This window comes from Grus americana, chromosome 1 (assembly GCF_028858705.1).
Source record: "Grus americana isolate bGruAme1 chromosome 1, bGruAme1.mat, whole genome shotgun sequence".
Lineage (NCBI taxonomy): Eukaryota > Metazoa > Chordata > Aves > Gruiformes > Gruidae > Grus > Grus americana.
The window spans coordinates 11,603,842-11,748,020 of NC_072852.1; the positions used below are offsets into that span (position 1 = coordinate 11,603,842).

Here is a 144,179-nt window from a genome sequence, read left to right on the forward strand (position 1 = left end):
TTCCTTGATCATGATTGAGCTTTGTAACTTATTAAATATGAAAAGGAATGAAGGCTTTCTGAATCAAAAAGGAGCAACAGCTGGAAAAAGGGAGACCTGAAGACTGGGCGATAACCACAGACAAATCTGGCCAAACCTTTGATTTTCAGACTACTTTGTCCTAGAGAATACATCTTCTAATAAGCATGAAAAACCATATCTTTATTTGCTGAAAATGAAAAATTATGGAGAAGCACAAATGCATGCATATTCAAATGGTTAAATAGTGTAGAGAGTAACTCTCCTCAAAGAAGGAACTCAGTAATTATGGCATGTAAATTAAAGGCTTCTGGGGCTGTTGCTTCATATCAAATGTATTCAGCTTCTGTTTGTTTTTCCAATGGCCAGTACCACAACTCGCTTTTAGTAGATTAAGGTCAAAGAGAGGTTCATTTTTTCTTACATTCTTGCACAAAAAAAAAATCTATTGTAAAGGTTTTGCAGATCAAATTAGGCCCTGAGTAATACGAACAAAGTACATTAGAATTTATTTAACAGTACTGCCAGTGACATTTATCCTTGCTAGACTTCCTTGGTGCTGCAGAGGGGACAAAGAAGCAAATTTAAACTAAAAGTTTAACATCCTCGGTCAGTATACATAAACTCTGAGTACGTACAAGGAACAACTCTGAGTGAGGGATTTTTTGCATTCCTGAGTGTATAGCCACAATACAGGATGTTCCCAAAAAACTTCAGGTGGATATTACTGGGAATTTTTATGAAAATAACTATTTTTGCATGCACATTTGTTTGCAAAAGTTATCTCCTTGTAGATAAAGCATTTAGATGTGGAAATATCTAAATTTTTATCAGATAAAATTTGATCAGGTATTTTCTACTAATAGAAATATGCTGTATTCTTGCATTTTTCTTTTAGTATTTTTTCCCCAAATATTGGAAATAGTAATTTCCAAGCTGATCTTGAAGGGCTTCATCAGCTGCCATTGGGTACCATAGCATAACTGGCTCAAATGGCTTTCATACCAGGACTTAAAAATTGTTTTCTTATTCATCTTAACTATTCTTAGTTAGCATATAACATATATCTAAAAAGCAATTACAATACGTGTCACGCAGGAAAACAATAAAGGATTTATGTGATTAACTGACTGCAGGGATGAACGCTGGATTACCTGACTAGGGTTTAGGGCCCAGACCTGAGCACCTGGGAGTCTGGGTACGGGGAAAGTTGTGAATTATATATATTTGAATATTATGAATATATGTGAATTATAATGGGTGGAACCAAGCAAAACCAAGTTACTTTGGAGCTTCTGTTCTTTTTTTAACCTCAGAAACTTCAAACCCATAGTTTTCGTTGCCCAGGAGCATGCATCTGTATATAAAATAATAATACAAACCTTTCAGTATTTTGTATATCCCCATATTATTTTCCATGTTTGTGCCATGAAAGTGCTCTGTCAAGGTGTGAAGCTGCTTGCACATGTGTTTTGGGTTAAAGGAAAGTGCAACTATAGTTTCAAGCAAAATCATACCATGCCTTGTGCCTACAAAGCCAGGTAATAGCCCCTGACTAATTTTTATTTATAAGCTTGGGCATAAGCTGAAGGAATAAGAAGCTTTTTAAAGCTAAACAGTTTAGATTATTAAATACACATGGAATTTTACTTATGAATGCCGTATTTGCAGACTACCTCAGGACTGCAGGTTAGTGTCCACATTGCAGAGGGAGGTGTAGGTCTTGTCTTCATCCTTGGGTTTCCCTGGTGGCTAATCAACAAGAAGCTGCATCCCAGGTGCCACACACTCCCGCTTCACTGCATGGGGCTCTAAACACTTGACTGGTGTGGTGAATTTGCCCTCTAGGACTAGCAGTTCAGATCTGCAGCATTTAGTACAATGACATGCAAAATCCTTTTGGCTGAATCTAAACTGGTGGACTCAGGGGAGACTCTGAGCTTCTGCTTTCAACTAGCCATTAGTCCCCGTGCTTGGATCTTGTTATTCCCTTCCCCCTCTTGCTTTCAGCCTTCCCCCCCCCCTCCTTTTCTTTTTTTCCTTTCTGCATGAAGAAGTCTTGGGGAGCGAGCTGGAAAGTGCCATGTCTCCAGCTGGGGCTGAGGTGCCTCAGCAAGGATTGACACTTGGCACGTGCTGTAGCTCTGCTTAAACTCTACCTTTCTGAACAGTGTCCAATCTCCCACTCCACACCTCGATCTTTTCCCTTCTTAGTCTCAAGCTCAGTTTCTAAAAAAAGAAAATAGAAGTCAATCTTGCTTGAAATGTGAAGCATAATTGCTTGGTTTGAACTTCTCAGGCAGCCTGAGACTTCTTTATCAATCAACTCAGTGTTGAACAATAATTATTACATGCACTTGCTTGTTTTATTTGGCTTATTATCCAATAGGACCATAACACAGCGATATCTATACTGGATACGTCAAGAAGTAAAATGGTGTATTTTGAACACAAGAGGTGATTCATATGACAGATGCTGGTTCATTTAGAAAAGCTTTCCTTTAAAGCTAACTGTGACTTGGTATTATTCTGTGTGTGTGTGAAGTTTCCTGCCAAAACTGCAAATATCTAGCATTTCTGAACAGCAAGTTACATCTGAAAAACAAATCCAACTGTGGTTATGGTCAGAAAAGCAAATATAAAAATAGCCGTTTCTATGTATTTGGTCATGTCTGCTTACTTTTCCAACCAAAATAAAGTTTTTTAAACTTTTTTACTCATGTAGACAATCCAGAGCCAATATATCTTTGGTAAAGTGTGCAGTAACTCTTTTCTTTTTAGCTATCTTCTACAGAAATGTTATGCTACTTTCCTAATACAGAGTTACACTGATTTGAAAGTCAGGTTATCAGGGCAAGTTTGCAAAGCTGCCAAAAGAAAAAAAAAAAAAAAGGGAAAAAAAAAGAAAACCAAAAATCCCTACTTTCAGCTAAGCCCCAAAAACAGAAGAGATTTACGGGTTAGAAAAAGTAACAGAATATTCTTGCATAAACCCTACAACTTTTGATTCTCACATTTAGATCTTTAGTTTCTCTATGTGCAGATTGAAACTTAACATGGAATTCTTTTTGAAAACTTAAGCATGAAATGAAATTTTTGCAGCCTTCCTTCATATTGAATTTCATTTCAAGGTAAAATTTGATTGAACTGAGCTAAAATATTATGCTTCAGTTGTAAAATACATGCAGCAAGAAGACACCGAAGAAGGATCACACTACATTTCACAGTATATGATGCAGGACCAGAGAGCATTTTCATTTCCCAGTTCAGATGCAAACCTTTGTCTTGACTGCCTACAAATAGAGCGTCTGAATACAGCATCTATAGGATCTTTCCCTTTGTAATCTCCCTTCTGTCCCTGGCCCTCCACTCCATATGCCTTAATTTCCACTGAGGGAAAACACATAGGGATTATGTAAAAGGTAGAGGTGTCCCCCAGGAGGTCCCCAAATTTGGACAAATGGAGAACCAGGACCATGGAGTTGCACCTGCATAACATATGCAGCCAAAGAAGCTTATGCCCATGACTTAAGCTCTCAAGCAGAACTGCAGATACATCATGAATAATACACAGGACTATGTATTAATAATGGGAATCCATATAGCAAAATATTTTCTCCATTAGGGAGCACCCTAGTCCTCAAGAGATGCAGCAGAAATCTTCTTAAAATTCAGGAGAAATCTGACTACAGGCCAAATACTCCCCTCAGGGAAGTCAGTGGCAAAAATATCTACTTGACTTTAATGGCGCATGATTTTGTGCTTTATACTAAAAAAGGTCACTCATCACATGAATGGACAACAAGTCAAATACATCTGGTTAACAGAATGTGGCTATTTTGGGCTCAGCATGGTGCTATTATTATTTTTGTTGCTTATTGTTTATATTTATGTCTATCTTTAAGCACAGGGAGAAAAACAGAAAACAGAAACTGAGATATGCATGTTCCATCAGTTGCAGTGGACAAGGATTTCGCACAAGGTCACTGGCCAGTGGAATACATTTTCTCTGTTCTCAGGTTGTGCATCTCCAAGGAACTCCTGCAAATTAACTTTTATTCTTGGGAGAAAAACAAGGACAGCAAAAAAAAACAAGCTAGAAATAATTTTCATTCTGCAGATTTCAGAAAGTATATTTTTTTTTCTCACATAAATGTGTTTTTCCTGTAATGCCAAATGTTCAAAATATTTTCTTCACAGACTCTCAACTCCTTTCTGTCCCCTTTCTTTCACTTACCAAGGCAGCAATTCCCAAATGGAAATTTTATGTTTGGCCACTGGGCATAAATTGGGTGGGGGGAAAAAAGTGTTTTGGGAATATAGGAAAAAGTTGAATAAAAGTTAACAATGAACATTTGTGGCTTGGGAAACAAGCCATTTTTAAGAAAAGTTGTTTCACTGCAAGGTGTTTATCAGCAGTATGGATAGTAAGTCTGGGCTGGAGAAGGAGACCCGTTTTCTGACTCACACGGCATGGGGCCACGCGCGGGTCTCGTTTATTTGTGGAAAATGGAGGGAAACAGTTTCCTGTGTTGTCACACACTCGTGCTATAGATGGTAGGTGGGTGCATGGGAGAAAGGAACAGTTTAAGTCAGAACTTTTCCTGAAGTGTTTATTTTTGGACACTCGCGTGTCACAAAGTCGGGTCTCATGGCTTTAAACAAAACCCAATGCCATTGCTTCTGTGAGGTTAAAATGAAGTGCAACAGAAGAATTACAACCACTTTGCCTGCGACAGAAGGAAGGTCAGGCCTCGCTTCGGACTGAGGCTCCATGGAGCGACGCCAGCCAGCTGATACTTGACCTTTAGATTCCCCAGAGTTGCCACAATTTTAGGGAAGTGGCATTTGTCAGATGGCCAAAGAGGGTGATGGGAAGGCCAGGCTGGTGGCCGGGGCAGCCACGGGCAGGTCAGAGGAAAGGTGTCTCCTTACTGGGACTTGCTTTGTCCCTGGCAGTGGGGTGGGGGAGTCCTGCCGAAACGGCTATGGATGAAGGTGCTGCCTGGGGATTGGGCCGAGCGGCAGGTGGAGAAAGGGAGAGGTTGTGAAGGGAAATGTCTGCACGGAGGAAGAGGTTTGTACTGGCTGCAGGTGAGAGAGCAAAGGGAGCTGTGGGGCCAGGAGGGGCTGGGGGGGAGGCTCCAGGGGGCTGCACGGCAGCAGTGGACAACAGCCGCGGGCCAAGAGCTGGGGGGCCCGGCTGCTCCTCCTGAGCCCTAAGGGATGGAGGGATAGAGGGAGGGAGGGAGGCAGGGGGGAAGGAGGGAGGGAAGGAGGGAGGGAGGGATGAGGCGGTGGAAGCCCTCTCCCTGCGCTGGCTGCGGGGCGGAGGGGAGGCAGCTACTGGGGAGGGGAGGAGGAGAGGAGGCAGACAGGGGATGTTGTTAAACAGTTTCTTACCGTAAGAGGGAGTTGGGACCCAGATCTTTCCAGTTAATCACACAACAAACTTAGATCATCGCAATAAAAAGCAGCTCGGCTCACTCTGCCTCCTCTAGTGACCGGCTGTGCACAGGGTCCTTCCGAGGAGCCATCTCCTCTCCTCCTCCCCGCCAGCCGCCGGGGGGGTCGCCAGCACCATGTGGGCCACCCAACTCCTGCCAGCCTTGCTGCTCCATCAGCTGCTGCTGCTTCCCATCACCATCCCTGTGGCAGGTTAGTTTTTCTATCACTTCGCTTAGTGACCCCCCTCCACCTCACAGCTGCATCATTTTCCCTCTCCCTCTCTCCGCCGTGGCGAGGGTGGGTGCTCGGGGCGGTGCACCGGGCGCGCACACACCCCCCACATCCCGCAGGTGGGGAGACCCCGCCACCTCCAGCGCCCCTCCGCTCCTACCTGCTCGGCGGGGCAGGCACCTCGCTCTGGCTCTGCAGCGGCGGCCGGGCGGGGGCTGAGGTGCGCCGGTGCCCGCCCAGCGCCTCCCGCGCCCGCGGAGGGCTGCGGTGCGGAGCGGTGCGGTGCGGAGCGGTGAGGAGCGTACGGGGGGCAGCGGGACAAGCCGCGTTCTGCCTGAGGCAGGGTGTCCGCGGCCAGCGCTTGGCGGGGAGACACGGCACGATTTGGTGGTTTGCGGGAAGGTCGCTGCTGCCCGCCACCTCCTCCCCGGGTGAAGGGGCACTCGGGGCTCCCTCAGGACGGGGAGCCCTGGAGACGCCGAGGGCGGGAGAAGGAAATCTCATCGCTGGCCATAGGTGCTCCCGGCCGTTATCAGGACAAGAACATGTATCCTTAATTTCCAAGTGGTAGAATGGATGTTAAATAACAGCTGACAAGGAATACCCAAAGCACAGGACGGTACTTGCTGAAAGGGAATGTCCTTGCTGAAGTTCAGCAGCGTGAACATGCTATTTTCAGACAGAAATACTTGTAATTTCATTAGACGTTCCCGATGAAATCCGGGAGGCGGGGGCGGGGGGGGGGAAGGAACAAACAATAAGTAATCAAGTGCTGGAAGCTCTTTAGCTGAATTTCTTTCCTGAAGTGTCCCCCTTGGACTGGATATCTGAAGAGCTAACTCTGTTTCTATTGGCCCTCTGGGGATACGTTTAAGAGGAAAAAAAAAGTTTGCAAAGGTTTCTACAAACCTTTCCTTCCTTCCTTCCACCAACATTGTTAGGGTCAGACCTTTGCACAGACAGAAACAAAAGAGAGCCACAAATTCGGGGAAAGGATCTGTGAGGAGCAGGCAGAGTGAGGGCTGGCACACACAGTATCCGGGTCCTGGGGCAAGGTCTGAGGGCATCAGGGCACGTGTACAGCAAGTGATGCTGATGGCTTCCAAGACATAACTACATTTTCTAGTAAAAAAAAAAAAAATATGCTGAAATAGGATTTCAAAGTGGAATATTGTGTGATCTGAGTGGGCAAGTAAAAAAAAGTGGCAGCATCATGGGCAGTAAAACCTGTCATTTTTCCCCTACAGTAAGAGTGTGGTTCTGTAGGATGCTGAACATCTCACCAGAGCTTCTGTGCTCAGTCTGCTCAGTGATGATTTTGTTTTCGTGGGCATTCTTAGCAGGTGACAGAGAGATACAGACACTATGCTACTACACTTTTCTGAACTCCTTTTCCATGTACATTGCAATTTCCATTTTGTGGACGTGTGACCTCTCTGAAAAGTGATGACTAGAGCTATTTAGGAATTTTCTGAGGAAATGTTTTGGTTTTTTCAACTGGAAAGTGCTGACCTATCAAAACTTTTCACAAAAATTATTCCTTTTAAACCGAAACTTTCTTTGGCTTGGTTCCCCCAAATCAAATGAAAGTTGCAGCAGGAGACATTCACTATACCTTGTGGTACCTGCTGTTGAGAAACCCTCAACTGTGACAAAAACTCATCAATTGATGGGCTAGCTTGAAAAACAAAAGTGCAATAACCAACCTCCCCAACTTTATTCCATGGGCCAAAGATGCAGAAACTGGTCTATAGCCAAGTTCATAAGAAGCTAGGTCATGCTTAATCTCTTGATAGTCAGGTGGTTTTTCTTGAATGAGAGAAAGTCCTTGTTCTCCCTGACTGTAGGGTCTTAGCGCTGGTGTGTAGTATACCAAGTTCAATGAATATTTAATCTACCTAATATTCCAAAAAGAGCGATTGAGAGACAGCCTCAGTACTGCCAGTATCAGTGGGTGGATGATTAGGGTTGTGCCCAAACCAATGGGCTCTCCAGTTTAGGAGTGGATGGTTCATCTTGATGTGGAGGAAAATTAGGTTTCTAAAACTTCAGAATTTTTCACAGAGTAGAACTTGTTTTCTGGCCAACTTTCATAGTGACAGTTTCTTGGCAACCCTCCCTTTCTTAACTTTCCTCCCCCACCCGCCTTAATATTAATCAAACCTGTTGTTTGCCTTATGGGCAAGAAAAAGGACTCTTACCACACACTGCCATTGTGCTTACCTTGCTTTTTAAAACTATATGATCTTCAACAATAGTGTCTGGATTTTTACAATGTAGGCAAGGGGAAATTGTGCCATTCTTTTCTGAAAATATATTGATTGCTTTCTAAACATACATGGTATATTTGTACAGGATGTTGAATTCTTTTAATTGGGATGTTTTTAAGAAGGATTAATATTTGCCTACATATTTATTATTTTTATATATGAAAACCAAACTAAGTGATGAAAGCAGAATTTAAAAATAGGAAGAAAAGAAGTCTTTTGCCAATGCATGTCCATACTTTTTCTAGTACAGTTCTGTCAAAGCTGATTTTAAATGTACCTAATGATGAGTGTTATTTCTTCTGCGAATGGATCTTTTAGGTTTGGAACCCCATGTCCTAAGTTCTGTGTGAAGACAAAGTCCTGTGTTGCTGAGTTTGCTGACTAATACATGTTGGGTTATATCAATGGGTAAAGAAAAAGGAGGGTGAAGAAAACACAGAAATTTTCATGTCAGCAAGCTGTCCACTCTATCAGTTTCTGAGTTTCTTTTTAATATATAAAAGATAAGATGGTGATTGGTGAAAGATAAATGTGCAAGGTTCCTATAGACTACTTGCCCAGTCATATCAATAACCTGTAAGTCTCCATCAATTGCACAAAGAAATTAATCTGTAGCTAATAACTTTATCAAGGAGTTTTCTTCCTTGTTCAGATATTCTTATTATTCAGTATTCTTAGACAGTATCTCTTTAATAAAGTTAATCTAGTGAAACTAAAAGTGACTTTTTAATCAAAGCAAAAAGTAGATTGGTATAGTGCAAAAGAGTGAATGTTAAAGAAGTATTTAAATTAAAGATATATTTTTCTGTGAAAAGACTGTCAGCCAAGTGTGTTTATTCAAATTTCTCAGCACTTTCTGTAGTTTGGATGATCTGAAACAGTTGCTAATGAATATGTGGGAGTTGCACTTAGTACCTATAAATAAATATTGCTTAAAACAAATAAAATAAAATAAAATCCCATAGCCATAATCGATGTATGAATGTTGTGTATTCCTGTGGTCTGCATAGCTAAGTATATTTTAAAAATTTAACGTGATTTATAGTTCCCCATCCCAGCTGTAGATAATCATTATACTATATACTGTCAACAAAGCGAAATGATACTCTGCCAGTTGGAAGACTGTATTCCTTCTGTTTAATGGAATCCTTTTGGTGCTCAGTGCCAGGGGCTGCTTGTTTTGCTCTCACATGTAATACAGCACTTACCCTGCTTAACAGATTTTCTGTTTCTATTAATGCTATTTTCATAAGCAACATAGCAGGAGAATATAGAGTTGAAAGACGCGAGATTAAAATGTTGCATAAAACTCTGGAAAATTGTGCACCGAAGTCAAGGAAAGGAAAGCCTCTTATTGGAGGAGCTCATCTGTCATTATTGTAATACTTCAACTGAGGCCAGGGTTGGAAGGGAAATGCGCAGTCTCCCTCGGAGAGTGTAATATCTTCCCTTTGGATCTTTATGCTGAACATTAGTTTGCCACTTAAGCAATTCGAACTTTTCCAAGGAGATTTGAAAGCAGGATAACTGGGCCCCTCGATGGGTAAAAGCTTGAAGTGGAGAGGAGAAGGTTGCCCTGAACACTTTGCAATTACTTGTACTGGATGAGTGTTGGAATTTCACTTTCTCCCCATGAGCGTTGAGGTGGGGGGTTGAAGGGCAGAGGCTACAAGGCAGCACGAAGGTGAGACAGGATTGATCTCCATGCTTCCTTGGGAACATGAACAGTAGGAGAATTGGCATGATATGAGCAATGTTTGTACCTTGCAATGGGGAAGTATGGCAGCTACAAAGAACTGGGAAGGGGTGAGGACATCCTCACTGTTACCTCATCTTTTTTTTCGTAGGTTTTTTTGGCAGTGCCCTCAGAGGATAGTAGAGCTGTTCTCAAACATGGTTAGTACCTACACATAAAGCAGCGCTGCGGCAAAGCTGAGTCGGGAACACGCTCCAGATTAGTCAGTGTTGGCAAAATCTAGCTGCAGGAGTGTTCAATGGCTTGTGGGCCTCCACCCATGTGCTGTCTGATGAGACCGGCCATGCCTGGCAGTCCTCGGTGCTGCTGGCCCAGCTGGGGACTGGCTGCTCCCTCTGTCTCCCCCCAGCTCCAGCTCTTCCTATGACTCCCCGCCTTGGCCGGCAGCACTATTTTTACGTATACAACATGCAGCAAGACTCTTGTCACTCCTCAGCTGTTTTGCTGCCCTCAGCAGTCTGTCGCTCTTTGCCCAAATCCCTCTGCCTTGCCTCTTTGTGCTTTTCTCTTTACCCTCCACTCCATGCCCGCATGTCCTTAGTGGTGGCTGAGACCCAGTTGCAAAAAAAGCACACAACATGCTGGGTGCCTCGGAGGAGACACCAAATGCTTGTAAAGATTGTGGAATGCAATGCAAAATGGTGGGGATTTAATTCTTGTGCAAAATGCATAAGAAGACAAATCTTACAAGGGAAAATCCTGTCAGTAATTTAGCCAGAGGTTAGATACAGCAAGTCAGAGTACAAACTGCAGAACATTTGTTTCTGCCAATGGGTCCCAGCATCCTGCTGAGCAGATAACCTTTTCTTGAAAGAAAAAGAGCTGTCCTTTTGCATCTACCATCCAATTTTAGAATATACTATCAGTTGTTAGCATTATCCTTAGCTTCTTGAGCTTTCACGCTGACTATAGGAGAGGGTTACAAAGGCAGGACTTAGCACAATCATGAAGTTGGGTTCCAAGTAACATGGCAATCTTTGCAGCTGCTAATAAGGGGTATGTGTGTGCGTGTGTGTCTGTGTGTGTGAGTGGTAGTATGCAATGTAAAGCCAAAAAGAAATATCTTTTTGCATTTCCTGAATCTGCTCAACAACTAGACTGAAAGCCAATATAAAAATAAGGAAAAAATTATCTTTATATTATATATCTATATTTCAACTACTTTCTAAAAATTGTAATTTTTTTCCATGATGGCTCTTTTGCCAAGAAAATAAATTTCAGAAGTTTAAAATAATCACATCATCCTCCAGATAGCTTTCTGTGAAACTGTTTAATTATGACAAACTAGAGATGCCTCTTTGGACAGCTGGTTTTATTTTGGTGAGTTTCCATCTATACAGCTGACTGCAGTTTTTATGGGTATGCTTGGTAAACTTCTTTCACGCCAAATTATCGTCTTACATAAATAACCGCATTAAACTTAATCTGCCATCTAAGTCTATTCAATCTACAAAGGTCTTTTCTTGGGCACATTTCAGAATTGTTTCAGTTTCTCATTATGTTGGTCTTTCTTTCTTCCTTTTTTTTTTTTTCCCCCCAAATGAGAAGTCATTTGGAAAAGGTGTTCACTTTTTTGCATTCTAGACAGGAATCTGGACATTTCTGATACTGAAACAGGCATAAGGAGAAGTCAAAGTAAATGAAAGTAAGTTAAAAGTAAGTTAAAAGCACTGAGCATTAATTCTTTTTATCAAAGTGACTCTGTTAGGACTTGTTTTAAGAGAGAAAACAGCCTTGAATGTATTTGTCCTTAAAGTGCTTCCTAACTGTTCTCATAGATAACAATGCTTTGATGATCCTGTTAATGATTTTAGTATCAACATTCACCTTTAACATCTTTTATTACTGTGACCATACAGTTAACTTAAGCACGTGGTGTCTGAAACCATTTAGTTACATCTACTTTCACCATCTGGTCAAGTTTAGGTTTTGGGTTTTTTTCCTTAATGAAGCCAGTATATTTATGCTGTCATACCGGGGCCTGCACCAATATGCAATTTACCCTTGATGTTTTATATCCTTTGAAAAGCATTGTCTTGGAAATACATAACTGAATTTAATTAAAAGTATCCCTTGAACCACGTTTTATAGACAATTTAAACACCTCACTGCGTTTGCATACTTCCTTCAACCTAAGTATGCCAAGAACTGTTGCTTTACTTCAAACCTTACTTGTTGATTTTTCTTCTTACACGAGCTTTGCCAAATGCAATTTTATGCATATCATTAAGCATACTTTCTTTTTTATTTTCATATTAAATTTTCACTATTTATACTGAGATAAGCATTCGGCTTTGATATCCCTTATGAAAAATGTTTTCTGACACTGTGATAATCCATGGTTTTGCAGATTTTTGCTTTGTACATTTTATTGAGATTTAACATTTGCTTGTTTCTTTTTTTCCATTCATATACATATTTAAGAATATCTTTGCCTGGGTGTTACCATGCAATTTTTGTTGAGTAAGGTGTTCCCTGATAAAATGTTTGCTACAGTTATTGTGTTGAACTGTGCTTTCCTGCATTTATTTCAGATGTGTTTAGGGTTGGGCTTTTTCCCTTTTTTTTTTTTTTTTTTTAAGGTCTTTCGTCTGATGCTATATTTCTGATTTTTTTATTCTCCCTAAAATTTAAGTCACATGAAGTTCAGCCTTCATATTAATTTTTTTTTCTAGCTCATTGGGGAAATCCAGTTTACTTTGACTTGCAGTGATGATTATTTGAAAAATTAAGTTAATAGCTAATCTCATTTTGACATTCTGACCTGGTTATCAGTTATAACACAAATAATTCAATCTCTAATTAGTCCATCTGTTAACTGCTCAAGGTCAAGTGACTTCATTTCATTAAAAACATGATGCAAAACATTAAACAGTGATCTAAAATGCCAGTGGATACTAAAGAAAGGGACTATGTCTGTTCTTTATTTCTGAAATACTTGTAACACTTTCTAAGACCAATTTTCTTTACTGGAATATATTTTGAATCTTCAGCTTCTCTGAGCTTCCTACATAGTGTGTGGACAATTTCCCTTTTGTAATTTTTCTTCCCAGTGCCATCTTATTTTGCATTTCATTGCACTATTTGGAAGGCCTGTAGTTGATTCCTGCAATTCTCTGACAGTATCTTCCAGCCTAAGGATTTTAGTTATCTTTATTTTCTTGATTTTTTTTCCCCCAAAGATTTAGTTTATCTCTGACATCTAACAAACATAATGAGCAGTGGTGCTGTCATGTGACTGTCCATATTTTTTTTCAAACTGAAAATTATAAAAGGTCTTTTTTCCATCCATGGTATGAAGAAAACCTGTATCCAACTTACTTACATAAGTAATTACCACAATAGAAAGAAAAATAAAAAATCATTACCCCAGAGAGTTGAAAGTTTAGCACAACAAAGCAAGTAACTACTTAATACAATGCTGAAGTTCTGCAAGTGTAAACAAACAGGATAAGGAAATAAAACTCCATACCAAACCATCAAGATTTCATTAAGAATCTTGATTTAAACATCAACCTTTAATTTAAATGTATTTATCTTCTCATTTGGAAAATTTGGTGTTGAGTTTTGATGTGTTTGTTCTGTATAATAAAGTGGGATGCAAAATTAGAAAGAAATGAAAGGAATGAGGCTTCTCACATCATCAGGAGACTTCACGCCATGTTTCTTTAAGGAAGCACTAACTATTGCATAGACTAGACTGAAACTTGGAAACCCTGGAAGCTGACGTGCCAAATGCATCATTACTCTTGTTTAATAAAAGCGTTGTAGAGTCTATGACAAGCCCATAAAAGTAGCGATTTTTCTAGGGGAGACAGCCAGTATGGTTCAGTTGTACTCTGTAAGACTGTAACTCCAAAGCCTAAATATACATCTATATTAGAAAAAGCTGGAGTGACGGACGAGGGAGAAAGGGATTACCATTGAGGTAGATAGTGTCAGATAATTTCATGGTAAAATTTGCTGTAGACACTACAAGTAGCGTTTTGATCTTACTATTATGGGCAAAGGTGATCTTTTGGCCTGTTAATGTCCTGTATGCTCTTTTGATTACCACAACAAAGGCATCATATTGGCTATATTAGTTTATTGCTGCTAAACAAATAATGCAAAACCAAATCTTTTTTGTGGATTTGGTGGACTAAGACCCGAGGGTTTGAAACTGGACTTGCTTAGGTATATGAACTCTAAATGGCCTGAAATGAGATTTAAACTGAATTCATTGACTCTCAAATAGCTCAGTATCAGACCTATTGTTCTCTGCAAGGTGTGCATTTCTAATTGGGATATAGGACATAATCAGGTAGTTTCAGGATGAGTAGTGTGATGGTGTGGGAGCCCAAAGCCCTTTTTGGTGTGGGACACAGGGCCAGAAGAGAAAAAGGAAGTTACTTTGCTGCCATATAGCCATAAGCTCAATGGTTAGAAAATATCTGCAGAGCAGGAGAGGTCAAAATACAAACACCTTTGCTGATTCAAACCTATTTCTCTTGTTAATCAAGCAAGTGTCTTAATTTCTATGATACTGAATGTTATGGCATCCATTTCTCTCAGTACATGCTGTTTTACTGGTTCTATTTTGTATAAATGAAATTGCAGTTAAGAAGGTTCTGGAGTACAGGTACTGCAACATACAAGTGAGTTTTCTTACAAAAATGCTGCAGAATTATAATTTACTGTACGTCTGATTATTGATTTGGCATGGACTGAAACTACTCCAAGAAAAGGGAAATATTTTCCCCCAGATGCTCTATCGTTTCAGCAGTCTCAGTTAATGCTTCGCATCTGAGAGGATTATACAGAAACCTCATATGAAAAGATAGAAAGGGAACACAAAGTTGAGTTCTTGTAGCTCCCAGGTAAATGTCTTTCACTGTATGGAAACTTTTTTCTTCAGTAACTATTTAAAGCATTTTATGAAAATGGAAGAGCTCCAGCAGAGACTGTGGGAATCCCAAATGAGAATACGGAGTACTTGCCCAATGCTGTATTCTACTAAAGCAAATGTGGTCGTTCCCATTTCCTTGGGCACTGGTTGAGCTCTTCTTTTTTCTGTTCAGCCAAGGTTGCTATCATGTTAAGAAACAGAAAGAGGCACCACTCTCACTTACCTTTTGGAGGAATTTAGTAAGTCAACTGAAGAAATATATTCAGTTAGTGGTTGTTTCTGTTGAAGAAAAAAAGTTGATTCATATTTGACTGGATTCTTTTGTGTTTGAATCAGCTGCTATTATTTTCAAATTTAAGTGGAATGTCAGACTCCCTTAGTAATATGATATTCAACTACAAGATACATCAGAGGATATGGTCCACAAAAAACCCAAAAGCCTTGATAAATCAAAGTTTAGGAAACTGAAATGAATGGCAATCACAAATGAGGAACATTAGTTATAGCATATTGCATGATAACCTTTAATGTAGAACATATCTTGGGCACTATTTTAATTAAAATTTTAATAAGAAAAACATCTAATTTGAAGTTTAAAAAGCTTATTTATTTTCATTTATTTTATTGTTAGAGTTGTAAAAGTAACGCTTTGCGGTATTCTGATGGTTCTAAGAGTCACATCACAGATGCATTTGGCCCTTTGCCTTTTGGATTATAGGCAAGTCGTAGAATGTTGTTGTTTGAAAGCTAAAGTAAACCAGGCTGTTATGAATTGCTAAATGTAAGATCAAACCCATAATCCTCTTTGGACAACTGCTAGGAAAAGAAGAAAAAAAAAAAGCACAACTGTGAACCGTGTTTTTTAGGCAGAACAGAATTTCTTGACTTTTTTAATCATATTCTTGCATGCTAGCTGGTGAGTTTAAGAAGCTGTTATCATTGGGAATTAAGATAATGACACTTATCAGTAGATGGGAAATGTTAGCATCAGGAACTGTAAGAAAATACTTTGATTTTTCTGTACAGATTCTTACCTCCATTTGACATAAAAGTCTTGGCTGAGACAACATAGAACTAACAAATATGTCTTGTAAAATACTAGATTGATAAATTTACCACAAAAGCTTTATAGAAGACATGTTTTTCTGTTGTCTTAAACAGCAGATGCAATCCTTTTTGCAGCGCTTTGGCTCTGTCGCAGGTATGGCAAAAAATAAAGCAGCTTCAGTGTAGACACAACGTCTTCCAGTAACAGGGGGCTGATACTTAAGGCAAGAGCGTCCTCACAGCATTTCCCTAACATAATGGCTCATTTTGGGTACATGTGCACTGCACAAATACAAGGCTGAAAATGCTTGAGAGGTACTATGAGTCCCTACACGGCACCAAAACTATTAATATTCGATCTTTTCATCTAAAGCTTCTTCATATAATGGTAACATGGATTTGGAGGTAAATAAATTCTTTTTTCTGAAAATATTTGCAGTCCGAATTAAAATTGCGAGCTATTAGGTGTAGGGGAATAGCACAGTTCACCTTCAGCAGTTGAAAAAGGAGGAGAGTAGGATGGGGTGAAGATTATTTTATAGGGACATTGCAGCAGAGATATTCTACTCCTTTGATTTTCTTTTGCTTTTTAGAGGCTGAAGCTTGGTGAAATCTGATTTAAATGTCTTTGGTGTATTTTTAGGTGTCTTAGGGATAACTCACCACTGAGAGGTGTGATTTAGCTGCATCCAGTGAAAATGTGAGCTCACTAACTGATCAGGATTGAAGTTCTGCAAAGGGAACACCCTTAAGCCCTCTTTGGCTCTACAGCGTGTGGAGCTGTCAGTAACTCCTTCAGAGCCTCAGCTGTTCCAAGTCACAGAATTACTCTGAGCTGCTGCACAGAGTGCACCAAGCAGAAGTTAACTCTGCACTTGCATGAGGAATTAGCTATTCAGGATAACTGAGCACTAGGCTGAGGTTTCATATATTTGAAAGACTGGCAAAATTTAATAAACTGATCCTGAGCATTCATGTTCTATTATTGTTGCAGATTCTATAGAGAAAAATGAAAGGACAGCTGCGAAAACAGTTATATGGAAAGAAGTTATGAAAAATTCTATTATCTACTTTGTCAGTTAAGGAGGTATTCATTCACCTAACCTTACCTGGATTAGCTATCTGATCATCTGGGATCATTGAGCGAAATAGGAGAAATAGATCCAAAGGGCAATTTGTCCTCCCTGTGTTACTCATCTGTCACAACAGGGAGAATCACTCTCCAGAGGTACTCATCTGCCTTCACTGACGATGCAGCAGCGTACACTTGCAGACTGGTTTCTATGGAACAAAAAATAAAAATATGCATACATATTGGGAAAATTGTGGGTTATTCTTGCAAAAAACAAAGACTTCTCTTGCACTGTAGCCAAACATCTCTAGCCAATCTTCCCTGCTCTGTTTTGTACTCTTTCCTCTGGGCCTTTCAACAGAGACATGGAAACCAGATCAGTGCGTTCCTTTTTGCAGAAATCTTTGCAGCAGTGCAGACTATTTCCATGCTATGGCCTCTGCCTCCCCTCGTCTTCTTTTCTGTAGGCGAACAACTCTAATTCAGTCAGACCTAAACTGGACATAACACTCACACTGAGTCTTCACTGGAGCAGAGGGATGACAAATGCTTATTTTGTGTCACCTCCGGACTCCACTTCTTTTCACAGTTTGTGATAACAGTTTGCTCGTTTAAGAACAGTTTATCATATTCAAATTGTGATTCTCTTTAACATTTATATCCTTTTCCTTCTCATTGTAACTACGATCTGTCCATCCAAATAAGACCTTTGTTATCTTTTTCACTTGAGTTTTTAATGGAAATATTTATAAGATCCCAGATTATTATTATTATTGTCAGGCATATTTTGAGGGTTCTGAAAAAATTTCACAAAGGGTGACAAACTTTCTTTTTACCCTATTCTAGCATTATGCAAGTTTTTCTTTGAAATTAATTTTGCTATAATTCCTATCATTCCTGTTTTTAAGAATGGAGATAACCATCTAAAATAATCAATTCTTCTCAACTATCTGCTTGTACCTTATTTTTGTGAATTTCTCTATGCTTTAGGTACCCATGTTCCTATAATTCCTAATAAATGTTATTCATATCTAATGCCATCTTTAGTCTCAGCACTCTTCATTACAGTGGTGGTTTTTTGGTTTTTTTTTTTTACTTCTTTGCTTCTTTCTTAGAGGCTAAAGGAAAAAGGAGAAATCCTCTTCATGACTTCAAAAAAACAGGAGAGTTGATGCTCATTAAAGTAAACAAAACACTGGAAGTAAAAACCAAGCTGTTAAATACCACTGAGCAATGTGCCAAGAGATGTAGCAGGAACAAAGGACTTTCATTCACTTGCAAGTAAGTTATGTATCTCTTTTTTTTTCCCTAATGGAACCTATGTAACACCCTTTGACCAAAGGTCTCTCTGTAATTGTCATCAGCGGTAGCTTGTACTGAGGACAACCTAAAGATTTCTGTGATCTTGTTCTATCTGTCCAGAGAGTGTCAGTCTTTTCTGAAGCTTTATCTGGGTTGTTCTGTCTTCTTAGCTTGTCCAGTCTTTAATATCCATAACATAGCTGAAAAAATGTAGTCATGTTAAGATGTGGATGACTTGCACTGCACTATAGTGTTCGGTGAACATTTCTGAGATTTTTATGTCTCTTATAAAATGGTTATTGTCACACATCACAGCTGCAGTATTTCAGCACCACTTCAGACCATATTCTATCCTCATTCTTTGCACATTACTCCTGCTGAATTCAATGGGAACCTCACACATGGAGCACAGACACATGCACTGCCGAAGTTCACTGGCAAGTACTACTAATCTGATACAATGGAATCAAACCTGGGCTGCACAATCACTACAAGTATACGATAGCTATTCTTCAGCATCTGCTGTCTCTTCGAAACACATCATGCAGCTGATTGCTTGTCTGCCTTGTACATATTGTCTACTATTTCTTGGAACAAATCACTATTGTTTTTCCCATGTATTAGACTTAAATTATCCCCCTGGCCTCTCTTAGTCTAGACCATTAGCAATAAATGAAAGGACATGAATGCAGGAGAATCTTGGAGAGAATGGATGACTTCTGTACTGGTGAGTACTCGGCTAAATGTGAGCCTGATCTTGAAACATAAAAATGTTTTGACAATCGCTACAAGTGGAAGCTAGACCAAATGTGATAACAAAAGCTCTTCCTTGGCAGAAAAGGTCCTCAACTGTAATTTAATCCTTCTTTAAGCCTTTAATTCCAGTGCTGCAAGATCTAGTTTGTATTGTTTTGTACTTTGACTATTTATATATGTAAGCAATGAGTAAAGTTTACTTAATTTCTGTTAGAAAATATTTTCCAGGCACTAATATTTTTCACATGGTACAAGCCACTCTTTTTCCTATTGGCAGAGCTTCTACTGATATCATTGCCAAGTGGATCCGGTTGTATTTAATACGGCAAGAGATCCCGGAGTTCTGATGGTCAGCAGTGAGGAGTATTATAAAATTAGATTTCACAGTACAAAAAAATTCTGAATGATGCCAAGCAAACAACAATTCTGTATTCCAACATCTGGTTAGGAAAATTGTCTCAAGCTAGTTGTAGCTGCTCTGGCTGGTATGTTTTGTGTTCTGAAAATAAAAAGTAGGTTAATATAGTTGTTGATTCTATTTTACATGAATAATAATCTAGAATCTCTCTGAATTTTTAAAACTTCCTCATTTGTGAAGAATTTTTTTTCTATTGGGACAGTGTCTGTCTGATGGATTCATTAAGGGGCAGATTCTCCCTGCCTTAATCAGTCAGTAAAGCAACATAGAGGAGCCATGAGGGACTTTGACAACACAGCTTGGAAGAGTCCCACTCACAGATAGCAGAATGGCAATCAGTCATGTAACTATTTTGCACTGAAGATGAAAAAAGAAGCACAAATCTGACTACTCATGCTCTGAAATTCCATTTTCCCTGACACATTTTTAGCAAGGAAGGCTGGGAGCAGAGGTGTAGGTGGTTAGAGCTTGCCCGTGCTACCACTGTGCAGCAGAACAAGAGGGATTTTCTGTATCTGGGAACATTCTTGTGGTTTCCCATTTGGCCCCAGATGAGTCCAGTTGTAGTGTGCGTAGTTCTTTGATGCTACTGTAAACACATATTTGACATGTGTTCCCTTTAAAGGAACTAGCGATTACTAATGTTTCCCTTTTATTCCTGGGATCCTCAGTCTTTAACTTCATACAAGCATATGGTTACTACAAGGTGAAATTTGTTGCCAACTTAAATTAAAACCAATTAGTTTACCGGTAGCTGTGGGAGCATTCTAAAATAAGACAAGTAACACAATTTCAAATTTTAAATACTTGAAATGTAAGACTTGGATTTTCCTTTGTTTATTGGCATTTTCATGGCTTGATTCTGATCCTCCATATCCACGCAGTAGTTCTTCATCACTTAGGTCAGAGCAATGATGTTTTATTGTCTGGATGCACACTCAATTTGTTTAAGTATTAAGATCAAATAAAAGAGAAGTACTTTGTAACATAATTGTGACAATAGCACTGGGAGCAGCAACACCTGGGTCTGTGCCCTGTGAAGTACCCAAGCAGGAAGAGGGTTGAGTTTCTTTTCTGCCAGAAAGTGGTGAAGTAGCAGATTCCAGGCACTACAGACTTATAAAGGATCAACCACTCCTTATTTTCTAGGGGGAAAAATATTAGAGATGACTTTTGATTTATTTATGATAAGTTTCTGTATCACTTGCAAATCAATTTTCAATATTATATTTGGTAATCATTAGCCTTGGGTTTTTAACTTTGACACCTTTTTGTTGGGGCTAATATATGTCACTTCTCAGAAGGAACCTTTCCTGTTTTCTCTTGCTGTCATGCTTGTGCAGATCTTGGTCATTTCCACCTGAGTTACAAGATCCTTACCTAGACTTGTTTCTTCTTCATAACACTATTCCTAAAATCACCCATCAAGGTACCCCTTAGATTCACTTACCTTGCCTTTTTGACTTCATAACTCTGTGCATCATTTCCTTCCTTCCCTACAGCTTTATCAACCTGCTGCTAAGCTGTTCTTATTCCTTTGTTTCACCACCATTTGCAGTCCATTACCCCCACTGTTTTCCTTCAGTCATCCTTGCACCTTTTCCCACTACATTTCTTATGGATGAGAAAAAATATAGTTACAATTTCATTGGCTATGCAGATAACATTGCAGATATGTCACTTCTTTACCCAAAAAGCTGCGCCTTTCTTTTCCTTTGCTATCTGTTTAACTTCTGGCATGTCTTTGTATTTACATAGAAAAGGATTCCAGTATAGACCACAGGATTCCAGTATCTGATCAGAAAACCTACTATCTATCTCAGTACGAATAGCAACAACAAAAATTGTTGTGATCGGCAGTATCAGTAGAAGAAAGTCCAAGAATTTTCTTAAGTATGTTGTCTTTGGAAGTGTAAAAACCCTCCAGATTTAGTCCAAGAAAAGATTGTTAGAAACTTTTATGTGCAGAAGTGGCTGAAGCCAAACTGGAAAGAAACCAAAAGGCAACTGAAAGGCAAAAACTGAAAGAAATGTTTGTAAACAGTGCATTCTGCATTCCCACTTTAGGAGGGAGGAAGGGAAAGGAGAATGTAATTGGAAAGGCAGGAAAGGTCAAGGATATTTTTGTGAAGATGGAGTTAGAGGCTCTTGGATACGCTCATATTTGAGAACTAGCCAGGAGAGAACAGAAGGCTCAACAAGGGCAGAAGGATGAAGGTTAGCAGGTTGGAAACATTTGGAGTCAACAGAGTAGAGAGAGCAGTTGGATGAAAAATCTGTTTGGTGATGGAAACGATAATGAAGAGGATGTTTGAAAGAGAGAAGAGTCGGGAGGTTGGATAGGATCTTGTAATATTTTTAACTGAAGCCAGCAAGATCTCACATGGAAAAACTTGTATGGCAAGAGGGGAATTAAATGAAGATCAAAGAGCTTTGAGTTGGGGGATGTAGTGCTCAGGAATATGGCACAGCCAAAGTATGGATGAAGTGTGAGAAAGCTGTGTGTCTTTTGGAAATTATCAAGTAGTGTTAAAATGCCTTCTCAGATCAGAATAAAATATCTCAGAAGATTTGGGATGACTGACAGAAATATAGACTTTGTGGTGGGCTGGAGACAATAGTATCATGTCAGTGATTTTTTTATTTGGTTCTAATGAGAAATTAAGGGAAAAATGAATTTTCAGTGGGGTTTGTTGTTGTTTGTTTGTTTTCATTTTTTCTTGTTATTGGACTAACTGTTGCCTCCACCAAGGCAGTCAACTGTGTTTTTAAAATCCTTTAAAATATCTTACCTACACTTAATGAGATTCCTTTCAAAATTATGTTAGGAGAAAAAGGTCTGCACATTTAATTTAAAATATTGAAAGTGCTTTTATTGTTTTGATTTCTGTTTGTCTTTCTTGCCCCCCCCATCCACTCAATTCAGTACATGTTGTACTCTATCCTTGAAAGCAGTTAAAAATAAGAGAAAGAAAGAAAACAAAAGCAAAGCAAGGACAAGCTGTAGGTACACTATCACAGTTTAGATTATTCATAAAAATAAAAATAATCTTGTTTTTAAACAGCTCTGTTGTTCTAGGCAAGAAACAGACTCCTTGTGCTTGAATTTTCCTCAAGCCATCAGTGTGGATACTTAACTCTTTCAGAAGCATGTTGTAAGCAGAGGAAAGAAGGTGTTTTAGAGTCTTCCATTTTTTTTCCCCTGAGAAAGCAGCACAACTGGGGACACAAATGGAGTCACATTTATCTCACTTTTAAAATAAAGATCTTTAATGACAAGGGAACTCTTAGATTAGTGTGAACAACCAAGCTGGTATTTAATGTAATGGCCACATCAATTTAATTTCTTTGTTTCTTTGTTCTTGTCAGCACAGTTGTGGGTTTAAATTGTAATTTGGGCTGTTTCTCTGACTTTCCCAGTAAAAATAAATCTGATGTCATTGCATGCTCCTTGGCAGGCCATGTGTCATTATTATAAACCACACAGAGATTTTTTTCTCATCCAGATTTTCTTTGCAGGGCCTTTGCTTATGACAGAGTTACAAAACGGTGCCATTGGTTATCCTTCAACAGCTTGACAAATGGTGTGAGAAAGAAGCAAGACCATGCATTTGATCTGTATGAAAAGAAGGGTAACTGATTTATTTACCGATTTTGTTTTTCCAGCTATGCAGGGGGAAAAAAGCTGAGGTCAGTCAGTGACTTTTTGGCTATAGGAGCATTCTGGGTATGGGATGGTTTTATGTATTCTGAAAGCTGCATCCTACAGTTTTATTTACAAAGATCTTGGTTTTGCTGTCATGGAAGTTCATTTTGCTCAGTTTTCCAACCTACATATTTGCCTAACATCATGTGGACTAGTCTGAATTACTATTTCAGTTTACTACTTCAAAGCTCAGTTTTATGAGTTACTGCTGTTGACTTAATATTGCTTTTATTTACCTCATTATTGAGTGGGCGTCTTAAGTCCTCAGACATGGACTTTTGGTCAATCAGAGATTTCGGAAACATTTTCAGTAGCTTGCTTTGTGAAGTTAGTGATCAATATTTTGGAAAAAAAAAAGATACAATAATGTATGTGGACAATTAAACAGTATTTTGAATAATTAAGTATTTAAAGGCTATCAAAAATATATTATTTTTATGTGAGCTTTAATTTTAAATACATTAACCAAACCCTTAATTTTCTTCCCGTTTCTTTCAATAGATTATGTCAGGAATTGTATCATAGGAAAAGGAGCAGATTACAAAGGAACGATATCCGTTACCAAAAGTGGTATCCAGTGTCAAGCCTGGAATTCAATGATCCCCCACGAGCACAGGTAAGAGTTCAGCAGCAAAGACAATGGGAATAGTGCTCAGACAGCTTCCATAAAGCATGGTTTGACTTATTAGCAGACAAATTTATGAGAAAAAAGACCTTAGACACCAAAATCTCTTAGGTGTATTCTTGCCTTTCCCTGAGAGATGCCATTCTCCAGATCCCAGAAAATCCTTACCTTCTTGGGCTTTCGCCAAAGAGATCTCTCCTAATGCCAGCCTGTGTGTCTGGATCCCATCCTTCCCTGTGTCAGTTTTTTAGCTGTTTATATCCGTTTGATCTCTTAGCTACTGGCAGAAACAAAACATCTGTGTAACTTCAGCCTGGGGTCTGGAAGTTTATCACTGTTTTCTAATTGACTCCCAGGAAATGGGTAATTTAAAAAAATACATTATTAGGAAGCAAGGGATATTAGGGATCTTAGCTCACCTATTTGATCAGTATATAATTATGTTATTATATTTTGCATAGTTACTATTAATTCTCTATTCTTTGCAGAAAATGGTAAACACTATAAAACACTTAGACCAGGCAATAAATACATGGAAGGGACTGAACAGGTTATTGAAATCCTTTCCTTCAGACCATATGAGCAATAACGAAAGACTGATGCAGCAAGTATGGGACATAACTTTTGAGTTTAAGACCTGATATAGTGATGAACTGAGGCCATATCTACACCTTGAGAGTAGACTTAGTTCAACTATATAGGCTAAGGAGAGAGAAAGAAGCCAAAAACTGAAGCCAGTAAGAGTAATGGTCAAAACAGATTCAACTACAACAAACATTGTTGGAAACTAGCAGAAGGACTATGAAGTACTGGACTACTCTTCGACCATTTCTCTTTGAACCTTTTTTATGTTGCCTGTAGCCATTGAGATAATAAGCCCTGAAGAGCCCAGAACAAAGTGTCCTCTCACCCATAAACTTCCTACCCACATTGCTGCCTTTTGCTCTGGACTCCCGGCATCAGCACTTTGTTTAGGAGGAGCCAAGCTGGCGATTGCTAGTGAGGAACTGGGCTGTGCACTGCTCTGTCCTGTCCTGACCAAATCTATCCAGTGTGCAAGATGATATCTTGGAACAACATTAAAAAGCAAAGAATACTTGGGTTCTCTCATCTTATGATGTGTTACAAAGCTGAGCCTCAGGCTTGAACTTGACTGAACTTGGCTGCTTATAATATAGAAGGTGGTGTGTTTGATTTTCAGTGTGGGACCAGACTCGCTCTTAATTGTGAACGTATGATAAATACCATCAGCTCCCACAGCAATGACCTCTTGAGAGTCAATACCTTAAAGTATACAATCTTCATCTTACAGAAGTGAAAGAACTCTCAATAATTACAGCCTAAGCAAGAATGAGCATTTATTCTATATAAGATACATATGATTTTATATATTTAAAGAAAGAAAACTGTCTGGATGATATATATTATCACTAAATTGCATTTTAATATACAGCATACACAGTTTTATCTAATACATTTCGACAGCCACTCTTCTATGATGTATTTTATGAGAATGACTTTTCTCCTGCCTTGTGCAATAAGTTTAATTTTTAAAAGGTCACTGGATAAATGAGGTGGCTGCATGCTAATTTTGTTTTTCAACATCAGAAAATATGATTTCATCATCAGAGACATGAGGGAGATGGGAAGAAGCAGACAGTAGTGGTGTGTTTGGAACTTATTAGTAAGAAAGGCTGAGATTTTTAGGTCAGTTTTTCTCAACATCTGATTATCACAAAGTGCCATTGGAAAATAAATCCCTTTTTCATATTCAAGGGAGAAATGTACTTTACTGATTTTTCATTATCCTAGAAAGAATTGAAATAACTTCAGACTTTAAACTTGTGCTTGGATTTAACAAATTATATTTTTATTTATTTGTATTCCACTAGAACTTGGAGACTCTGAGCTGAAATCAGGTTTCCATTATTTTTGTCTCCATCCTAGTACAGATTACAAGACTATCTTTTTTTTTCTCTTACGATCTTTTTTATCTGAATGGATAAATCCAATGCAAAAAGAGTTCAAAGAAATGGTCAAAGAGTAGACCAATCCTTCACAGGCTTTTTGCTAGTTTCCATGACTTTTGCTGTGATTGAATCTGTTTTTACCATTACTCTTACTGGCTTCAGTTTTTGGCTTTCTTCTTTTTTTCCTTACCTAATATAGTTGAACTAAATCAGCACAGAGTTTTAGGAGTGGCTCTATCTTCCGTTTCTGGGTGGGTCTTTACTGAATCTCATCTTTTCCTTCCTCAGGAATATTGCTTCAGTACCTGTTGAAGCCATTTGTTTATCTGACCCATCTTGAGTTTCTACTGCTATTCATTTAGACTATTTTTTTTAGTGTTCTGACAGCATATCTGACATAAGTTGAAATGTCTTTTCCCTATAGTTTCTAATGTCCATAATTTCTGAGCAGAAAGATTTTCCAATTTTCTAATATGCACTGACATGCTACATTAACATATACACAGGTTGCAATGTCCCATCAGAAATGTTTGCCCAGGGCTGTCTTCAGCTAAAAAATATCAAGAGATTTATATTACAAGACTGCAGAGGAAAAACAGAAGCAACAATTTTATAGCAGCAGGAATGACATAAAAGTTATTATCTTCAAGTACGAAAAATAAGAAATGCTCTTTTAAGTAATCATAGAATCATATCATAACACAGAATGGTTTGGGTTGGAAGGGACCTTAAAGCCCATCTAGTTCCAACCCCGCTGCCATGGGCAGGGACACCCTCTGCTAGACCAGGTTGCCCAAAGCCCCATCCAACCTGGCCTTGAACACTTCCACGTCACTGACAAAGATGTTAAACAGTGCCGGTCCCAGTACCGACCCCTGTGGAACGCCACTCGTCACGGGTCTCCACTTGAACATTGAGCTGTTGACCGCAACTCTTTGAGTGCGACCATCCAGCCAATTCCTTATCCACCAAGTGATCCACCCATCGAATCCATGTCTTCCCAATTTAGAGACAAGGATGGTGTGTCAAATGCCTTGCACAAGTCCAGGTAGATGACATCGGTTGCACTTCCCTTATCCACCAAAGCTGTAACCCCATTGTAGAAGGCCACCAGATTTGTCAGGCACAATTTGCCCTTGGTGAAGCCACAATGCTTCCACATTGCATTGACTAGAAACACAATGCGATCAACAGAGTTAGTTCAAAGATTTCATTACGGACATAAAACATGATTAAATGTCACATGTCAGAATTTTCTTTTTGTTTTTCTCTCTCTTTTTTTAAAAAAAAAAATAATTTATTCATTTGTAACATGGAATTTGCCAAGGACAGAAGGAACCATACATTTCTCTTCTGCTTTTATATATAAATTAAATCACTCTCTGTGTATGAAGACTGTCCCAAGTGCTTAGTTTAGTTTCCTAAGCTGCAAGTGTCTACAGTCTTCTAAAAGAAGTTAGAAGAAATTTTATTCCTTTTTTTTCTTCTAGAAAAATTACCTTGGTGATTAAAAAAAACCCCACCAAAACAAAACAAAAAACTCAACAGAAAAATAATCCCCAAACAAACACCCAAAATAAAGTACTGAGCACTTTCAGAATAAAAGATGCACTTTACTTGTGATATTTCCACCAGAATTTAAATATACGAAAGAAAAATACTAGAACAAATCTTAGAGAGCTCAAAAAGAAAATCAATTCATTAACTTGAACTACGAGTTTTGTGTTATCTTCCAATATATTTTACCCAACTTTTCAATTAACAACAACAACAAAATCTTCATGGAATTAAACATAACTCTGATTTAATGTGTTTTTTAAATACAGAGGTTTAGCTGCCATTTAAGCATTACTGCAGTGAAACGATTGGATTTTATGATCTCAAAGGTCTTTTCACAAAAGGATTCTGTGATTCTATGAAACTAGCACTGAAGTGCCATTGAGTTTGTCTGCAACGTGCAGCCTGAGTGTGGTCATGAGCTCTTGCAGTGGCATTGAACAGAATCAGCTCTGGGGTCGGGCTCCTCACTATGGGGTTACCAATTCCCTAGTTCATGCAGAAAAATAACTAACATTACCATAATAATAGTATATATAGCACTACTATATACACGCCTACATGTATCCTTGTATGTCAGTGTGTATGTGGGGGTTTCTCTAGAGGTAAGCACATAATTTTACAGACAGCTAAGAATACAAAACTTTGACCCTGGAGAGTTTATATTTGATGGACTGAGTATAAGCAGCAAAGTCTCATACTGAAAGTGTGTGTTAGGCAAAAAATATAGTATTAGCTCACATTTCTATTAAACCACTAAAGAAAAACAAAGTTCTTAACGTTGGCCCAAGAACCCCTAATCTAAGGGAAAAATCTTCAGGGGTGTTGTTATTTAATAGCCCCTTACAGCAAAAGCAGACAATATAATGAAGGGAGAGCACAGTTTAAGTCAGCTAGGTCACTGTGAAATGACCTGATTTGTAGGACAGCAATGATGAGTGGGTCTAGAAGTAGCAGACCCTAAGGTGACAACAGTGGGGCTTGTGGCAGAACATAAAGCAAGACTGCTAAAGTGGGATCTGGGGAAATTTCTCCTGCTGAAATGCAAAGCAGTCTGTGGTTTCAGGCAGTGACAGCCTCTCAGCGCGGTGTGTCACGCTGCTCGGTCATGCTCACGCACTCCTGATGCTCAGTTCTAGCTGCTGCCTGACCGGCGATGGGAAGAGGTTTCTCTGCTTGTGGGATTTACACAGTAGGTGCACACTAAGCCCAGCTGGGCCCACTGTATGTGCACAATGTGCATACATCATGGACTCGATGTACTTTTCACCTATGCACCCAAGACATTTTTGTCCCTTGTCCAAGGGCCTCCCACCATTGTGTGAGCAGTTAGGAGCTCGTGAAGGAGAGCGCGGCGAGGGCTGGCAGGGAGTGTGCTGCTGCCTCTGGCTCTGCAGCAGATAGCTGGCTCCGGACACCCGAGGGGCAGGAGTAAAACTCGCTGGAGCAAACTATGGGCTAGACAAATTGTCCCAGATTTAGGCCATTGATTGAGTAATCCTGATTGAAGATGTGTATTTGTGTATGCACAGATATTTGGGTGTGGGCATTTGTGTAGGCAGGGTGGAGGGAGAAGGAAGCAGAAATGCGATTGTTTGTAACTGTTAGTACAAATAGTATGATTAACACTGAAGTTTGCATGCTCTTATACTGTAATGATTGTCATTTTAAAACTAGCTTTTTGCCTTCGAGCTATCGGGGTAAAGACCTGCGGGAAAACTACTGTCGAAACCCCCGAGGGGAAGAAGGAGGGCCGTGGTGTTTCACCACCAGTCCAGAGATGCGCCATGAAGTCTGCGACATCCCCCTCTGCTCACAAGGTAACCGGCACGGCTCACGTGGAAAGTTGCCTTTTCCCTGCTGACGGCAGGTAGACAGAACAGGTACGATGGAAAAATAGTTTCAGTGACACTGGCTCGGGGACTTTGGAGAAACAATAGGTGATTTCTCAGCAAGAATAACTCATGCAGCCAGAAAAGCAGTTATTAGAGAAAGAGGAGATCTTGTTATGTTCCAGTACTCTGGAAGACTCGAACAAGATTTCAGGCTCAGCAGCTTTTTTTCGGGTCACGGAGGAGGTGGAAGAATGGAAGTTGTACTGATCGCACAGACGTGACCCTTTTTTCACTTGTCTAGTCTATAGTGAATCCATTAACAATTTCAATATTACATGTGATAAATTCATCTAGTGCCATTCCATGGCAAAATCAACTTTTCTTCTTCTTTTTGATGAAAATGTAGATACCGAATTGCAGGATGAAAGCTCGGTCTAAGCATGCATTTTGTTTTTAAAATTAATACTGTAAATAAGTGAAACTTTTTATAAATCCAGTCCCATTTGACTTTCAAGACACAGAATTTGAAAGACACTTCATGTGCACCATTGCATTTGTTAACTTTTAAGTTCTGTTAACCTCCAAACTAAACTCTTAGATCTTGCTAATCAGCCAGTTCAGTTCCAGTCAATCAGCCCATTTAAATTCTCAAGATAGGATGCCTTTAATTTCCCTGCTAATGTGTCATGTGCAATAGCTGTGCGGTGGTGGGGGAAGAAAAGGGAGATGGAGGGAGGGAGGAAGAGAATGATTTATGAGGAGCTTGAAAATCTATTAAAAGCTATCATTTAAAGATCAATTTAAGTGAACTTCAAATGGGATAAGACCTGGAGCTCACTGCAGGATGAAGACCTTGGTAGCGGATGTTTTGACGGAAGGGTGAGATCTGTAATTGCATAAATTAGTATTTACTAAGTGATGCTTCGTTACAATTACTCTAATTAGGGGGCACTTGAGAAATGTGTCTATAGTTAATTATGGTGAATTTATTTTATATTTTAAGACTTCTCATTCTAAATTGTGAAGCATATTTTCTCCAACAGTGATTTCAAATCCCTTTGGTAGCTTTTGCCCACTCTTCCTCCACCCCCCACTTTCCCAAACCATGGCTGAAAATGTATCATACTTTAAGCTGCCAAAAAGAATTAGTATCGAAAAGAAACAGTATCATATGTAGCTGAAAGTGCTGGGAATTTAAAGAGACAGACTGTTCTGCATGAAATTGTGATTCAGCCATTATTCTGGACTTAAACTTGCACTGTTATTATACTATGACTTAGAGTGATTTAGAATAATGAATGCTACTTAATTAGAAAATATCATCTCTAAAAATACTCCTTCCTTAGATGTGTCTCTCTCTCTTACTAACCATAGGCAAGGTTAAAAATCTGCTAGGAACATGAATGCCTCTAGCAGTTCGCACCTACCTGCCTCGAAACCATAAGTGCCCTATAAAGTGATACCAAGTGTAAGCATCTGGCTTAAATCTAAGAAAGAGATGTGACTCTATTCCAAAGGACATGTCCCATACCAACCTAACAGATATCATTTTTTTCTACCTCTCTAGATTGGTTTCAGTTTATAACAGCAGGGATATAATTTAATTTTTGAAATTTTTTTGTGTGCTACAAGTCATCAGCATAATAAATGACTAGTACATATTTTTTTTTCCTAGTTGAATGCATGACCTGCAATGGAGAGAGTTACAGAGGGCCAATGGATCACACCGAGTCAGGCAAGGAGTGTCAGCGCTGGGATCTTCAGAGACCACACAAGCACAAATTTCGTCCAGAGAGGTAACCCCTCCTCCCTCCCAAGCAAATCCATGTGGTTATAATTTGAAAATCGCACACGTTCCGGAACCAGTTGGGCAAAATCAGCATTATTGAACTGAAATTTGTGGAGTTCACTAGCTTTAGTTCCTTGAGCTTGTGGCCCATGGTGTGTGCAGCCTGGCTACAGTCACGATGGAGATGCAGGACGGGTACTAGACGCTATTTTGTGCAGTTGTGACTACATCCCATGGCCGAGTAGTGCAGTGATGTACATGTGCTGCATTAATTGATCAAAATTGCCTCCCTAGCTTCATTGACAGTAAAAAATTAACCTCCGAATGTTTCTGTATATGCTCTTAGGCAGCTTCAGTCAGCTTAAAATACCTCAAAGTAATCATAAAGTAAATAATGATTAAAAATCATACATTTTTGTTAGAGTTCTTGACACAATTAGTGAATATAAACTTGCAACATTGTTAAGTCAGAGTATGCTCCTTTTTTGAAATACTTAACAGTTTTAAAGCTGTGGTCTTCTGTTGTAATCAGGTTTAAGCAGCCGATTTGTTTGACCAAAATGTTTGCCCACTACACTTTTTTTTTCAGCCTGGCAAAGGAGTTCATCATTCTGTTTAGCATTTTATGCACATGGATTTATATTTTAGACTTTTTTCTTTTTTTTAATTTAGGCATAGATACATAATGCCAAAAGATGAGTCAGAAATAGCAAGACAAATTGCATCCCCATTAGGGTTTGTCCTAGAGGGTAAAATTCACCCCACCACAAAGGGTCATCTATAATACACCCCTTTGGAAGGATTTTGTGTGGGGGTTTAGGCCACACAGGAGGGCCTTTGTGTTTCTCTTAAACTGGACTAAAGTTTCATTTTAGTTTTACTCTGGATTTTGGATTAACTCCATTTATAAAGTGTATTGAATAAACTTAAATTGCCAGAGGAAGACTGCAAGAATCAACAATCTCAGAATGATTGAGACCTTCCACTGAAAGTACGTCTATACATGTTCAAGTGTTCTACTAAACAAAGCATCATTTTTATACTCAGAAATATGGGTACTGGTAGATTTTAGAAAGCATGATTATTCAGCAAAACATTAAGTATCTGCACTTCTGGAGTTTATGTGTTATAACCTCTTTTTCCTCCTGGCTCAGATGATCTGCTTCATGAATAATAGCAGGCTCTCCCATAGTTCTGCTGCAATAAATATTTTGTATTAGCAGACTGGGACTGAAGATAATCTGTTTCTGAGTTTTGCCATGCACTTGCCGTGCAGTCTAGAATAAGTCACAGAAAGAATTCTGTTCCTTGGGAGTGAAATGTTTATTAAATGTCTGGGTACAAACAATAGTAATTTTACTATCAGGAGGAAATTTCTTTTTTCCATTAATTTTGGCTTGTTTGTAAAATGACTTTTCAGACTAACTGCCGTCTGACAAATGATCATCTTCGTCCTTGAAAGATTTCCTTCAGAAAATGTCTTCTAGAGAGTTTTCAGATTGTAATAAAAATACATTTTACTGAAAAAGAACTAATCCAGATTGAGCTGATCTGTATGTGCTTTCAGAAGAGTAACTGGGTCCAATATATTTCTAATACACTGATGTTAATTAACTTCATGGAATGGTCACTAAAGGTAGTGACAAATATACTTTGATTATACTAGCTTTTAAAATGTTGTGGGCTTTGGTTTGTTTTGGTTTTTTGATAGTCATTTAAGTTGAAAATAAGAGAAGAGGTCTGGAACAAATGACCCATTAAGATACAGCAGTCTCTCTAGAGGGTTATACTTTACATATTGGGGTAACGTGAATAACCTGCAAACCAGGAAGGACTAGCTGGACAGATTTAAACTTATTTTCATTTATGGATTCATCAGGTGCAATGACAAAGAAAGGTAAAACTAGTAATCTTTTCAAATGCTTCAACCTGCTGTTGGACAATGCTTTCAGCTCAGGGTGAATATATCTCCCTTTTCCTTTTTTGTCACCTCGATGAACAGTTCCACATTTATTCCCTTCAGAGGTCACTTACTGAAGAGAATTGATACCTGTTTACTTAGACATGATGGAAGCTAGCAGTAGGAATCCCCCAGACAACTCCTGCATGACCTGTTTTTAGCTATTAGTGGATGCAGAACTGTATTCTGAAGCTCCAGTTCTCTTGTGTGCTCCTCATGGGCAGGATTATGCCTCAGTATGGAAGGAACATCATTGAAGATAATGACTTCGTTAGGCATTAAGCAGAATAGCGAAGCAGCAGTTCTCTTCTGCTTGTATTTTCTGCTCAAAATCAAATATGCTGTGAAAATAGGTACTTATTGCATGGAGGAAAGTAAGGTTGAAGTGTAGTATCAGAGTTGAATAACTCTGGGTATCCTTTTACTAAAATACACTGGGTTATATCTCTTGCATGCAAATTTACTTTATATAATATCATTTCCAGTCCTTCATTTTTTAAAAAACAAAAAGAAGGGGAAAAGAAATATTGGTGAAGAGTTTTAGACACTAAGTTTCAGTTTAGTTGCAGCAGAGCTAGATATCAGCATCTATCTCTTTAAAGAGAATAAATGTTCTCTCTTTGTCTAACACTCTTTTCTTCCTCCCCCCCCCGAAACTAAGCAAAAGTCTTGATGTTGCCACCAGATGTGTATCTTAATGTTTCGTTTCAGCTTCAGCAGTGAAGTACAGCTACCGCAGTTTTGGGGTGGGGAAATATGTAGGGTTCTGAAAGATCTTGGAAACCTCAGGGTATTTGTTGGGTCCAAGCAAGAAGTCTGTGCCTGAGTGTCCTGCCTGAAGGAGGAGTGTGCAGAGGAAAGGGATGAGCTCTCACAAAATCCTCCACAGTCTCACTGTTGAATTGTGTGGGACACTTTGAAGCCCTGTTGTTTATCTTATTCCTAATATTTGTGTTTTAAAGGTGTTAGCTGACCTTTTCTGTAGGAACTGAGGAACTGTTTCTTGTTGGATATGAAGGAAGGCAGAAGCGTGCCTGATCATTGTGGGAAGAATCAGACTGGGAAGGCTGTTGTTGCTCTAGAAAAGGGCACATAAATATAGTAGGTGGAAAGATATAGTTCAGAGACACTACTCCATCCCGCAAAGACACTCAAAGCTTGATCCTGGAAGAACAGTTACATCTCTACTTAAGTTTTAGTTAGTAAATAACACATATTTGACATACTATGGGACCATATCATACAGTATTAGGAAGGACAGAGCATTCAGTGCTATGAAAAACATTTGTCTTCTAGAAAGTGGATTCTTCACATCCCCAGTTGTTTTGAATGGATTTTGGAAGCTATGACTGCAGATACCTTGCCATTCCTGAACTCACCTTTGTTCCCAGGTAGTGCCATGGGCCCTCCATTGGTACATGACATGGAGCATGTGCTACCAACATCAAAGCTCATCACTGCGCCTACCATCTTGTTTTCTGCTATATTGTTAGCCCATTAACTGTTTTCTTGTCAAATCCTTGGACACAATTTGTTCCTTTACAGTTTCTCTTCTACCTAGTAGAAAATAGGATACTGCTGCTAGATCTGAAACTACCGCATTCTTGACTGCCCTTGATGTCTCAGTTTGGTGAGGTTTCTCCTTGGTGGTGGTTTTAGTGTTTTGTGGTTTTTTGTTTGTTAATTAGGGGTTTTTAAATTGTACTTAAATATTATCCCTGTCCCTTGTATAGATGAAGGAACCTGATTTTTCCCAAGGAATGGGAAATCAAGTTGTAAAAGCATCCTAGCAAAAACACACGCTTGTAAATCATATTTTCCTCTGCCTGTGCGAAACACATCTGCTTGCAGTTGTAAATGGGTTCAGGTTCCCAGGTAGTTAACTTTATTGTTCTCTTACATACTTTTCATGTTTCCCTCAGGGGCAAATCTACTTTTTTGTTTCTTTTACAAATATGTTTCAATAAAACTGGAAAGCCAAGACAATTCGTATTCACTGGAGGAAAAAAAGTATGCATTTATGTCTTTCTCTTTAAGTTTATAGAATTTCATATGGCACATTTATACAAAAAGACCCTTCTTATCTTGAATATCTGCCTGACTGTTCAATGATGGCAGTAGGAACATGGAAACAATTGAATGGCACAATAGTTTGAAATCTTAATGAGATAAAGTGAGACGGAAGTTAATTCCCTATTTTTCTCTTTTTTCCCCCCAATGCTTGAAATGAGGGCATGACCTAGAATGAGCTCTATTACAAAAATGGAGCTATCATTAGTATCACAGCTATTACAAATAGCTTCCAGTTTGAACCCAGGGCTGTTGCACTGAAGAACCTGTTTTCTTAATGAGCCCAGCATGCCAGACAGTGTTTATATAATCCACACTTAATTGGCTGTTTCAAAAAAAACCCGAGTGGCTTTAGAGTCTGGTCATCAGTTGACAGACACAAGAGCAAAAGTTTAACAATTAGCAGAGTTACCCCATCCGGTATCCTGTGCATTAGCACAGCAGGGAATCCCCTCAGTGGAGGTCTGATTCTGCTGCATATTTGGAAAGAGATTTTATGTTATTAACTTTCTAAGAGTGTTAAAGAGTATCTGCACCCATCTCACAGGATCAGATTGAAGGTTAATGGGAACTGGTTCTTTGCCTCTGCTGACGACGGTCCTTTAAGTACCTTGCACAAGCCTGTGCAGTGTTGCCAGGAAGACTTCTCTGACACGTTTCTCGTTGTGGTTTGCAGATATCCTGACAAGGGCTTTGATGATAATTACTGCCGCAATCCTGATGGCAAGTTGAGACCATGGTGCTACACTCTTGACCCTAACACCCCCTGGGAGTTCTGTGCAATTAAAACGTGTGGTGAGTTCAAGCAAAATTTATTACTTCCTTTTCCTTTCCAAAATCTGGACATGTATAGTTCAAGCAATATGGAACCACAGCTACTTCATTCATTGCAGTTCACTGACTTTTAAAATGTCGTTTCCAAAGAGGGTCTCCTTATAAAGACATTATATTTAATCTGGACAGGAAATAAAAGTGTTGTGTGTTACTTAGCACTGGAATATGTGTGTATCTTACGTACAGGAAATTGCATTAAAATGTAGGAAAATCAAGAACTAAAAGAGTGAGGCAACATCATCATGAAGATCACATGTACAGTATTAGTTTGGCCATGCTGGGCATCAGCATTACAATTTGTGAGTAGATGCATGCACAGCTTCCCTACTCAGTGCTCTCTGTGTCGACAGCCGCTCGTTGCTTTGTTTTCCTCTTGCACATTGTGTGGTTCTAGGCCTCGGTTCCTGCATACCATTCAGCCTTGTGCTGCAGACAGAATTATTAATTTCCCCATAAGTTTCCCTGTGATACTCAGCGCTTCAGTATCAAAGCACTCCATAGGCAATTAATTTCTTTTCATATGTCAACTACAAGGTGGTGGCTTTTGTTATCCTTACTTTACAGACAAGGAGTTGAATCAAAGTAACATTAAGGCACACAAATACTGGATGCCCATTTTGAGATGCTTTAGTTCAGAATTTTTAGAGAATTCTGCAGCATATTCTATCTTCAAAGCCCAGATCCTCCTAGCTCTGAAAGCTCTGTTCTACTGATAGTTCGATGTCTTAAATGAGCAGTACAGGGACAATAAGAAAGGTAAAACTATTGAACGTTCCTTAAAAACTTGGGTAAAGTCATTTTTATAGACTTTCATGGTAATTCTGGGGCTGAGGCAGATGGCAGAATTAAGTTTTGTTGGGACACGTTTTAATCAGGAAACCGAGATTTGCATCCCTGAAATTCCTTGCCTCATTCACAGCTTGTGGGATCTACAGGTGATAGTCTCCTCTCCTATCTCCTATGGTTCTCATTGCCACATCTGATGTCCATGTTTTTGCCCTTAGTGAACTGAAAACCTGTGAAATAATCAATGTACAAGCATGACATTAAAGGCAGTCTCGTAATACCTAGGCAGGTTTTTTTAATTCTCTTTCCTCAAAATACTTTGTTTATAAAATCTTGGGAGGAAATGCAATTTCTGAAAACAAGGCATGACCTTGACTGAATCCATACTGTAGAAGCCTGTCAGCCTCGTGTGCCCCAGCCTTGTGGCAGAGCCTCCAGGAATACAGGCAGAAAAGGGAAAACAGTATTTTTGGATTTTCCATGAAGTAGAGGCAAAGGGAAGCTTCTAAAACTGCTCAGTGAAACTCAGTGTCATGTTAGCTCATGAGAAAGTCAGTTTCTCTTAGATCTGCAGTTTTAGAAACTGCAGTTTCCTTTGTTGTCCTGCTTCAATTATGACCAAAATTAAGTGTTAAAAAGAATCCTCGAAACCAGACACTATGCTTTTCATCTAGCTCGAAGTGTTACTTCAGTAGGCTTATGTCATTGTAAAATTCATTTGGCTGTCTTGGGAGGACAAGAGAAGAAGAGAATAGATTCTATTAAAAAGAACAATAAAGCTCACCTGGAACTGGCATTACGTGAGAATTCAAAAAAGAGAAGAAAAAAAACAAACCAAAATAATAATAAGTATAAAAGGAGAGGGTTTTAATGACTGTTTCATTTTTAGTGTTCTCTGTATTCTTTTTGTTGTTGTTGTTGTTGTTATATGAACCAAGATAAAACATTATTGGGCTATCTGAAATCTAGATAAAATAGAGACAGTAGTGGATCTTACAAAAAGTCTTTTTCCATAGCGTAATCCTGTATTTTTCCTATAGAGTTGGCATATATATAAATACTGAGGCGGGGGTGGGGGGGGGAAGAGGGAATGGCTCTGGCATAAATGTTTATGTGTGAGCAGTTGCTGCCTAAAGAGGGAAGCATGGGATTCCTCATCTTCACTTGGAATTCATACCAAACCAAATTATGCTGTGTTTTCTGCTTCCACCACCAATAGTACAGAATTTTCACTCCTTGCTTGTTCTTGGCTTAAGCCAGTGTAATGTCGTGGAGCATCAGTCACTTTTATCAATTAGTCAATTGTTTGAAATCCAGAGGTTGAGTAAGAATACTCTTAGTGTACTTCCTGATGCGGAGTAATGGAACTTATCCTGCACTATCATATGTCATTGTAAATCTAGTATAAGGTAGTTAAAACTAGCAAAACTATTCCACTGTGAAAAGATGGGGTTAATTTGCCACTTTGGGCAATGCCTGTAATCAGGTTCTCCAGAGACGAAAGAAACTTAGCAGGACTACTGCTTGTTTTGTGTCAGGCACCTATTAAATCACACCCATGTTGAAAGTCTTGCCTGTGAACTACAGTACTAATTCACGTAATTGTATCTACAGTTTTTGATACTCTTTGATAATGGAAAATGTTCAGTCTTTCCCCATTGGGAACACAGTCTTGTTTAGCTCTGTAACTGAATTGTCCTTCCAATTTTTTAGATAATTCATTAAGTTGGGGGTGGTTGTTGGTTTGGATTTTTGGTTTGTGTTTTTTTGATGTGTTTGTTTTTTCTTTAAACTAAACTGTGCTGCCTACATTTCTCTAATTATTAGATAATATATGAGTCATATGTATCATACTAGATCTCTTCTTTTCCCCTGGTAGAAGTGTTTTCATTACGAAAAAAAATATTCCTAAGTTACAGCTGACTGTTTCACAAATGCAACTTTTATAAACCTTTATCCTTTGGCATTTCCTGAGCTGATGTGTCAGTGTTCTGAGGATTCACATCTGGCTTTGTTGGTCACGTAAGCTTACAGTCCATGCAACGTTCAGGATCTACAGTCTGGCCTGAGCTTTATAAAATAGTTGGGTGGGAGATCTTCTGCAAACCACTGTAATGTCACCTCTGTCTACTCAAGTCACAATTAGAGTCTTGAAGAAAAGGTACTATCACCAAAATGAAATTAAAAAGAAAATAAATAATATAATGATTTGAACGTTGTGATGAAAGCCTTTTGTCTCATTTCTTGGGAAAAGTTGACCGAATTTACTAGAAATTCTTTCTTTCATCTTCAAGTAGAAAGTATATTAAGATAGGAGGAAATTTCACATGGAAAACTGTATTTTCACTGCAGTAAACTGTAGATCTTTGGAAATTACTGAAGCAATCTATATGAGGAAGAATACAAAAGTAGTGGTCTTGAAAGTGCTTAATCCAGCAGATATTTTTGTTGATGTTTTGCACAAGCATATGATATTGCCCTCTACATAAGATGTGATGCTGCTCACTGCTTTCCTTTATAACCCAGAGAGAGGGAATTTATCACTGATACTACTGGTATATCACCAGCTCGGTAACCAGAATACCAACACAAAATCTGAGAGCCCTGTTTTCAGTTTTCTGTCCTTCTTGAGGCGCATAGAAAAACTGTTTTCCCACCTCCTAGGAGGGACCCCAAAACACTAGGCCATTCTGGATTTCAGTGGCTGCTCCGTTTTCTGAAGCTGTGGCTGTGTGCAATCTCGGTGCACTAAAAAGAGAACATCATGAGTTATATGTCTTTATAGCTTTGTGGTTTGGATTCTCAGACAGGTTTTTAATTCCTGTGCTGAGGACTGTTTATATATTTTACAAGAAATACTAATTAGAAAAAATGCTTTGCAAATCCAAGTCCTTGGACCATATACAAAAACGTAGGTGTCCTCTCTTTGGGGGAGTGACCGCAAGGCAGCATGCTGCTTGTGGCTTTTGCTACATGTCATGAGTGCTAGTACGCTCTATAGCCAAACTGCTGACAACAGCTCATATACAAAATTTTCGGCAAAAAAGTCAGTGGAAGGAAGCATTCAGAAAATAAATATGTTTTTAAGACTGAAGAGACAGGAGGGCATTGTAACTTTATTTCCAAGCACAGAAGGCAGCATAAAACATTGTGGCATACAGCCAGGGCTGTGAGAAAGAGATGACAGGAGCAATTAGGGATTAGAGATGGCTCAAGCTGCAAAAATTGGATCTGGATTAAGACTTCAGGGACCCCAGGATTGGTTTGAAGTTGCTCACATATGTGTCTGTGGTTTTGGCTAGAGACAATTTTTAGTTAGAAGAGAGGATAAAAGGACAACTATAACAGCAATAAAGAAGTGTAGGATGAAATGAAGAAATGGAAGCAGTGACAGCAAATATGAAAAAAATAAAATGACTATTACTTTGGCATGAATAAGGACGTGGACTACAGGGAAGACAGGAGTGGGGAGCTAATACTGCTTTTAAAGAAAAATGAAAAGAATTGCTGCACTTCTGTGGATGAGCTATAGGGCAGAGGGGTGCTGAGGCCCAGGAATGAGGAAGCTCTGTATGTCAGTCATTTGAGAGCTGCAGAGCTACACCGAATTATTATGGTTAAGACAGTGTTTGGTTGCTGCCTACCTGATTTCCAGTCAACCCAGCTGATTTTACCTTCGATTTAGCCTTTGCTGTCAGTACTCCTAGGCAATAGGCAGTGGTGACTGGAGACGAAAAGCCCTGAGAGAATTCAGTAAGGGTCTGGGTTTGATGGGAAAGAGCAAGTAATGAAACACCAAAATTGAGAGTCTTGGTGTAAAATGAACCATTGCAGTGTGCCTATAATTTTTGGGTAAGCAAAGAATCATCAATATTAGATTACTCATCCTTCAGAAGCAGAGATTTCAACTGCCCATTTGAATGTGAAGTTCTGATTAAAGAGTTATTTGTTGAATCATTGTATGTAAACAAAGAAAAGTGCCACTCACTTTAAGCTTAATATTTATATAAGATAAAGATATCTATAGAAAGGAGGCAGTGAAAAGAGGCTGATGTTTAGTAGTTGATAAAGTGCTACCTTCCACCTCGCTTCACACAGAGGCGTAGCAGAGGTCCAACATGCATTGTCTATGCAACAGCTTAATCTACATTTCCTCAAAAAGGAGCCTTCTCACATCCTTTTCATAATTTCTGTGATAGTTTTGAAAGTGAGATTTAAAAGCTCTGAGCCTGCAGAGAAGTCTTAATGGTGAAAATTTGGATCTAGATTTTTTTTTTTTTTTTAAATGGATTTAAACTAAAAATTGTTTGGCTTTAAAGCTTAGTTGTAGATGTTAGAACAATCCAGAAAGATATGTCCATGCTCAAGGACAGTTGAACTGTAGGTGTGCAGTTTTTAGGTGACAATGAGTTCTTCAGTACTGTTATTGAGCTTGGGTCTAATTTATTTCTTCACTTTCTCATATGTTTTTACTGAAAAAAACCCCAAACACTGCAAATCAGTGGGGTTTTTTTTAACCATGTTTCATATACTGTGTGGTAGTACATTGAAACTTGTGGAAAGAAAAAACTTTCACTATCATACAACCCAGAACTGTAGATCGTATTGCTTGAGGTAGGGATGCCCAGAGCAGCGTAACTGAGCATGAGCAGCTTCTCCCAACACTGTCGCTCAAGCTTCTTACTGATGTTTGCAGAATTGCACAGACCATGTTTAATGAGGACTTTGCTGTGTTTAGAACACTTTCTTCACTGGGTTAGGCACCTCTTATCTTTTAGAATCTACTTTTAAAAATCTTTTGTTACAAATCAGGGCACATTTGCCTTTTGTTGACTGACACACTAGGAAGGACGCTGCAACAATATAAGCAAAAGTAGGAATTTTCCTGATGAGGTAATTTAGGACTCTGCTCCTTTTCCAACTATATCTTTTTCCAAAAATACATAGATAGTCTTACCATGAAAGAACATGAATACTCCAGCAAAATCCCTACCTTCTTTTAAGTCAGTAGGAGTTTCACTATTGACCTACAATTTGCGCAGGATTTTCTTCTGGGTCATTGGGATTAAAGACAGAAATAGTACTCGAAGCGGTTACTTCAGCTGTAGAATGACTCAAGGCCCCTGCTGATTCCCTCATGCTGGCATTACTGTGAGAACCAGAACTTAGAAGACTATCTGTGGCTTTACACATGAAGCTCTGGATAATGTTTCATCTCTTTACTTAAGCATCTATGAATGCATGAGCTGGCCCTTTATTAATAAAGTTATGTATTTTAAAGTATCAAAGTCAGGAGGGTTTTATGGATAAAAGGAATCTTTTGCATGATTGCAGTTTGTTTAGGGACTTCAGAGTGAACACATGAAGGTGGAAATACTACTAACAGGAAATCCTCAAGTAGCTGTCTGAATTACATAGTTAATTTGAGACATCAAGAATACCAAAAAAAAAAAATTACAACACAGTTCAAAAGTAGCAAAATGCTGCTAGACAGTTACCAAATTCTTCTGTTCAAAATGAAGTTTCATACAGGAATAAGAAGTGATATTTAATTAATAATTCATAACTAGTCTTTTATAAGGTGATATTTTGTGTGATCTTCCTTTAACTATACTTTTTATCTCAGTTCAGAATTATTAAAAGCTGACCTGGAACAAAAGAAAAAAAGATACTTCTAATATGAAATTAAAGTACCTGCCTGCACAGTAAGGGTTGCTTATTGCACTTAAATTCATCTTCTAACTTAATTCATAATGGCTTTCTTATTGGAACAAGCCCTTGGAGTTGCAGGTCTCAATTTATATTTTAGAGGAATTGGTAGGATAAGGATGGGAATTCAGCCTTATTGATATTTAGCTTCATCTTGTTTCCACCTTGTAAGAGGACTGGTGACTGTGGTCTCAGGACTCTTTCAGCAGTGCTCTGCACTTCTGATGTTCATGGTCAGTTATTAAACTTTAGATGATTGGCTATGTGGGTGACAAGAGTAATTAGCCTCAAGAATAAGACCAGTACTGAATGGAGATGACTATTTAAGTTGTAGGCTTGGACAATCTCAGCACTTCTTAAAGTTTGGCAACTGCCTTCTGGTCTGCAGAGCACCTCTGTAACATCCGGTGAGGCAGGCACCACTGTACAAGCTGTCGCATGCCCCTGCGCGCATCCAGCCCAGCTTTCGGTCGCATGAACAGGGAGACTGTTCCCATAGTGCCTGTTTGTGGAAATCACCAGCTGAATGAAGGATTTCTTGAGCCTTTTTAGATACTTTTTGAGCTTTCTCTGAAAAACAGAATGGGTGTTCTGGTTTTGGCTGGGATAGAGTTGATTTTTTTCCTAGTAGCTGGTAGTATCGTGTTTTGGTTTAGGACGAGAATAATGTTGATAACACACTGAAGCTTTAATTGTTGCTAAGCAGTGTTTACACTAAGTCAAGGTTTTTCAGCTTATCATACTGCCCTGCCAGCAGGTTGGCTGGCAGTGCCCAAGAAGCTGGGAGGGGACGCAGCCATATGACGTCATGGTCAGTGTACAAACTTGGGGGAAGCTGGCTGGGGGCCACCATGGCTCGGGGACTGAGTGGGCATTGGTCAGTGGGTGGTGCACAATTGTATTGTGCATTGCTTGTGTATTCTATTATTATTAATTATTAATTTTATTATTTTCCCTTCCTTTTCTGTCCTATTAAACTGTCTTTATCTCAACCCATGAGTTTTACTTTTTTTTTTTCCTCTTTTTGTGAGTCTCTCCCCCATCCCACTGTGGAGGGGGGTGGGGAGGCGAGTGAAGTTCTGTGTGGTGTCCAGCTGCCTGCCAGGTTAAACCACAACAACGGAAGAGGTTGCTTCTGAAGGCACAAGCCTTCATAATTTCAGAATAAAGTTTCAGAAATATCTTTGGGTCTCATTTTTCATGTTTGAAAATGAGACATTTGTAGGAAATGCAGGTGGTACAGTAAAAAGAGTTTGGGGAGAGTTCTGTGGACCTTTTGGAATTATAGAATTGCTTTGTTAATTCAAATAAAGATATTTTAGTGATCCTCTTCATCACTAGAATTCTTATTGAGAGCTGCCACAAAGTAGTAGCAGCAGCTAATCCATCACACATTGCAGATTTTGAAATAATTTATCTCTTAGCCATTATAATGTAAGTCTTTCCAGGAGAGGCTTGGCTGTGCAAATATTCATGACAATGTGAAAGTTAAGCTTGTTTGGTTCCTTTAAACAGAACATTTTGACATGGGCAAATTGTTGTAAAATCTGATCTACAGATAGAGGTCACTGTACAGACACGTAGTGTAAGGTTTAGCAGTGAGCTGTGTATCTGTAGGTAAATAAAAAGGAACGCTTTGCAAAACAGCTCTATGGCCTTGCTTAAACTGATGCATTAGTTATGTCATTTCAGGGTTGTGATTTAAAACAACAACAACAACAAAACACACAAAGATAAATAAACGCCAACCTAATTACTTTTTTCCCTAGTAGGACTGAGTACAGAGTAGGTGTACTATACAGTTCATTACAGTTGAAATAGTAACTTCTTGTGTATAAATGTCTGTGTAATAGCTTGTATTAGGTTGAATTTTTATGCATTGTTTCTATTATTTAAGAAGACTTTTTGCTAGAGTTATATAGTTGTAATTTATTGATTTACTTAGGAAATATTATGCAGCCAGGATGCCATATATATGCTGAAATTTATCATGGTGTGTAACTTTTTCTCTTCCAAATTGTACACCACATCTCTTTCATTTATAATAAAAGCGTTGCATAAATTTTTTTAAAAGACTAATCTATATTTGAATGTGGCACAGCAATGTCCAATCCAACAGTTTAGGAGCTATCTTAGAATATAATTCCAGTTTGTTTTCATATATTAGTGATGATGGAAACATGAAATATGCAGCTATGTCTTTCTATTAGATGTCCAAATTTGTCTTTTTGTTGTCCAATTACTTATGAATTGAATAATAATGATTAAAAATATAGTTACTAACTGCAAGCCTGTTTGATGAATCCACCAGAAAGGGTGCATTTGTCAGCCTGCAGAAGCCTTCTCGTGATACTTGTAGTGCAATGTCTTTTTGACTTTGGAATGAGCTTGGATCTCACAATCCCAATGAAACAGGACAATCTTTGCAGACAACGTGCAAAGGAAGGACAGGAAACTCATTTGACTGTGAAACACTGATGTAAAAATATCAACCAGATAAAGAGAAAAAGGGAAATTTTCTCCAGCACGGAGAAATGTATAATTCAACTGCAAAACTTGATGTTATCATCTGACAGGGAAGTGATCTTTAATGTAGAAGATTAGACAGCAAATCAGCCAAACCCATCTGTTATGACATTTGGTTTCCTTAAGATCCGTATTCTCTGCAAGTTCATAGAACTGGCTGAAGTTACCAGGAATGAACTATATTATGAGTAACACACAAATATTGTTCTAATCACTGGACCATTTGAAGAAAACTAATTTTAAAACTTTATTAATATACTCATTGCTGGCAACTAATACTTTTTAAAAGGTAATTAATAAAATTAGTCTTGTGAACAATAGCAATTATCAACAGATGGCCAGTTACTTACAAAAATAGTGTGTTGGGAGCTTTTTGGGACATTGTAGAAGTGTTGTTCTTATTGTAGTGTATTTAGTTTTGTACTACTTTGTATATATCTGATGCAATATCTGTGCAATTAATTTGCAATTATGAAAATTGCATAAGAAATAAAAAGAGACTTTCAAGTTACATGAATGAGTCATTTAAAAAAACCCAGTTTTTCTGAATTTAGTTCAAGACAGCCCACACCAGGGTGAATGCAGAGAATATCAACATCTGTAAAAGATCTTGAGTCTGATGAATTTGTTGGTCTTTAAAACATTTGTCTCTCTGTAGAGAATACTGATCTTTGATTTCCAAAAGTTGGGCTGCTTTTTTTTAGCTGTAACTATATGAGGCATAAAAAGAGAAGCTTCAAGGAGGATTTAGCACATTATTTTACACTAGGATTTATCTTTTTTTTTTTTTTAATCTGCTTTTTTTTTTTTTCCTGTGACTTGATATTCTGGGAATTGTTTGGAGAAAACCAATGGAGTTTTAATCCTGCAAACATGTATTAACATGTTTAACAGTGTGCACATGGGTGGTCACTCAGTTTTGTAAAGCTAAGCAAATGAGAAAATATTTGCTGAACTGGAAAGTGTAACCAAGAATATCTCCTGACCTTCAATGATATAGCATAGGCCAGGTGTCTCACTAAACAAAAGCTCTTTGCCTGCAAGCAGACAAACTAGCATAAGGTCTAACACCTATTTCAATTTCATGGATGTTGTGAATGTGAAATTTATTCTGTAAAAGACATCAGATTGGGAATTTCACCAAAGAACTCCAATTACCACAATTTGAACTGCAATGTAGAGTTCAAACCTGACATCCTGAGCCAGGCTCAGTTGAGAAAATGAAACAGCACTTCTTCTCTGGCTCTGCAGATGAAAGCGTCGTGAACAGCACGGAGGCAGCAGCTGAGACGTCAGCGTGCATTCAGGGTCAGGGTGAGGGTTACCGTGGCACGGTCAACACCATATGGAGCGGGATCCAGTGCCAGCGGTGGGACTCCCAGTTTCCTCACCAGCACAACATCACTCCCGAGAACTTCAAGTGCAAGTGAGTAGACATGTGGGTATTACTGCAGTGGGAAACGAGCTTGGTTTGCAAATGTTTAGAAATTTATACCATCAAAGCAGTCCATAGGATCTCTGTCCCTGCTCTGGGACCTGATGCATTCACTCTACTTGCTGATGCTGAAAACTAGTTCCCATGTTCAATGGGAAAATCAGTTCTTCAGATCTCAAGATATTAGTTCTAGATCAACCTGTGTTAAACTATAGAGGTTTTTATGAACTTTTTCTTCAAGCACGAATTCACCAACTTAATTGATTGTGAAGTGTATGGATGTTTTCCAGACTGGGACCTGAATCCCAATAGTGCTGGTACATTACTATTGTTTTTCTTTCATGGAGGTAAGTACTTTTTTGCAGTTTGGTTACTGACTTTAACTTAATATGTCCTAAATGTTACCTAAGTGTAATCTCCTCGGCAATACTTGACATTTATAATATTTGACAAAACTTATTTTCCATCTTTTAAATCCTTTTTCTGCCTCATGATTAAATGTACTTGCATGAATAGGACTTCTTTTACCTGAAGGACCACTGGTCATCTAACTTTCTGTACAGTTCATAAACTCCCCAAGTGGGGAAAATCTACTTATTTCAGGCAGTTACCTTAATCATGCTCTTTCAGCCCTTTTTTCACTGAGCATAGAGGAAACCTAGCTTATCTGCATGGACCCAAAGCCCAGTTTGTACTACTTTACTGATGGCTAAATATCAATCTGGGCTTCTGCTGGAATTTAATAGTGTAAATCTTTCAAGGTAAAGAAAAGATTCCAGTCTGAGTCCGGATTATGTCTCCAACAACAGCTTGTTTGAGCAAAACAGTTAGGTTTGTTGCCTTAATCCTTTCACTGCTATTGTTCAGTTTATTGATCAAATACCGTGCATTGTAACACATTACTGAAAATATAACAGTCATCATCATAATATAAACCAGGACTGACCCTGAGCCTCCTCTGTCAGCCTCAGGACCGCCTTGAATTTACCTGGAACTTACCAGTGCTCGAGCCTGATCCCGCAGGTTTTTCTCAGACAAACCACCACCAAAACCAATTTGGTCTGTACCTCTGTAACGCTGGTGCAGGATTTGGCCCTGGTGCAGTTTTAACCATGTTCCTATCAGTGTAAAGGGGCTAACGATGTTAGGACTGCTTATTCAACTGGTGCTTGAGGGCGCAGTGGCTGTTGAGGCCAATAGCTTGAGTAATATCAACAGAACCGCTGGTACGACCGTTCAAAACTCACATAAGTAAGAATTACAGTACTAGGCCCAGTCTTTCCATAGTACGGGCCCACTTATCAGTAAGTGCTGCAGACAGTAAAACACAGTGAAATATGGAGATGCACAGAACATGGCAACAACTGTCAGGAGATGGGAAAATAAAACTCACATTTAAGAGGTTTGACTATCTCATGAAGCTGTGAGAGACATTTAAAGATGTTCCCTTGTGGCTAGCTTTTACTTTAAAGGTAACAGCTGTATAGAATTTCAACATACTTTTTTTTATAGGCCAAGATTCAGTTTCTTAAATGAATCACTGACAGTCTACAGGACTCTTTCTCTAAACTTAGCAGAACTATTCAAAGTACAGGGAATTTTAAGCATTTTGGTAATGTTTGTATTTAAAAGCACTTGTAATGGATTGCAGGTGTATCCAATGTCAGCCTGCATGCAAATTTTGATGGAGATTCCTGAATAAAAATAAGCTATATTGAAAATATTGTTGATCTCAAATGAAATCTTATATCCAGTCAAAACATAGGTCCACTGAAAATGAATTCCCATAACCATATTCTCATTACAATTACTATATCTTTCTGGACTCTGTATTCTTACTGGCTCCTCATCTCCTTGCACTTGACACTGATCAGTAATGTACAGACCTTAAGGAGCCTGTATTATCGCTAATTCATAATAAAAAGCGATAGAATGCATCAGTGGGTTTAGGTTATCCCTGCTGTGAGCTAACATATTTATTTTTATAGGGATTTGAGGGAGAACTACTGCCGAAATCCAGATGGATCCGAATCACCCTGGTGTTTTACTACTGACCCAAACATCCGGATCGGTTATTGCTCCCAGATTCCTAAGTGCGATGTATCAAATGAACAAGGTAACAGAGGGAAAGGCAATAACGTGATTTTAAGTGAACGCTGCACTCTTCCGAACGGCAGATAGGCAGGCCTGAAAACTGGAGAAGTTGGTCTCAGTATATCTGTATTACACCTGTGTAGTTCCGCTTTGGCTTCATTTGCATACTTGGGATTCATCATGGTGTAAATGAGATTCATTTCTTAGTTCACCTTTCAATTCTAGCAGGGAAAGCTGCAGCAATGATTTTCTGCTGGATCTGATTTTTAGACAAGGTAAATCTGCATGTCACTTTATATTAGCTGGAGATTTGCTCCACTGTCTTACCTTTCTTAATTTGAAAGGCCTTTTTCCAGAGCTGAGATGATTTCTTTGGTTCACAGTCTTTTTATAATTGCATATGAGGATACTAAAAGCAATTTATTTTTTTTCCCATATAGCCCTTTGTCTAAAAGGAGTTGAGCTGAAAAAACCCATGTGGGACTTCCCATATAGCCTCTGAGCTTCAAGCTGTTACCTCTGCCTGCGAAGTCCACTCTGAGTCTTCAGGCAAATGTTGTTTTTCCCATGAGGTCTCATATTACTCTAAGGAGTATTGTTGCATCCTGAGAACTGATGTCAATCATAGCATAAACTGAGGCTAAGACCTCAGACCTACGACCCTACATCAAGCTGCATTAAGATTTCCATCTTTAAATTTTAGCCATTTTTTCTCTTAAAATTTGAAAGAGTTGCAGTTGCAAGAGTTCTGTTAGAGCACGGATTAAACTTTGACTTTCATTCTGTGTTTTTTGTAAAGTATCAATTATCAAAAAGTAAAAATACTGCTGAATATGAAATGAAATGTTTCATACAAAAAGTCTTTATAGTAGTGATCATTTTAAACAATCCTCTTGAAAAGTTTCAAAAAGGCTTGTGCTAAAAGCTTATGAATTAAACATGACTTCTGCTAGATTGAGCAGGCAAGTTTTTGAATTACATTAAAATTAGAGTCATGTTGATTTTTTGATTTTGCCAAGGCAGAACTCAAATCTAGAATTATATTCTGTTGCCAGTATTCAGAATCTACACAAAGGTAAGTTGCTTCAAATAGGCTCAGAGTGGGTTTTGAGGAGGGAGGATTAAAGGGGCATATTTACTTTGTTTTGTATAAAACAGCTCCTGACAACTTTTAGAATATTCTGTGCGACACTTCTAAATTAACCATAAGCTAACTATTTATGAAAGAAATTTTCCCAGTTTATCTAAATAAGACAAAATTTAAAATGCTGTTGTGTTGAGGGTGAAGGCCTCAAGCAGGAGATTATGTATCTAAATTTGAAAACTTTCTCCCATTTTCTTTCTGATCTGATTTGTACAGCTGTCTGATTTATATTGTATAGTGTTTGCTAAATATAACACTTGTCTTTAATTATTTGGATTACTGATGGAAAGGAAGAGTTTTCTTTTCAATGTTGCACAATCACCCTTCACTTCTTTTTGTCTCAACATTCTTATTCAGATTGTTATCGTGGCAATGGCAAGAGTTACATGGGGAATCTATCCAAGACAAGATTTGGGCTAACTTGCTCCACATGGGACAAGAATATTGAAGATTTACGTAGGTGTGTACATACGAAACAGAAAGAGATGGTTCAGTGAGTCCTGAATAAATACTGCCTCCAGATGGCATCTCTCTTTCTTCTGTAGTGATTCTAAAATAGCCCCTTATGCCCTGGAGCTTTAGTATCTTTTTTTTTTTTTTTTTCCTCTCTTGGTGTTTAAATATATTACACAACATGTCTTTGTTCAGACTAACCATTAATTGCAGGCTTTGGGATGTTTCTTAGTGTTTAGTTTACTGGCCTGGTTTACCCCATCTTTGTCCTTTAAAGTTTTGTTCTACGGGAGGATAGCAGGAATAAAGCAGGAAATGGTTATCTCATCAATCTGATCACATAGCTTATGCTGCTTCAAGCAAGAGGTTGGTCTTGAAACCACCTGAAGTCCCTTGCAACCTGAAATTGAATCATGAGTCTATCATCTAATGACACTGACATCAAATGCCATTAAAGCGACTTATAGTTTCTGTTGTTTATCATCACTTTGGCTTCATATTCAAGTAGTGGAAATGGCAAGTTACTTTTAATTTATTTGTTAAGATAAAAATGAATCAGCAGTAAGCACAAAAGAAGTTGTGAGTTTTCAAGGCTTTTTCAGTCATGCCAGGATCCTCAGTGTTGTCTCTGCGTGTTCAGAACTGTAGATTAATGAATTTCAGGAGTAACAAGAACAATGACTTTCAGATAATGCACAAAGACAGAGATTCATCAAAAATTTTGCTGTGTATGAGACAGGCACGTTAGTGGCCCAGATCAAAACAGTTTTCCCTTTGTTTTCCTTTAGTTTCTGAAGTCGATGTGATTATGTCTATTTTACCTTTGGTACTTGTTCATGGTCACCACTTTCATAGTGCCCCACATATTAGCCATTGCCCTCTTGAATTTGACTGTCCCTGATTCCTGCTGCTGACCTGATGGTCAATCAGGTGGAAGCATGTAAGTCAGTAAACGAGCCTCTGAGGAAGCTGTATTGCAAAAGGCAGACTCCAGTGGCACTGTCTGGAATCACCAACTGGTCTACATGTGGATTTCCCTGTACGGGGTCAGAGACAGCATACATATTCCAGTGTAAGGGAGGCTGAGGTTTAAGATCATGATTTCTGAAAGCTCTGATGAGCTTTTAGTTAGCTGTGAATGAGACAGCTTGAACCTACTGGATGCCTGATGTAATTGCATTCGTATAATCTTGAGCACAGATCAGACTTTCTTCTCTTACTCCCACAAATTTTCCATCTGGGAACTTCTTTGGGATGTTCTCTTTCTCACTTCAGCAGTTACTCTGGTTATGGGTGTGCTAGAAGCAGCACGCATGGTTGGTTATGAACTAAAAGAACAGTGCAGCTGTAACTTAGGAAGCCTGTATGCTTCTGTCTGACACGCCAGAAATAAACAGCTTTCTCTGCTTCAGATTGTCACCCCAAAATTTCACCTTTAAAATGCCTCATGTAGGTTTGCAACTTAGGGGACCTATCACTGCAGTTTGTCTGAGCCATTCATCCTTCTCCTCCCCTGCTGCTCGGTCTTGCTAACTTCTTGTCTTTGCCTGTCCTTTGCCTAACATTCAGCTTTCTGTGCAGATTCAGTGCTCCCTGGTGCTTACTGTTACTCTGCAGGGAGAAGGTACCTGTGCTCGCAGAGAGGTCTGCAGATTTGCTGAGGGCAAGGCAGATGCTCTTCTAATCAGTGTAACGATCCCTCCTATGGGTACCCAGGGATTTTAGCTCAAGCGGGAGATGTATAAACCTCCCAGCTGCCTGGTGGACACAGTGCTTAAAATACCAACCAGAGGAAACTTGGACCCAATTTGAGCAAATATTTGGGTCTCATCTTCCCTTTGATTTTAACCAGCCCTAAACCCTGACCTGTAGGCTTCTCAATCAGCTAATATTACAATGTGGAGCAAAGCAACATTTAACCTTTGAAAATTTGGGCTATAGTATAAAGCTTTTCAGCACTTTGAATTTTTTTTCCCTGTAGGCATATACAAATATTCAGAGAACCAGATGTTAGTAAACTGAAGAAAAACTATTGCCGCAATCCAGATGATGATTTTCATGGTCCCTGGTGTTACACAGATGATCCTCTTGTTCCCTGGGATTACTGCCCTATTTCTCGATGTGAGTATTTGGTATGCCTCAGGCATTGTCAACTGTGCAGTCCCAGTGAAGCCATGGTGTCACATGCATATGCATACCTTTCTGTTGTCACTTGTGGCAGCAGAAAATGTGTAATTCTATCAAGAATCAGTTGTGCATGACTGAGAAGGAACGCACAGAAGCTGCTTGTGCAATATATGAACAAGGGGTCCTTTTCCTTGACCAGCTTGGAGATTTCAAGGCTTATTTATGCAGCAGGAGCATAAAAGGGCTATTACAAATGGTCAAACATTTTCCAACAGATCCAGCTATTGAATGAGGGCTGGATGGAGACAAAGAATTGTCTAGTGGTCAGAATGCTGGCTGTGGCCTCAAGAAACCCAGGGACAGTTATCTTCTGTGCTACAAGCTTCATAGTCTCTTTGTGTGATCTGTATTTGTTTGTAAAGTTAGGATAACTCGCTGTATATATGCTGAAGTGTATATGTGCTGTATAGATTGGATTCTGCTTTTGGATGTTTATGAGGTGATTTAACTCCTGGCAAGAATTAGGAACATCACTCCTCCGAAGTTGCGTGTTACAATCTAACTAGCTTAAATAAACAAAATTAAAAACCCTAGGGAATTCAGTAATAAACTGACATTAAGTGGAAAAAGATAGATTTATGCTGAAAAATGTGCAATTCACGCTTATGTTCAAAATTTTTCTCTTCAGTTCTTATTTCTGAATCACTGTGCTGTATATCCTGGGAGAACATTTAAATGGTAAATCAGGCTTTTGAATGCCTGTCTGTGATCTCTAGAGGTTAAGGATAACGTTGTATTCATTCCTAGCAGCAATCTGCTGCATTTCCTTATAGTCTGAACTGCAGCATGTCTAAGAGGTGATATTTGAAGTCTCAGGTGGTATTTTGGCATCTATGTGAAGAGTAAACAAACTGTACAAAAGGTTATTTGTGCCAGTGTAGATAGAGAACAACAGCTGAAGAAATATAAACATTATTCACTCTGAGTTCATTATCTGGACCTATGAATCCCTAAGGAAATATTCACAGCAAGCATTCGTAGGGTATATGGCAATGGTGAGTATTATGATTTCTGGAATCAAACTGCAGAGCTGGAATATGTCTGGTTTACAGTTGTAACTTGTGTGGACTAGTATTAAACTGCTAGTAGCTCACTCAGGTACCGATAACCAGCTTAACCAGTACAGAAAAACTGCTGGCAATTCCCAAGTGTACTTGGTGCCTTTAACTGGTCTCTTCAAACTGCACTCTCTGTGTTTATATGTATACATACGTACATACATATATACATATGCACACACATACACATATGTGTACACATACACATGGGAATTTCACTATGTCTAGAGCTGTATACCTTTATATATATATATATCTGTATTTGCTTAATGATGGAAATCTAGTTGGATGAGACTGTTGAAATTTTGCCTGTGCAAATTTTCAGTAGCTACACCTGTACCTCTAGCTCATAATGCTGGGTCACTCTGCAGACATCACTGAAGGCAAAAATTTTGAACCAAGTTTAAGAAACCTTGTTGTAACTGTATTTTGACTTGGAAGAACCAAACCAGATTTTGGGGAACACGTTTTGATAAGGATAAGTTTTTGCTGATAGCAACATAAAAGGACTTTAAAAGTTTCAAAGGTTTTTAAGGAAATTCGAAATTTTCATTAAGTCTGATTTGGATTTAATCACATGGCTTCTATGGTTCCTGAAAGCTTATAGAAAAGTCACTTCATTTTTCAGCATTTGCTTTTTCCAATGAAACATGTAAATTGAACCTGATACATAGCCTGATGTATTCAGGATTCAGCCAAGAAGAAAAATGCTTGAAACTCCTGTTGCAAAATGTTTAATTCTTGTTTCATTGGAATGAAATTCTGCCTTCTTGTTAATCCTTACCAAACTGTGCTTTTGCAGAGTATTAAAGAAATAATTGAAGTTTAAAAATTTGTGAACCATTACAATTAACAATATGCCACTTGCTGTTTCTTTTTACTCTATTCAGTTTTTAGATGTGTTTTAAATTTGTATTATGGATATCTTATGTGTCTGTCTAGGTGAAGGTGATACCACTCCTACTACAACCAGCTTGGATGGTAAGTTTGCAGATGTACTGTGCGGTGCATGTATGGTATCCTGTAAGACTAGCCATTTCTTAACGATTGGGAAGCAAGAGAAAGATCAGTTAAAGACACAAAAATACATACAGCTTGGGAAAAATTGCTTTTACAAAAGGAAAATGTAGAATAGATTTATTATACTGCTTTATCTATTCTCACTGTCCTGTCTTGCCGGTGGTGAGATACGGTAATGATTTTCAATGTTTGCTTTATAACTATGTAAATCTCCACAATAAACCCATTTAAATATATGTATTTTATATTCCCTATGAATATTTATATAGATTGACCCAGCTTCACTGAATTAGTTTCGATGCTCTAGAAATATATTTCAGTAGCGCAGGAAAGCGCTATTATCCATAATAAATATTGACCTTCTTGTGGTCCTTATGTGCAACTGTACAGGTTTCCTACCGCTGTTTTTAGTAAAATGTGATCTCTGGACCTGCTTTCAGATACTGCCATTCCTTGTGCCTCAACAAAACATTTGAGAGTTGTAAATGGAATCCCAACACAAACTAACGAAGGATGGGTGGTTAGTTTGACATACAGGTAACTATCACTTTGATTAGAAATACATCTACTAAGATCTTTGTTTGGAACTGTAGAAAATGTTGACCTTAATAAGAATGCTTCTAGATTGCAGTTAAATCCTGTATAAGCAGAAAATCAGTATTCCTGGAACATCAGGAGATTCCATACTATTCATGCCATCAGTGAAATGTTTATATGTTCATTATTACTAACTTACACACATGAGCTTGTAAAGCATTTATAGCATTCTGCTCTTTCGATTAGCTACTGCAGACCTTTTCATAACATTGGCTTAGCATCCAGCATTAAACTGTTTATTTTAGAGACTGCTCCACAAAAAAAAAAAAAAAAAAAAAAAAAAGAGTTTCAAATCAATATTTTCACTTTAACAGCAGTGCATTTACTTGTGAAGTTTTGGATTCAGGATTTATACCCGTGTCAAATTTAGCTTTCTACTCATATCATTGCATGCAACTGAAATGTATTCTGTATTAAAAATAATATATATATATATATATATAAAAGGAAATCCTTTTCATTCTGTAAAACAAGACCCTAACATGTACAGCTGGAAATGTGTGTTACATTATGGCAGATCTTACTTTGCTACTGTGTAAAAGCCAGAACACAGAATTACTGTTCCCTGCGTTCATTACTCTGGTTCATAACTCACCAGTTGGAAGTGTGAATCATTAATTTATAACAGGAGATACATCTCATACAGCAGCCCTGCATCTTCTATCATGAAAATAAAAGTACAGCTCAATTCTATAAGGTCACCACTTCTTTTAAAATCATGTTGTAAAATAGGTCTTAAATGAAAAATTGGAGGAAATGAAAAGATAAAAGGTCTGTTTTCTACATTGCTTCATTGCTACAGAAATTCTGGAGGTTCTTCCTATCCTTTGTGATCTTTGCATCTTAGGAGATCCAATCAGAACTAAACCTTTCTGGAAGTCTAGTGGATGGTCCATAAAGATATTTCTAGAGGAACATCACTCTATTCCTACACTAAATAACTAAACAGATGGGCTCAATCACTCTCTGGAAAAGTTTATCTTTCCACTATTTTAAGCAGCCTTGGTGTTTGAAGAACTTTTAGACACGTAAGGTGAATTACATCTGGGTGCCTAAAATTTAAATAACTAATGTTAAGGTAGGTGAACCTGAATTTTGTGCTATGCAACAAAATTCCATTAAGCAGATCAGTGCTTAGATGATTGCAGATTCCTTTATGAAAAAGAGATTCCTGGAATACTCCAGCAGCAAAATATATTTTTAAGTATTACATGGGGGCATAAAAATGTAGTTTTATTTTGTATTGTTACCAAGGAAGCAAATAGAATGTTGTCTGAAGGAAAATCTTCATGACTTCAGGACTTTCTGCAAAAACCTAACTGTACACCTCAAAATGGAATTGCAATGTCTGAATGGTAAAGGGTTAGTGATACTTAGAAACTTGTATTCACATTTGGCAGCTAAGGTCCACCTATAAATGTTAAATTAATCAATGACATATTTTCTTATTATCTGATCCAGATTCTGTTATAAGGTATATTTAAGTATATTTGGATGAATTTCATCTATTTTGTGGAATCAGCTCTGGATTTGTGCCATGCTTAAATAAGAAGCTTAACCTTCCTATGTGTACTCGTCAATCTTCTAAAGCAGATGATGCAATCTTGTAAATTCCTTTTGATAATTAGTGATGCAAACATAATATGCAAGAACACATTTATAATCCTGATTGTGACATTTTTATAATAAAACTGGGAAGAATCTATGTTTTAAAAAGAATCCAGCCTTTTGGACCAGATATTTTGTTCCTCAACCAAAATACAATAAAAAAGAAAAAAAAAGGAGGCAAGCATCTGTGTTATTCTGCTGTCTTTGAACTCTATATAGAGTCTGGGCTCCTTCCAGCAGTTCTTTGCAAAGCTTTGAACATTTGTGTGATTTGAATTTATAAATTGTGAGATTTTAAGCTTTTCCCAAATTGCTGACAATTCTGATTCACTTTCCAAAGAGCTGCAGAAAATAAATGTGATTTTGGAGGCACAAAGAAGGAAACTAATTAATCTGCATTCCACAGTTGTCTTTATTTTTGAAAGAACTGTCATGCTTAATTGCTTTAATTTTACTTGATCTATTATGCTGCAGGTTTTCTATAATCACATGTAGGATGTCATAGATTGCAGATTGTTTCCAACCGAAGTATGTGGGGACAGAAATCTCATAGGGCTGGTAATCAAATAGGAACTCTCCACCTTGAGGTCAATGCTTTGAATAATACCTACATGAATAATGACCAAATGTTGTTTACATCTGGTGGCACTTTGGGGACTTGTTTGAATGTTTCAGTCCGGTTCCTATTACAAAGAATTAGCTTGTCTGTTTTGGTTTTTTTCTTTTTTTTTTTTTAATTAGGTCTCTTATTATAAATTCAGCTTTGAAACCGCTAAATGAACAGAGTAACTGAATTTCTATTTCCTCCTGGTTTATACACATTAGAGTAAATGTCTGCAAAGTCATGCTACTATAAATGTTGAAACTGTAAAGCAAAAGGACAGAGACATGTTTTTGCAGGCTGTCAGTCAGCCACCTTTCACCAGCAAAAATACGTGGGGAGCAAAAGTACTCTTTAAAGTTTTTGACTGTGTAGAAGCTATCACTATAGCTCTTTTTTTTAATTTTAATCTTTTCTTCCTTTTCTTCTTTCCCCCCCGCCAGGAATAAGCATATCTGTGGAGGCACTTTGATAAAGGAAGAGTGGGTTCTAACAGCAAGGCAGTGTTTCCCTTCTCGGTACAGTTGTCTGTAGCTTTGCAATATTGAAATACATCTATTTTCAGGAACTTATCAGCACAACACTTCTTCAACTGAAATGCAGCAGTTTTCCCTCCTGTTTGGCTTTAACTCTGCTTTTCTGATGTAAAAGTCCTGTGGGACCTTGGTATTTTCTGTTATTATTGTTGTTAAACTAAAAGAGCTCTGGCTATTTTACATAGAGTATAAATATGTTTTCCAATTGTCTAATATTAATTAGACAATTGCCTCTTTATGAAAACAATCTCATGCTTCTGCTTAACTGGACAGAATAAAATACAAAACTTGGGCAAATCTCAAAAAGTTCAAAGGTTCATACTGTCCAAGGATCTAAATGTTTGGATATTATTAGGAAACAAAAAAAAAATAAAAAATTAGATTTTAGTCACAGTTAAAGATAAAATTATGTAGTGGCTTCAGACCAGAACCTTACATCCAAGCATGTTGATTTTGGAATAACAGTTGGCAGCATAAAATCATTTCTGGTGAAGAGTATTAGTTCAGATCTTCTAGCATAATCATATTAAGCAGAGTTTTTTGAGTTATTTTCTTATACACTCAGCAAAATCCTAACCACTTTTGCTTCATTTAGGTATAAAGATTTAAAAGACTACAAAGCCTGGCTTGGAGTCCATAATATCAAAGGAAAGGGAGAGGAGAGGCACAGACAAGTTCTGAATATCTCCCAGTTGGTATACGGCCCCGTGGGGTCAGATTTGGTCTTGTTGAAACTTAGCAGGTTAGTAGCTGTTATTGCCAATTCCAGGATTTTCAACTGATGACTATGATTCTTCCTAAATAAGATTTGCAAATTCAGCTCTCTACTATGTCTGATACTGCAGATGATGTCTCCATGGGGTAAACTTCCAATTGTAAGAAAATTTACGTGATATATGCAGAAATGCAGGCTCACCTACCTTACTCAGAAAACAGATGTTACTTCTGAAAAATTATACCAACTTTTTTTTTTCTTGATAACCGAGTTTAGGTTTGTTGGGAGGTTTTTTGTTGGGTTTGGTTATTATTTTTTTTAAAAAAACAACACACATTGACTAATATATGGTTTTGATTTATAGAATAAGAACCAAATTGTAACTGAGATCCTTGTGTATATATGAGCTTTCAAACTTTCTCCATGTTAGCAAAACTATATATTTAAATGAATGCCATCATTACTTACTTTTAAGATAAAAACCCAAGTTAAATAGCATAAAAGTGGTGACAGCATTTCAAGAAATCGTTTGACAGTTAACAGCTGTAGCACAAAAAATAGGTAGAAGAATCCATCATATTCTTCAAAGATGGAAAAGAAAGGAAAAGAATTGGCACAGTTTTTAATTGCTGTGGTCTGTAATAGATTTAATGTCATTTTTAAAATACATTTTAGAAGCTTAAGTATAATCCATTATATCTACTATTTGTTTTCTCTTTTCAGACCTGCCATTTTGACAAATTTTGTAGAAATAATCCGATTGCCCATTTCTGGATGTACCATTCCAGAGAAGACTAGTTGCAGTGTTTATGGATGGGGATACACTGGATGTAAGAAACTATTTTTAAAAACTAAATGAATACCTTGACAGCTTACTTCCTCTTGTCATTATAGGTGAGGCTGCTGGTATTGCCTGGTGCCACGGTTGTCCAACACATTTTGTTATAAAATGCAGTTTCAAATTTTTTTCTAATTTTGTAAATCCTTGAGCATTTTATCTAATTATTTAATATGAAATATTTTATCTAGCCCATCTTTTTTTTTTTTTTTTTAGTGACAGGCAAAATGATTCAAACATTTCAAAGACTGAACTAGAGAAAAAAATTGTTCTACATGTTTAAAAAGTCTGGCAGAATTGTTTTGCTGAGTTCTAACCCTTTTCTGAAAAATTCCGATTCATCTACTTGAGCAGACTCTTTCTGTATCCCAAAGCAGGTTGCCTGTGGAAAAACTAGTACAGAGTCATGTAATCAAAGACATAATTAACATACACAAAGACAGTGTGTGCAGCGCAGGCAGCCCTCAGTCTGGCGTTTCCTAACTTTTGAGTACTTGACTTTGCAACCTCAGTAATGTTTATTAAACACAGGTTTTGTGTGAAGTAAATACAAATATGTGGGAGAACAGACATTTATTTAGTCTGGTAAATACTATATCTGGCTAATTATGTGTTGATGATAAAGTTAATAGCTGCCAGTTGACAATAATTACTCCAATAATTACTGTGCTCGAATGTCGTTTTGCCACAGACCCTGAGTAAGCAGCAGCAACCTACTCACGCTGTCCTGGAAGCAGAGCAGAAACTAGACTGTAATTCTGGGGCTCTCTTCCTTGTAACCATTACTCCGCATTTCTTTGTGGGTGGCAAGTAATCTGTACCAGCCCTGTCCCAGATGACTGCCTTTGATGTTCCCAGCGTGGCCATGTTAGCCATCTTCTGCGGGGAATGGCTGTCGGGGGGACAGGGAAGTCGGGCTGGAAAACGGTGCAGCATCACAGGAAAGCTTAGCTTAAGAGAACTGATAAGGAATTTGCAATGTTGTGGAGTTATGTAATACAGTAAATACATAACATCTGTCATCCAAAGACTCTGTACTGTATTTTATGCACTACTTAACATAATGCTCACAGCATTCTAGTCAGGGAAGAAAGAAGTGTTACATCTATTTTTTCAAGAAAACAGGATAACAAGTCAGTGGAGGGCAAGCTTGGCATTTTCTTTTGATGGGTGTGCAGAGAATGGGCAGGTCCAGGCCCTTTATTTGTCTTCGCAGCTTGTACAGACTTGTCTTTCGACATGTAGAACAAGAGCAAGCTCCACAGGGCTCCTGCTTCCTGACCTTCACACTGATGAATGGAGATTGCACAAAGCTGTGGCTCTGCCCTTGCAGGCACAAAGTCATTCAGTGTAGCTGAGCCAGCACAGAACGAGCAAAACTCCGCTCCGATGCAGTATTTTTCAAGTCAGACGTCCTTCCCTAGGCCATGGCACTGGTACACATTAACTCATGTTTAAGGCAGGGAGCAAAATCCTCACTCTGCTGATGGTAGTGACAACATTCTCACGCTCACTTTTTCTGATTTCTGTGACGTGACAGGGCAAGTTGATGGTGAACTGTAGAGTAAAGCCAGTAACCTTGCCCTTTGTAATACAAAAAACTTCTCCAGATATTCTCAGAGAACTGAACAGACATGTGCACCAAAAAAAAATTTCTTGCAAATCTCATTTGTAGCAAATATAAGAAATCCAAAAGACAAATGCATGATAACAGTGAGGATGGACAAAAATATGAGTACTGGTGAAAAAGTACAATAAGTGAAGTTACATGAGCAAGTTTATCCAGACTGCATCTTCAAATATTTTTTTCCCCCTAAAGCAGAATAAAGTTTTCATTCTCTTTTCAATCCTAGTAATTAATTATGATGGCCTTCTCCGGGTAGCAAACCTGTTTATTTTGGGAAATGAGAAATGCAACCAATATCTCAAAGGGAAGATCACTGTGAATGAGTCAGAAATCTGTGCTGTGGCTGAAACTGTTGGTGCTGGGCCTTGTGAGGTAAATGTTACATTTCCTAACACATTCTTAGGAGCCATCAGTCTGGCTATATTTCTTTCCCAGAAATAATTTACTAGAGTTTGTATAATTATTCTCTCTGCTTTAAATTTGTATACAAAAAATTATTTTAATCTTTTGCGTTGGAAAATGATTTGTATTTCTAGTGATCTGTTCTCTGCCAGAGCGCAGGAAGAGGTTCTTTTGCTTCAATTTCACCAGACCACCACACCAGTAAGGGATTTACATGAACGTTAGATATACGCATATGACTAAACACTTTTGCTAGGCTGAGACAAATTTGTGTTCTATATAATAAGGGCTGAAGTGGGCTGTGTGTGAGCAACATCAGTATATTTTGATTGAGTAGAAAGCAGTTTGCTGGAGCAAATTTAACTGCTTAGATAGACGAGGACTTGCATGCAAAATACAAAAAAAAGTCACTGCTCAAGAGATTTGATAAAGTTATGAAGGAAAGAGAAAGATCCAAAAATGTACTGAGGATCAGTATTAGTCAGAAGGCTGGAGCATTTGTTGTCCGTAATCAAGCCTGAGCAACGTATCAGTGAGGACAGGAGAACTACTTCAGTGAAAGGTACAGTTTGATACAGTTGTTTTGCTTGGGACTAGTTTTGATGATGGAGAAAAGATATCTGAGGAGAAATGCTGTAAATCATTTCTGACAGGAAGATATTTTTTGTGTGTAACATCTGCCTGATGATATGATATCTAGAAGGAGGGCAGTTATGAGTATTATTATGTATTTAATATCTGGAGTGGAATAGGTGATTTCCTAATACTGATGTTAACCAAGCAGTGAAATTTTCCCTACCCAAGGGTACTACCAAACCATAGAGAAATGAGGTCTTCATCAGATTGAGGCCTCTTCCATTTATTGTTAATATTCCACAGGATCATCTTGTTATTGCAAAGTATTTTATTCAAAATCAAATATTTAATCATAAATGAACTCTTAGACGTGTCAAGTCTTATAAATGAAACATCTGCATGGAAGTCTGCTGGGGATCCTGCACTTTGTTTTCCCCTGCAAGAAGAAATGGACTGAATTAATATTAGCAATCAGTCTTAATCACTGCATGGTTTCCTGCTCCCTGAGTTCCCCTTTGAAGCTACTTTCCTCAGCAGAGAACAGGCAGAGAAACAAAATCAGATTGGCAGGTGAAACTCCACTCCTGAAAGTGTTTTATGAGCCGCTCTGATGGTAGTGACATAGCTCATTGTTCATATGGGAACTACTCTGCACTCAGTCAGGAAAAAGAACCCAAACCAAATAAAGGTCAAGCACTGTTGTTTCTCTGGTGATCCAGAGAGAATACAATGCTAATTGTCAGCTTTTATTTTTTGAAACAATGTCTTACTATCCAATACGAACATTTACAGTCTAGTTTTGCACCTAGTTTGCTCGGTTCAGTATATGTTTTGCCTGGGTAAAAACTGCAATATCTATAGTCAAGTCCCAAATCCATGTGAATGTATCTAAATTACTGTTGCAATCTAATTTAAACTGGATGTATTTTAGTCCTAAATAAGACCTGAATCAGAGTTGGCCATACTCCAATTTTTTACTGAATGCATGTACTGGTGCATAGATGTCTCATTCATTCAGAATAATGAAAAAGAGTATTTTAACGAGTTATGTCTCACAATTGTCTCTACAAAATATTACCTTTTATTATGTCGGGATTCCCTGCCCCCTGCCGTTAGTACACATAGATTCTCATCCTAGGGCCTTGCACTGACAGAAGGATATTAACCTGGCTCCGTCAGTAGTCTTTGATGCAAAGCCTGTTATCACAACAAAGATGTTTATCAGTCATCTCACTTTCTGCTCATCTGGTTTACATGCACATAAACAAATATGCAGGTAGCTGAAAGAGGAGAGTAAGATCTGGTAGTCTGCAGTGACTAGAATCACATGTAAAGGTGGATCAGCGGGTTTAATTTGCATGGGAAGCAACCAAAGGTTAAACCAACCTTGGCATTGGTTCACAAAAGTTCTGGCTGTGAAAAAGATATTGGAAGTTGGTTTTTGTTCTATGGCAAGAATAACCTGTTCATTGAGCTAGGTCATCCCCAAAATAAACCAGTCAGGAGGAGACAGGTGGGAGCTGTGTCTTGAAGCATTTTGAGAAGTAACATTCTTTATGTTTATTTTTTCCCAGCGAGATTATGGTGGTCCCTTGGTTTGTGAACAAAACAGGCTGAAGATAGTAGTTGGTGTCATTGTTCCTGGCCGCGGATGTGCCATTCGAAATCGTCCTGGCATTTTTGTTCGGGTCTCATATTACTCCCGGTGGATACACAAGATTATGATGACCTACAGAAAACCCTGAAAAACTCAACAACTTCCATTCAAAGAAAGATGTTGGACAGCATGGAATTAATGTATAAAGTAGAGATCAACAATTTTTTAACTACTTGATAGTTAAGTTTGTTGAGCTTCTTTTAATATTTATGGGTGTTTCTGGTGTTTTTGTCTATCAGTGTTGTTTTATAAATGTTGGAGTGACTTACAGTATATGCAAGTATGGTGACATATCTCCTGAAGATACTTGAATGGGTAAACAATTTTGCAAAGATATTATTACTGGATGATAAATGGTTTTGTAGAAATAGATCATATGACCTCTTCTATGCTGCTCTTCAGATTATCTTAGAAGGAGAAACAATTTATAGTTTTATTTAACACACGGTATTCTTTCTATGAGCCATATATTTCTCTTCATATATGACAAAAGACCTACTGAGAGATATATGCATCTGTCAAGGACAGCATATATGATCATATTTCTCTTCCCCCCTTATAAGAGGTCAAAGATTTCAATATTTCATTAAAAATAATCTCTTTAGAAATTAATCTTTTCATTATTGATGGACTTTGGCAAGCCTGCCATAACCAGACTTCTCATAGAAGTCCATATCACTTCCTTTTACACAGTGCTTAGAGACTCTACTTCTGCATTTGGTTCCTTCAGCGTGTATGTGGTCCCCTCAAAAACCCTTTTGGATAAGGGAAGAAACACAGAAGTGGATTGGTTAGCAAACTATTGATCATTTGTTTAAAATTAGTCCCAGAAATAACTGTGAGTTTACAATGCTAAAGAAAGTATTTCATACAGTTTGAAAACTTAATCCTAATTAGCTACTGGAGGACTTTGGCCATTAAAAGAAATTTTAATCAAATATGCCCAAATCTTTCTCAACAGACAAGTGTTAAAGATTCAGTTGTTTCTAGTTATTTCATGAAAGTAACTCTGTATTTACAGCAGGAAAAAAGAATAGTTGAATCTGGCACCTGGCTGGGAGACTTAATACAGGGAAAAGTAAGTTATGCATTAATAGTCTTTCAGAGACTTAAGATCTTTAATAAAAACATACCTAGATTTGGACAAAATCATAGCCTTTGTAGAATTCCTTTCAGGGTAGTAACATTATTGCAGAGATTTATATGATCTTGTATGCAATATAGAAAACATCACCAATAGATTAGTAGCTTGTGTTTCCTGCCTGTACGTAGAACCATCATTTTCCTTTATGTTGACAGGGAAAGGGAACAAATATCATCTATGAAAAGCGCTTGTTCTCCTTTAGGCGTTTAGTTGTATGGCTGGAAGTATTATACCAATATGTTGTAATAGGTGGCACCAATTACCCTGTAATTTCTGGAGAATTGATACAACATATATCCAATTGTTAGTTTTACTACTGTATATGTAATTGCATAAGTAACTGCACTGTTACTTCACTCGTGACTATATCATTGTAAATGTTTCCAGTAGCAAATTGTATGGTATGTGTATCATATCTAACTGCATAGCCGCTAAGCTGACATCATGGCGTAGACATATAAAAGGACATTTCATTCAGAAGACGCAGGGTTGAATTCTGCCCTGGCAGAAAGTAACCACTTCAGGAGAGCTGTCTTGGGCGGCAGCCCTCGTGTTGACTCACCAAATTATTTTCTTCAGCAGTGCACTTTGACTTCAGTGGGACTCAAAAATGCTTACATCTCCTGGTGAACTGGGATGAGTTTCAGCCCATGCTTAAGTGGCTTGGCTTGCTGGGATTTGTGTCAAGCATCCAGCAGATTCTACTGGCACATAGGAAGAAGTCTTTCAGCAAGCTGAGCTTCTGAAATTCCTCCTGATGTAAATAGTCTCTTTGGACAAGATGCGACTTCTCTGTACAGCGGATCTGAGGTTGTGGATGCTACGCAGATAGTCTGTCTCGATCTATTCTGGCTGCCTCTGAAGGCTTTATGCTCCTTTTGGGCTCCTTTACTTACCAGGCCTAAAGAGGGCAGGATTTAGCCTGTTTTATTTACAGTTCATTATTGCCATGTATGTGAAGAGTGTATTCTTGCTAGGTATATACCGACTATATCTTATTGAAAGGATTAACTTTTTAAGAGAGACTTTTAAAAAACTCCAAGTGAGTTTTGTTTTCAATCACAAGTAGAATGTGGATAAAATATATAATTCCATGTTCACTCTTTGTATTCTAAGAATTGTTACGTGCTCACTGTATTATATTTGCAGGCATTTTGTTATGTCTATCTAAGAAAATCGAATCCTAAAATATTTTAGTTATAAGCTTCTGCTGTGCAGAAGACTGTGATTTTTATATATATATATACACACACACATATATATATATATGATAAAAATACTGTTTTTTGTTAGACAACGTGTAAGGATTTTTACCTGTTTGTTCTGGGCAGCGTCTCAGTAAAATAAATTGTGCAGAGTTGATGCTCCAGAACTTAACATGTTTGTATGCACTTGCTTATCAGGTGCTCTTGCTCTCCCTATCTGAGTATGGAGAGCACATGAGACTCTGAAGAGCAAGGGAAGAGAAGAATAATGATATGTGGTAATGAATTTGTACTTCATTTATTCCTGTGAATATTTCTTGTTGGTACCAATGGTACTGTACCAGGCAACTGTTATAACTACAGGATTCTCTTAAGAAAGGACACTCTGTAGATTTTTTTTTTCACTGTTCTAACATTTTTCTCTCTGTAATAACAAGGGAACCTGATCTAGTGCCCATCTAAATTGCTGGAAAGCCTCTTAATAACTTCAGTGGGGTCTGGACTTTACTTCGTAGATGTGATTTTGTTCATATTAGAATTAAAGGGTACAGAACTTAAATTCTTATCTAAGGACATTCTTAAAATGCATGGAATTCATCTTCATTCTCCTTGCTGCAACTAATCCTTGGTTTCTGAAAAGTGTAATAACTGGATACAAAATTTTGGAATTAAAACCTAAGAGCTGATTTTGTACTACTGAAGTTAGTTTGACTTAATTACTAATTTTCTTTGGGCATTGGAACTGGTTGACACCTCTTCCTTTCATTAATGAAAACATTTTTCCCTTTAAAAAGCTTTTTTCCCTATCTCTTTGTCTCTCATAAACCTCATGACCCTCAGAGAAACTGTAGCTCTCATTGGGAATGTACTGGTCTAGATTTTTGCTGCTATTGCTGAAATCTTCTTCTCTAGTTTAAGATTAAAATTCTCTGAGGCATTCTGCGAAGCCTTGCTGCAGGTGATGCCAATGTACTTGACAGAGCTACTCACTTGAGTTAGAGCTTTTCAGACGAGGGTCCAAATATCTCTCTGAGGGTCAAAACCTACTCAGGCAAAATGTCCCTTGAAATCAGTGAATGTGATTGTCAAAGAGTGGGGGCTGAAAGTCGCTCAGTGCTTTTCCCTGTGGCCGTGCACTGAACTACATGCATCCTTGTACACTGAAAAGCACGCAGGCTGTAACTCCACAGCAGCTGCAACCGGAGGTGAGGCTTTATCGCCGTCCTTCTGGAAGGCTGGCTGTAAACCAGTTGACCCCCACAGAACCTGTATAAAACCTATTGGATTGGTTCTTTAGCCTTGTTTCCTTATCAAATATTTTCTTCCTCCCTCACGTGCACTGGTATATTATTGTTTTATGAATGTTGGGGCTGCTGGCAGGAACTAACATGGCTTTTCACCCTAAAATTTTACAGTGTTCCTTTTTAACCGTACTCTTGGGCATTTATGTATGTTGTTTCCTTGCATGGGATCTAACTTCAGGGAGCTGCCTGTGGAATTCAGTGTATGATAAGAGTATTTTTTCATATTAAAGTGGGGAAAAATAAGGCTCCCATGAAATACAACTAGCTGAATGCCTAATGAAAAGGGAACACTGTGGTTATAACTTGTATTACAAATCTTCTGTAATTAACGGCATCTTCATTAGTTAATAAAGTTGGTATTTTTGTAACCTTGCTTACTCTTATTATTCTTAATAAAGTATTTTATAAAAAACAACAACTTAATTAGCATTATATTTCTTATTTAAAGAAGAAGGTTTGGAACACCATTGCTTGGCAGAGCCTTAGAAAAATGAGTGGCTCCCAGTTCTAATTTCAGTGAGAGATTTCAGTGTGCAGAGTAAGGAGGACTCATACATTAAAGATCTTCATATGTCCAATAGCAGAATTGCACTTAAAATGAAAGATACAGCCAAATCCATGCTGTGATCCCCCTGAGTCTCCCAGAGAGCTTCCTGCTGAATTCCAAACTGAGAATGGCCTAAATATATTACAGAGAGCGTGTACCTGCAGCGGAAAGCGCGTGCTTAACCTAGACACGAGCATTTGCCAAGAGGTTTGTAGTTCCTTACAATTTCAGTACGAGAGGCTTAGAATTTTAAGTATTTCTTTTAATATACTTTACACTTCAGGAAAGGGCTCCCCTCACTGTGTCACAGTACTACTGGTGGTACATAAGATGATGCAAAGGAGACCAATAATTTGCACAAACCTGGGTGCTGCTGCTGCTGCACTTTATATCAAAACCAGTAGTAGCAATAGCTAGCAAAAAAAGGAAACAAGCAACCCCCTTACTTGCCCCACCAGATTAGTGCCTCTGTCCAGCCGAGTACTGTCAGGCTCCTATAGCATCATGGCATTCTGGTTCAGTAAGTTCAAATAAGGGACAGTAAGTTCATTACTTCTTTTTTTCATTATCCAGCTGAAATTTCAAAGTTCTAAGCATTTCTGGTTATGCTGAGATTTTGATGATTTAAACATATATTTGCTAACAACTCCAGCTATATCAATAGTGAATCATTCTTCAAATAAACTCATGTGCAGAGTGTTTGAAGTCTGATTCTGAATTTTCCATGGTAAATATCACTTTTTTCTTGTTTGTAGTCCAAAAAAAAGGATTTCCTAATCAATTCATAAAATCAGTGGATTTTATCAGGAACTCCTGAAATCAATGGGAGACTTGCCAATAACTTCAACCATGCAGGAATGCTTCCAAAGTTATAAAAATCTAGAAACAGTCCATATGTCAAAACCATACCTTGCTATAGATTTACATTCAAACTGTTAAGGATGTTCAGGTGACCTGTTTACCTCCCGGGAGCCACGAGAATTAACTGCTCGTACAGCAATTTGCACAGCAAAGATCTATAAAGGGATAGTGCCTTTATATCGCATTCTGTTATGGCTTTATCTTTTGTAGTTGCGAGAACACTATAATCTGCAGATGATAAATGAGGAAAACCCACACTGATGCTCAGTACTTGCTTTCTGCTCTTTGTTGTTTAACAAGCCTCGTGTAAACAGAGCAGGCCATTTAGTAGAGTTCAGTTGTGTATCTACTCTGCCTTCAAAAGCACCGATTTCTGGACAGCTAGGTTCCAATAAAAAACGCGTGCAATAAACAGGAAAGAAAACAGCTGGGAGGAAAAAGCCAAACCATAAAAAGGTTAATACCAAAGTAAGCCCTAAAATGAACAGATAATTTTTTTTTTCATGTTGTCTCGGTTTTTATAATGTAGGTTATATGGTGTGAAAAGCTGCAATAGAATAGCTTAATAGCCTTAGCTTTCCTAAAGCTGTTTCACTTTGGTTCAGGACACTTGGGAAGGCGCAATGACTTCTCCATATAGTCACAGAGGATGCAGTGCAAGTTGTGCTTCTGAGTCTGAGGACTGATCCTACTTGCATTGAAATCACTGTCAAAACTCCATCTAGGGCTACTGGGTGGGTCCCAAATCCTCCTTCTGAACCCCTTGGACCTTGTCACGGGACTGTTTCAGGTCCTGACTTAGTCAAGCACTCAGGGCATGTTCCAGACTCGTACTGAGTGGCAGAGGAGAAAAACACGTTTTACTTCAAACCTGGGCATCAAAGTTCCACTGCAGACTATCAGCTTTGCTCCGTCAGAGTCCACTTGAATATAAGGATTGGTTGATATTCTTAATATTAAAATATTTTTCATTAATAATAATTTAAAAAAACCCAGCATGATGGATGCAGTTACTATGAATGTAGTTTTTATACACATAATAATGAATTCCTTAAGGAAAAACTCTCCATAGAGTTTTTGTTGTGGCAAAACCCTGTACCACTTCAGAGCCCAAAAGACGTTGGTGTTTGCTTGAGATATCTCAAGTTGTGTCTGTTTAAGCTAGTGTTGTTCTCAATTGGGTTATTTGATATATTCTACTAGGAAATATATATATATATATATACAGGACAGTGCAATTCATAGCAATTTATTAAAAATAAGGCAGGAAATACGGCATTAGAGGCACACACTGAATTAGACAAAGCTAGTGTAAAATACAACACCACTTGAGAGAAGTTTTACCTTGAGTAATATGTGAGTTTATAGTATTTAATTCAGTTCAGATTATACTAACTGAAAATATTCCAGATGGTATTCTTTCCTTGAGGATTAATGTCAGCATGATACACAGACTGAGCAAATATGCATTTACATCAACATTGCTATTACAAACCATGTCAACAATAGTCTCATGTCTTGGGCCATCTGCTGTTCAGCCTTGTGTTTAACAGTACTGCAACTTCATATAGCGGTTACAAAACTGCCATCACATAGTTTCTTCTGTCCTTTTTTTTATTTAATTTTTATTTTTTTTCAATTAAATGAAAGCTCAGAAAATTTGCTGTTCACAGCAGTGTAAGTTGTGAAAGCTTTGCATTAAGCATTCACTTGAAAGCCTTTGTGTTTCACTGCTTTGCATCCTCATGAGGCAGCTGAGTCCCAGGTATTGCCTGATCCTGTAGGTCGTTGAAGTCGACGTTTCTGTTGGCAAAGTGCCCACATAGCCTTAATTTTTCCTGCTGAATATATTAAGAATATGTCTTTAAGAATACCTGTAGGAGGTGAAAGCTCATAGCAGTCCTGAAATACTCAGACACCAGCCTTCAACTATCCATGCTGATGTTCCTAGCTTGCCATCAAGTACATTAACACGGGGGAAGGAATATGCTAGTGGGCTGTATGGTTTCTATACATTCCAAACCAGTGAGGCTTGTCTATCCCTCGGGAGGTGGTCCACAGCCCTCTCTCTATACCAAACCATCAATACTTAGCCAGAGGCTTGATGTGACTGAGCACTAAAGCACACAAATGACACAGGGAGACACAAACGAATGCACACCACACCCACCCAAAGGCGCACAGATGCCTTCACAACGGTATCTAGCTGACTGATTCAGAACTTCTCGTTCTACACAGATACTTCAGGAAAAGTGTTATAACCTGGGATTTTCCCTGTCCCCCAGAGCTGTGCTAACTGAACTTAGTATGGGAATAGGACAACCTGAGAAGAAAGATCTTCCTACCAGGAGCACTTATCTCACGTTGCCTAATAACCAAGAATAACAAGGGGAAGGTTAGTGGTGACAGCCAGGAGTATGAATGTTTCACATCCTGAATTTGCACATTTGCGATGGTAAACTTCTGTAGTGTTCACCTGAATTGCTAGAAAAAGTCTGATGTGCCTCAGCTCCTTCGCCCACGCTCTGGACTAGCTGGATCCAAACCAATTTGATCAGTTCTACAGTGACAGCATGTTCATATGTGTCTTCGTGTGTGCGCATGTTTACGTGTGTGTGTACATGTGTATCTCTCCTGCCTGAAGCAATGTAGAAGCTCCGGCATTGGTGCTTGTTGTCCTGCAAGCAGAGAAGCAGACTTGACTAGTGTTCAGCCAGCTCTGTACTGGTTTGGACCCATCAGTGTAACTAATCTGCATATGAAGGCCTCAAAAGTTAGGAATTAAAAAGCTCTGCCTTGGCTTCTAATGTGCTCAAACCCTCTAGGGAATCAATGCTAACCATTTGCATCTACACTGCTACTTAAAATGGTGCACGGGCCTTTGGAGACCCTTCTGGATGCCTTTTTTTTTTTTTTTTTTTTTTTCATTTTATTCCACTTTAGTTTTCTTAGGTATCACCAGAGGCTGGTCTTAATGTCAAAGCTGTCTTAAAAGCAAGCATTCTTCTTGTAGAAACCTGCTGCCTTGCTGCTGCTTTCTGGGCTGTTACCTTAGTTAATTTGGTTAGGAGTCTCTTCTGATGTTCTGGATGGGTTTTCCAGGCTGACTTCTCAATTTATCTTAGCAGAGAGATCAGGCTGTATGTATAAGAATGGTGTTTAATCCCCTCTGATGCCACTTAGTGTTAACAACTTTTTGGTTCATACAACTCCCTAAGACTAATCCCTAAGCATTAATACCTTTAACTTTCTACTGAAGTTTTTTATTTAGCCCTACTTTCCTGCCTGGTTCATGCACATGCAGGGGCTGGGGGCGGGGGGAAGGCTTTTCAGTTTTCTTTAGCTGGCCTTTGCGTTAAAGCTACTAAATTTTCTTATCGGTACTTTTTCCCATCATGACGTGCAGATCTTACCAACTCAGTGTGCAGGAACATGTCAGTTTTATTGGTATGTTTGACAGAGACCAGGCTGGTTTCCAACTGAAATCCATTTGTTTTCCCTCCAGCGTGCTTGCTTACCTCCCCAGGCTCCCGCTCTGCGCAGCTTCCTCCAAAGAGGTATTTCCCTGCCTGTTTGGGTATGAACTGTGCATTCCCTTTCAAAATTGGCAGCAGAGTTTCCTGTCTTTCCCATTCCACACTGGAGAGGAAGGACTTTTCTTCCCATTTGCCTGACAAATTCTTCAGGAGTGTAAAATGCTCCTTACCTTTAAGGCACTGTAGAGAATCTGATGCTGTTGCAAGCTCGGGCGGCCAAAACTTACAGGAAGACACCTCGCTTGGGCATAAAAAAAAATTTTTGAATGTGCTTCCCTTTTAAATATTTAAATATAGTTTTGGCATTCCCGTATGCCTCTGAATGGTTATTTCAGACACTTAAAAAGAGTTTGTGAATTCCTTTCTTGGATGGGACGTGGCGAGGCAGTGGTGTTTGCACAGGCTGCAGCACAGTGTGATCCAAGGGACTCCTCAACACTGCTGACAGACAAGGACTGCAATTCTTTTTCTTCTCTACTGGGTTTTCTTGCTTATTTTCTTGTTTCACTTGTTTGTTTGTTTGGTACTTTATTATTCTATTTTAATGCTGACAGGAAGAAAATAAGCAGGGAAGAGTAGGGCTGGTGCAAGTGATGTGTTTGAACTGTCCGCTGGGTAAGATTTATGGTCTGCTAAGGACAGCTTTTTGGAATGCTCTTCTCTTCGCTCCTCTCTTGGCAGTTTTCTTGGCCTCCTTAGCTGTCTGAAGACACTTCACTTTCTCTATTTGGAAAGTGCTTTCCTCATTATCTGCTCTGTAAGGGTGGAAGTGATGAAGTCACCATGTCTCTTTCCCCTCCCCTCCACCCCCCCACCCCACGCCACTGTCTGTGTCCCTTGGCGCAGATTCAGCAACAGTACTGAGCACTTCACTGCAGGACGTTTTCCTTCTGCAAAATACAGAGCAAAGGGCTACTTGGGCATACCTACGTTGAAGAACAAGATACAGCAAATGAACTGAGTGGAGTGGCATTCCTACAGCATTTGCCTTACTCTCTCCAGAGACCATGTCTGTAAAGACAGAGCTCTGTTCCGTGTGAGAGAGCAGAGAAAGAAAACTCTGAAAAAGAGAAAAACTGTTAGAAGAGGCTCATACAGTAGGTTTTTGATTGCTCATCAAGACGGGATACTGCCTGCACAGGAGCAGTGAATTGATGCCTGGCTTGAAACAGAGAAGTTCTGTAGAGACAAATTAAAAGGTTAGGGGTTACCCTCAGGGAATTTTAGCCGTGAGAGAGCAGGGCAATAATTTCAGGTCCCTGCTGATCGGAGTGGACACTGAGGAGCTCAGGAACCACACAGCTTCTGGCCACATCTCATGACCCCTGTTGTTGTCAGGTCTCTTTCTTTGGAAGATCAGGCTGTGAGAAGAAATCCAACTCCAAGAGAAATTTCTGCAAGCTCTACTGAAATCACTCAGCAGCGTGCCCCTGGCTGCCCTCAGATCAGCCCTTTGCACAGGGAACTGGTTTGGTTTAGTTTGGGTTTTCTGCCTGCTATGGGCAGATTGGAAAAGTGGCCTGAACTGGTTTATGTCTGTTTCTGAATTTAGTCAGTCTTTTGACTCCAACTTAGGAGATGAAGATCAAGGGAAGAGAAGGGGTTTTTTTAAAAAATGTTCTCTTTAGGCCACATCCCTCCTATCGTTTTCCCAATTTCACACATTCATTAAAAGGGGAAATGTGCTGCGTACAGAAAACAAACCAACCCCTCCAAGTGAGAACATATAGCGATTTCATTCAGAAACACTCCTTTTAAGGCACAGAGTCTATAAAAACCACAGCAAGAGAATTCTGTACTCTGCGGTCATTTGTTAGTAAAGCTGACAGGAAATCAAAACTGAAAGGATTCTTCTGTAACTGCCAACTTGCTGTAATGGAAGCCAGGGGAAATATATTTATCTGTTTACTTGACTAAGAAGAAAGAAACCAAAACATATTTTCCCCCAATAGTAGAGGGGAATTAGACTGTTACTAGTCACTTGTGTGCTAGACTTCCCTCCAGGCCTTTCCTAGTGTTTTGTCTTACATTCAAAACAAATAAAATATCAGCTCTTAGGAAAAGAAAATATTTCATAGACCATAGAAACTAAAAAGATCTTTAAGTACCTAACATTTCACCTTTACAGCCTTAAGGATATTGTCTGGTACTTCATGTTATTGAGAACTATGCTTTCGTAGGTGATTTTTGCACAATAAAGATTGCATGCCTGCAATCTGGCACAAAACTGCAGCTGCAGTTGATGACAGCCCATTTAGAAGTATGACTCACTGGGCTTGGTTTTCCCTCCAAAATTAATTTTTATTCCATTGAAATAAATAGCATGAACTAGAATGGATCTGATTACGGGAGATTCAGTCACCTTACTTAGGACTTAGGGTAAAAGATGGTAGGTCAGTTGAATCATACAGGATGGAGTCTACTACCAATGTGATACTAAATGTGATCTCTATTGATAGGATCTCTGTAAGAAACAGTTAAATGATGATGTGAAGAATAAAAATAATCAGAAATATTCCAAGGTCAGGCTCAGCAGTGGATTTTGTCTTTGCTGCATTGCTCTGATGATAGAGAGCTGCCATAAATTTCTTCAATTGCTGTATTTACAGCAGTTTTGCACTGCCATGTAGCAGTCAAAACCAGCTGGCAAATCTTGTCAAAGATATTTCATTTGATTTATTCTTCTGTCTGGGCAGATGCAGTCAGTCTGTCAAACCATGAGAATAAAAAAAAAAAAAAAAAAGAGACTGCTAGCTGCGTAAAGCTAGCTGCATAAAGCTTCTGTAGCTGGAAGAGGGCAAGAATCAAAAGTGGATAATTTTCCTAATAGGATATCTTCGATGTGAATCTTAACTGCTTTTGGGGATGTTGCATGAAAGAAAGTAGTCAGTTTACAGTGGACAAGATAGCTGAACCAGATAATTAATTAGCTTTTATTCAATTTAAAACTTCCACAGCAGGAACCATCACACTTTTAGAGAGAGATGAATCTGTACATGCTATCATCATGCTGTGTTTTTTTATGCTTTTCAAATTCTGTTATAATGTTCAAAGGGTTGAGAAAGAGTCTCATGCATAGACTTTGTGACATTATTCCCAAATATTGAATACACCCATAGAAATTCAGCCAGAATAGGTAGACTATGCACCTTCTGACATATCCATATCCACCTTCCATATCAACATGAATAGACTCTGCTGTAACAAACCATATCATAGGTTCTCATTTGGGACCATAATTAAACATACGTTTAACTTCAAGCATAAACTTAAGTCCCACTGGCAAGTGCCTGCCTTTGAAGACACAAATAATCCAATGAAACTTCTAAAGCATTGTGACTTTGGCTGAATGTGGGTAAGGATTCTAGTTGGGGATGGGACTTGTTTATACAGTACCTAAGCCAGGAACACCATAAACATAAAAAAGACTTCCAAAACAGACATAAAAAATGTTAATGGCTCCCTTTCATTCCTCTTCTCTTTTTAAAATAACAGCTTAAAATTACTTTCAAAGGCTCAACATCTGCAACTATATGGGAGAGGACACATTCAAATTTACTTCTGCTTTAACCACAGTTTGTGTAACTCTTGTGAAAATAGATGTGGTGTCGTGGTTTAGTCCTCAGAGTCTTATTAGATGCCTTATTATATGTCTTTGTGTAGTTGAAAGGTAATGCAGGGAACATTTCAATATGGTTGCATTATAATGGCTTTCAGTCCAATTACTTCAGAATCTGTGGGGAACACCTTTAACTGGCCTGTGCTCTGGAGCTGAATTTAAAGTGTATATCTCTGCAGCATCTATATTACTTGTCTAGACACATCTCTTAGGATTCAGAATTACAAATGACAGATTGTATACCAGGCCTGACATTTATTTGATAGAATATAGAGATATATTTATAACGTGATGATAACTGTATCTGATACGTGCCTCATCTAAGATAGAATGAAGCCTAAAACATTCACATGTGGCAAGGTCAAAACCCCTTTATGATTACATTATAGAATAAAAGTATATGTATATATGTGCATAAGCCCCAGATCCTGGCTTTCCAAACTTTTTTCTATAAATTAAGCACTGGTCCATCCTCAGAAGGAATTCTGAAGATTAAAGAAGACTTGAAAAGTACACTTGAAATGTGTACTACAAATACCTAAGTCACATGAATTATTTGATGGAGCCAATTGCATTATATTCAAGAAATTATGCTAAGTCATTTAGCGAAGCTCAATTCCATAGCTCTACAAACAAGGTAATTGCTTTGAGATTAGTGTGGAAGATTTGTGGATTAAAAACAAATGTTGATGACAAGTGAGGACGTGCTTCTCCCTTGAGAAAGAGTAAGTTCTTAAATAGTCTTTTGCAATCAACGTATGTATCGGTTCTTTATTCCCATAAACTTTTTTTTTTTTTTTTATATAATGACAACACAGATCATGAAACTAGAAATTGTTGGAGTTGTATTCATTTCTTGTCTCTGCCTCTGGCTCGTCAAAAGTCACTTTAGCTTTGACTGTCCAGACCCTGAGTGCTCTCAGGGCCCTAATGTCCCTGCCTGCCCCCCGGCGCTCCCCCCCGTCCTACCCACGGCCCAGCACCCCATTCCAGCCCCCGGGGCCATCTGTCCCTGCCCCAGGGAGGCCATAGGATGTGTCTCCACCTGCTCTGGCCCATCCCAGGGTCAGCCTGTCCCCGTCCCCAGGGAGGTGGCTGTTGCCCAGGCTGTGAGGGACAGGCCCTGGCTGCCATCCCTGCCCTGCCACCCCAGGGAGCACCTGATGCCCAGGGAACCACCAGCCCTCCCAGCACCATGATCACACTGATTCTTTGTCTTGAAATAATTGCTTAGTGGAAGAAGTACAAAATCAGGAAGAAAGCTTCTGATACTCCTTCCTGTTGTGGTCAAGGTTTTGTGCCTGTGACAAGGAGTGTCAGCCTGAATTGCTTCGTTTGATATGAAACATCCTCCAGATCTTTCCTCTGTTCAGTAATTTAACTCTTCAAATTCCATTTTTTTCTACTAAAAATCATTAAATTCTTACAGACTTTGTTTGAAAAATGACATCAAATACTGCTCATTAGAAAATGTGGGGAAAAATTGCTTATAGCTTCCTAAATGGAAGGTTTCATTTTAGAAATGGTTCCCTCTTAACAAATATCTTTAATCTTAATTCAGCCATAATTCCATCTAATTCTAATAAAAACACTTCCTTCTTTGAGTTGTAGTGTTGAGTTCAATGATACAACTTTATTACAACTTTATTATGTTTAATGCTTCAACAGCTATGTACAAAAGTTTGCTACATGAAATATCCAAGCTGAACTGAAAACGTAAGGGAAATTCTAAAGAGGTAGAATGCAACTAACATTGAAAGTTGGCAAAGACATTACACAGTTTAACACAAGCTGTTCCTCTCTAATATCATAGTGACAGTTTCATATAAATGACATTTTGTAAGTAATAAAATGACAAATACATCATTAAAATTAGAGACAGATTGCTAAATGGATTAGACTGCAACTATCTTGGTTTTTTCTTTCTTCTTCCACATGCATATTTCATCTTGCTGAAAAATTATATGCCAATGTTGTTCAGATTGCCAAATCTTAAAATGAGTTTTAAAATTCATTCAGTTCTACCATGCAACAGCTCTTTGAGGAGAGGAAATTCATCACTGACTTTTTTTAGCATCCTTGAAGAAACCACCCCAAACTCTGCTCTGCAAGCTCGTAGAGGTATGAAGTGCCAGGCACACGTAGGGCCTTGTAAATATATAAAGTAATTGCCTAACAATGAAAGGGCCTCTCTTTTCAGATGATCTTTCAAAACCAAAATCTTCTTTAAGGCTCAGGTTAGAGCATCAAAAGCTGTCGTTATAAAGCTTAGTCTCAGAGTATGTAAATGGCATACATTTGGGGGGGTTAGAAAAGGAACCAATCAAACCAAATTTTATTTGGTTTGTATGGCAAGGTTTCGGTAGTGGGGAGGGCTACTGTGGTGGCTTCTGAGAGAGGCTTCTAGAAGCTTCCCCCATGTCCGACAGAGCCAATGCTGGCCGGCTCCGAGACGGACCCACTGCTGGCCAAGGCTGAGCCCATCAGTGACAGTGGTAGCGCCTCTGGGATAACAGAGCTAAGAAGGGGAAAAAGTTGCTGCACAACAGCAGCCAGAGAGAGGAGTGAGAAGGTGTGAAAAGAACAACTCTGCAGACCCCAATGTCAGTGCAGAAGGAGGGGCAGGAGGTGCTCCAGGTGCCAGAGCAGAGATCCCCCTGCAGCCCATGGTGAAGACCATGGTGAGGCAGGCTGTCCCCCTGCAGCCCATGGAGGAAGGATGAGGGGGTGTAGAGATTCCACCTGCACCCCTTGGAGGACCCCACGCCGGAGCAGGTGGATGCCCGAAGGAGGCTGTGACCCCGTGGGAAGCCCACATTGGAGCAAGCTCCTGGCAGGACCTGTGGCCCCGTGGAGAGAGGAGCCCACGCTGGAGCAGGTTTGCTGGCAGGACTTGTGACCCTGTGGGGGACCCACGCTGGAGCAGTCTGTTCCTGAAGGTCTGCACCCTGTTGAAGGGACTCACCCTGGAGCAGTTAGTGAAGAACTGCAGCCTGTGGGAAGGACTTGTGGTGAAGTTGGTGGAGGACTGTGGGGGACCCACGCTGGAGCAGTCTGTTCCTGAAGGTCTGCACCCTGTTGAAGGGACTCACCCTGGAGCAGTTAGTGAAGAACTGCAGCCTGTGGGAAGGACTTGTGGTGAAGTTGGTGGAGGACTGTCTCCCGTGGGAGGGACCCCAGGCTGGAGCAGGGGCAGAGTGTGAGGAGTCCTCCCCCTGAGGAGGAAGGAGCGGCAGAGACAAGGTGTGAGGAACTGACCACAACCCCCATTCCCCATCCCCCTGTGCTGCTGCAGGGGAGGAGGGAGAGAAATGGGGAGTGAAGTTGAGCCTGGGAAGAAGGGAGGGGTGGGGGGAGGTGGTTTTAAAATTCAGTTTCTATTTCTCATTACTCAAGTCTGGTTTCATTGGTAATAAATTAAACTAATTTCCCTAAGTTGAGTCTGTTTTGCCCATGACGGTAATTGGTGACTGATCTCTCCCTGTCCTTATCTTGACCCACGAACATTTATTTCTATTTTCTTTCCCCTGTCCAGCTGAGGAGGGCAGGGGTAGAGCGGCTTTGGGGGGCACCTGCGGTCCAGCCAGGGTCAACCCACCACACACATTCATACAGATAAAAAGTATACAAGATACAAGTGAGAAAACCAGATAAAATAGACTCTTGTCATAAAAGAGGCTAAGAGACTGACAAAACTTTTTTTAAAAAAAAAACACTTAATCAAATAGTTATTTAGAAGGACTTCTACAGAAGTTATACATAAAGAGAGGTATGCGGAAACTTTTATAAGAGGTTGTCAGAATTCTAAAAATGTAATTTTTTTTTTGCTTTTGGGCTCACCAGTTTATTTAGTGTAAGAAATAATATTAATTATAGCATAATTTAGGAGTAATTTCCTTATTATCCTACTTAAATCCCCCAGGAGTCTACTACTTTTAGGGTATGTTTTCATACATGATTGGATTGCAGACTTGAGCGACTTGTCAAGTGTGGCTATAGTATACCTACAGCCCATGCCATTACAACGAACAAGATGTTGTTCTGTTAACAGAGGAAATAAGGGAGTTTGATTTCCTATGGATGCGTCTCCCTTAAATATCTTACTATGCAGTAACACCAAATCTACCTCACCAAACAACAGGGAGCAGTAACGTGAGTGATCCAGGGGCCTACGTGTGCTGAAACATAATTGTTTGGTAGACTCCTACCCTGTGTTTTCAGTGAATTTGATCTGAGGATTCAAAAGTTGTTACAGAAGGATGGACCGAGCGGGTACCTGAACAATGAGGCCAGCAATGTGCCATCATGGCAAAGCAGGCCAACAGCATCCTGCGCTGCAAGGCCACAAACGTGTTTAAGGTCTTGGAGCATCTGACACACAAGGAGAAGCTGAGGGAGTTGGGACTGTTCATCCTGAGGAAGATAAGGGTCAAGGAGTATCTTAGCAGTGAGTATAAATACCTCATGGGAGGGTATAAAAAGATGGAAGCAGAATCTCTTCAGTGGTATCCTGTGGCAGGAGAAGAAGCAATAGGCACAAACTGAAATACAGAAAATTAAATTTGAAGATAAGAAAAAAAAACCCCACATTTTTACCGTGAGGGTGCTTGAACACTGGAACGGGTTGCTCAGAGATGTTGTGGACTCTCCATCCTTGGAGACAGTCAAAAGTCACCTGTACAGGGTTCTGGGCAACCAGCTGTAGATGACCCTGCTTTTAAAGGGTGAGCTGGACATGGTGATCTCTGAAGGTTCTCTTCCAACCTCAGCCATTCTGTGATACTGTGATCCTGTTTCCTTAGGAAACCTATCTAAACACACATATATAAAATCTTAAAAGTATCTCTGCAGTTGGTTCTTGTTCATTCATTCTCATGGAACAAGTAATTTTGCTTACTGGAGGCTACTCATCTATCCTGCAAACCCCACCATTTGTGGAATATACAGAGACAGCCTTTGAATGGGAAAAACTTGTATGAAACATCTAGATTTGTTAGAAATGCCTGTACTTTTATCTGTCAGTGATTTGTTAACCAAAAACCTCTTTTATGATAACACTAAAATATCTTTTACTAGGGAAACTAATGGGCATCTTATCAGGCAACCTTCTTTACAGTGTTCCAGTGGAAACAAGCAGGGATTCATTTTAGAATTACTGAGAACAAGAGAAAGCAATTTTTTTTTTTTTTTTTGACTTGTTCTCTGGTAAACCTTACATTAGACTCTGGAATTTATATATTCTGATGATAATGGCAGCCTGTAGGAGTAAACTTTGAAACTGTTTCTATCTTTGATGAATTTGCAAGCTATTAAAAAGGAAGTGAAGATTCCATCAAATTGACCATAAGGAAATATGTACATCTTTTACAAATCAGGGCTATTTAGTTATTAGGTGGATCCCACTTTTTGTTAATGGACTGTAGAAATGAATAATTGTCCAACTTGGCCAAGGCACAGTGTTTGTAATCATCTTCAGGACTGCACAGGTCTTGGATCTAGCTGTACAAAACTGTCTTGATGCCAAGGCACAAGTGAGACAAACTGCACTGAAAAAAGTTATAGGGCCTGATCATGGAAGGTCCTGAATGCCTCTGGTGAAAGACTAAGGGCCCTTGGCTTCAGCTAAAGCAAAGAACTATGCAGGATGAGGATTTCACTCTGTAAAATAATCTTCTGATTAAGCATGAGCTATTTTCTCCTCTTCTGAAATGAGTGAGTGTGTGCACATTAACATCTGTAAATGTCAGACAAGTGATCTGCTGTATTGAGCAGTCTCAGTTTAAATCTGTCTAATGCATGCCTGTCTTAGCAAAGATACAGATGCTTTCTGTGGTCCTATAAAAATGTGCATTTTAGTGATGAATGGGAGAGTTTATAGTTCCAATTACTCTTGTCTCCTTTGAAGCAGGAAAACTGGCAACTCCTTATCTAGACTTTAGCAGGTTGAGATAAACCTTGATAACAAGAAGTATCTGGATTGTCAGAGCTTTTAGCTACAGTAAACTACTTAAACTAAAAGCAGCTGTTAGTCAAAAAAGAACAATACCCATTCATTTGTAAAATATTCTGTAGTGGCTGGGATACTATTTAATAAGGTTGGGGTTTTTTTTCAGATGAGACTAAAAAAATCTAAGTTACACAGACACTCACATGCACAAACAAGAGCACATAGTGATATAAAACATGTAGTGTTTGAAGAAATCTTGTTTGGCTAACACACAGTAGTCATTTGGAAGAAATGATCCATGGAGATCACTGTGCTCATAAAGCTATAGTTTAGTTCCAACAATATAGCAGTGAGATTACACTCATTGTTATGAAAATGTTATTGTTGTCTCTACAATCTATTATTCCCGTGTGATGTCTGGAGCAGTAAAATTATCCTCACGGAGAAGTACTGTTCTGTCTGCTTCTTTTTTGTTCTTAAATATTTTGAAATTATATGGACAGTGTGGACTTCTATCATGTTTTCTGAATCATTGTCAATGTATTTCATTGTATTACATAAGACAATGATTCTGACTCCCTCTGGGTTTTGTACTATGTTTCTGCCAAGTTTCTATAAAGTTTTCTGGTGTAAATTTAAGTCGGTGTTTCAGTTAATATGGCAAACAGGGAAAGATACTAATTCAATTTGTAGTGTTATCTTCAGTGTGCTCGCTTTGTTTATAGAACACCGTTCAGCAGTTTTAAAATTCTGTGTGGACCTGTTTAGTCAAGAATGAAGCCTCCTGTATTTATGAAATATCTCTCCCAGGTCTCTGAAAACGTCTATATCGTGCACACTGTCTCTCTAGTTTCCCTTACCAGTCTCCTGGAAATATGAATAACCAAATCTAGAAGACCAAAGCTTTAGCTGACAAACAGTGGTGACAGTCCACTTGATTTCCAACGAGTAAAAAATTACAGCAGTTAAAATCCTCCCTTCTGATTTCAAGAGCCTCAATTCCGCTGTGGTTTCTGTGCAAAATCAAGTTCTGTACTCAAATCTCAATCAACTTTCCTTGGGTTACAGCACGTTTTCCCTTGAAAATCAGTTTGGACACTCATGAGACTCAGCCCTTGCTCAGGCTGTACTTCCTTCAGCTTACCCTAATAGTTGACTTTGCAATGACAAGGTAATGTCAGTACTCTTTCCTGGGATTTCTGTATTGGTTCATTATTGGCTGCAAGACAGGGGTGGAGATCTAGTGGGAAAGATTAGGCTGGCAAAGGAGAGCTTTAGGAAGGTTCGGGTTATTGTAAGGTAATCTCCCTACAATTTACCCACACGCACCTGCCAAAGGGCCACCACAACTATGGAGCAGTGAAGAAGCGCAATTTTCCTCCTGATTCATTTCATCAATGCCCAGATGGAGTTTGAATCTCTGCATTAAACTCTGAAATTGAATCCTAAAGAAATAATTTCTTCTAACAGAGGAATTTGCAGTCCATGGAAAGCCGAGGTTTAGCCTTATCTTTTTCCTCATATTTTAGCATAAAATCAGACTTGCATAGTTGGTTTCCAGACAGATTTTCATATTTGTATATGGATGTTCTTACTCTTGCCATGGCTTATGCTAGTACCTGGCAGGTTGATCCACAGTTGTGAACTTCCCTTCCAGACAAGGACCTTGAGCCTCTCATGTGAACCAAAGACTTGAGTTCCTTCTTTCAGGATTTCCTGTTTAATACTACAATATAGTGGTGTCTAGTCTATTCGGTTTAGGAACTGGTTCATTTCCAGCTTGAAGTGCCTGGCCCCAGAAAGGGGAAGAAAGAACATTTGACCTTCTCTAATGTAGTTTCCTTCATCCCTTGAGCAGTTTTGAAAAGAAAGAAGCACTTCTGAGATCTGCAGATGGAGTTCCAGGCTACTAAAATCAACTGTCTGCTCTGTGGCCTGTATATGCCAGTTAGGTACGACCAGAGAATAGTCCGCTCTAAGGTACATGTCTATCCTTTTCCATTGAGAATACAGTGAAATATCAGGAAATGTTCGTCTCCTCCATTCACTTGGGATGCACCCTACTAATTTTCTCTGTGTAGAAGTGGAAGTCTCCAAATCTCTAAATGAACAAGACTTCATATCGACAGTACTCTGGGCTCTGCTCAAGATATAATCCAATAGCCCAACAGAGTGTTTCCCACACTGAGGCCATAGTCTGCTGACCTGAATCACTATGCAGGCACTGACCTGGCCTGGTCAATGAGTATACAAAAGGTACCTAATCTACACACAGGTATCTGTCCACTGACAAAGTTGGCTTCAATTATGACAACATAAAACTTTCAGGCTTTCTCCGGAACATTTAAACGGATTTCTAGTGTGGTTGCCCATACACTGGATTGCAGCAGAGCTTTAACTGGTATTTAAAAGACTGCCATCTCATCAGAAGAAGTACTTGTGACCAGCCTGAGGTGAACTTTAAGGCTGTGAAGGAAGGCAGTTCACAAATACAAGGTTAGGCTGTCCTGGAACATAGAGCTGCTGTTTTGGGTACGGTACACTCTAGAGATCTAGATCCCAACTGATATGGGATTTATGCGTTAGGATTTCATCTGCTTTCATTTGTCCTGTATTTCCAGCACTAGATAGCATTACGGTGTTTATGTGGGAGAGGGAACAGAACTACTTCTTCCACCCTTCCTCATCAGAAAGCTGCTGTTGGGTGATGCAACCATTCTTGTTAGTTAGGTGCGAATGATGATTACAGGTGCATCGAATCATACTACTGAGCAAAATCAAGCCTTCTGGATTTTATAATTCCCATAACTCAGTCAAATTATTTATTCCACCCTGTGCCACGGTTCTCCATTTGTCAATGAAATAAGACTTCCTTATATATCAAGATTACTGGGAGAGTGAAACCCAATTTTAAAAACATGAGTAAAAAGTATAAGTGGTAGAAAAACAGAAGAAAAGACAGACAAACTTGTTACTTTTAACATAAATATGGATTAAAATACTGTATTATAAAATTTTATTTTCAATGTTTGTATTACTATAATGCCAGATATTCTGATCCTGCCAGAGCCAATCGGATTTGATGAGAAGATTAACTTGGTTTGGCACCAGGAAATAGGTGTAAACATCAGACCTCGTTAGATTTTCCTGAACTGTCTTGAAATCGAGGTTTATTTCATGCCATGTATAATTAGACAGTTATTGTAATTATTCCAATTTATTTCACATCAAGACTTTTGCATTGCATCCTTTTAAGACAAGAATTGAAATCTCTTATGCCCCAAGGCAGATCAAAACAAAATTTGTCATGTCCTATCCATCTAGAGGACAATCAACATTTGTATCTGTTCTCCGATAACAGCCTCCTGGTGCCTCAAAGGATGACTGAATTTCCGCAGAACAGAGAATGCTTGTAGATGACATCTGTACATGAGAAAGGAAGAATCTGTGTTTGTTAAAGAGTCATTTAAAACAACAATAATTTGTTCATTTCTAAACTACTTCATAGAGTGAGTCCATCTTGAAGTGTCTTTCAGATATGTCCTTAAGAAAAATGATTCCACAGAACTAACTGGATTGAATGATTTGGGTGTAAATTATTTCATCAAAGTTGAAGTTTTTTTTGTCATCCTTGCATGCACAGCCTGCTTTCTAGAAGGATTTTGACAGGATTAAGATGACGGGGTTTGTGTATTTAATTCACTTGTACACAGCAGGGTACAGCATCTACAGACAGCATCACAACTCTGAGGCCAATGGATCAAAAAGAGTAGTAAAAGTATTGGTTTTCTAATAAAATCAGATAAGGATTTTATATTTCCTCTTATATATCTTGAAGGAATTTTTTTCCAACAGCCCATGTTGTTCTAACATTTGAAATCACATTCCATTCAGGTTGTTGGTTTCTTAAATAAAAATTACCATAGTTCTGCACTACCTGGATTATTGTTTTATTGTCATAATCCCTCCACTTTATACTCTCTGGAAATGCATGGAGTAGTAAAGGGCAAGTAGTGCATCTGTTACCTACTGCAAGGGAATACATTTTTCCTGAAAGTGCTGAAAGGGGATATACACGATCACCTCCTCTCAATTAATATTAAGAGCATACCATATATTCCTCTTTGAGCCTGTATTATTTACTACTTTTTACTTCATTTAGTACCAAAACTGACTGTACAATAAATATGCTATACATCTTGCTGATACTTATCTTTCTTTTTGGGGAGAGGATCCTCAGTGATGTGCTGGTCTTCACAGAATCAGTATATCAAGATTATCCTTAAAATACTGAAGAATCATTTCAGACTAGGAGGAACACAGAATTTTTGAGAATGTTGAGATTAGAGAAAAGAACCAAGTACAAAGTTAGTAATACCTGACCAGATTTATATGGTTACTTTTTATGGCCATGCGCTAAGAAAATGTGATACTAACTGTTTGTCATTAAATAAACTGATCAGCGGTCTTGAGGTTTTAAATGTTACATAGAAGGAAGTACCATCTCTGAGATTAATCTATGCAATGAGATGCTGTGATCACATTTTAGCTCTTAAAGTCATAAATAATGAGCTTTTAATCTCATAAGCAAAGTCAGCATTGGCTTAATGGTCTATTGTTAATGAAACTGTTCTTTTGAAGCATCCTATCAAAATACTCTAACAAAATGTTTGTTTTGGTTGGCAGATATGTCCCCAAAGAATATTCTTCTGAAAGGATAGTAGTACTAACATGATGAGAAGGAGCAGAAGATGATAGCCCAAAGGTATTTCTGCACTGCTCTCATTCTGAGAATACAGCTCTGCTGAAATTTAGACACCATGAACTAAATTCAGTGGTTCAGGGAAAGGTTGTCTAGCACAGAAGTAACAGAGTGGATGCAACCGCAGCTAAACATTGTTTCATGCTTGGTGGTGTTATAGAAAATTGTGTAAAAGCAGAGCTAGATCAAAAGTGAATGTACTACAAGTAGAAAGAGGAATACACATATCACCTAGTGTTACAAGGATCTTGAATTGTGGTACAAACTATGCCGATCAGCTAGTGCTTGTCTCTGGGTTCTGTAATTTCCTTAACTTTCTCTTCTTGCAGTTTGATAATGAGGCACAACCTGCCTTCAGATCACCTCTTGCTCACGGAAACTTTATTGTCAATACCTTTCATAGCCTTCACCACCAGTTAGGATACCCAAGCAACACCTTATCAAAGAAAGCATGAGGCAGAGAGAAGAATTTTGAGTAATAGATAAGAAAATGAAAGATCAGGGCACAATTAATCACAAATTTCATAAGCATGAGGTCCGCAGGAGTGTGGAGCAGCAGGCTAAGAGGAATCATGGAAGCTGCACCTTCAAGGGAGAATACATCCCTTCAAATGGTATTGTACTGTGGGAATGAGGGGAGCATATGAACAAATAGATCTTGTTCTGATAATTCATGATTTTTTTAATCCATAACAAAATTTGAGGACAATAATGGCAGGAGTTTGATTACAGCCCTGTTGATTATATCAAACACTAAGCCAAACGCATTGTCCTTTTCATAATATGCTTGCCTAGCCCTTTGCCTTTGATTAAGTACAGTTAGAAAGACATCTGTACTGAGTTGGGTGACTAAACATGTCTTCAGAAACTAGAAATAAAGTCATGCAAAGCAGGACTGGTAAAGCCATCGCAGCAGCTTATCTCTTTATGTATAAACAAATTCTTACTGCTTTGTCCCAGTGTTCCTCCCTGAGTATCAGAGCATGATATGAAATTTATTCAGTGAAGATCCACAGTGACTCCATAAGAAAAATTAATTACCTGCTGAGCCGTTTGTCATTAACTCTGGATACCAAAGAGACAAGGGCTGATTTGGAAGAAAAATACTGATTTTATGGTCTTTATTTTAAATCTGTTCTTTTTTGTGGAACATCTTATAATGTGAACTTAAAAAAAATAAGGGCAAAGAAACCTTTGTATATTTTAAGTCTTCTCACAGAGCTGCTACAAAATTAGACAACATTGCACTCAATGGCAACTGAGGCAAAGAGAACATCTGCCCCAAAACATGTACCTCTATCCACAAATCTGTCCATTTTTTCCAAACAGTACTAATGTAACATTGTTGATTTCATTACAGTAGCTTGCTTTTGTCATGCAAATTCTGATTAGACTTACATTACATTTTAGATATATTTTCACACTTGTCTCCACAGCCTTTAGGGCAAAATACCCTCACCAGCTTCTTGTCTTATGCTTATTTCATTTTGTGAAAATTAGACTAGTTTAAGTAAAAAATGGAAGAGAAAAAAAAATCTGTGTTGTCTCTCTCTTTCTTTTTGCCCTCTCTCCAAAGAGTTTACTACTTAGCGCATTTACTCATTCTTAGTCCTAGAAACGTGAAGGGAATGCAAGCAGTATCAGGTGACAGTGGAATAAAAGGCTGAACGCTCCATCATCTGAGCAATCAAATAGAAAAAAGTTTGTGTAGAAGAAGGGCAGCACTTCATCCTCCTTTGCCTCTGCGCAGATTTGCATATACTCTGAAACTTCTGGTCAACAGATGTCAGAGGTTGGAAAACTACTGCTTTGTGAGTAATCAAAAGGAGTAAAGTGTGAGATAGCTGCTAAGCTAATTTACGATATTTGACTCAAAATGAACACATGCCTTAGAGCAGAATTTTATGGACTTCACAAGGAAAATCCAGAAACTGAAAGATTTTTAGGAGCTTATGTGGGGATCTCGGAAAGTGACTAGTTTAGACTAGACCCCTATATTTAAGCTGGTTAAAGCTAAGTGAGATGAACTCAAACCACTAACGATTTTAAGTGGGAGTTGAACTTACATGCTAGTCTGTTTTGTGAGTCAGGCCAAAGTGGCTGTTATGACTAAGGAAGTTATTTGAGACTTTCTAGGGGCTAGATCGCTGGAGACTTACTCAAATGGCTGAGTCCTCACATTCTCGTCTAGCTGATGTCAAAGGCACTTCTGAGAAAGGTCAAAAACTTGACTGACTCGTTTCAGCTTATCAGTTCCACACCACTTTCATATTATCATAGTAGTTCAAGAGGAGGATTCCTTGTTAGTTAAACGGACTGTCTTGGATTAAAGGTTAGTTGTGGAAGGGAGGTCCATCATCAGCTAATTTGTTTGTCTGCCTGGCAGGCTATTATTTTGCTGTGGAAAAACCTTAAGCCCACAGTATAATGGCATTACTGTCTGGTATTCGTAATTCTAGCTGCACAGTCCTCTTTCTTCAAAATTCATCTTCTCATTATTTGCTGAAGCCAACTTTATTTTTTCTGCAAGATGCAACAATAAGTAAACAACATATGTTGTTGATTCAAAGAATTAACAAAAGAGTGGGTTTTTTCATGCTCCAAAATCCTGTCTATTGAGTGTGTGTAATATACTTTCTGCTTTTGCTAATTTCTCTTGCTTCTAAGTGTTTGCATTCAGAAGCTGAAAAGGACTTAGATGTTCATTATACATGTGCTTTGAGTCATGAATTTATCCTTCTAAATATATCTTATATACGCTCACACAAATTCCTTTTTTTCTTAATCTCTCAGTCATTGTACAAACAGTACAAGTGCAAACATTTGTCTTGATCTTTAGGAAACTATTGTATACGGCTGGGTAAGTTGAAGTTCCTATTTTCTGCACTGGAGTATGATTTCATCCCTGGATTAGTGACACAATGTTTAGGATACATGACTAATATGTGCTCTAATAGCAGCTGGCAGCTTGAGCCTGCTCTTACTGACATTGTTTTTAGTGGTGTAGAATTGTTACTCAAATGTCATCACATCTGCACATCTGCAAGGATTACGGGCATAATATAAATGTGATAGTGGAAACAAACTTTTGCCTTATGCCCAAACCCATACTGAAGATCCTACCATTAAAATCAATAAAGAACGTTTAGCTGAAAGACATTGGTGGAAAAAAAATTTGACTTTTTTTTTTTTTATGGTCCTTTTCAGTCAGCGAAAGTAAAGGTGTAACTTTATTGTAAGCTCAGTCTTTTCCGTTAATCTTACCCACCCACTCAGTTTGCAGGAAGGCCTCTGACTTACTTTTTTACTAATATCCTCCAACTCTTTCTCTAAATTGTTCTCTGGCTTAGAAGAACATTTATGTCAGTGTAGTGTTTGTGTATGTGTTCCTCTAAATCTCAAATCACAGGAGTATTTATGTACAGAATTACAATTAAATATCAGAAAAAATCATTTGTATGTTAAATAGTCATTCAGACAGGAGATGGAGCCATGTGAGACATAGCTGGCCAATGAAAAAGTGTGAGTAATGTGTAATGAGTCACACGAATATTCAGACTGAGAAGTTGGCAAACAGTCAGAGTCTGATAATCACCTAATCAAAAGTAGAAAAGAACTAAAAACTGAAGAATCGTAAAAATATCTCATTTAGTAAAATTAACCTATGCCCTGGCTTTTCACAAGCACTTTGCTAAAATCTCAGCTATTTGAATGTCAAATTTCTTTTCTCAATGCTCACTGTCGTGCTTATTACTGGTCAAATATTCTCACGACTTTATAGAGGGAGTATTGTTGTCTTCTGCTAACACTAGAAATCCTTCTATGGCAAACCATATTTTTCCTGATACAGTGTCACACAACGTGTGATTCATGATATTTAGTTCCCTATGCCTATGTGAATAAGGTAGTAGTGGGAGGAGGTGTTATACATTTAGCATTTATTCTATGGAGTACTGATGGAGAAACATATCTATATACAGTACCCCTAAACTATGACAATGGATTGAGAAAATTATTAGAAATAATAAAAAAAAAATTATACTGTCTCTTTATTTAGCTCCTATATTCTTTATTAGGCACTGATACACTATATAAGACTTGTAAAATAAAACCAAAGATATATATCAGTAATTATAGAAAGATTTAATGGAGTTGCAGTAAAATTTCCAGAAGAAAACAAAGAAATTAAGATAATAAATACCATGGCAAATTTATTTTGCAGTTATTCTATGATTTTTAACTGATATTCACTGGTAGGAGCATTTTAAAATGTAAATTTACAGTTTAGAATCATTTTAGGATAAATATAAACATGTAATCCTCAAAATCATATTTTTAGTCTATAAATTAATAACAAATGCTTGATTCTAATGGTGCTAGCCCACAGAAAATGGGAATATTATCTCATATGCCCAATTTAATCAAGTATTCCACATTTTCACAATATGTTTACGCATGATGTACACACTAAATATAATTCATACAAATTACACAATCATGAGATAGAAAGTAATTTATTTTTTGTTATATATATATTCTCTGTGGACATTGCATTTAAACTATGCCTACCTGCTTGCATAGAATTCTGTCAATTGTTTGTACTATAATGTAGTCTGCATTTCATTGTCTCCATCTAATAAATTATTTCTAATTGGTTTTGACATCTTGTCCGTGAAGACCTGTCTGAAATCAGGCATCTGCTTCTGATTAGAATCAGTTGTGATTTACACATATCAACTTCAAATCTCACTTCGGTCACTGGACCTTCGTGTGGTCACTAGTCCCTGCTGGCTGAATGATTTCTAATTTGATTATCCTGTATTAGTCACCATCTACCAGATGTAGACATGAAAAATTTCCCAGTAGGTTTATAAAGTCATTTATGACAGGAAGCAATTTTTCAGTGCATTCATCACTTCTGTCTCCATCACACCATTTCTTTCAACAAAGAGTTTTTGAAATATAATACCAAAAAAGGTGAAATCACCCATTTCTATCTATAATTGTAATGGTGATGACTCCAAGTTTTTGATATAGCCTAAGCTCAGCTGGGTTGTTCATTGAAAAGTTAGTCTTTTATTTTATAAATAATTGATACTAACTTCTATATATTTCTGGTTTTACTTATTATTATTAGTGATCATTATATTTGTGAATGCATTAAATTTCAGTGGTTATTCACAAAGTCATGAAATATTTATTTTTACTAGTATGTGATTAGTTGCCAGTCATACTGTGCTAACCACATTATATTAGAAATATATATTATTTGCCAGTCGCATTTAACTTCTTTTTTACTATTGAGCTAAAACTAAAAGATAGACTAATGGATAACAAAACCCAGACTTCTTTATAAGTGAATTGGTGTCCTCACTGAAACAAGTAGCTTTGTGTAAGGGAACACCTTTATTAGAGCAGCTGATATAGTTTGAATAAAAAGTTTCCTGCACAGAAGCCTTTCTTCAAGCCTGAAATGGTGCAATCCTCAAAGCCAGAAAGAGATTGCTCCAAGGTTTACTAAACATGCAATCAGTTAGATCTTTGGGGAGAAAAGATAGTTGGTAACTGTGAAACAAAGATGAGGGAAGAGGTGTTTGCAGGAGAGGTACTAGGTTAGCTGTGTTATGAGGGAGAGAAAAAAGAGAGGCAGGTGACTTACTGTCTGTGGGACATGGAAGAAAAAGAAATATTGTGTGTCACAATATTCATGTGAAATACTCATTTTCCAAAGTTATGAGAGGTAAACCCAAACATAATATAAAATTTGGCAAATAAATAGAGGAAATCATAGGATGCAATGAAAGCTGAAATATGTGGAAGAAAAAAATGTCTTTATGTTCAGTCTTCAGCAGGTTTTAGTCAGCATATCATTTAAAGACTTTTGAGCATTATGGCCCTTAGACTACAAGCACTTTTTTAATATCGGCCAAAATCACAATTATAAGAATATAAAATCATATGGTTTCTGTTTTGGAGTCAGCTTAAATGCTTTGTTCAGGGACTGATAATGTTCAAGAGGAAAGTCACTCTGGGCAGAGAAGCCATCACATGATCTATTTACTCATGGTTCAACAAGGTCTACAATTTATTTTGGAGCTGATCTCTACATGGAAATAAATAAAGTATTATCTTAATTTGTGTTTCATTATTGTTCATGACTAGTATCTTGATTTCAAATTTTATATTTCAATCTACTCGGGCTTGATGGAATTCTATAATTATGTCTCATGCTTAAAGCAAACTCAGCTAAATATTTTCTTTATTCATCCTCACAAGGGAAAAATCCATGTAAAAATGTTGCGGATACCATCACTGCGCCCAATGGCAAACAGCTCTGAGAATCTTAGTAGTTTCCCAGTAAGATGAAACTGGGGTTGATAGCATCAAATGAGTTACCCCGAGTGAAACCTCTCCTACGGGAACTGATCGGTCCCTACCTAGTGAGAGGCAGCAGGACTGTTGACATCCCACAGCTTTAAGGTTTCCCACATTTCGGAATATACACTGAAAACTATGAGAAAGAATGTAGATAATTTAATATGAATAATCAAGAAGAAACTACTTTTAATCAATAACTGAACCGAAACCTTGGAAATTCAACCTATCCATGAAAGCATCAGCTATACAAATGCTTCTGCCTTGTATGACTTCTGTACCTTGCCTTACCTATATAGCTGATTCACCTACTTGGTACCGAACAGGTACATGAATAGGTTGCATATAACATCTTAAAGCAGGGAACCAAATGAATTCCCAAAGCACATGTGGTTTGTGCAGATTCTGCTTAAAAAGTTAAATTTTATGTTAATCAAATCTTGATCCAAAAAGGATCAGTGAGTGCATGTGTGTGCTTTTAAAATGTAATAAATATAATGTTTTAAAAATTAAGTAAACATCATTTAAGATTAAACCCAAGATATCTAGATAGAAGTGCTAGCAATAAATGTATGTTTGTGGCAAAAATATAAAATGGTAAAACTGTTACCAAATGGATCTTTTAAAGAAATGTAAAGTCAACACCTTAATAGAAATGATCACTTTTACTATCATCCAACTATTCTCAGGTATAACCTGGCAATTAGGACAGTGAGTATTGAAGCACCATTGTATATCCATTAAATATACAATAGTCATTTTGCCTTGTCTGACTTTTGTTTAAACTCATTTTCACCAGAAATTATTTTAGTTACTTAGTTTTACAGTGAAATACAACTATGTATGGGATGATTTTTGTTTGGTTGGTTTTGTCTTTTTTCTAAAGATCACCACAAATAGAATTGCTGTTACTTCTGTCACTATATGGTGCTTGTTTTAACTGGAATGGGAGCTTTACATATGGATTGGGATCCCTCAAACAATCCATTCCTATTTCTTTGCAATGAAGTGTGTAGATAATGATAGTCCCATTCATAGAACTCCCTAGAAGCTATTTGACTACTTCAGCTGAGAAAAGAACATTTGATGACCTACTAAGGCCTATATAATTTACTCATGAATGGATCTTGGATTGAATGAAATTAATATTTTAGGAAAATATTAATCTTGAGTTTGCATCCAAGAAGGACAAGACGTACCTTGCAGCCAGGACATTTCAAATATTAGGCCTGAAACCCTGTCAGCCATTCAAGACTTCTTTTTCTCATGTCAGGAAAGTTAGTTCACCTGTTTTTTCTGGAATACTTTATTCCCCAGTGTGTATCTAAGGAATAACAGCAAAGCAGGCTGGCCTGAAAGCAATCATTGTGTAGATTTAGTTGAATGCCTGAGTCAAGACAAAATTGGGTTTTATGAAATTGAGAATGGAGTATGATTAAGGGGGAGTGAAAGAAAGATAGGGGAGGTAGAAGCAGTAATAGCATTCTTGCACTCAGTTTTCTTCCTGGAAGACATGAAATTTTGACCAAAGAAAATTTGTTAATATATACCTTTTTGAAAAATCTTTTCATTTTATTGAAACAATGCAGTACTAAGGAAAATAATCCATCAGAAAATTCCTAAGCACTTCAGCATTGTTTTTTGCGGGGATGGAGTCAGTCTGAGGGGACTAAACTGAACGCTAAGCACGTAGCTTATCTCTCTGGTCTGCCTGATTACAGGATGAAGAAAGCTAATCACTTCTAACAGGGGAGTTTTCTATTATTTTTTCTTCCCTATTTCCAGTATTTCCTTTACTCCACAAACATATATTTTATTATTTTTAATTGGACAAATAGAGGTCCCGAGAAATCTGTTTAGCTACGGCAAAGGAAATTCATTATATTTTGCTGGACCTTGTGGTAAGCTTCAGTTCTTCATGTGTTTTATACCCAGTGACAGGGAATACCTTAAGCAGTATGAGGTCCAGCATTCACTGGATATGTTTGGCCTCGAATTCCACAGCTTATTTTGATATAAGCCAATTAAGCATTGCCTAAGGCAAGGAGATGTGTGCATCTTTTTCTTTCAGGGGTACATTGGTAAAAGCATGAGATAGTCTGCTCTTGGAAGGCTTTTGTGTTTATTCTCATAGTCAGCGCTAGCTCATATTTCTGTTTGTTTCTCTATGGGCCACTTTGAGTAAAGCAGAGATATGTGTTTACTCCGTGATCTGCAGCAAAGGCATATTTCCTTAGTTGAGAGCTGGCCGAATCTGAGCTGAAATCTGACATGTGGTTTATTTTAATGGGAAATTTCTTTTGTTTCATCATGGTATTTGTCATCTCAAAGTAACTGCAAGTTGTACTCATATATATCCTCTCCCTTCTGTGGGATTTCCCATGTGATGGGAAAAAAATAGCAGTGTCATGAAATTTGAGTACTGAAAGGTAACACCTTTTCTCAATCTCCAACTGTTTGAAACACAAAGTAATAGCATCCCAGCAACAAGACAGGCAAGCTATTATCAAAGCATACATTTTTTTTTTTTACTCTGACATAGCAGAGGCAGAATGTCTCTCATAGAAGCTCCCTCACCAGAAAAGGGGAAAAAAAAAAAAAGGTATGCCAACATTTTCAAACATAGGTAATTTTAATCTGTTTTAAAGCACCTAAAGAATCTTGCCTGCTTTGGTCTTAAAGTTTTATCTACAAAGCCCTGGTAAAGGCTTATTGTACAGAACCTATGAAAATCAGGACACCTTTTTGTAAATAAATATTTTTTCACAAAAGTTTGAAATTATAGCCATGCATGAAGGAATTCAAGATATTACCTGGCTTATGGGTGACAGATCTTGGGAACTGGCTTCAGGGGCCTAAAAGAGACCTAGATTCCATTAGTCAATTTGTGTGAATACTCACAGTCTGTAAGACTGACTTAATGACTGGGTGAGTTTTTTCAGATGAGACTGGGCTTGCCTATGAAGTGAGTATGAAACCACATTCTACAAAAGCTGATGCCCCTCTTACATTCTTTAACAGCAATACCATGATATAAGTATTGGTCTCTTAGTAAAGAAAATTGACATTTTCTAACACTGATCAGTCATTCACCAGTTCCCTGTTGAACTAAGTTGGAATTAGAAGAGTCCTCCTGAAAACACTACCAATGAGGTAGAAGGTATTATAACAAAAAGGAAATCTCTATTTGGCTGATATTTTTTACCCATATACGGAGAAAAAACTTATGCCTTCCTGAACTCTTGTACAAGAGGAGCGCAGTGATGTGCTTGAACCAAACAGGAGAATATGGGGCTGATGACACACCTAACAGATTGAAACCAACAGAGAAAACATGGTAATCTATTATCTACAAGGGCCGTGGTCTTATAACACTTGGTAATATTGTAGTGCAATTAAAGCATATTATTGTATTTCGTCTCTTTTTTCCAGAATAGTCAGGTAAAATGTGTTTGCTACCTTTTGAAGGCATTTAGTTTCCATATTTAAAGCAATACTGCTAATCAGGATATTGTGCTGATTGGGATATTGTACTCATCTCCCCTGTTCTTTAAATGAACCCAATATCTTCAAGTTAATGACTTCTATCTTATTCTTATGTGTTTAGTAGTATTATTTGCTGTTTTCTATTTCTGAGCTGGTCGTATTGAATTGTTTTTGTGGAATGATCTGTGTACAGATACTATGTAATATCTGGAATAGAATACAGTGCATATGATGAAAAATATGTTGAACGCTACAGTTTCTGCTTAGATTGTTGGGTCTTCTCTACAAAATTTGAAAAAAATCTTCATTGTACTTTCAGTTAAATTCCTTATATACTATGACTGTTTTTCTCTTCAATAACAATTCTCTGCAGTCGAATGACAAGGAAAGGGGTTAATGGATGAATAATTTTCGGTGTTTTATTCATATTATTCAAACATAGGAGGCTGGAAAAGGTCGTTAAAAATGAAATTAAAGACTGAAATTTTCATGTATGGAAATGTGTTACACATCTAAAAAATATTACATCTTGTTCCTGTTGGCCAGTTCAAGTTTTAAAAATCATGAGAAATTATTTCAACTTCTCTTATAACTTAATGTTCATAGTTTTCTTCTCTCATGCCTTTTTTTTTTTTCTTTTTCTCCCCCCCCCCCCTTTTTTTTTAATAAAGCTAAAGGAATCTAAAACTACTCTATCATCCAGATATGTACTACCCAACTTAGTTACCATGGAACTAAGATGCCTAATTTAAAAATCTACACGGTCAAGGGAAAGGGTACTTCCAGAAGGAGAAATGTGGTCCTGATTGGACTGATTTGACCTAAAATGAACATCCATTTCTCTTCATGGGTATAATCCAAGGGCTGAAGATGAATGAGGATAACATATAGGCCCAAATAAATTAAGTCAGATGAAGATAGTCACTAAAAACTGAACACAGGAGTAATGTACCTCAGGAATTGTGCTCAGGGTAATGGGAACTCACTGGAAACTGTGACAAAAGTTAAGAATATAAAAACATCTGGTTTTAGTCAGATTTAAAACTCATCTGTGCCAATATCCTATTTTCGATAGTGGTCAGCAAATGCCTTGGTAACTGCACAGCCATGCAGCTTCCAACCATCTCTGGTTGGGGTTTTCTCAAACTGAAGATTGCACCACATCATCAGGTTTATTAGTTTTTGATGGATCTTCCAATCCTTAATTTGTTTAATGTATTTTTGAACTCATTTGCACTTCTGGCAATGGAAGTAATCTGTGGCACTGAGTTCCATAATATAATGAGGTGTTGTGTGAAAAAGTACTCCTTTTACTTCCTTCAAACCTACTTCCTGATAATTCTACTTGGTGCTTTCTTATCCTCGTGTTATAAAATACAGTGAATGATTATTCCCCAGTCACCTTCTCCAGCCCATTCATGATTTTACAACGTTTCAAATCATTCTCAGTTCCTTCTTTTTCTGAGAAGAGTTCTAGTCTATTTAAAATCTTCTCATACGGAAAACATTCTTTAGCTCCCATCATCCTTGTCACAGCTCTCTATACCTTTACAAGTTTTACTGTATTTGGAGGGAGATGGTGAGGAGTACTTTACATAGGATGGAAGGCCTGTGTTTGCCTGTGTTTGCCATGGATTTCTACAAGGTTTTTTATTCTATCTTTACTAGCACCCTGTTTTCCTTTGATTGCTGTTGATCATTGAACTGATGATTCTAGAGAAATAACAATGACCCTAAGATCCCTTTCCTCATTGAGAGCAGTTTATTTAAAGTCCATCATGACATACAAGTAACTAGACTTTCTTTTAACTATTTTGTTCTTATCAACATCTGATCATCCAGTATCACATGATATCTTCAACTCTCTAAAGTCATTTTCTGGCATGACTGCCTTGAAAAGATGTATATCAACAAAGTTGTTGTGTTCCTCTTTACCCCAGGCCGTCTGTGTTTAGCCACATGCATTGAAGTGCAGATCTTCATGGGTTACCCCTAGTAACATTTCGCATGATTTCTTCTCGTTATTTGTTTCCCAGCTTTTAACTGACCATTAATCTGCGAGAGGACTTTTCCTGTTAGGTTAAGAACTTTGGTGAGGAACTTTTTGAAAGTTCTTTGAAAATCCAGGTACACTATATTAGGTAGCTCACCTGCAATCCTTGTTTCTCTCAAATGGTCTGTAGTGAAGCACAATTTCTCCAGGCAAAACTCATTTTGAGTATTCCTTATTACATCGTATTTACTCATGTGGTTTGTTATGCTGTTCAGTGGCTTGGTCCAGGACAAAAAAGGCTTACTAGTGTGTAGTTTCCTGGATTTCTCCTGACAGATTCTTTGGAAACACACCATTTCATTCAGCATCCGAGCTGATTTGAACAATTCTGACAATCTCAAATATAATCTGATTTTAAATTTTCAAGGGAAAACTATTTTGCTTTCTTCATGTTATCAATGATAAAAAGCTCATCAGAACTCTAAAACTCTTCTAAGCACACTTCAGTTTGAGTTATTTTCTTGGATTTGTCTGCCATAAGGAAAGGCTCAGTGTCAGAGCTTACCTACAACACCAATGCAAATAATTCACTTAGTATTTCTGCTATGACTGCATCTTGTTGGAGAAATTATTTTATATCTTTTATATCATCTATCAACCCTGAAGACAAACTGGCATGCTTCCTGCTTTTGATACATTTAAAAAAATTTTATTCGTAGTTTTTATCCCTCGTGCAATTATTCAATGAAGTGATTTTTGGCCTATCTTGTTCTAGGCTTGCCAGAGTTTATGCTTAATTCCTCTTCTGTTGCTTGAAAGCATTTTCCACTTCTTGAAGAATGCCCTTCTGTTTCTAATACCCTGTGTTATTCTACTGTGATGACTTTCTGGGGATCTTTTAAGGTCTCTTTGGGTAGGTGGTACATGCTTACTCTGAGTCTTTGCTACAGTGTTTTAAAACAATTTCCTTGCCACCTGTAAGCAGTTTGCAGAGTGTGCGGGAGGCAGACATCTGTTAATAACATATTTGAAGAAAAGAGAGATTTTGTATTACAGATGCTCATATGTTTCACCGTATTTGAGATTAGGATTCACAGCTTGGAAAACTCCTTCAACTCTCCCTTTCAAAACAAATCAAGACAAACATTAGTGGTTGGACTCAGTGATCTTAAGAGTCTTTTCCAACTTAAATGATGTGATTCTATGACTAAAAGAGTCATTAACAAAGCAGCAGTTGAAACATTGTTTCAGGTCATATGAAATGTTAGTTCAGCATTTTTCCTACTAATGTAGGGGTCAACATCCTACCTTCTATTTTTCAGGGAATTCTTCAATAATTTATTGAATGTGGAGAAAGGACTATGATTTCCCACTCTGGACATCAGCAAAGGATTGCAAATTTAGGTTCTTCTGCAGGGCTGCTTATGCGTGTTATACAAGGAGGTATCATGTAAAACACAGAAACAGTAGTGTTATTCTTAGGTGAACAGTGTGCTCACAGGTTGGGAGAGGTAAGTTTCTTTGGTCCAACTCCAGACAGAAGCTATTTTAAAAGCTCCACCAGGAGGAGAAGGCACCATGTTACAAGGCTGGTAGTCAGGCCCTTCTTCTTGGAAAGAGGAAAATGTCTAATACAGATCTCTGGATCCAGGTTTCTTGCCTCTGAATATATGTTCTGGCACTGGCAGACATCAAGAAAAGAACATAACTCCTTCTTCTCTGACAGCTGTCCTTCTGAATGAATGCCCATGGCATTTGTGTTTGCAGGAGAAGGCAGCACTTCTAAGTAGAATTACATGTTTTCTGAGCCCAAGATATGGCACTTTCAGGATACAAGCTTTTACAACGTTTATGAGAAATGTTTGACATAATGTCTTTTATATCAGTTGGCGCTTAAAGGTATAAATCAAAAACATGTAATGAATACTTGACATGTAGGATGGGGGACAGTTCTTCAGTTTGTAGGGATATTTCCAGTGCAAAAGAGAACATAATCTGGTTCTGAATTTATTAATATTTTATTAAATAAAATGAAATGTACTTTTACCATGAAGACGACTGCTACAACCCACTTTTCCTGTCCTGTGATTTCAGACTAACATTTCTCAGCATATTACTCATTTTCCCTAAATGTCTTCTTCAGGATGAACCTAAATGAGGTCAAATCCTTTTTTATGCAAAAGTTGCTTTTACTCACTGCATTGTTTGAACTAGAAAAGTGAACAATATTTAAACACATGGTAGACAGGAAATCTATTTCTTCTTTGTCAATAAATGACATAAGTTTTTCTATAAAGTAATAATCCTTTGCATTTTATTAGGGGAAAAACATTAAACATAAGAACCATAGTTTGGGGGGAGTTGCTTTGTAATTAAAACAGGATGATTTCACCTACTTAACTGTCATAAGCCAAAAAAAAAAAGCATGTTCCAATTTCTATTTTGTATGGCACATCATGATTTCAGTACAAATTGGCTTCAAAAGTCTGAAGTAGTAAAGTCCTAAAATTAGTATGGATAGATGGAATGGAAAAATATTAACTTTAATGATCTCTTGTTCCCTACGTGGGCCTGTGCCTTCAGGAAGAACAATGAGTTCTACAAATTTCAGTTGTTAAGTTTATGATTTACTCTTTTTAAGATCCTTTCCACTCTACTATTTTGCAACCAAGAATCTAGATCTTCCTGTAAAAAGTATTAAGCAGAGAATTAATATGCAAAGTTTAATTCTCAAAAATGTTTAGAGTTGCTGAAGTCAATGAGTCAAAAAAACGGTTTTTCTTTGGTTCTCTTTGATTTCAGGTAAGAGTTAGGGGCTGATTCAACTTAGCACTGCACTGCGTAAAATTCAGATGCCATAAACATGGGAGTGTCATTCACAACATGGCATTACATCTTTGCTCTGCATCTTGTGTACTCAGTTGGAGACAGGCTCAACAGCACTAAGACAGTTAAAGGTAAATGCCAAAGATAGCAGTTTGTTTGAGATTCTTGCGCCAAAGTCTTTTGGTGTACATCTCAAGGCTGCAGTTAGGAATGCCTATGATACTATAGTGTAGGACTTGAAACCCTCTTCTGGGCATAGGTGCCAAATTTTTGTTTTTCTTAAACATAGTTGTTAGTGGAGTGATTTTCTCCATTTCACATAATACTCCATGGGTCAGACAATTCCCACCAGTCTTTCTATGCTCAATCACTTCTCAGTAAAAGACAGTACTATAATAAAGGCCTAGAAGTGATCCCATGTGCTGGTAACCTCCCATTCATACACTGGAGCTGGATTAAAAAATAAGGATGTTGGAATCAGAGAAAGCAGGAGGAAGCTTTACTCTGTAATTAGTGGTTAGGGAGAGGAATGACTGGAGTCCTGCTAGTGCAAACAGTTTTAGAGGAAGCTGCCCGATCTCTTCCCAGGATTTCTTAGAAAGATGCTAAGCACCTGGCTCTGGAGAGAGACCTAGGATGTGGATCTCAAGCACAAGCTTTCAGAATTATTGTTCAGAGGCATCTGACTCCACTTCTCACAAGACCCCACCTGGAGTACTGCATCCAGTTCTGGTGGCCCCCGTAAAAGACAGACGTGGACCTGTTGGAGCGAGTCCAGAGAAGGGCCATGAAGATGATCAGAGGGCTGGAGGACCTCTTCTATGAGGACAGGCTAAGAGAGCTGGAGAAGAGAAGGCTCTGGGGAGACCTTAGAGCAGCCTTCCAGTACCTGAAGGGGCTACAGGAAGGCTGGAGAGGGACTGTTTACAAGGGCATGGAGTGATAGGACAAGGGGTGATGGCTTTAAGCTGAAGGAAGGTCGATTTATATCAGATGTTAGAAAGAAATTCTTTACTGTGAGGGTGGTGAGGCACTGGAACAGGTTGCCCAGAGAGGCTGTAGATGCCCCATCCCTGGAAACATTCAAGGCCAGGTTGGATGGGGCTTTGGGCAATCTGGTTTAGTGAAGGGTGTCCCTGCTCATGGCAGGGGGATTGGGACTAGATGATCTTTAAGGTCCCTTCCAACCCAAACCATTCTATGATTCTATGACCTATTTTTATTAAGTCTGGGTCAGTCTGTTAAGCGTGCAAAGCAGACTGATTGGATCTTCTCTGAAGCTCTTGATCTTATTCTCCTAAACTTAGCGTTGTTATTGGAGTGCAGCCCTTGATACAGAGCTCCTCTGAACAAGTCTTTCTTGAGTGGAAGGGTGAAAAAGAAGAATGAAGAAATAATGTATTTTGCACAAGTTGCCAGGGACTTGCTATCCAACACTTCTACATTTGGAGAGGTCTCTCTAGATCTCTTTGGAAAAAGTGAAGAAACAATGTGCAGGACTCAGTTGTCTTCATTGTCTAGTATCATTTCCAGTGCTATGGCGGTCCTGCTCGGTCCACAGCTTCTGTTTCAGGGGAATGTCAGTCCCATAGGTCCTGTGCATCGCATTTTCTGTGATATAAAGCTGACAATGAATCCCACTGCATAGGCCTCCTTGTTGACTATTGATTTCCTTCCAACAACCCCACACAACATATCTAGAAGTACCGCATTCCACATTTGAAAGATATAGATGGTACTTTACTAAAAAATTATCTTTGTTTTCAGGACCCTGAGTGTTTATTTCCCTGATTGTAAAAGAAAGACAAATTTTAATCCCTTTGGTTTGTGCTGCTTCATGGTCAAAGCAATTTTAGAAAATCACCCATGGCACAACTCTATAAATGGCAATTCAGGCTATGAACCAGCAAAAAACATTTGCTGCTGTTAGGATGTGTGGAAGCTGTTCACAAACTAATCTGGATTCACACTTTGAGAGACACCGACTGATCTTTTTCCATTTGAGCTCCTGTCACCTGCACATTCAGGTAGGACAGCCAACTTTTCAGCATTGCAGATTGCTATCTGCATCAGAGAGGGACATTGCTGAAGGAATAGTTTATAGGGAAAATGTCTTTCTTATGACAAACAGATAATGCATTAAGCTGTTGACTTATGCTTTGAAGGCTGTATGTGTGTGTTTCAATATATGTTTTAAGTTATTGTGCTCTTTTGTTTTCTTGCACCTTTAATCTTCCATTCTTTGAGCCTGTTACATAATCATAAATTTAATTTACCAGTTATGCTGCCTGGCCTTAAAGCTTTATCATACAAGAAAAGGAACACTGTGAAAAGTCAGAGTACCGATATAGAACAATTTTCCCCGAAATCCCTGGTACATAGAGCATGATTAGTTTCACAGCTGTGAATCAGACCTGGCCTTGCTTAGTATACACAGTCTATAAACAATGCATGTACATATTTATACATAATGAAACAAAGAAAGTAGCACAGAGTTTACTTGGCTAAGAACAAGTATTACATCAGTCTAATATCAGAAAGGCCCCAGAGACAGGATGAATCTCCCAGCTTTGCAAGATGATAATTTGATGCTCTAATAGTTTTTCTTATGTTGATGTTATAATACTAGGCAGATGTTTAATTCACATGTAGTCCATAGTACTGAAAGCATGTGTCTTTGTAATATAACTATCACCAGGACACAATAGATACATTGGCTTTTAATCAGGAAGCTTTGCTTTCAAACAGTGTGCTATTTCACAAAATAATACATGGAATAAGAACATAAGTTTTATAAAGTTATCTCAATCCATTCTCTATTTTACTGACAGAGGTGATAAGAATGGGAGTACACTTGTGGCATGCATTTTTATAAAGATTGAGAAATGGAAAAAAAAAGGACTGCAGGAAATTTGTATTTCAGAAGAAAGTTTTCATGAATGAAAAAGAAATCTCAGCAGTCTAAAAAGCCAGAAAATATCTATGAACTGAAGTATGTAAACTGTGAAATTTTGACACCTGTTCCCACCTTAGTTACTTAAAAGTACATTTAAATTGCTAATGGGTCCAGTAGAGAGAATAATGGTCATTAGTTCATAAATGAATTAGGATCAGATTTTAAAAATTACTTTGATGCCAAGTTGAGGTTCTAGGTAAAATTTACAGACACAAATTTAATTCTAGAAACTACAGCTCTATTGCTTTTTAACTTTGGTGATCAATACATGCTGAATATTTTGATTATCAGTTCCCAAATGCTGCAGGTGCAACATATTCCACTGCTGTGCTTTCACAGAGCTGCCTTGGTGCCCTGCAGAGAAATTTAACAGTTATCCTAAGTTTAAATCCTACTGGGGTGGAAAATAAGCCCCAACTCATAGCCTGAGGCATCTAAATGTGTCTATATCTGAGATAAGCATCTCAACTCCCATTACAGTCACTGGCATTTATTTACCTAACACAAGCTTCTAGTGTGATATGGGACGGCTCTCCAGAATTCCCAATAATTCCTGATGGATGCATCAAGTCACCTTGTTAGGGCTTCAGTCACTTTGTGTGTCTTCAATGTCTGTGTTACCTAAGGTAATTCTGGAAATTGCATTTATTGTTCTCAGCATGAAATTTCATCCTTCTGTTTGCAAAAAAATATTTAATTTCTTCCTTTTTTCCTGTTCCAAGTTAATTTATGTACTATCTTGATAACTTAGTATCTGGTTAACATAGAAATTTGTGCATTTGATGAATCCCATAACTATTACTTTTTTGGATTATCATGAAACAAAAAAAAGATGAAACTGAAAATTACTGTTTGTCTCCTTGGGAAACTTAAACTATCAGTTCAGAAGTTCTTCAGTTGTTCATGATGACTGAACTTTTGTTCAGATAAAAAAAAAGTGATTCACTGACTGAGTCAGAGCTCCCTTTCTCCCTCTTCCTCTCTCCCTCCCCATTACTCTCCTCCCCTCATGCACCCCTGGCCCTCTTAAATTATTTCTTTTCTTTTGAAAGTTGAAAATAAATGATTGATAGCAGCAAGCTACTTGGCTGCTCTGCCTCAGTCCTCTTTTCTTGGTAACTGAATCAATCCTGGTTTGAGCTGTTCTGAGGAGATCTGAGACATGTATGTGTTGGTGAGTGCTGTCTGGACCAGTCACTCTGTGCCTGTGAGTTATAGCCCTGGAAAAGCGCAGCCAGCCTGAGGCTAGGTGGTTTCTCTCTGATGAAGAAAGGGCAACTCCAGTTCTGGCATACCCTAGCTACAGAGTACCTGACTTTGCAACTTAATGTGATTTTAATACAAGTGGGATTTTGATGACAATGTTGTTTTTAAAAACACGTGGGAATCTGCTGACCTCATTTGAGGGTGTGCCTGATAGCTTTTCAACAGGGGCTGAAGGGAAAATTCCCACCTCTAGGCATGTATTTAAAGCTTTATCCACAATGGATTGCACCTTGCTCTTTGAATGGCCTCAGAGATTTTATAGTTATCTAACATGAACAAAGGAGAGAGAATTTGATCCTAAGCAAACGTGTGTATGTGCAAGACAGAGAGAGAGAGAGGCTGGAATCATTTTTCTGAAACTGGAGCCTTAAATGATTGTGTTTTTAGCATTCCTATCTACAGTGGAAATCCTTTCCCCACAGTCCATCCAAAGCCTATTCAAGTCAATGGGTTTTGGATCTCTGTCATCTGCAGCTATGGCAGACAAACAAAACAAACTGCTATCAACTGTAATATGACCTAAGTATTTGCAGCCCCTTAGCAAAAAAAATGTCTGGCTTTGGGTCGTTTCAAGGAGCTTACTGAAGTGTTTGTTTCAACTGCGTTCCGTTTCTAAGCAATTTCATATAAAGGAAGTGGGAGAACATGTAACTTCATAGTCAGTTTTTCTGAGCGTGTCATGCAAGAGCAGGTTTGAACACAGTTTTGAAATATTTTTTTTCCTGCTCTTCTGATATTAATAGGCAAGTTTAACTGCACTTTAAGGGCAGAAAATTACTAGATGTCCAAACAAAAAATTTAAATTATGCTCAAAAACATTCAAAGGAAATATTACATGTTGAGCTGGCATAGGCTGTTGTTGCTTCCTTGAAACACTTGTTAGAACCTGGCTCGATGTGTTTCATTTTGTCCAAGTGCTTTAGATCTGTGGCAACAAGGCCCTGAATATATCATTAATCTTGTTTATGAAAGTGTAGATATTCCGAGAATGAAATAATAAAATTTAAGACTTGGAGACAACAGCTCACCAGCTTCAGTTTATTCTCTTTCCTCTGCAAATTCCTGGCGTACCTCTTCACTTTTAACTGAGAGGGGCTAGGTAGTCACTTGCTTTTGGAAGTTAGCTACCTGGTAGCTGAATGAGAGGAAAAAATAGAGGGTACGAAACTCACAACTTTGTCCCCAGTTGTCATAAAGTACCTAATGAGTTTGCCAGGATATACAAACTAAATAAGTCTTTATAACTTTTCTGATTGTAATATCAGAGAGAATAGTTCTGCATAAATTATACTGGAAATTACCTTTCTCACGAGTTTGTGCTCTCATTGCATCTTTTTGGTGAAAATTGCAATCAGGACTAATGTTTTATGTACCAAGAGAAACAATACAAAAAGTGGAACATTAAAAAGTGGATTAACAATAAGGGGACTTAGATGAGTCACTAAAATGAACAGGACCGATACCTTTGGCAATTCTAGCTGTGGTGGTTGAAGATAGTTTTTACCATCCACTTTGCTGGACAATCTGAAAATGGGTGACAGAAGATAAAGTGCATTTGCACCTCTGAGGCTAGAAGTGACGGAGTTACACCAATTAGTCTGTACCGAGGCATGAACACATTTACTTCTATTACCCCAGTCCCATTGCATAACTTCTGGCAGAAGAACAAAGATGAAAGATGCCTGAACCTGATGCAGCTGTTTAGTCTGGTGCATGGGCGTCAGTGCCTAAATAAGATGTTCGGCTAAGAGACTCAATTAATGCTAGAGGGAAGAACTTCTAACAGTGAAGGCCAGTTCACTTGTTATGTTACAAAGATGTCACTATCCTCCTCTCCCTTATGAAGGGTTCTCACTTGCTCCAGTCTCTCTGTTTATCTTGGTTTCTAAGGTTACAGCTAATCTCTTATTTATCACTAACTCAGTGAATCTCAGTAGGATCAAGCCCGTCGCCACAGAATTAAGCCGAACTTATGATCCTATTGCTGTTGGCAGGAAAAAATCTTACTGAACTATTGGAAACTCGCAGGAATTCAGCACTGACTTGAGCGAGTTCCTGATTTTCTTTCTACTTAATCATTTAAGTACATTTCTGATTAGCATCTTCACTGGACAGAGTCAGAGTTGGAATCCGTGTTCATTCCATGGATGTAGCTTCCAAAATATTTTCTTTTTACAAAAGACATTCCACAAGCATGATCAAAAGTAGAGCATGCTCCTATTCCACTACAGTGTACTTCAGTAAAGGAAAGTTTTCTAAGTTTGTGCCTAATTGACAGTAGAAGTAGACAGAGGTCCCTTTAATGAGCCATAGTTCTACAAGCCCTCACACACTTCACAAATTTTTGCTTTCCTAAAACATGAGGTTCCAAGATAGTTTAAAATTACAGTTTATAATTAAAAACTGATCCAGAACAACCTAAGCTAGACTATGCCATTGATGCCATTGATGCTCAATCCAAAACAGAGACATATGAATTTTCACTGAGAGAAAAGGGAAAGCTTATCTCTCATTTGTGCTCCAAAAGTCTTCCTTTGTTTAATACAGTGGACTTCTGTCTTATTCTGTTTAATTGCACTCCACAGAAATTGCATTTATAAATATGAACTTTCAAAGTATCTTGCATGCATATGAAAGCCTTTAAAATACTATTTTAAAAGAAAATCATGTTTCAGATCTCAAGGAAAGCATAGAAATTACGTGTGCTTATCTATGCTTTTTTCAGGTGCTAGTGTCATTACAAATAACAACATATTCAGTTCTGAAACTGATATAGAAAGTTATGAACTGACAACTTGAAAGAATGTTTTCTCCATGGGAAAGAAAGCATTTCATAATAAATATTTTCCATTTTCCTGAAAACCCCGCATATAACTGATCCTAAATTTATTGAAGGAACATGGGAACGGTGATGCTTTTCCCCCCAAACTCTTTTCTCTGTAACTGGTGAAATATGAATGACAAGAGCTTTCTGAAAGAGAAAAAAACCTGCCTTATGTCAGAAACATATATCATGGCCTTTCAAGAAATGATCCAGGGACTCTCCTAGGACAGGACCCTGGGAATGTTCCTAGGCAAGCATCCCGTCTGGCACGCTTTAAGTCAGGGACGGGACAATATCATATTAACATTTAGGAGCAAGTACAGCTGGGTTTCCCCTGGAGTACAACCACTGGCCAGGAGAGTGCTACTGAAGATAAATCAGGTACAGAAGTAAAAATTTGGTCATTAGTTTTGACTCAGGGGCAATTCTGCAATGTCTAACTCTAACAAAGCAGTAATACACAATGAAAATCTTAAAATATCCCACTCATTTTCTGCTAAGATATCTCAAAGGTAACCCAGGGAGATCTATTCCCTATACAGGAGAAACTTCAGACTTTATGAACAGTCAGATTTTGACTTGTCTTTGAGAATGCTCAGAAAGCGTTGTCAATTAGCTACTGCTCATTGTAATCAGGTATATCTTCATCCACTAACAGCAGAATTGGAACAAATCACTTAGAAACTGGGATGAATTAAATATTTTTCGGATCACTGATTTAATTTAAAGTAGCTTCAGATTGTTCACGTTAGTGTATAGACTGAGTCCATCGTTATAATATTCCATGTGTAAGTGGAAAAATATCAATAATTCTGCACTATAATTATTATCATAAAAATCATTCAGGACAGAATCTGATCAATGAACATCAGTTAAAGCTAAATTGAATGGAAATGAGGACTTCTGTCCATTCTTGTTAGAGGTTTAGATAAGTCTGGATTGGCCTAAAATAAAACCCTTTCTTTTTTAAAAAAAAAAAAATATATATTTGAATTGATTAGTATTAATCAAAATTCATCAACTACTAAAGTAATAATTAAATTTGTCACCTTGAAAACAGATATGAAAACCTTAGAGTTAGGCCTTGGCTGGTTTTCCAAATCTGTTCATATTAATTTTCAAAGGATTTCCAATACAAAATGTTAAAATAAGTACCAGAATTTTGAAAAATACTTTCCTCTTGGACTGAGCTTCTGAAACATTTTTCAAAACATAGCCTTAGAAACTTGAAACAAGAGACAGATACAACTGTATCTGCACTGCTCCTATTTTACTGTAGCACCTATGAACAATATTTGAAAAACAAACCAAACCAAACCAGGTTTTATTTTTGATTTACAGCCAAAGTAGATATTAATGAGAATTATCCGGTTTTTCAGTCAATCTAAAGAGTTTCCACTGCAGATGACAATATTGAAAATGGTGACAGATAAATGATATAGGGAGTAATTTATCTCTTTATCTTGTATTATGGCTGAAAGAGAATTGCTGTATGAAATTGTTAGTTACCCACTCTTATTGAAGCATTATGGAAACAGAGAGCAAAGAGGGGTTTCCAGTAAAGGTGGAAAAATAGAAGCACAAACATATGATATACCCAGAATCATACAGAATCATAGTCACCCTCCCAGTAAAAATGTTTGCTGATGTTCAGATGACACCTCCTGTGTTTCAGTTTGTACCCATTGCGCCCACTCACGTTACTCAAAAATGCATGCACACATGGACATTTTCATTAACAGTCAACAGAGTGACTAGAGCTTTAATACTAACTCTTTTAGGGAACTAATTCTTCCTTCCTTAATGTCCTGAATTCTGAAATGCAGTTGTTGACAATGATGACTAAGACATACAGAGCATGCAGAATAGGGCAATATTTAATATTCGAAACCACCTCATTTTCCCTGGTAAAACAGATGTTCACATCAATCTAGTTACAAAACTCCAGTTTTGGAGTAACAAACAGTAGTGCTTTCTCTAGAGCACATAAAACTTTTGGGGACACTGTTCCTTTGCATTCTAATAATGTAACTGAAAATAAACCTACCAGAATGAATCTAACAAGATTAAAAGGAGAAGAGAGAGATGCCAATAGTGTTATCACCTGCTCACTTTCTGTTCCACAGACAGTGTTTTACTTGAATACTAGCAAGTCCAATGTTTTCTATCTCTATGTATAAATGATCAGATTTTTGTTTCTACAAAAGAATTTTTAGATTCATAAGGTTAAAGTTCATTTAGCATTTAAGAGACAAATGAGGTCAGCATTAGCACTGCAAACGTTTTTCATTATAAAAATTTAGCTGGTTCAGAAGTTTAAAATACCATAAGGAGAGTGCAAGACACTAATCTCCTTCGTGACAGTGACAATTCCCAGAGCTGTTTAATACCAGTAAATGCTCTCACATATTTGAAAAAGAGCAGTATTTCATATGGATAGAATCCAAAATACCATGGTTCTTGAAATTTTAAAAGCATTTTTGGGGGTTTGTTCTTCTAACTCAGATGGTAATCTTATATTTTGTGTCCAAAACAGATTACAGGTTGATTTTGGCAGGTTTGAAAATCAGCAGAACTAAGACAATATGAGGAGGAGCTGTGGCTGAGGAACCACCCTAGAAAGTTGCTGAAATGTCGTCTCTTTTGAAAAGATTTGAAATTTGTCTTCTTTCTTCAGCGCATTTCTTTGAAACCCAGATGTCTTTTCCTGTTTCTAAAACAGTGTTATAAGCTGCTGTTTATATGTTTTCAATCCAGCTACTCATGCTTTTCATGTCAACTCTCACATATTCATTTTATTCTGGAAAACCTCTGTCAGTTAGGATCTTATTTCACTTCAGTGTCTTTCTATCTTCAAAATAAATGAGAATTTTTTTCCAGCTTTCGTAGTATTTAAGTTTTTAGATCTACAGCATTTAAGCCTTGATTCAATATTTTCTTGATTTTGATTCAAGGATAAATTTATTATTTTTTCAGCACATTCTTAACTTTAAATGAGGGATTTCTCTAGTTCTTAGAATTCTTTGTTACTTTGATAAAATAAATTTCAGTACCAAAAAAATTTTGGTATGAAAGCAAGAATTAATACTGCTGTTTTCATCTGCTAACCTGTTTTTGCACTTGACTGCTACTGAGACTAACACAGATTTCACCAAAAAAGAGCATTGGCAATAATAATAATGTGAACATGGTTGGGGTTTTATGCTCACAAATATTTCAAAAAAGACGTTAATGTAAGATAGCCTCTGGCTATTCCCACCACAAAACACTCCTTAACTACAACCTTTGACGAATATTCAGCTTTGAGGGTGGAAATGATATAAAACAGCTATGCTGACTCTGGACTACCTGGAAATTTCTCCACTGTGAAAGAACCTTCCTTGTCATGCTGGGTTGTGCAACACAAGGACCTGCTATATGCCTTATCGATTCCTGAAACGTCTCTTTTTATATAAATATTATTGATAAATTTTATTTTCAGACTCAGCACTTCTGGTGGATTTTAACTAGACTACTGCTAAAAAAAAATTGAATTCTGCATTTAACATATTCTCTTTATAAGCTACATTCTGAAATCAATTTTTCCATAAGGCATACTAAGCCAATATTATTATTTTATTTTAAAATAAATAAATAAAAGAAATCCTAGGCTGTCATTGTCAAATATCTGGGAAAGTTAATATTGCTGCCATCATAGTAGCAATCAAAGGTGTATTTCAATGAGATCTTGCTCATTTTCCTTTCTTAAAATATGAGCAAAACACAAAACAATCGAACAGATGAACAAAACCACACCCCAAAATACCCAGGCAAACAGTATAATGCTTCTTCAGCCTGTTTGACAGTCTTAAGAAGCCCAAAGTCTATCCCATGCCTCTAGAATTGAGAGACACGGGAAATTTCTCTATTGCCTTCTACACACTAATGATATTTCTGAACAATGTGAATGTAAACCAGGTTTTCTATGCGAGTAGGCAAGTTAGCATTGATCTTCAAAGTTCATTTAGTAGAAAACCAGTGCAATACAAATACAAGTGTGTGTACAAGGAAGATAACATTTATAAAATATGACCTTTCATAAATCTTGTGTTTCTTATGTTGTAGACAGTAAAGCTGAAATGACACAAAGAATAGAAGAGTGTATTAATATGGCAAGCAAAGAGCAGATCCTATAGCGTGCTACACAGCAGTTAAACAAACAACACGAGCTAATATTACTATGCCTACTCTTGTGTTTCATCATGACTGTTCAGTTAGCTTCTTGATAAAAATTAGATCTAGTCACATAAATGTCAAGTAGCTTGAATCTATTTAGGTGGAGTGCAATGGAACTGAGGATCTGGAAAACACCCCTGCCAAGATGAGATGCCTTTTGCATAACCCCTTGCTTCACAGCTGCTTTTCAAAACATGGCCTGGTTATATCTCCTTTGTGCTAGCTGCACTAGGAGCCAGGGGTACTGGATCTGTTTGAACAAGTGCCCTGGCCTCTCTTTTTAGGTATTAAGCCAACCTTCTGTAGCAGCCAATGTAGATTTGGCTTGGAGAATTTTTCTAGGGTGCGAAAAAAAAAGTATGCTATACAAACCCTTGCTATAGGCTCTTTCTCTTTTATTTGCACAATACAAATGGTCTTTGCAATTTGGTAAACGCAGTACGTTATGCACACCTTCAGCTAACTCTTCTACTGCCATTATTTATCTATTATTTATCTAGGCAGCCAGAGTGTTTATTTAATAATACTAAATGAATGAATGCCTTGCACTAAGTAGCATCTGATCCAGTGGACCAGAACCATAGTGTGCCAGGTGTCCAAGGGCACAAAATAGCCTCTAAGCTACAGAATACAGTCTAGGACAAGAAAAAAGGCTACTGACACATGGCAAATCACAGGGACACACCTTGTATAGTTGTTCAGAGTGATTACACTTTCATCTAGCCTGAAGAGGGTAAGAAAAGTAGCATTTCTTAATTTACAGTAGGCATCTGGAAGGTCCATACTAGCTCCTTGTTCTTGTTCTGTTCTTGACTTTCTGTTCTGAGAAGTGTTAAGGTAAAATAATTCCAGTGAAAGGCTGCATTCCAAGAACGAATACAAACCAGTAGAACACAACTTTTGCCATCAGTCTCTTAACTGACTCTTACTTGATACACTGCCACCTTTAAATCATATATGGTCTTTGTTAGACAATGATATTTAACTATGCTTGGGTGTTAAACTTTATTCATTTTTCTTCTTGGATTTAATGAAATTCAGTGTTTAACATTTTTATTATTATTTTATTAATTTCATTGAAATCAACAGTTTTGATAGCTTTTGCCTAAGAACTATAGATAGTGCTGACAACTTTAATGCAATGCATATTTATATGTAAATAAAATCAGACCTTTCAAAAAATTAGACAACCTTGATTCAGTCAAAGTAATTTGTCCTATTTCTTTTATGGCCTAGGCATGTCAGTATTGATTCCTGAAATGCATACGACTTCAGTAGCTGTCTATACAGTTCTTGCAAGAGATCTATATCCTGAAGAAACTCTTGAAATAGGTTATAAAACATGCTGAAAAAAAATGTCCTACATAATCAACATAACTGCACCTTTTGTCTTAATTTCTCATTGAGAATGCCTGGATGGAGACCCCAATGGGAAAACTACTAAACAGAAGGGATATGAAACTTCTCTAGAAAAGACTCCTGGACTTCAAGACTTCTGTGCAGTGCACATTTTGCAGCCTAGGCATGCCCTTTCCCCACCATTTTCCCTGAGAAAAGCCAAAGATAAATAGAAGTCCATCGAAATCCTTGTGGAAAACAGCAAGGGAGGTATCCCTGGAAAGAAGATATAACCTCTTAGGTTTGCCAAACTGAACTTGAGAGCCATTGGTTGAAACATTATTTGAGCAGATGGATTACTGAATAGGAATGCCATTTAAATATAAGTATTAGGGCATTCACTCCGCACAGAACACAATAATGCACATATGTTGCAAGAGATAAAGTGTGCTTTGAGCATGGATTTTTGGCTAATTATATATGTGGATGACTGAAAATGTCATTAATTTTAATTACTCTTTTGTAAAATAAGTATTTTCCACTTACTTTTTCATATCTGTGGAGATACTGCAATGTAACGTAGTGACAATTGGGCAGGCATCAGTGTATGAATGCAACTCTTGGATTTCAGTAGGACTTCTGTAGGTACATGAGGCTCTCCTACAGAAGATATTGTATGATAAAGACCTTGGAAATCCTGCTAACATTCCTAGCTGGTATTAGTCTTCTCATAACCTTAAAAGAGAGGAAAATGTCACTGACCCAGGAGATTTTTCTTTTTTGGTGTCATATGTTCCTAATCTTTATTCTCTTGACCTAGTCAATCCTGGGCTGAATTGTGAAGTTGACAGTGCTCTTGTGAAATCGCTTTGGCTCAAAGCAGGAGAATGGTTGATATGTCTAAGTCTAAAGATATGCTTTTGAAATGTTATTGAAAACAATCTCAAGTTTATTTTTTTCTGTGAAATCCCGTAGGAAAAGAAATCATAAAATGAAGAGACTTACATTTTCTTGTATGTGTCACTGCCTTCAGAGATTAATTTGTCTTCACTATACTAGATTGAACAGATATCTAATAGACTTTTGTATTGTTTGTCACCCTCCTTGCTCACAGATCTAAATTTTCAGCATGTAAAAGATCATGTATCTTTATAAAAGAATGCAGTGATTGCAGAAGCATCTTGATTGTCTATGACACTATAGTATTCTAGTTGTGTCAATGAAGTCGGTATAAATTGCATAAATGTGCAAAATTGTATAAATTCTTCCAAATTATTTAATTTTTTAACTGCACTAGGAACAAAAACCCCCTTTTTTTAGTAATTTAGACCCATTGCTATATGGAGGCTTTTTTTGTACTAATGCAGAAAAGGCAAGTACATTTACTATGTGTTACTGTGCTGTATTTACAAAGCAGCAAGCTCCTTTGCGTTCAACTATAAGAGGTTGAGAATTTTTTTATTAATATTCTTATTTTTTAAGATGAGTAATCCTTGACAAATGCATGGTAGTTTGCATTGGAAAAGAGTGACTTAGGTGCACAATAGAATTTTGGTCTGAACCAAAGAAAAGACTTTACACTCTAAGACAAATAGTGCCCAGACTGGGAACTCACTGAGAACAGAGGTGATATAAATTTATGTTAAACTGGGAACACTTGGTCCTCAACCTTTGAATCTTACAGTGAATTACAGTCACAAAGCAGAAACAGAATGAAGTATATGGCCCATATATATTGGAATAGCATTCCTTTTCTTGTGAGCCAAGAACATTATTTTTTTGTTGTATAGTTCAAGTAAAATAACACACCAGATCTGCCCAATTGAGGCTGACTAGTCATACCTAACCAAGGGTACCTTCATATATTTTTGTGTTATCACATTTTTATAAGGACAGATTTTCTTCTGCTAACATGTAATTCCAAACAGTAGAGCATACAAATAGGAAACAGATTTTCTTCTGTATTCATAAATCCTAAGACTCCAGGGCTGTAAAGTAAAATGATTTATAGTTCTGAGCATTATCAAAAATAAATGTTACAATATAAAAATGGTTTGCAAGCATAAAAATGAAAATTTACCAGGATTCACAGTCCTCCTGAAGTTTGGAACTAGATCACTAGTCTCTGTTTACATGATCTGCATATGATTAATATTAGCTCACAGTATGTTATTTTCAAGAGTACTTTTTAAAAATGCATAAGGAAAAAAAGCATGCTGCTCATTTAACTATTTTGTTTTTCATTTTTCTCTGCTGCATTCTTTATCTAAAACAACTACATTCTTTTAGTGGATCCAGATAGTGAATAATTTATAAAACCTCTGAACCAGCTCCGGATTATGAAATCGACCCTAAAGTAAGACTACAAAATGATCTGTAAACAATGTTTATTCCAAAAAGATGGTTTCTTTGTTAAACTCTTCCTCTTTCTTTCTATTGATTTTAAAGAAGAATTTTGCTTTAAGATATATTGTGCAATAAAAGTCCTGTGGAGGAGGAAGAGGATTAGACAATAGGAGTGGCAAGTCTTCAGAAAGACTTTACTCCAACAATTTCCACGGCCCCTTTTCATATATGAAATTTACATTGCAGCTAAGCTGTTAACGTGTAGCTGAATTTTACATTTATAAAAGCATGTTCTCAGTCCAAAACTATATAGTAACATACTTTTTCACTACTAACTCCTTAAAACTGAAAGTGAAGATAGATTCTTTGGAAAATCACAGCCTAGAAAAACAAATTTGAAATACAATTCCAGTGCACAAACATAGGAGACTTTCAGCTGATTTCATTGGGGTGCAGACTGAGTCGTAAGACATTTAATGCTATCTCTAAATGGATTCTGTCAAAAACTGATATACCACAGAACGATTATTTATCAGAAGCTCCTCACAGTGGCAAATATGAAATAACCCAAAGTAGCATGTGGAACACAACACTTTTAGAGCCTGCAAAAAGGCAGACAAGAAGAAGAAAACACATGTAGGGAAACATTTAATTCAATTTTAGATTATTAGGTGTCTAGTTTTGAGCTAAATAAGCCTTATTTATAGTCAATAAAATAGGCAGTTGTGAAATGTATAATATTTATTTCATGAAGCGCATACTTAGGGTGCCTAATTCTTTTCATTAACTATAGTGGGAGCTTTTGTTGACTAGATAATATGTCTTCATCTTCATGGAGGTATGAGTATCACATAAGTGTATCTTGCCATGTGTCCTCTGAGGCAAAGCTGAGGATGCTTTCCCTCCTGGATCTCACTAGGCACAGGAAGGGAATGAAAGAATGCTTTACAGCTGCTCAGAGGAGAGGGGGAAATTGTAAATATTTTCAGAAAAGTTATATAAATTATAATATGGCTTTGCTGTTCTAGTTTGTAGGGGTTCTTATACCACATCAATTGTTCTGGTAACTGTGCATGTTTCAGTCATGTTTTAACTAAGACAACTGAAATGTTCAGATCTGTTTTTTCCTCTAATGATCTACCTGGGGAAAGCAGCTATACAGGGGAATGTTTTAGACTGTTAGTAACTTATACCTCTCCTGAGAGTATGTGAAGGGGGATGGGCAACTGATAGGGGTTTAGACTTTGTCCTGACTGAGACCTGAAGTATTTGCTTTTTCAGTCTATTCCCCTTTTTAAAGTAATTGGTAACTAACTTTCAAGTTATTATAGCAGGTCCAGGTTATGGGCAATTTTGGTCCTGGTCTGTGTGCACAGACTCCTGACTGCACATCTCTCTTAGTCATACTGCACTGTGATAACTGAGCAGGAAAACTGAGGAGGAGCACTTCCATACCCTGGAAAGATCACACCCAACCTCCCCTCCTGGCTGTGAGTCATAGTGGGTGAGAGGGAAACCCATAAAAAAAATTTTACTGCAGATCTCCAGATAAAGGTGTTCTCTGTGCTGTCTGATGTTTTCTGGGAACTCTGCAAATGCATCCATCCATCAGCAGCGTGTCACTTACACAGTCTGTGCCCTTTTAGCCTCCAATCTTCCACTAGTAGGAGCTGTTTCCTCTGCTCCCCCTGCCACTTCTGTAGAATCTCCATCCCTCAGCTTTCCATTACTGTTGGTTCAGCCAGTCCACCTTTGGGAACTTCCCATGGAAATTACTATAAATATGTATCAATTATTTTCTTTAATTCCACTTTCTGTCTCCTCTGTCACTGCCTTTTGTACCTGTGTTTCAACTAGGAAGGGCATAACCGATCAGGGAGAGAAGAGACTAATGGTCACCCAATGCTTTGTAAAGGCAGCAGGGAAAGACTTTACCAGTTAACGGCTACAAGAACTTTACTGGTAAACAGGCTGCAAGAGCTTAGAAAGTGGGCAAAGGAAGGACTGGTTATCCTGGGATGAGATCCCAGCGTCTGTGGCTGAGGGAACTTCTCCCGTGAGGCAGTGTGTTGGGTTTTTGTGTGGCAAGGTTTTGGTAGCGGGAGGGGCTACAGGGGTGGCTTCTGTGAGAAGCTGCTAGAAGCTTCCCCTGTGTCTGATGGAGCCAATGCCAGCCGGCTCCAAGATGGATCCGCCCCTGGCCAAGGCCAAGCCAATCAGCGCCTCTGTGATAACATATTTAAGAAGGAAAACAAAGGAGTTAAAGGAAGTTTTTGCAACCAGAGAGAGGAGCGGGAAGATGTAAGAAACTCTGCAGACACTAAGGTGAAGGAGGGGGAGGAGGTGCTCCAGACACCAGAGCAAAGATCCCCCTGCAGCCCGTGGTGAAAACCATGGTGAGGCAGGCTGTCCCCTGCAGCCCATGGAGGAAGGATGAGGGGGTGTAGAGATTCCACCTGCAGCCCGTGGAGGACCCCACGCTGGAGCAGGTGGAGGCACCTGAAGGAGGCTGTGGCCCATGGGAAGCCCACGCTGGAGCAAGTCCGGGCCGGACCGGTAGACCCGTGAAGAGGGGAGCCCACGCCAGGGCAGGTTTGCTGGCAGGACGTGTGACCCTGTGGGAGGGACCCAACGCTGGAGCAGTCTGCTCCTGAAGGTCTGCACCCTGTGGGAGAGACCCCACGCTGGAGCAGTCTGCTCCTGAAGGTCTGCACCCTGTGGGAGAGACTACGCTGGAGCGGTTTGTGAAGGACTGTAGCCCGTGGGAGAGACTCCATGTTGGAGCAGGGGAATGTTGAGAGGAGTCCTCCCCCTGAGGACAAAGAAGTGGCAGAGACAATGTGTGCTGAACTGACCGCAACCCCCATTCCCTGCCCCCTTGTGCCGCTGAGGGGGGAGGAGGTTGAAGCCAGGAGTGAAGTTGAGCCCGAGAAGATGGGAGGGGTGGGGGGAGGTGTTTTAAGACTTGATTGTATTTTCTCATTGCTCTACTCTGTTTTGCCTAGTAATAAATTAGATGAATCTCCTCTCTACATTCAGTCTGTTTTGCTCCTGACGGTAATTAGCGAGTGATCTCCCCCTGTCTTTATCTCGACCCAAGCCTTTTGTTAGACTTCTCCTCTTCCATCCCGCTGGGGGAGGGGTGAGTGAGCGGCCGCGTGGCACCCAGCTACCGGCTGGGCCTAAACCACGACAGGCAGCAAGATTCTGGACTCATACATCACATTTTGTAACCAAGCTTTTATCAAGTTCACTGCTGGTCTCAGTTGTACGACATAGACAAGATTGTCAAATTTATGGAAAAGTTGTATAGTCCAACGCCTGAGCTTGCTCTGGTAACACTGTATTTTGATTTTTCTTAAATAAAAGTTCTTTAGAATTCCCAATTTGCTTGCAAAAATGAAGAAAAGTATCTCAGTATGAACCGCGCACATCCCTTGAGTTTCCCGTAAAGAGGCCTATTCTTTAATCAGCTGAAGCACTCATTAATACACAGAAGCATTCACAGAATTATATACTTGAGTCTCATGGTGATGACCCATTACAAAAACAAAACCCAAATGACAGCTGAGAAGAGCAACTTGCATACAAAAGCATAGCCTGGACCGAAGAAAGTTTGAAGAAGGGAGTTATTGTTTCTGCATATAAATCCTATTTCTTTTATGTACTTTTAGCATTTCCAGATGGGAAGTTGCTGTTACAGAGACAAAAACAATAACTAAAAAAAAACCCCTTATAAACCTCCTAAATCATGCACTGGCACAATCACAACACAAATCATAACTATAAATTATTTTTTTTTGTGTGTAGGTAAGTACTTCCTGCATCATCCTTTCGGGATTACTGCACTGAAACACGTTTAATCACATAGTAAATGGCCAATGGAGTAATGTCACTAGCCATGACTATACTAGGAAACTTTTTTTTTCCTTTTTCTCTTCATTAGTATTCTAATAAACCCAAAAACTTTAGTGCTTTTTTATTATTATTTTTCTAAATACCAAAAATTACAGTTTCATTACTAAGTCATATACAAATCAACATCATAATTTAATCAATATTCCTTTTGGAAGTCACAATATGAAAAGCTGATGTATAGGTTATTTATACTTTGCATTGTTATAAACGTCAACATCATTTCAGAAAAATCCAGATTATGTTAAGCCTTAACTTGTTTTGTCCCTTGCTTTCACACATAGATTTCAAAGGAAGTTATACGACACATGGGAAAGAATGAGAAGCAATCTGAGATGATAAAACAGAGGAGAAATATGGGAAGATGATTAAAAAGTGACAAAGCAGGAAAAATGAAGAAATCGAAGAGACAAGTGTAGAAAGACAAGAAAGGTAACTATGAGGGTGAGATGGAGGCACACATTTAATATTTTTAGTAATGTATTTCCAGAATAATGTCATATATCTGTAGGAATTTTTCTTGATTGCTTTTGTTATGGAACATAATTCTGCGGTGTCTGGACTTCCATGCTTGTGGTCCAGTCATCAGATTTTTGGCACTTTTTGGATCTTCCTTTCCATAACATTATTCTCCAAGAAGTCATTATATGTTTTGCTGAGCTAGTTTTTTTCATATTTATCCAGCTTCCATTCAGAACCTATCGGGCTTAAAATTGCATGGCTATCTTGTAATACAATTTTATTTTATAGGAAAAAAAATAATTCTTGCATAAATTCTGGCTAGGACGAAAGGATGTAGGAACAGTCCCAAAGCATATGGGTTAAATTAGCGCCTGCTGAGTTGCAGTGCCAGCATTTGTCTGATTTAATGACATGATTTTAAATAATTGGAGGGGGGTCTTGAGCATCCTCCATGTGATTTTCTGATGGATTAATTTTAAACAGAGGCCCAGGGAACATTTGGGACCACGAGTGTGAATGTGGTTCTGTTGGTTAACAGTGAATAATTGGCCTAGTTTCTTGTCCCATTTCTTCTTCAGGAAAATATAATTAATTCAAATGTCTTGGCCAGTGATATGCATAGCACTGCTACAAAACATAATAATAAGTCTAACCTCTGGAGCAACAAAAGCAGGTCAGATGGTCAGGAGTGGGACAGGCAACAAGACCGAATCAATAGGAAACAGCTCAATCAAGTTCTATCTATCACTTCTTCTTAGGCCAGGAATATTGAAAAATATGAAGAGTTATTTACAATTAAGCACTAATACCAAAGTAAAAGAATATTAAAGGTGACATTTTAGATATCGATCATGCTTCTGGAGTTTAAGGGTGAAAATAAAATGAGAAAGTCTGGTTTTCTTAGTGCCTGAGGAGTTCTTCCTAATAGATGAATGAAATATAATCTCAATGTTATTTTCAAAGATTACTTCAAAAACCGCTCTTTTCAACATATTATTTTGCCTTCAACAAGCATCTCTCTTGTTTTACGATGTAAGATGTTATCTGCTTTTAAAGGGGTGCTTTTCACACTGTTAAGACTAATAAAATACTGCAATTATTTGATTTTCTCTTTTGGTTAACTGAGTGGGCAGACATGCAGATGCAGATGTAAATCTGAACTTTCAATTATGTAACAGAGATAAAAATCTCACTCAAAAATTTTTTATGAAAATGTTGTAAAGGAATGCATATGAATACATTAAACATAGAGGGTAATTTAGGAAGTTAAAGTGAATTATCTAATCAGAACTAATATATTCTGGTACATGTTCGTAGCTACTGTCTATTATAACACACAAACAGAATAGTGGATCTGTACTACAGAGATTTTAGGATCTCAGACTATGAAAATGAACACGGTCATTGTGAATCCAACACAGAGCACAGGATGTGACCTACAATACAGTAATCACAATGACTATAGCTTTTCTTGGAAGATAGCTCACTTTAAAGTTCTTATTTCATATATTTCTTCAAATTAAATGCAATAGCCCCAAAGTTGGTTGGAGTTAACCAGCCTATTATTTATTCCAGTTCTTGCATAAATTTTCTAACTTATAGTAACTTCCTGTATAACTTAGCTAAAAAACCCAAGAAGTACCCAGACTGTTTTAAAAAAGAAATGATACAGATCTTTCCTAATATAAATTCACCCTCTTAATAGTCTTTGAAGAACTAAAACACAGCAAAGTGTGTCCCATATTGCTGTGCATCTGCACAGGGATGCTGCCTTTTAAATGAAAGTAGGAGTCACTAGAATCTAGAAATCAGAACTAGAGGGGCAGAAGACTGGATGGTTACTGAGTGAAATATTTAGTTCATGAGCTGAGAAGAGTTTTGAACCTTGAGTAGAACAGTTGGAATTTATAATTTCTACTTTGCAAAAATTTGCTTTTCCTGAAAAAGATTAGGTTTCCTGACTGAAAAGTCCTCTTGGTTTGTTCAGAAAAGAATCCCAGCTTTTTGCTTTTGGATGTATTTACAGTGTGTGAGAAATTTTTATGTATTATAATATTTATACTTTTAAAATTATTTTCCCTGTACTTGTGTCTGAGCAGTCAAATGAAGTAATACAAGAAATGAAAACAAATGCAAATTTCCCATTTTCCAAATGAAATCATTTTAATTTCAGAAATATTTTTTCACTTTTAAGAAAATGAATTTTTTTCAGTACAAACAGAACAATCTTACTTCACTCAAAATTGTTTTGGCAAAACAATTCTGACCAGTTGTACTCAATAATAGTGACCTCAGTACGACCTCTTGCATCAATGTCATTTACATGAACCCAGAGAATGTAAATCAGCCTTATAAGGCCAAATGTTGTTTTTATTCACACTTGCTTCCACCTTGAAAAAAGTCAATTAAGTCCTTATGTTTAAAAAAAAAAAAAAGGAAAACATTGTTAGCAATAATTCTACAAGGTTTAAAGCCAGAGAAGACTTCTTGAGTCAGCTGGTCTGAGCTTTTTCTTTAACACAATCCAAAGTAGGAAGGAAGGAAGATAGCAGTCCAGACTCTGACCTCAGCCGTCTGACCTGATTTTCAGAAGAGTTGAACGCTCAGAGTTTAAGCTGAAGTTAGCAGGCCTCGCAGCTGTGTGGTTTGCTTGCCAATCAGCCTGTTGGCCTGAAAAAAAGAAAATAGCATTAAACTGGCTAAGGATTGGAGAAGACAATCATTGATTATTAACAGTAATAAAGGGGTATTACTTTTATAATAGCTTGACCTACTTTATTTTAAGAAAGAATATGCAATACAGTTAATTTATTTTGGAATACACCATCATGAAGCTTAAGCTGAAGTTTCATTTTAGTAGTATTCATATTACCATACCTAGGATAACGTTATATTTACCTAAAAGGAAAACACTGTCCGATCTCTGTGTCACAGGGGGGTCGTGAGAGAGTCAAAACATGCCTTTTCATTTTAGTGAGCTGTTTCATATGATACATCTGTCCAAGAGCCTGAAAGTTTATTATCTATAAACTGCGTTATAAAATTAATTATTAAAGTACTGTTTAACATTTTCAGAATACTAGAACTGGTGAAGTAATAAAAAAATATATTCCCAAAGGTGGGATTCAGAACAGCTTGTTTGAGAATGAAAATCTGCACATTTTAAAGTATCTACTGCTTTCACGGCACAGTGGCAGTGTACATATGACACCCTAAGTTACTTTGGAGGGTGCCTAAAAGCCTATCATAAATTCATGAAACTGGTAGATTCATAGTAAACTTAATGGAGAAGTAAATGATTGCTTAGTCAGTAAGCCTCACTCTGCTGACTTTAACATATGCTGGCTCAGACTCTGGCCTACAGTTCCCACCACTTGTAACTTCTAAAAACTGGAGTCCAAAAGATCAAGAGCAATTCCTGGAGTCCATATCGTTCCTCTTTTATATTTAATATTTAAAATATATTAATTTAGGCAAAAAGGTTGAATTATTAAAAATTCAATTGAGATTATGATGCTTTTCATGCACTTCTTTCTTCAAGTTCGTTCTTATCCTCTGGTCCTCAATGAGCACAATGAACTGAGCTTAAAATAGGTTTCCATGTGCAGAACAGACCTTCACTAACTCCTAATTAGTATAAATGAAGAAATGGAATTGTTTCCATCAGCATCAGCCATATCCCTGTTTTCTGCTTTGTCACTACTATCAGATGGGAAGGTTTCTGGCATGCGAGGGTGGAGCCATGCTATGCCTAATCTTCCTCTGACGTTAACTTTCCTCCAAAGGCTAAGGGCCAGTTTGCGTAGATCCTTTGCATTCATAATTAGTCCCAGGACCAGATCTCAGATGTATTGTTGATTTTTTTTTTTTTTTTTTATTCTGGAAATGCAAGTTGAGGATTTCAATAGCAGCAAACACATATTTTAAGAACAAAAAGCGCTTTCGTACAAGTTCTAAATCAAAACCCAGGGAGCGAATGAAATGGGCATTCAACTAGTACAGTAAACAATGGAGGCCAGATTCCTTTCAGTTAGTTTTTCGATTAGTTCAGACAATAAAAAAATATGAAAAGCATAGGGAGCAATTGCAGATAAAGCCACCTGATTCATGTTTTGAGTTAAGATATTTTCAGACTCCTTCACAAACACAAGTTACATGGTAAAGAAATGTCACTGTTTCCATGCTTTAGCTTGTATCTAAGTAGTGTACCATAAAACAAAATCTGTGTCTGTGCATATTTTACATCAGGGTAAAAAAACGATCTTGCAATTGCAAAAGATTTTGCTGGACTATTTAACGATTTCATAGGTCACAAGAGGCTCTTCGAAAACTATTAAACAGAAAACATCACCTTCTTTATTGACTTGGAAAAACTTATGAACTTACTGCTAAATTTCACTCTCTTAAAAGGGAAGGAGCAAATAAGTATTGCCAAGATATGAAACAGTATTTAACAGTTCGTGTAGGCTAAATATGCTTTTCCTTACGTGAACTGGCATGCAACGCTACAGTCACTGCTCAAATAATCAAAACAGGCCTTTTCCCGTTTCAATGGTTGCGTGAGTCTTGTGCTCTTAGGATACCTCAGAAACAACTTTTAATACCTGATTATCTGTTTACTATTATTTATTTATTCATAATATCTTTCATTTAGGTACCATTTGATTAAAGTCTCCTTGAACTGTTGCACCTCACCAGAGGACTTCAGAAGTCTGAGGCAGTGACAGAAACAGAATGTATTTTACTACTGCAAAAGTACCTGTTATTTCAAAGGATGTATATGATAATCTTCCTCTTTCTTTTCAGAAATTTCCTATGTTGTGTCACCCCATGATCAGTTGGAATGTCAGGCAAACATCAACACTGCATTTTGCATTAAGTATTCTTGTGAAAATTGGAATAAAGCAAGAAAAACACATGGCTTATCTGCGTAAGACACAGAGACTATATTTACTTCCAATTCACTGAGAGTCAATCACAGCAGATGGAGTCCATAATTCACTGGGTCTGGGGTTTCCATTAACTTGGAGTGACAGTCTCAAGCCAAATTCTCTTATTTCTTTAATTGTTTAGTTTGCTTCACTAGCAAAGCAAACTACAATGGAGAATTTCCCTTCTGAGCCCTGCCTTGTGTTCCTCCAGGTCATCGCCACTACTCAGTAAGGGTAGGTCCAGCTTGCCATGGTCTTTCTGAAGGGAAAACATACCTCATTATCTGTCTGGATAACCACTTTCTTACTGAATCACTCCCCTCAATCCTCATACCTATGATGTGCCTTGGGTGTAACACATCTGTGGAAAGGGCTACATTTCCAGTGATTCTTGGTCATGTGTTTTGTTCTTTCTTTGCTTGCATTTTTGTTTGTTTGTGGATTTTTTTCATTATGTTGGTCCCAATTTTATAAGCAAGTGCCTATCCTTACTTTTTGCTGAAGGAGCACAATCTATTCTTTTTCCTTACTTTTTCTGATAACAACAATGATACCTTTGTGATTGGGGTTCTCTTTTCTTCAGTCACGGAAATTTTTTACAGATATTCATTCTGAGTGTAGGCAGAACATTTCCATCTATCTTGGATGAACTGGGGACAGTATATTAGTTTTAACTATTATTTTCTGGGAAGAGAGTGTGTCAGAAGTTGTATCACCGTGCTACTGGTAGGTTTATAAGACAGACCGATCTCCTGCTGTTGATAGCTTTCTGAAAGTTTTTTTTAAGTATACGGTGTTGACCTTCCCAAATCAGTTTCTCTCAGAGAACTCCTAGTTACTTTCTTATGGAGGGGTAGAGGTGGAACAGGCTACAGTAATCTTCTCACCAAGGATTTCATTCTATGTGAGTTTTATGATTAAAAAATTACTCTGACTACTAATGAAATTAAAGTAAGTGTTTCAGTCATATTTCCTGATCTATGATGACACTTGCTCATAAATAAATAAAGTCTGTACTGCTTATCTTTCAGTCGTGAGAACAACTTGTGACTCCACTTGGGATGCTGTTCAAGGTGATGAGAGAAGTGCTGGAAATACTCCATATACTGGAAAAGGTTTGTCTGAACAGAGGATGGGCATGCTGAGCTCCTTTAACCTCTTCAGCAATCTCGTGATTCCTCCTGGGAATAAGCATGAACTTTCTTTTCAAAGGATTCCTTGGCAGTGACTCTGCATACATTCATCTTGCCTCTGTCCTCCAAAGCCCACAACAGTCAATTAAGCAGCATATCTGTGAATTGTCCTTCTTTAAATAATTCTGTCACAATCTCACCCTTTGATTTCCTTGAAGCTCTGCCTAACTAATAGTGCGTTTTGGATAAATACTGGTATTAATAGCTGAGCAATTTTATTCTGTGTTTTGAATCTCCCATGGAAATTGATTTCTTCTTATTTAGAATTCAGCTCAAACCAAACTGATATCTCATAATGGTCCTAGACCATTATGTACCAGCTAACATGATGAGCACATGCCGAATTGGAAACATCTTTGACCAGTCTGTCTCTGCAAAGTATGCTAAGAGTAGGTCTATACTGGCAAATAAAATAGGCTCATCTACTTGCCCTCTACCAAAGAAAAAAAAAAAAAAAAAGGCAAATAAAATGGGATTCTTCTTTAGCCCTGAGGCCAAATGTCTTGTCATAGTTCACGTCTGAGTTATGACTAAACTGTTTCCCCCAAACCTCCAAAAGTGCACGGCTACATCCAAACTGCCTTTAGCTTGTGCTGTTCCCCAAAGTGCCTCTGAACATTGGGAAAGCCCTAGCTGGGGTGGTGAAAACCCGTACCAGGGTTGTGTATTAAACAGCACACATCTCTGTGGGCCAGTGAGCTAGGCTGTGCCCCGGGTCCGTTTTATTTACCTACATACTGATGGAGCTTTATTATCTGCAAGGTGCTAAATTGAAGTACAGAGCTATTTTGTAGGTGTGCGAGGAACATTAAAACCAGACAATGTTCTTTAACCCCTTTGTCATGGATGGGAAACACAGGAAAATAATCTGATTCCAATTACATTCATAAGAAACAAAAATTCACTCCCAGGCAGGAAACTCACAGCCCATTTCCAGCTTTAAGCAAAATGTCATGGCCAACTTATAAACTGCTTAAAAATGACTTTATGTAATGAAAGTGCTGACAGACCTTTAATTATATCTGTGAGTGTGACTATATAGCTGAATAATTTTGAATTCTTCTTTGATTCTTGAGGTCTGAAGTAATTTTAATTCACTGTGAAGTGACATCTACCAGAGTACCAATGTGAGGCCCTTTATTTTAATATTAAACATATGGAATTACACACTGATGATTTCCTAAATGTCCATAACTTCTGCACTGACTCCAAATTAATCCATTAAATGAAATGTATTAGCATTAATACCAAATGTATTCTTGTAACTGTGGAAAAGAGGGAACAATATATTATTAATCTTACTGATTTTTGCATAACCTGTTCTACATACTAATTATCATTATGGCAGCAGCAAAATCCATTTAACATTGCTTAATGCTTGAAGGTATGAGACCTTTATCATCCTATTATAATTTTGCCAGACTTCAACAGTTTGTTGCAAACTTGCCCCTGCCAAGCATCTGCCTAAGTCTGAAGGATTTTGCTTTTCTTTGCTGTCTCTTTTCATAATTTAAGTGTTACAAGTAAATGGAACTTTATAAAGCTGTGATGAATTAGGGACTTATGTATATGGTTAAACCTCAGTCCAGCAAAGATTTATATGTTTATCTAATGTTGTGCCATGTAAACAGTCCAGCTGATTCTAATGACACATATTTATGCCGTGTAAAATCAAGCATGTCTATATCTGTCTTTGTAGAAGAAAGGACCTTACAGTACGTATTAGCAGTGTAATCATTTCAGTTTAATGGAACAGAAGTGGAAATAAAAGAAGTATGTTAAGATCTGTCATGTAGGATCTAGATGATAAAACTTAGATGCAAGGAGGAGAGTACTCTGAAATGTGTTTCCACATCTATAATAATATTTCGACCTCCTCAAAGGCCAGTACAAATACTATCTAAATGAATGGGCTAGTTCTAGATGCCTGGAAAATTACGAATATAATTAAATTATTACCAAAGATTGAGTCTAAGCTTTTAAATTGTGATCCTGACAGTTTTGCAAGGACACAGTTTTAGCACACACTGATGATCTATGTATCTGATGGAAGGGTCCTATCATCACAAACAAAGGGGTCATTTGCAAACCTTGGAAATAATTAGAGGATATAAATTGTACTACCTTGCAGCTGAAAGATATACATGCTCAAAGTGCTTGTCAAAATGGTTGTGCAAAGTTTTCCTATTGTGGAAAATAACATTTAGTATTAAAAAAAAAAAAGAAAGCAACAAAACCCCTCACCCCCCAAAAACCCACATACCAGATCCTCTTGGTTAACTTGACCAAACATCCATTTATATTAAAGTCATTTAGTAAAGTAGAAAATTCATTTTCCCCTATATAGATACATTTCTGTGTACCAAGTATTCACAGATGAGCTGTACTTGTTGATAGCAATACAAGAGGTTTAGTTTGTATAAAAGTCTTTAACTCCACTTACTTCAAAGAGGAAAACTCCGTTTGTATCTTGGCTGAAATTGCAAACACTGCTGAAGCCAAGTGGGGTGATTCCAATGATGTTAGTGGACATAGCTTCACTTCTTATGTCTTTACGTAAAATTAAGCAGTGACAGTAGTTGACTTATAGCTCCAGAAACCCCAAAGGCTTTTGTGTTGGTGGGAAAGTAAGATGAAAGGATAGCTCACAAATTAAGCATAATATTCTTGTATACCATCTATAAGAACATTAAATTGGTGCAATCACCTTCTTTGACTTAACAGTCTTTGGGTCAAGTCACTAATTCATCTTCTTTTAGGCTCTTCCCAAGGCATTTGTCCAGGAATAATACACTATGCTCCCATCTAGTTCACAAAAATACCTAAGGTATAAGGGGATTATTCCCCACCCTCCAGCTGTAAAAGACAGTTCTTGACAACTGAGGCAAGCACTGTAAATAGCAATATAAAAGCCAAACATCAGGAATCAATAAAATTATTTATGTATTTTTACAATATCCTGACCCTAAGTGCCTGCTAGTGAACATGTGAATTGCTGATATAGTTTTACAGATTATTAATGCTGGGTATACACTTGTAAATATAATTAAGAGCAAATCATCCATTAGGTTAATGTAGCATATTTCTATGTGGGAGTTGCTTTGACTTAAACTGGCTAAATGGATCTGGACACAGTGCAACTGTTGAAGAATTTAGGGCACTTTGGGGTCCTTTTTGATGAAGAGCGCAGGCTGAGAGGTTACAGTGTTAAGGTCGAGCTGCCAAAACTCTGGCAACGCTTGCCTCGTTCGAAGAGCGTATCACAGAGAGCTCTGCGCTCAGCCTTGGGCTGAGGCTGGGCAGGCTCCACAGCTCCACGCAGAATCTCTCCCCAGGGAGAGCCACCGGCTCGTGCTGCGCGGGGACGTGCTGTTTACCTCTGTCAGGGCAGGAGATGTGATGTGTTCGGAGAAATATATAAAAGTACACCTGGGAGCAAAACAGGCAGGAGAGAAACAACTGTTCTCCTTTCAGGACTGCTTAGAAGCTGCAAAGGTGTATTTATTTATTTATTCGCCCATCTATCTGTTTTTGTGGGGTTTCTTCTGTGTTTTGTGTTGTCCGGTCTCCCAATATGTACTTCCACAATTATCAGGAAAGATAATTGTTTGTGCTAACGAACAGGCTCCCAGTGCTTGCACAGACATGTTTAATGCTTTTGACGATAGCTGCACAGACTCCCTCTTTGGGAGAGTCATATTTGGATATCAGGACTGGCCCGCTTCAATAAGCTGAAATACACTACTTCTGGAGGCAATTTAGGAAATCCTCGCGTTTTATAAAAAGCCAGACACAGTGTCTATCCATTCTTAAAAATCTGTACATCTTCATTTGATAGGGTGAACTGAATACAAAAACTTGAATTTTTTCTTTAATCTTTCTATTATGTATCTAATTATAAGAACAAATGATGGTCTAAAAATTTGTGAAACTAACGCTATTCAAAGTTGCACATTGATGTTACAGGTTAGCTAATTTAGACCTTTTTTTATCCTACCCCATAATTAAAATCTGGCTCAGAAAAAATATACAGTTGCTTACGCTGACAGGTACATAGAGATTTTAATTGCACTGAACAGCGAAACAGAATCTCAGCATTCTCTCGCAGCTGGAGCGGTAGATCTGAGTAGTGATATTAAACCGGATCCCATCAGAAACAAGGCTGCCTTTGCTGTCATCACAATCAATGCTCTGGTAAATAAGGTTATTTATATGTTCCCCCCCTTGTAGCAGGATTAAGAAAAAAAAAAAAAAGTTCTGTCATCAACTCTTAGGTGGAAAATAATACTAAAACTACAGAAGTAAAATTACTATGATGTAAGATTGCAGTTAGACCTGATGAGTACGAATATGATCCCTTCAAGTTCTGTATTTCAATGTTTTTATTAGGAACAGAACCAAATTTATAGCTATGGATAGAGCAACATAATAAGGAGAGTCACTGATTGTTTTTTTTCCACATATAAAGATGTATTACATGCCATTGCAGAATTAAATTTATATTTGCAAAATTCTGCAGACCATTAGTGTTTTCTTCAAAGGAAGGACTGTGTGTGTGAAAAACACAGTAGCAGTAATATGAGATTATACCATAGACCGGAAAAATATTGTGCAGAATATGTAACTATATCTTTTTTTCTGTTTCCTGAGCACACAGAGGAGATAATTTCATAACTGTGCCTATAGACATACGTAGATCTCTGTTATTGACTTAGGAAATAGCACATGTGTATACATATTAAGGACAGACTTTATAGGTACACCATAAAAATAAAATAAACTACATATAAAACTTAAAACTAAAATACAAGTAAGTATTCTAAAAATTTTACTTGTATTCCACAGTAATACAATGGTGTTCTAACACACACAAAAGAAAATATGCAACCTAGGGAATGCATTGCAAAATGCTATCATGTATTTTATAGAATCACATTTTCTTTCTTTAGTGCTTCACTATATTGACTCTTATGCTAAACTACTGCATAAAAGACATTGCAAATACATTTTGCACAGTATGTCATGAAGAATACAATTTTGTCACTGTAGATCATAATTGATTAAAACTCTATGAATGACCCAGATTCAGAGCTGGCAGAAACTGAAGTACCTTCACTGAACTCTGTGGATTTAAGCAGATTAACTGATGTCAGTATCTGCCCCTGTGACTGAAAGCTGTGAAAAACAGTCTATTGTAATACAAAACTGCTATTTATGAGAAACTCTCAATGAAGAATAGCAGGATGCCAGCTTAGCTGAATAGGGAATCCCAGAGGAAATAGAAAATAAAATGTAGAGAGGGCAGAAGCAGGGAGGGTCTGCCCAGAAGGAATGTAGAAGGATCACACAGGCAGGCAGGGATGGAATTAGGAAGCCTAAACCTTGATTTGGAACTGGTGAAGGATGTTAAAGGCAAAATAAAGGCTTATCATCAGCTGCAAAGAGAAGTCCATGTGGGCCTATGGCCGGGTGATGCAGGGGACTTGCTTTTAAAGGACACAGTTGCAAAAAAAGAAAATGTAATGCTCATGTTCAGGAAGGACAGGAAGGAGGGCCTGGGAAACCATTGGCTGCTCAGTCTCAACTTAGTCCCTGGGAAAATTGTGGTGCAAGTCCTTATGAAGTCCAGTTTCAGGCACTTGCAGGACAGGAAGGTGACTTGGCCAGCAGAGCTTTACCTGGTGATTGTGCCTGATCACGATTGGTTTTTATGATGAAGTGACTTGCTAAGCTAGATGAGCTGCTGGGCTCAAAGAGTGGTGGTCAACTGTTTGGCACTTAACTGATGGCCTTTCTCAGGGGTCAATACTGAGGACATGCTGTTTAAAACCTTCACCGATGTTCCGGATGATGGGATGGAATACATACTCCTCGAAACACACATCCTTTGCAAATGACATCAAATTGCAGGAGTCCTCACTACGTTGAAAGGGAGATCTGCTGCTCAAAGGGACCTTAGTGAGCTGGAGGAATGAGTCAAAAGGAGCCTCATGCATTTCAGAAAAGACAAATGTAAAGTCCTGCATCTGCGATGGATCAGTGGAGACTATGAATTGAGTGGCTATATACCAGCTTTGCTGAAAAGGATGTAGGTTCTTGGATGACAAATTAGCAGCGTCCTTGCGTCAATAAAGGCTAATTGCATTCTGGAGTGCACCAGGATGAGCATAACCAGAGGAAGATATTAGTCCTTTCCGCTCAGAATTCATGAGGTTTCACCTGGAATAGTGTCCAGTTTTGGGTCATCAAGTAAGAGAAAGATTGACTAGTTGGAGAGAGTCCAGTGGAAGGCCACTAAGATGTTTACGGAACTGCCACACAGTGAGAGATCTGCGTTTGTTCAGTTTGAGGTTGAGGACTAACAGGAGACCTATTTGCAGTCTTTGTGCCTAAAAGGTTTTTATAGAGAAGTAGAAGCCAAAATATTCTCAGAGGTGCACAGCGAGAAAACAAAAACCAGCTGTGACAGGTCGCAAAAATAGGAATGCTGACTAGTTATAGGGAATAAAGAATATACTGTACACCTAGTTAAGAAAGGAAACAAGCTGCTCAGGGATGTTGTGGAATCTCCAGCCTTGGAGATCTTCAAAAATCAAACTGTACCCAAGCAATCTGATCTAACACAGAAATTAGCCCTACTCTGAGCAGGGCTCTGGACTAGAGGTAGACAGAAATCCCTTCCAACCTAATTTTTTTATGCTTTTCTATGATTTGGTGGTGCTCATATACAACTGCTCTTTTTTAAATTATTTCATTTTTAATAAATATAATAAAGGCTTATAAATGAAAGCATCACCCCACAGGATTAGAGACAAATACCAATTTATTTGATGTGCAAGAAATAAATTAAACTATAGTTCGTGCTTAAATAGTCAAGAATCTTTTTACTTTTGATTACTGTTTATGATTTTAGTTTCAATTTCATAAATGAAAACCTGGTTTACCACATACTGAGTTTTGAAGTGATATTCTTCTGTTTCTGCAATCCACTCTTGTTTAACAGTTCCATGAAATAGAAGTCAAGAATACTTTTATATAAAACGTCCAAGCACATTCTGTACCTACTGTCTTCTTATCTTTTAAAGTAAACATTTTCTTTCAATGTTTCTATCTTGGTGCTCATTTGTCTTGCATCTAGCTTAGTTCCAACAAGACCTGTATATGAGATGTGTTGGTAATTACCGGCTTCACGCAGAGGCTCTGACACTTCTATACTGGAAGTGCTGAGGTACTGCCAGTACTTAAGGCAGGAAGCATTTCTTCGCTCATACAAACTTTTAACCTGCCATTGCATCTTCTTCCTTTTCTTGTCCTATTTCCCCATTCACTAAAGCGAGCAATGATACAATAAAGATGAAATGATTTAACAATTTTGCTGCTGTAAAAAGAAGCTCATGTCTGTTTTCAGCTCCTCTGCTCCTCTCTCTCTCCTCTCCAGATCCATATTTAATATGTCATCAAGCTATGGCCTTATACAACCTGTCTTAACACTCTGAGAATGCTTTGAACCTGCTGTAAGCCTAAACTTCAAAGGAGAGAGAGTTTGCAGATTGATAGAGACAAAGTGCTTTAGAGATCTGTATTGAGAGGCTTGAATTCCATAAAATTCCTGCCCCTGGAATGAAGCACTGGCAAGAACAATACATTTCAGAGGTCATCCAAAAAGAAGTTCTGAGCAAGAAACTGCCTAGAGACAGGAAACAAGCGGGATGCAAGGAGTTAGGTAAGGCATCTTGGTGTGGCTTTTCTGACAAATTTTCAGATCAGAAAGTAAAAGAACATTATAAATGTTAAATATTAAAAGGTATCTTATAGGTTTTATGTTGAAGTTAAATATTTAGAGTATTTGGTTTACAGGCAATTTCATCTCATGGATGCCACACTGTCTACCTCAGGTAATTCATGTCAATGACAATCTTTTAATTGATTATGCTGGACTTCAGACCTCACATATGTAGTTGGCCCTTGAGGTGTAATTTAAGTTACTGAATTCTGGTTACAATCTAGAACTCAGCACATGAGCCGGTCCTCCCAGGTTCAGTTTAGAGTGAGGGAGAGAAGCATTTCAGACAAATTGTAACATAAAAAGACTTCTTTTAGCAACTCCATTAAGATAAATCTGACTACTCTCATTAATCTTAATAATCAAAATGATTATTAAGGAAGCCTGGAGAAGAAGCTGATCTGTAGATATCTACCATTAGATAAAATATGTCCTGCTGGGGAGAGTCTGCGACAGTCCTACAGAAGTGGAAGTAAAAACTGACCTATATGAAATCCTCTTTTTATCACTGTTTCTGATAATTTAAAATTAGCTTGGATATTTCTTTACTCCACTGAAGTTTGGGATAGACAGATAATTTCAGTCTTCTGGTACTATAATATCTTCTCTTCTCTTCTCTTCTCTTCTCTTCTCTTCTCTTCTCTTCTCTTCTCTTCTCTTCTCTTCTCTTTTCTCCTTTCTGTCTTGTCACATTTAAAAAAAGATATTAATAGATTTGTGGTTGAAGAATGACATTTGCAGATTGCCCACAAAAAAGTGCTTATTGCCTCGCATGCTTCAGCACTAGAACATCACTCTCTAACTAGATTCAGTCCTTCTTTAAATCATAGTGCTGAAGGAGTTATGGTGTCACTGTCTCAGGCACAGAGCAGATTTGTCTGGGAAATAAAATTAAAAACCCTAAAACCCCAAAAAGTTGCAGTGAAGAGGAACATGTGACTGATAATGTGACTGTATAGCAATACCGATGTGTATTTATAGAAATTATTAAGAATGACATAAGCCTCTGCCAGTGGAGTTCTTAATGGGACTGGTAAGGTCCACTATCCCAAGATGTTTATATATTCCTGACTTGCATCTCTTGTTAGAAGTCTCTGATCTTCCTATTTCAAGTAAAAGTTTACTCTTTAAAAATAACAAAGACAGCAGAATGAAGACTAGAATTTATTTCATACTCTTTGCTTCCTGAGCTATGATTCACCATCATAAATGCTTGCTTTAGTTTGGGAATTCCAGATGTTTACTTCTCTCTAGTGAGCACAGCAAAACAAAGACTGGTGGAAAGAAGATTTTCTGATCTGTGAGGAGGGTTGGCCACCTGTTGTTTAATTACTACGATTATTCAGTCAATGTTTATAATAAAGTTCAGTTTCTAAACTTTAAATTAAACTCTGTCAAGTCCTAGAAGTCAGTAAAACAATCTATCACACTTTCTACTGCTGGGCTTCTGATTATCTACAAGACATAATAACCATGTTTGCAGTCTCCACATTTGCTTGTCAGCTTTTTACCCTTTATCAATGAATTCACAGCAGAATTTTCATATGATTTCAAATTTCAACTTTAATATTTATAGCAGAGTATCATTCCAGTTCACACACTGGACTTCTGTTAGTAGCTATCTTTACTGAGGCATTTGTAATCAGAGGGGTTTTTTTATATTGTCCTTTCCTATATTTTTCTGCTTAAGGAGAACTATTTTATATGATGGCTTCAGAATCTTATATCTTCTTTTATTCAATAACTACCCTCCCAGCAAGGTTTACCCTCTGAGCTCCCAATAGTTTTATTTTATTTCTGAGTAATCACACAACTAGATTCCATTAGCCTTCTCATATTTAGTAGACATGCATGTTTCTAATAAAGTTTTCATTTTGTAATTTCTGATTTTATTTAACGGACATGATTTAAAAATATGAGTTGGGTACTCATTTACACTGAGGCTATTTTATAAACTGACTACAGCATAAAAGCTTCCTTACGAGGCTCAACTCATGTAAAGTGCTATAGGTGTACATGTGAATAAATCTCAGTGGCTGAAAATTAACCAAGTACAAGTCAGCACCAGGAATAAATATGCCACTTGCATTCCATTTAGTCTTATTTTCAGTGAAGTGTATCTATCTCGGACATGATAGATCTATTTTATGGTTTCTAAGGCTAGGTTTTATTACATTGGAGTAAATATCATTGTTTGACTGCATCGTACGAGCTGTAGCCGTGGAAAAAATTCCCAACCAAAACCATATGTCTATAGCATTATTAACAGTTTCCATATAATTAATCGAGCTTGTAGATATCTTGTGATCTTATAGTAGGAAAAGTCTTCTTATAAATGTACTTTGCTTCTATGACTTATTTAGTCACGTTGCGACCCAGAAAACTCAAAAGATATCCTGATGATGGAAGCATCTTTTAGTGCAGGCAAAGTAGGATTCAGATATGAAAATACAATTGCTGTAAAAGAGAATTACACAATATGCCCACCCACTATTGAGAGATCCTTTAACCTCAAAGTGTTTAAAGTCTCATCCCAATCATACAAACAGAAGTTGTAGCCAAGTCATGTGTTAAACACAAAAATGACATTGAAGCAGTCTGCCAGGAGTCCTCTGAGACAAGTGAAATATTGTAGACTTCCAGGAAGGCAAGTACATGTATATTTTAAAATAGGGAAAGCCAAACTAAAACTTTCCATTTAGCAATGAAATGCTCTGTAGATGGCTGAGCCTGAACAAAACAAGAGGTGAGCATGTGGAGGTCTGCACAGACTATCCCACAGCATGTTGGAAGGACTAGTCTTTTACCATAAGTGAAGACAAACATAGTAAGTAAGGCTCCAGCCAACACAACGTGCTGACACCAGTTTAACCTAGAGTGGAGGACTGTTTATGCTTCAGATGACTAATTATCATTGATAGAAGAGTACTTAAGTGGTGCAGAGGTAGCCAAGTTTTAAAAACATCACAGTGAAGCAAGAAAGTGAGCTGCAAGAATTTGTAAGTAATAAATTTAAGAACAGAAGTCTCAAGGAGAACTTTGATGAGAAATATCAAACCATAAAGCCAGTTATAGCTACCTCTGTAGTAAGTACCGAGCAGTGATACTGAAGGGCTGATAATCACTTTTCCAACAGAAAGCTTGAAAAAAGTAATTTTTAAATTATTTTTTTGCTTGTTTTTTGTTCAGTTACTTGTCTGTAAAACAATCCAGAAAATAAGGATAAAGAGGGCACAAAAGGAAAGAAAAGAATTTGTGAGATGAATTTCAGGAAAGTACAGCTAAATAGAAAAGATACTATGTAATATATTATGGAGTTTGGGGGGGTTTTAGGTGTGTGTGTAACTAAAATTGCTTCAATGTGTTGTTAACAGACAGAGATTTGAATATTTCATCAATGAGATGACACAACAGCCTCTCAGACAGAGAATTTTCTGACTAAGCTCTCTCAGATTTCTGAAATACATGATCAAACTTTTCACACTCAGATGAAACAAAGGCACCGTCCATGTTTGTATTGCATGTGCAATATAAAGCGTGGATCTGCTGGGACCTATCCTTTTGATCCTTAGTAAATACTTTTGGAATTATTCACAGGCCACCTAATAATGCAATTGGACAGATGAAACAGAAGCTTCCACATATTTGGCTATGAGTGGGATGGGACAAATATATTTGTAAAAATAAAAATTATCAAACCCATCAGCTTTTTTCTGGCTGTTAACTGCCTGCATCTGGCTGATAATTGATCCCCAAAACAGTGGAGGGAACTTTCTCTGTGTCCTTCATCCTCCAGCTGGAAGAACAATGGGAAAAGAGGCTTGAGCAGATCTGAGGTCTCTTCTTGACTTTGGATATAAGAGCAATGTCTAGTGGACAAAAATCTGATCTACAGATAAAAGGTTAATTAAAAGTACAAGACTATCCTAAAAATGCTGATTTTAGGATGGGGTGAATCACCTGCTGAATATACCTTTATACCTAAAGAAAGGTGATGAATCTGTATGGATGTCTGAATTTTAAAGAAATGAAATAAGATTTCTTGAAACTCTTGAAGATTAAGTTTATATAATGCCACAGTTTGGTCCAGTCCCCCATTCTGAAAATATAGGTATGCTGCCCAGCTAGTTCAGCTCAGCTCTTCCCAGCCCTGGTAAAATTAGCTGATGCTCATTCTTCTCGCATTAAAACATAGTGGCATCACTTATAGAGTTATTGAACAAAATAGCCAACAACAATCCTGTGAGAACTATGCGCCACAATTTTCAACATGGCTGTAAACAAAGCTACAGTTGCAAACAATAGTTTTAGCTGTATATGCTCTGTAAATGAAAAACAACCTTTCAGAAAAGCTGGCAGTACGTACACATCAAGCTGCCTGTCCGTTTTTCACTCCAAACAGTTATCACTTTCTATTACAACTACCTTAGAAATGACATTTTTTTGAGAAAATACTTGCCTGGCTTGCAGTGTGAATCATATATGCTTTGAAATAGATTTCAAAGTTCTTTCACATCCAGATCTTATAAATCAGAGAAATGCATTGGCACCAGAATATGTTCTTCATTGTTACCAAGTGTCAATTCTGGAAGCCAATTCCAAAGACTGCTTATACTACTTTTATTTCTAGATTTAAAAGTAGAAATGACCCTAAACCAAAACCACAGAAACAACTACCAAAAAAAAAAAAAAAAAAAGAGAGAGAGAGAAAGGAGAAAAATATTTGTTTGGTAAAATGCACTTTTATTTCTGAATTCTCTTTTATTTGTACGATGGGTCAGAAGAAATAAACTGTGTCTGAATACTTCTGATACACTTTAAGCTAATGATGTGATAGTATGAAGAATGGAGCTGAGCATGAATTGAGAAGTCCAGTTCTGTATAGCATTCTCAGATCAGTATTTTGCAATTAATAAAAGGAATCCAACTTCTTTTGTCTGTATGGCTCAGGCTTTTTGTGGCAAGGTGCCTTTTACATTTGGCATAGAAAAAGCATAACAGACCATGAGGATCTGCAGCTAAAGAGAGATATTTTGATTCTTCTATGTTGTGCTGGCAACTACAAAATTCAGGGCAGATTTTGCCATCTTGTTAATAGATTTTATTGCAATCACTCACAGCTTCATGGCTCACCCACTGTTCTTTAGTCTACCACATCATTAATTTAAACTATATCAATCTCTATGTAAATATGGATTGACTGTATTATATTTTGTTTCTAAAAGAGCAATCACCAGGGAAGAGTAGGCAGCTTTATTTAACTTATTAAATAATTTAATGGCGTATTTAATAAGATAAGCATTTAAAACTACTTTCCTGTTTACACTATTACAAGGGAAGACTAGCTGAGTGGTCATGATTTGATTCATTTCATTTTAATTGGGAACAGATTATCAAGACATATAGATTCCAAGGCAAATTGACTGGCAGGTCCTTTCTTCCGACACCACTGCAGTCTGTGTTATAGTAATTCTCTGCAAAGCATTACAGCTGTGGCTGGCAGTGCACCTTTTGGAGCTTATCACTGGCGGTTGCCTTTGAAAATTAATCCAGAGTGATACACAGCAATGGAAAAGTAGTAATTCACACTTCCATCAAAGTCTTATTTTATATAAATGCTATTTTAGTCCTGTGCAATTAGAGATATTAAGAGCATAATTCAGCTTTTCCTAGACAGACTTTGGCAAATACTCAGTAAGGTATATTGGAGAAATTAGGCCATATATATAGACTACATATGAGGTGTGTTTAGCAAAATTATTGTGTTATTTTACCTGGTTATAGGAAACTCACTGAGCGATGCTAAAGCATAGCTCTCTGCCAAGTGTAATTTGGCTCACGGACCTGGAATATTATACACAGACCTAGACAACAGGAAAAGCATCATAGAAGGAAAGAGCAGATAACTGACTGGGGGGCAGGTTCAGCTTGTTACTGTTGAAACGGAACATTTTTGGGCATGGCAGTGGAAAATGTGGAAAAAAAAGAATGCAAGATTTTCTTTTTCATGTAACAAATTTTAATGTTTCTGCAAAACACTTTGGAAGATGTCTGCCCACTGCATTCTAGCTATTGTGGATCTGTGTTAGAAAATACTAATAATCTCATAAATCATCGGGAAAACTTTAGTTTCTAGTGTCTTTGAAGCTAGTGATAATTATTCATAATGCCTGAGAAGGAAAATCACTGTTAAATCTTAGTCCAGCACTATTCTCAGTGATTGGCAGTTTTCCTAAGAACTTTTTCAGCTATCTAAAGGGTACGAGACAAAGGCAAAGTTCATTAATATCCTGCATTATCTGTCAAACTTACTGCCTCAGAGGAAAGTTTATGCCTGGATGCACTTGTAAATGTGTGTCAGAAAACTGGTCATATGTATTTTTTTACGTTAATCATGATTGGAACATTTGGCAATAGACATAATATGGGCAAGCCCCTATTGATATTTTTCAGTGACACTATTTTGAACATTAACAAGTGTAACCATGTACCCCTATAAGACACTATTCCCATTGCTGGCTTTGTACTGGGTTTGCAAGGCTTGCACACCAATGCTTGTCAGATTTGCTTGTCTGAACTTGTCTTGCCCTGTGTGCAGCTTTGGTTTTACTTGTTTTAGCTGTTTGAGATTTTTCTTTTTTCATCTGATCAGGTGGCTATGGCTAGTTTGGTTTACCTTTGCTTATCACTGCATACTGGGATTAAACCATGACAATGGCGCAACCATAGTTTTATAGAGATTGTATTGACAAGTAACTATTTTGTGCAGAATGAGATATTTTCGGCTCTAACACGGGATGTCATATAGAGACATTCAGTCCTGCACAACAGCAGAGACTTTGAGAGGCAGAGAGGCAGGATGCAGCGCAGAGGAGTGCAGGGCTGGGGTGAGAAGAGATGGGGCACAGGCTGGCACCGGAGATCCAACAGCTATGAACAGCTTACCAGTGGTCAGGTAAAGAAATGCAGACCTGGAGCAGGCCAAAGCTAGTTTTAGGGGTAACAAAAAGAAAAAAGAAGTGTGCAACATCTGCAAAATTCACCACATACTGTAAATTCAGATGTAACATGGAGTTACAGAGCAATGCAGAATGAGAAAAGGTGTACAAATATGTTAGAAAACTTATAAAAATCAGCCCAAGTGAATCCTAGAGTAAGAGAGAATAAACCATTGACACAAACATCATCTTCCTCTCAGTGACAACTTTGGACAACTCATCATAACACCCTGCAGCACCACACTGAGCCGCTGACCTGGGATCCGGAGGAGAAAGGGAGCGGTGAGTCCAACACCAGGAAAAGGGATAGAAACTAAGAAGTGTCTATATAACAGTTTAAACCATTATTATTATTATTATTATTATTTATTTATTTATTTATTTACTTTTTCTTTATAGAACTATTCACATTTAATTATCATTTCTTTTGCTTTTTCTGTAATAATTAGATCTGGACTCATAGTGATTCTTGAATAGACACTTAAGATTTCAATTAAGCTAACAATAAATTCTCTGCTTTATATATGAGGCGTTTCCTCTTTTCCCATAAAAAGATTCTGAGCATAACAGTAGAAATAAAATATGTCGAACTAATAAACCGTGTTTTATAAATTACAGATGTTTGCCATTAGCAGAGTATAATACATGAGGAAAACAGAAACAGTAATATATCAGAGGTCACAACCAGCAAAGTGTTATTATGTGAAAGAGTTTTACATATCCCTCAATTTATCAATATTTATTCATGGACACTACTCAACAGACTCTCCAATATCAGAAGTCCAGGTTCAGAGAAATGCTTTTGTCCATACTGACCTGTTTGTTGTGAAATTATTGGGATTTGAAATCAGTCGTTGCATGGGTGAATATATCAGTGCTGATTAAAGGTTATCTAACCTGATCCATGGGTTGCTGCTTTCTTTTGAGGACTTCATTTTAAATATATATAGTAACGACAGATATCTATGCATTTGTAATGTCAAATGATAGTAGACTAATAATGATCTTTCATGTCTGTTCATGCATGTTTGTGAATTATGTAGGTATGTGTTTGTGCAAGGGATTAAGTGGAGGTTGGAGAGGTGGAGGAAGGAAATCCAGCTGAGCTTACACTAGTAATAGAGGGGGTTTTGTTTTATAGGACGTGAATGATGAACCTCCTGTTTGTAGCTTGGCATGTAAAATAATATATATTAAACAAATTAGAGCTATTTTCTTCATTTGGAGTGTTGGATAAAGATTTACTTAATCACTTCACTTTATTATGAGAAATAATAGTGACACGCGTTCATTATTGATAAGATAGGTCTTTATTACTCTGGAAAATTTCTAAGAGAAGACCAAATATGAAATGTTAGGATACCATGTGTGAGTAAATCCCATAAGCTTATAAAATAAGAGGACAGCACGATAAAACTAAAAAACTTGGCATTTAATTTTCTGGGTTTTTGCCCTTAGTCTAACCCTCATTATTTCCAGACAACACAAATAATTGGTTCACGCTCCTTCTCTGGCAACTGCTTAGGCTTTCCAGCAGGATGCATTTTGAACAAATCATGATATCACACTTACAGCCACTGATTGAAGTGACTGTTGAATTAGGTGGAAACAAAGCTATCCAGTACGAAAAACTGTATTAGTACATCTGATTCCAGGAATGATTGTTCAGCCTACTATTAGCACGGACATGCCTGTGGCTGCACTAGGTGCTGCATTTAGTGCTTGATTTTCCTTTGAAGTGGCATCAGGCTTTTTCCATACCAGTCAGTGTGCGTTTGAAAAATGATTCAAAATAAGGTGTGATTAGCACCTTTTTTGTGAATGCCCAGTCCATTCTGTTCAACATTTGTAAAGAGATCAGAAAGTGAAATATTTTTATTTGAATTTAATCTCATGAGTTCATTTTGCTGATGTAAGATCATAGTCTGTCTCTGACCTGACAATAGTTTGGCTATGATTTCATAAAATAAAAATAAAGGTATTTTGAAAGTGAGATCTACTTCACTGAACTACAAGCTTAAGACTCACACTTAGAGGAAAAATGCCTTTCAAAGGAATATAAGGTTATGTTCCTGTCATCTGGAATTTTCCTATGTGGATGTTTATTCTGCAACACATACTATATAGACAGTCTATGGCAACTATATTCTGAATTTAGATGTTAAATTTGTTGTCTAAAATTGAGAAGAATCTAGAGCGAGCTCTCTGGATTGCTCTAACTCTGCTGGAAGACAATTTAACAATTCAATTTCTATAATCTGAACCTAAACCAGTAAGAGGAAAGATGCGTTATCTTGGAGACTTCTCTGTCTTGGATAAGATAGAAACCAGGAACAGTTTTTACTTTAATGATGATATACCAATTTTTGCAAGAATTTGAAGCTTAACATCAGTATCCTTGCCAAATTTCTGTATGGATGTCTGCATTCTACCTTTATGTATTTGTCTCCAGGTTCTGCTTGGTATCACACTCACCTTCTTGCCATTACTTACACCGTCATAGAATACTAATATCGTATTCTAAGTAGATTTGAAATTGCTTTTGAATCCTCTCTTCAGCTGCCTTTATGCTTAAGAATCAGGAGATAAGGAGAGATTCCTTCTCAGGCAATAAAGCATTTTAATGAAACACCCTAAACAGATTGCTTATCCCATGAGTGTGTGTCTGTCTGTTGTGCCTGTGTATGTACCTAAATAGAGCTAGTCAGTTATAGTTATTTTACCTGGCTCTTTTAAATCAGTTTCTCCTGGCTTTTCATTGCTTTTGTTGCTCTTTTCTTATTTTACCTTTATGGATGGATCATCTGCATCTTATACTCAGAGATAAACTTTTTGGTTACTGATCCTAGCTGCACCAAAGGTGCTTTGATGCAAGCAGTGGTATTTAAGGTATGAATGTGCCAGTGTACAAGAAAGTAGAACCTGCCTGATATAAGCCATGGTAAGCACCATCTGTGTTATTCTGCTGTCTTATTAGACTAGTTTCACAGAAAAATTTTGGCAGCCAGTTAGATGCCAAAATTTGTGGATATTTAGCCAAAGGAAAAATTCAGACAGCCTAGGCATCTATAGGGTACCCAGGGTCATGACTGGCATCAGAAAAATATGTACATCGGAAAGGACCAACCAAGCTATGTGACAGCAAATGCTAATTGTTAAATTATATACTGGCCTGTGCCTTCCCACAGCTTATGCAGATATTTCAGGTACAGCTCCATGTTCAGGC

The 144,179-nt window shown here is 37.9% G+C and overlaps 1 protein-coding gene across 5 annotated transcripts; it reads left to right on the forward strand.

The window, feature by feature from the left end:
- Window positions 1-5,092: 5,092 nt before the first annotated feature.
- Window positions 5,093-67,192, forward strand: HGF (hepatocyte growth factor). Of its 5 annotated transcripts, none has more exons than XM_054802986.1 (19): window positions 5,093-5,112; window positions 5,476-5,676; window positions 17,846-18,011; window positions 22,726-22,838; window positions 23,414-23,528; window positions 28,742-28,884; window positions 30,575-30,695; window positions 35,395-35,513; window positions 45,825-45,999; window positions 47,997-48,124; window positions 49,604-49,706; window positions 51,681-51,820; window positions 53,887-53,925; window positions 54,405-54,501; window positions 57,214-57,288; window positions 57,902-58,048; window positions 58,745-58,851; window positions 60,713-60,858; window positions 63,039-67,192. In XM_054802986.1, the coding sequence occupies exons 2-19, from the start codon at window positions 5,601-5,603 to the stop codon at window positions 63,207-63,209; spliced, it is 2,181 nt and encodes a 726-aa protein (XP_054658961.1). In that variant the 5' UTR covers window positions 5,093-5,112; window positions 5,476-5,600; the 3' UTR covers window positions 63,210-67,192. The 5 variants fall into 5 exon arrangements, with proteins under 5 accessions (XP_054658961.1, XP_054658950.1, XP_054658970.1 ...); XM_054803007.1 differs by lacking the exon at window positions 5,093-5,112 and adding an exon at window positions 11,308-11,368 and having other exon boundaries at window positions 5,610-5,676; XM_054802975.1 differs by lacking the exon at window positions 5,093-5,112 and having other exon boundaries at window positions 5,457-5,676.
- Window positions 67,193-144,179: the final 76,987 nt, after the last annotated feature.

Excerpts from the sequence above, each read along its gene's own strand:
- HGF (XM_054802986.1), top strand. The coding sequence starts at position 5,601 with ATGTGGGCCACCCAACTCCTGCCAGCCTTGCTGCTCCATCAGCTGCTG. Across the intron at positions 54,502-57,213 it reads GTGGTTAGTTTGACATACAG|GAATAAGCATATCTGTGGAG; the intron begins GTAACTATCACT and ends CCCCCCCGCCAG. Across the intron at positions 57,289-57,901 it reads AGGCAGTGTTTCCCTTCTCG|GTATAAAGATTTAAAAGACT; the intron begins GTACAGTTGTCT and ends TGCTTCATTTAG.